Source organism: Cygnus atratus, chromosome 5 (genome assembly GCF_013377495.2).
Source record: "Cygnus atratus isolate AKBS03 ecotype Queensland, Australia chromosome 5, CAtr_DNAZoo_HiC_assembly, whole genome shotgun sequence".
In the NCBI taxonomy this organism is placed as follows: Eukaryota; Metazoa; Chordata; class Aves; order Anseriformes; family Anatidae; genus Cygnus; species Cygnus atratus.
The window spans coordinates 60,136,640-60,272,081 of NC_066366.1; the positions used below are offsets into that span (position 1 = coordinate 60,136,640).

Genomic DNA, 135,442 nt, shown 5'->3' on the forward strand with positions numbered 1-135,442 from the left:
TGCACCTCTGCAGAAGCCTTTCCCTGCCTGTTGCTGTACTGGCTGCTCACATGCTCATATGTACTGATGTGGTAACCATGCAAAACTAGACACAAAACTGTCTGTAGGACATTTTAAAGAGAAACACCCCTATGAATCTGTTATGTACGTGGTAACTTAACACATGGATTTGAAGAACATACTTTTAGTTCTGTCCTCTACACCTGTTTGGCTGCAAACTGCATTTGCTATGTAGCAGTGTAGATAGAATTTGGTTTCCTTAAGGAGATCAATTATTTCCTTAATCCCTAAATAATCCCTCACTTCTGCATACAAGGTGGGGTTTGTTTGCACGCAATTTTTAGAAGCAGCAAACCTGTCAATTGGCAATGCACAGAGCAAAGTTATCAGGAACTGTGTATCAGATGTAAGAAATTAAACCTATGGAGAAAGGTTCCTGAATAGAGCAGCGCGCTACCTTGAGGCAGGCTGGCTGAGATGGCACCCACGCAGGCCCTGAGCTCTCAGCAGGCTCTGTCCCTTCCCACTGAGCCAGCAGGGGCTTTACTTGGGGGTGGGTCGGCCTTAGGAATGTGGGTAGGTAATAGACTAGAGAAAGGCCACTACTGTCACAATTAACAAGGGAAAGATGCACTGCTATTTCTGCTACTACAGCCAACACATCATGAAAAAATCTGCCTAGAACCATTCCTTCAATGTTTAGTCCTTTGGTGCTGCTCTGCCTCTTCTGGGCCCTCTATGGCACTAAGCGTTTTGTGACTAATGTACTGTATATGTGCTCTGGGTGTCTTCCCATACAACACACGTAAATGATAAATGGATGTAACAGGCACGAAGCATTCTCACAAGCGGAAGTTAAAATGTCTCTTGTATAAGATGTGGAGAAGGGGAGAAGCCTCCATCCATTTGTAGTTAACATAGTTTAGACCTACCTGCAGCAAGTGCTTTGCTGACAATAGGTGAAGGCTACTAGGAAAAGAAAAATCTTTAACCTGATCCTAGATGGGAATTTATAGTCAGGATATAAGAAAATGGCTTTAGTAGGAGAAATGCTACTGTTTAATCATTTCCAGGAGTAGGTCTCCATACCTGAACACAGAACATAAACTATAGAGAACTTCACAATGCATTTTGTCTCCTTTCTCCTAGAAGTCAGGATAAAGCGCAGTGAAGAAATGAGGAGATGCTTCCATCAAAAAAGAACATCTTGAGCACGATTCTAGTGCTTATCTTCAGCTATCTAAGTCTCTTTCCCCTCACAGAAGGTAGAAGCTAGAATGCATGATGAAAAAAACAAGTGCTGTTTCATTTAAGCTCATTTAAGATGTTCAAGTGCTCTATGTTTTATCTGATCTCTGTATCATTGAAACTCTATTGAAAAATAAAATATTGTTATATTCAAACACCACCTAAAATATTGTAATAGGAAATAAACATATACAAGCAAAACGCTGTACTAGAATGTGTCAGAAGCTTTTTATGCAAATTCAGGGCAATAAATACAGACATTCCCTTTGATCTATACTAGATGTTTGTGAAGAATACAAAGTGCAGCTTTTTAATCTTATACAGTCTCAGAAATGTTTCACCCAGAAGTCTTGTACACAAATGGCTTCTCCTAAACCCGAAGTTTTCAAATGCATACCAAGCACGAAACTTGCTTACTCCAGGTCGTTGCGGGACAGCACTGTTGGCACAGGATCTTTCTAATGTCCATTTCCCCCCTCTGAGAGTATGCGTGATGGCTCCGTGTACTTGGCTGTCAGCACGTAGAAGAGGGCAGGCGCAGGGACGAGGGCAAGCAGCGGCAGGTCCTGCTCCAGCTTGTCCAGTTTGGAAATGGAGATGATTCCATAGGCGTGGAGCAGCCAGTGGCTGACAAGGACAACCAGCCTTTTCTTCCTGACAAGGAGATCCTTGAAAGACTGGCAACATAAACAGAGCGTTCTGTTAGCACGCTGTACCTGATGTTTAAGACACGTTATAGGTAGTGCACAGAGACTCTGCATGAAGCTTCGGGGATTGAAGCCTTTCCAGCACACCTAGCACCGTTTCTCAGTACACCAAGAGAGGGAAATCTCACAGGAGCTTCCTCCAGCTAAGAGGCAGTCATAAAGGAAGAAGCTTAAATACATGATACGCTGCCGAGACAATGCAAGAGAGCGGCCTCTGCTCATTCAAGTATTTTGTTACGAGTTTCGATACAGAAAGCACGTTTACCTACCTCCACTTCAGAAGCAGACATGTAGACAGCCAATGTGACCAACGACAACACCAGTATGATGTATGGAAAGGCGTAATCTAAGGGCAAACATTAAACACGTTAGCAGGAAAAATGCATCGTTATACATGCAGGGGAGACTGGAGGACACTAAGCCACTGCAGCCCACCTAGCGTCAAACACGTGGGCGGGAAGGCTCAGGCAAACAGAACTGATCAATGCTTCCATCTTAGGATCCCAAATTCAAGCTAAATCAAAGACCAGCTGAGCTCCCCAAACTTTAATTAATTTCCGAAATCAGATGTACTCTATCTTAGCAGAAAGTGGAATTAACTCCTGAATTAACTTCCTCTCGTACCCAACTCTGTGCCTTTTTGGGAAAGGGGCAGCCTCTGGCAGCACAAGCAAAGACGAGGCAGTGCGGCTCGGGAGCCTGGTTAGGACAGGGCTACTAACCAGCCCCCTCTTCAGCTCAGGCTCCTCACAACCTGCAGACACCTTAAACAAAATCCTCACTCACAAAGCAAGAAGCGTCACGTCCCTTCTCTCCCTCCTTTAGGTCGTTTGTTACTGTGTTTATAGGTATGCTTATTAGCGTTATTAGGACAGAACTCACAGAGCAGGCCTCCTCCAACCGCCTGGAGCACCGTGACGACAGGGAAGAAGTAAAGTGCTGCGTAAATACTTTTAAATCGATCGGACTTTCCTAAGCCACAGGCAATTTTCTTCACCAGCAGAGGTCGGAGTAGCATCATTAGCACAAGGCAGAAGGCGTAATATATGAACACGATGGTGTACCTGCAAACAACAGAGAAATTCCTTAAAACGTGCAGTTTGCTCGTCCTACAGACTCAACTCAGAACCAGCAAGTTTGGAGTTAGGTAGGGACAACTCTGCAGAATTTACAACCAAAGGACGTGACAGGAGGGGGACACAGAGACACACAACAATGGACTGACTTTGCTAGGGGAAATCATCAAACGGGGAAAAAAGTAAGTCTTATGCTTCATAGATGAATGCCTTAGACTGTGTCACCTTCTTTGGTGGCAAGAAGGAACAAATCACAAAACGCCCTCTGAAATACTTCTTTGCCAAGCTTCCCTGCTGCATGTTGGGGATGTAGCAAGGGGAAAACACGGGAAGAGACACTGGATTCACAAAGTCATTCGGTGTTGGCAACTGTTTCACACAAAAGCCAGCTCAATGCACAGAAAGACTTCAGGGGTTTTGATACTCATTGGTCCAGGTTGGGTACACGCGAACGATTTCTGCCGCTTCGAGAAGAGGCATGGGCAGAAACAAACACATACAGAAGGAAGAAACAGCTCTGAGGACAGAAACCTCTCCGCTCACAGGGGATAGACGGCTTCGTGGGTGCAGTGCACTGTGGTGATGTAATCGGGGCTCGGATTGTAGAGCATCGTGTACCAGTCCGAAAGCTTCTTCACCTTGCAGGATCGGATGTGCAGGGAGCCAACGGGGTCGCTGACGAGCAGCGTAACAATCGCCGCAACGCTGCACTCGAACAAGGCGGTGATGTGCTGCAGCAGCGCGCTGGAGCTGAGGAGGAGAGAAATTTGCTTCTGTTTTATACCATTCAAGTAAACCTAAAGGCTGACCGAAAAGTATAGGTCTGTACCGGACAGAACCTTCTGCAGGGTTGTGACTTGCTGTGACCAAGGACAGGACAAATAATAATAATGTTCTGCTTGAATAAGAAAAAACAAATATTTTAAGCCGAGTGTGAAAATTCATTCACAGTATCCCAAAGGATTTAATGTGTAAAATAACTGGAAACCATTCCAGCTTCTTCCACCAAAGCCTGCTGTAGCATGGATAGCAGAAAATACGATGAAACCATCACAAGAAGCATTCTCCTAGGCGCACTGATGCAGGAATGCTGGAAGCAGGAGTCGCCTTCCAAGAAAGCACACGGTAGCATCAGATTAGAAGCACAAAAGCAAACAGCCAAGGCTAGCACAAAACACAGCCTTCCTCGTCACGTCCGATACTCCCCAGAGCTGAGCTATTCCCTCCTGCAGCAGCACAGCCTCCCCGTGCCCAGCCCGGAGACGCTTACAAGTAAATGCAGCACGGGCACGAGCCTCCTGTCAGCTGAGGGATATCAACGCTCACGGTGCTGCAGTCTCATAGAAAGCCTGAGTGAGAACAAGGCACCCCGCATCTCAGCACAGATAATATCGTGACATACAATACAGGCAAAGTTATCAAAGCTGAAAATCATTGGTAAAGATGGCACATATCCAGGCATTAAACTCTCTCAGACCCTTGTTTTCAGGGTGTAGTATGCTTTAAAAACACTATTTTTTTTTAAACTACAGACAAACTCTTAATAGCCATATGCAGCTGTGATTTTAAATCCCTGTTTTTACAGAATTTTCTTGGCGCACCGCACTGAAGTTAAGGTACGTGAGCAACGCCGTCAGGACCAAAACCTGCCATGCACATTCCTAAAGAGAAAAGTCAGAAGCACTCTTTGTGCCTCTGCAGGTGGTGGGTCAGTCTCACGGGAGAGAGGGTGATACGAGGCACCGCTCTGGCCTGCCACGGGGAAACGCGACGTGGGGTTTCTCTGCAGGCAGAGCTGGGTGGGAAGGGCCGAGGTGACCGCTGTAAATAAAAACCTCAGCCACCTGCCCAGAGCTTCTGTGCTGCTGCACCAGCTCAGTCAAGAGGCGTGCTGCGGGACAGCTCGCTATCTCAGATCATGCTCACGGTTACTGGATTTCCGTTTTTAAACGCCTTTTTCGGAGGAGGGAGATGCTAACCTCTTTTTTCCTGAATACCACTCAATAAAGAACCAGTGGAGGACCAAGGGCAGCATGGCCATGAAGCCGAGGTACAGCCAGTCGTAGCGGTCGGGAGACCCCACGCATTCCCGGCAGATTTTGTTCTCGTCGGTCCGCTGGCCCCTCGGGCACACCTGCAGGAAGCACAGCGCGGGGGTCACGGGGGAGCCGAGCCGCGAGGCGCTGCAGCCGCCGGGGACGGCTGAGAGGACAAAGGGCAGCGACCCGGGAGCCCCCGCACCTACCCCGCAGTCCCCGTAGGTCTCCACGGAACCGTTGACGGCCAGGACGGTGCGGCCGCAGTACAGCCCCAGGCAGGCGGGGTGGATGGCGACGGCTGCGGGGAGAGCACGGGCGTTGCGGCACGGCACGGCACGGTACGTTACAGTAAGTTACGTTACGTTACGTTACATTACGGTTAGGTTAGGGCCCGGCCCGGCCCGCCCGCCCCGCGCAGCCCCGTCCGCCCCGCGCAGCCCCGTCCCTACCTGAGCGGATCATCCCGGTATCCTAGCAACGAGCCCCTTCCGCCTACGTCACTTCCACTTCCGCCGCGGCGCCAAGCCCCGCCCACCCGAGCAAGCGCGGCGGGCGGGGTGCCGCACCCGTCGGGGCGGTGGCGTAACCAGCGGGCGTGGCTACGGGCGGTGGGCGGAGTCACCCACCCGGTGGGCGTGGCCACATACCCCCCGAACGACGGTGGGCGTGGTCACGGCAAACGGGCGTGGCTCTCCGCGAGGTGGGCGTGGCTCTCTGCGAGGTGGGCGTGGCTCTCCGCGAGGTGGGCGTGGCTTACCGCGCGGTGGGCGTGGCCGCCGCCGTTCCCCGCGCTGCCCGCGCCGATGGCGGCCGCCGCGGGTGCGGGTGCTGGCGGTGGCGCCGGCGAGGAGGGCAGGGCCCCGCGGCTGCCGCCCCGCTCGGTGCCGACCCCGCCGCTGCACACCGTGGAGATGCACACGGGCGGCGAGCCGCTGCGCGTCGTCCCGCGCCTGGAGGCGGCCGAGGCGGCGGTGGCGGCAGCGGGGCTGTCGCTGCTGGAGCTGCGGCGGCACATGGCGGCCGCGCACGACCACGTGCGGCGGGCGCTGGTGCACGAGCCCCGCGGGCACCGCGGCATGTACGGGGCGCTGGTGGTGCGCGGCGGGGCGGCCGTCGGCGACGCCGACCTGGCCGCTCTGTTCCTGCACGGCGCCGGGTACAGCGCCATGTGCGGCCACGCCGTGCTGGCCCTCGGGCGCTTCGCCCTCGACTACGGGCTGGTGGCCGCCCCGCGCCGCCCCGAGACCGCCGTGCGCCTGCGCTGCCCCTGCGGGGTCGTCACCGCCTTCGTGCCGTGGGACGGTCGCCGCAGCGGCAACCCCGTCCGCTTCCACAGCGTGCCCGCCTTCGCCGCCGCCACCGGTGGGGCTCGAGATGGCGGCATCGGTGTTTGGGGGGCTGGCGGGGCCGTGCCGGGATGCTGGGCGAATCCTTCCCCAGCTCTGATGTCCCCCAGAGGTGGGATGAGGCCACTGGAGGTGGCATACGGTGCCACTCTTGGGTCATCTCTTTCCTTGCTGGGCAAGCTCGCGGAGCACGGCTGGGTGCCCTCAGCCCATGAGGCCACCGCTCAGCACCGTGCCCCCTTCTCCCCGCCCTCCCTTTCTCTGCACAGATGTACCCATCGATGTCCCCGGTCACGGGAAGGTGGTGGTCGACATCGGCTACGGCGGCACTTTCTACGCCTTTCTCAGTGCCGAGCAGCTGGGCCTCGATGTTTGCTCCTCGAAGACCAGAGACCTCGTCAGCGCGGCGAGCGCGGTGACGGAAGCGGTGAAGAAGCAGGTACGGCACAGCGCTGCGGTACGGCTCTGCTGCGCCTGCTGCTGATTAGTAAGTGCTGCATGTGTTCACAAACCTTCTCTCTGTGCTGTTTCCAGTTCCAGCTCCATCACCCTGAGAGCGAAGACCTGGCTTTCCTCTACGGCACCATACTGACGGACGGGAAGGACGCCTTCAGCGAGGAGCCTACCACCAACATCTGCGTGTTTGCGGATGAACAGGTACAGGAACGGGCTGTTCTCAGGTGCACAGGGCACTGCCTTTTTCCCTTCATACCCCAAACCTGCATATTTTGTCTTCCTGTTTGTGATATACCCTGACTTTTACAACCCCCTGGGCTAGGAGGACTTCCCCCTAAGCACAGTATAAAGGTGAGAGAACCAGAGCTGGTTCATCTTCTCTTGTAGGTTGACCGATGTCCGACGGGTTCAGGTGTGACAGCTCGCATCGCCCTGCAGTACCACAAGGGGCTCATCCAGCTGAACCAGAGCAGAACCTTTCGGAGCAGTACCACGGGGTCCTTGTTCACGGGGAAGGCAGTGAAGGCAAGTGCTTTGTGCTGGAGTTTCCCCCTGGCTTGAGGACTGCGGGGAAGGTGCTGTTGCTGTGGCTCAGCGGAGGGGCAGAAAAGCCTTTCTGTGCCTGGGGAGGGCTTGTGGGAGATGCCTGGGGCTCTTGTTTTGCACAAGCAAGGATTTTTTATTAGGGAAGGACGTAACGGTAAGACCTTGTTGTGTTACATGGCTTCACTGCAAATCCTCAGCCAACAGAAAAGGCCCGGGTGAGAAGTATCTCTGATGCTGATGTAGATAAATCCATGTGGTTTATCCTCTGTGTCAGCGAGGGGTGGATTCCTCTTCCATCCCCTCTTCCCTGCTCCAAGTGAGCGTGTTGCTCAGGGACGTCCTGACCCTAACCCCTCCGCAGGAAGCCAAGTTTGGGGACTACAACGCTGTTGTAGTGGAAGTCTCGGGAGAAGCCTTTTACACCGGTACGGCCACCTTCACAATGGAAGAGGAGGACCCGCTGAAATACGGCTTCTTCTTCAAGTGACTGGAGCCTCTCAGTGATGGTGCTGCGCTTCTCCTGCCTGCGCATTTCTGTTCTGCTTCTCCCCACGGCTCGCTGCCATGTGCCAGAGCAACGGGACCAGCCTTCGGTGGCACGACAGTGCCTGCTGTGTTCTGAGATAACAGGTCGTGCTTCTCTGCTCTGACTGTTGGTGGAGGTCCATGGCTGCTCTGGGAAGCCGCAATCTTTTTTTTTTTAATAATTTTTCACAGAAAATGCAACTGATCTTTGGAGAGCTGTCTTCAAATTTATGTGCCTTCTCTGCTTCTGTAAATTAGTAATTTCTAAGCCAAATTCCTATTAAATGCCAGCTGGAAACACTGCCTTCCCCTCTTGTTCTTGCTCCTGGAACCCATTTCCAGGACTCTTCCAAGTGTGTCACTGCTGGTAGGGCTGCCTGACCCTCCCTGATGCCTCTCACTCAGGCGACAGCACTGCTCTGCCGCATGCCCCAGTGTCCCCAGTCCTGGATCCCTTTATCCCTGCCCTGGTTTCACCCCTGACAGAGCCCTCCCGTCTCCCAGGTCTGGGCACAAATGTGTGCTCAGGATTCCCAGCCTGCTGCCTGCTGTGTCCTCGTCACACTGCTTCCTAACCCCTGCCCTCTTGCTCGTCTCGGACCACGGTCTGCAAACACCATGGGGTTAACTTTCAACGGGAGTAGCCGGATTCGAAGGTTGGAGCCACTATGACCTTTGATTGCAAACTTATTTACTTAAGATTTTGTCTGAGCCCGGGGGCAGCTTGCCCAGCAGAGCACGGCCAGGGCTGGCGCCGAGCCCCGTGAGGGACGGCTGCGGTGAACAAACCAGGCAGAGTCCGGGCAGGCTGTCACGGTGGCAGAAACGGAGCTTCAGGCCGCTCAGGGCCTGTAATTTCCTTTGTGTCTCTGGACAAAATGGTGTTCGTTTATTGGAGACACTCATGGGAATTTTGCCTCATTAAATTCTTCTGAAAAGGAGAACGATTATCTCCAGGTAGCCCGTGCAGCAAGTCAGGCTGGAGAGCTTGGGAAAGGTTAGCATGGGGAGGACTGAGAGGAATTTCTTCTGTCAGAGTCTAATTGAAAATTACAGCTTTGGAAAGGGAAGAAGCTGAAATCCACAAATTCGGAGAGCAGCTGTTTTGCCAGCGTGCTTTTTCAAGGCTGGCATTTGGGACTTTTGCTCCCAGCTTTGCTGCTGATTTCCTGCAGAAGGTCCCCTGCCCCGATGAATCCTGTGCAGCCTGGGGTGCGGGCGGGCAGCAGAGACAAGCACATTGTCTGTTCTTGCAGGAACAACTGGGGGTGTTTGGTCTGGGGAAGAGGTGGCTCAGGGCAGACCTCATTGCTCTCTGCAGCTACCTGAAAGGGAGGCATGGGGAGCTGGGGGTCGGCCTCTTCTCACAGGTCACTAGTGACAGGACCAGAGGGAATGGCCTCAAGCTGTGCCGGGGAGGTTCAGGCTGGAAATGAGGAGACATTTCTGCTCAGCAAGAGCAGTCAGGCATTGGGATGGGTTGCCCAGGGAGGTGGTGGCGTCACCGTCCCTGGGGGTGTTCAAGGGAAGGTTGGGCCTGGTGCTTAGGGACATGGTTTAGTGGTGACATTGGTGGTAGGGGGATGGTTGGACCAGATTTGTTGGAGGTCTGTTCCAACCTTAACGATTCTAGGATTCTATGAAAGACACCAGCATGTTTATAGCTTGTGGAAACCTCCCTTGGGATCTATCCCTGTACCCACACTCCATCTGGGTCTTGCAGCCCAGCGCATGTCGGAAGCACTTCAGCCATTAACCTGCTGCCTCCATTACCCTTCCCATCCCCAAAAAACATTCCCCAGAGGGGGGGACGGGGTCTCGCAGCCCGTGAAGGGAGCAGGCTGAGGCCCTGCAACTGTGAGGGGACCGGGGCCATGACGGGGAGCGAGGCCATGACAGGAGCGGGTCCGTGAAGGGACCGCTTCCCCCGGCTCCGCGGCCGTGGGGCCGCCGCTGCCCCCGCCCCCGGTGCGGCGGGGCGGGCCGGGCCGGGCGGGTTCCCCGGGCAACGATGGGCGGCCGGGAGGACGTCAGCGGCTGGCGGCGGCGGGCGGGCATGGAGCCGGCGGCGGCGGCCGCGCCGGGCAACCTCTCCCGAGGCGGCGGCAACGAGAGCGGGGCGGCGGCGGCGGCCGCCTCCGGGGCGGGGTGGTCGGCGGCGGCGCTGGCCTCGCAGGCGCTGGCTCTGCTGCTCATCTTCGCCCTCTCGGCGCTGGGCAACGGCGCGGTGGTGCTGGTGATCGCCCGGCACCGGCAGCTCCGCACGGTGACCAACGCCTTCGTGCTGTCGCTGTCGCTGTCCGAGCTGCTGGGAGCCCTCCTCTGCCTGCCCCTGGCTTTCCTCAGCCTGCTCAGCCGCCCGCCCGGTGCCTGGCTCTTCGGGCAGCGCCTCTGCTTGGCCAGCGCCGCGCTGCACGCCGGGCTGGGCATCGCCGCCACGCTCACCATGGCCCTGCTCTCCTTCGACCGCTACTGCGCCATCGTCCGCCAGCCCCGACACAAGATGGGCCGCCGCCGCGCCGCCCAGCTCCTGGCCGCCGTCTGGCTGGCGGCCCTAGCCCTGGCCGGGCCCTGGTACGGGCTGGCGGGCGAGGGGCATCGGGAGGCACGTCCCGGGGCGTACCGCTGCGTCTACGTGCTGCCCTGGGGCTCCTCGCGGCTGGGGCCACCCTACGGAGCAGCCCTCATCGTGCTCTGCTACCTCCTGCCCTTCGCCCTCATGTGCTTCTGCCACTACAACATCTGCCGGGCCGTGCGGCTGGCCGAGAGCCGCGTGCGGCCCCTCACCACCTACGGGCACCTGCTGCGCGCCTACGGGGAGATGCGCACGGCCACCACCGTCCTCATCATGATCGTCTCCATTATCTGCTGCTGGGGGCCCTACTGCATCCTGGGGCTGGCCGCCGCTGCCGGCCGCCTGCCCTTCTCGCCCACCATGGACGCCGTGGCCAGCGGGATGGCCTGGGCCAACGGGGCCATCAACCCCCTCATCTATGCCGCCCGCAACCCCAACATCTCCGTGCTGCTGCGGCGCAGCCGCGAGGGCGGCTACAGGACTAGGAACAACGTGGCCGCCTACCTCTCGGCCCCGGGCCGCAGGCCGGAGCCTCGCAGCCGGGCTGACCGTGTGCGGGAGCGCTACGTCAACCGGCACAGCGGGCCCCCGGGCAGCGCCCCGTCCTCCTCCAGCCCAGCGAGTGGGGGAGAGGTGGCCATGTGGGCCTGCAAGAACCCAGCTGTCCTCTTCTGTCGGGACGGGCAGCCGGACACCATCTCCGAGGCCACCACGCAGGCCAAAGCGGACACCGTGGACACCAGCCTCTGACAGGGTTGGGGTCCGGGATGGAGGCGTTGGGCCCCAGGGCTGTCTCCCTCAGGAAGCAGCGGGAGCCCCAGCACTTGCAGCACTTTGCAGCCAGGCTGCCAGGAAAGCGGAGAGACGGGACTGCAGGAGCCATAGTCGGATTTCTTCGTCTTGCGAGCTCTGGTTTGGTGGCCCAGTCTGCAAGCAGCGAGAGATCCCAGGGAAAGGGTGTGCCCCTTCCATTTCAGCAGGCCTGATGCACTGGTGATAGCTGCTGGGCCAAGCCAGCACAAGAGTTTGGCTGCAAGAACAAAGCAGCGATTGCTCCAGTCCTGCAGAAAGCGCCAAACTGAAGCTGAGGAGCAGACACACAAACACAGCCCAAACCAACAACTGACTGTGTGAGCTGTTTGTTAAGTGCCAAAAGAGCAATTGAAAGCTGCACACTGGCAGCGGGAAGACACTCTAAAATCACCACACTGTGAAAACCGCATCATGGCAGGAAAATGTTGCTTTAACCCATTATATGTGGAAGTGCAGAAAGTCACAGAATGTTGGACAGGCTAAAAAGTGATCTATTATGATGATTTTTACTTAAACTCCCATGCATAACAAAACAGTAATTGTTGTGACAGATGTCTACAGAGAGGGAAAATGTGTGATAGTGGGAGGGAGGGAAAGGAAGATTAAACTTGTCAGCATTTCAGCAGCCTTTTCTTTTTCTTTACAGGTACAGTCAGCTTAAAATACTATGAATGTGAGAAATGAGAGCTCTTCAGAACTGAGGAAAAGGGTGTGGGTGTAGACTTTGGTATCACTGAGCTTGTGCACAAGGTGTACGCTTTCTTTTTGAGCTCATCAGAAGTGTCTCACATCTCTAACAGTTTAACCGTATTTAGAGGAGTCATGCAAGAGAGGTGAGTATCCACAGGAGAGGTGAAGCAATGCCACGTGTTCTTTGTGTGCTTAAGCATGTGAAAATGTGTATATGCAGAGAACAGATATCATTGTACCGATGGCAGCAATCTGATTCTGGAATGTAATATTTAAAAACCAGCTCTGACACTGAAACAAAATGAAAATTACACCAGAAAGGAAATGGAAGTGCAATTGCACAGCATAAATTCATATGAATTTATCTGTATAATTTCTTTTTGCCCACAGGCTCTGAGGCCTAAAGCCTTAAATTAGTATTTTGAATCAGAACTTAAGATTGTCCTTTATCTTTGCAGGAGTTAAATGTGAAAGATGGGCAGTGTTTTTCTTGTACTGTCTTTAAAATTATAATGTTACTGTTTTACCAGCTTTTTCAACTGTTCGTGACTCAAGTTAACATACTATCCTTATTTTGCAACTGAGACAAGAAATAAATTGTCTTTTATGCAGGAGATTAAAGTGTCTCAGCCTGGCATCATTCTCAACCCAGCCTTGAAAAGGGAACTTCTCTAAAAAAATTGCTAGATGAATGAGGGTAGACAGAAACCTAATTGTGAAATGCGACCTGATTGTTTGTGAACTTTTAATGCAGACATTTTTTATGCTGTAAGCATTATTCTAAACCTCTTTCTGTGATGCTCCTGAAGTCCACAAGGAAAAGATACGACCCTTGGATACCTCTCAGTGCTCACATTTTCCCCTGTAGATCTTGGATTTTGCAAGTCGAGCAGTGCATTTGTACGGTTTCAGGGAGAAGCTGGACTGCTTTCCATGGAAGCTGTTTGACAGCGAGCGAACACTGGTGACTTGTTAGAAGGGTAGCACAGGAACTGCTTACATTTTTATTTCTCTGGCCCTCCTGTCTGCAGCGAGGTATGGCTCAACAGCTTCAAGAGCTTTTGCCTGAGGCCCGCTAGTCACTGACACTTATATTATCTACAGAAAATTTAAACTGTGATCCAGAAGATGGCAAAGAAAACCCATGGGGATCCTGCATTCCCAGAAGGGACGTATCTCAGTGGGTTCTGGCGACGCTCCCTAGAGTAGGCGCTTGTGCTCTGTAGTGCCGTGGGGAGGACAGAAGCACAGGAAAACTGTCCAGGCTCGATAGTCATCACCCTTAGGCGTGTGAGATACAGACAGCAGGCACGGTCAGACCGCCTGTAGTTCATATATCGCCTGCAGAGCAGCACCCTAACACCAGCCCTCTGGCTGTGGTATGACTGGTGTGTTCTGCATGCATGCTTACAACCACAAAAAGGCCATGTAGCATGAGAGGGGATGTTACTGCTTGCCACCTGGCCCCTTTGCAGCTCTCAAGCAGAGCCTGTACTTTGACCAGAAATTATCATTTTGAGCCTTTCTGGTTTTAGTACCACTTAGTTTTTTTCCTTGCACCTTTTGCATGCAAGAGCTTTTCTACCAAATGGAAGACACTTAGTAAGAGCAGACAAATTACGGGATAGTTCTTGGCTTGAGAAAACAAGGAAGGTGAAGGTCCAGCACTGCTGTGCTTGACTCTTGGTGTGCTGTCCAATGTTAGGCTGCATTGATCTTGCTGCTCAGTGTCCCTGAAAGGGGACCATCCCAGCCATCCCAGCTGACTCTTGCTAGCCAGCTCAGGCACTGAATGACAGAAAACCATCGATTCACTCTTTTGCATGCTGGCTGAGGTTTCTACGGATTTAGTGCCCTGACTGGCTTACCACAGGTCAGAGAAGCAGCCTTGTGGCAGTTGCTTCTGGCAAGGGACAAGACTGGGGCAGCCAGGACTGAGGTCAGCCATGAGGCATCGCGGGAGCTGCACCAGGAGGGAATTAACAGGACTTTCTAGGAAGGTGGAAGTGACGCTGGAACAGCACAGATTTCCACTTATTTTTAACAAGCACCGGCCAGTGCCTGTGCATTAGCCTTGCGTGTGCAGAGCTGAATGAGGGCAGCTGGCCTTTGAGCTGTCCCAAATAGCCCTTTTCTGTTAAACACTGACCTGGGGCATAGCAAGGGAAGATTATTGACCAGATCCATTTTGCAGGGGCTGATACAGAGCTGGTAATCACAGCTCGGTTGGGTAATTCGGGTACACGAGTCTCTACAGCCACATTTTTCAAAGTGTGCTTTAAGAAACAAAACCAGAGGGTGAAGTATCTTAACCCACAAACAAGAAAAACACCAACACACACAGAACAAATGCCAGAGGTTGCAGGTTGCCTGCCAGAAGGGCACTTGTGCTGCTGCCTCCCAGCTGTGCTGAAGGTGGCTGCTGCCTCTCACCAACGGCGTGGTGACGGGAAGATCTCAGCCATGCTAACCCAGCACAGCGTGCCTCTGTGCCCTCGTACCCCGCGGGAACTCTGTGTCTTCCTCCAGGAGAAGGAAATCTGACAGCCACCTCGCTACTTCACTGCAGCTCTGAGAACTGTGCCCATCGTCACAGCTCGTTCCCAGGGAAGAAAACATCGCAGGAGGTGGCTCCTGGCCAAGCCACTATGGGGACATCAGCTCCACATCTCTTATGTGCCCGTGCTGGTGTGACCCCACTTACAGATCCCTTCTTTGGGCTGGAGGGGCACCCAGTTGGCAGCGAGACACTGGGGGTTTGGACAATGCAAAAACAGCTTTGAGGGGCCAACACTCCTGCCATGGCTCAGCAATCCTTCTGTCCTTCCTCCTCTGTTGAGGTGAGGCTGGGGGCGAGGCAAGCCACAATCTCATTTGCACAGAGCTCTGTGAAGGGAGTTGGGACACCTCTTAGCACCCCCCAGTTCAAAAATCATGTGGACAATTTGGTGCAGTACATTCAGGATAAACGAGAGAGCAGTTCACATGGCTTGAAGACCAGCTCAGCCCTGGATACCAGTGACAACATTTGTCTAAGTCAAATCTAAAAATTCGTCCTTAGGCTCCTTTGTCACTCAGCCAGCACTTCCCGGCATCCTCACCCTTTTTAAGAGTGCCATACCATTTGTGCATGCCACTGATACGGCTTACGTATTACTTCTTAGAAGGGAAACGTTAAGTCTTTAGGAATGGGAAGCATTTAAAGGGTACCGTTCCAACTGGAGTCTGGAAGTTTTGCCATCGATGTAATCATCGGATTCATTCATGTCATTACTTCCCACTCCCTTCCTGATCCCTGGATGAAGGCTGCATTCAAAGGCAACGCTCTGTGTACAGCTGATGAACTACAAACAATTAGTTTGGAAGTGACAGCCTGATGGGCTCTAATAGCTGATAGCGATCACCAGAACAGGGATGAGATCCAACAGCCCTTCTCTTTCAGCACTAGCGTTGGATTGTGTAGCCAGCAGATGCCAGCAGAGCTCTGAGCAGCCAGCACAGCCTTTCCGCTAATGAGCATAAGAAAAACCTACTTCTGCTAATGAGATCGATCGCTCTGCCTTCAGGACTGCTATGCCTGAATTAAGAGCAAGGGCTGCAATAAACGCAGCAAAAGGTCTACGTTTACCCCTCTGGATCTTTGGAAGGTTTGTCACGGAGGCTGAAATGAATAATTCAGAAAGCACATCAGAAAAGCAGCATTTTTTACAGCCTCTGCGCTGCGTGCTCTCTGGAGCTGCACAAGCTGCAGTGCCTGGTTCATCAGTGCTGCCTCTTCCCTCTCATCTTGGTGTTTTTATTTGGTGACAGATTATTAATAAATGGCTGCTCCTCTAGAGCTGCTTGCAAAGCAATACACAGGCACACGGTGGAATAAAATGGTCCCAAATCCCACAGGAGGAATCACAGGCAATGGGATACAGGCCTGGGTGACCTGTGCCCCGGGGCTGCTCTGCTGCTGCAAGCCACGAGCTCGCTGTGATCCGTGGGTGATTCCCATGGGGGATGCAGCAGGACATGACACGGCTGTCCCACAGCCCTCTTGTGACCAATGGACTTTGCAAAGGAGCAAAGATTTGCTAATGCCACGCCAGGGGCAGCACACTGCCCGAGTCTTGGAGCATCTGCATCCCCCCCAGCTGAACCACTCAGGGAAAAGCACTCTCCTTCTAGATGCATTTTTATTTTCTAGGCAAGCACCACTATGGAAAGCAGGAGAAGTGACATGGAGAAACGAGCTGTAAGTCCCTCCCTGTGGCACAAAATGGATGAGTTTAAAAAAAAAAAAAAATAAAGTGAAAATAGCACAAGCCCCAGGGCACGACACCCAGGGCCTGCATTAGTCCAGCTGGGGAGAATGGATGCTCCGCTCTGCTCAGCCATGAAGTCCCCAGGAGGCTGTGGCTGAAGCTGGAGATTTAGGAAGGGGGGGGCTCAAAGGTGAAGGGAACATGTGCACAACGTGCTCTGGGAAGCCATGTCCGACCCTGAACCGCCTGCAATCACACAGTCCCCTCCTGGCCAGGCAGTGGTGTAGGAAGGCAGCTGGTGGCAGCCGCCAGCATCCCTGTCCTGGGGAGGGTGCTGTACCAATGCCCTGTGCCACACTGGTGTGGGCAATGTGGCTCTGTGCTCAGCTCCACGCTCCAGTTCTCACTCAGGGGTGGGTTTTTGGCTAAGCCTTAGCCCCAGGCTCTTCTCATGCAATCTATAATATCGACAACTGAAGACCAGTCTCTATTTTTTTCTTTTTCTGCAGGGATTATCGTGCCCATCCTGCCACCCAGCCTGGAGGGGCTGTGCTGGTACTCGCTGCGCAGGCAGACACCAAGCCCCAGAGGCTTCTTCGCGATGTTTGGACTGGGTGAAGCAGTACAAAAACATGCCCGCGGGCTTGTGGGGTGGTTGTGAAAGATGAGCTGGATGCAGCTACAGCTCGGCACGGGAAGGAAATGTGCTCTGAGAGGAGCCATTTGATTTCTGCTGTTTCTTTCCTTGCTAGTGCGGAGCTCCTCCCGGTTCGGCTGCTTTTGAAATGACAGGCATTGGCAGAAGCCCCCAAAACAGAGTGGGGAGCGTTTTCCAAATACTTTGGAGCCTTCATTTTATGCATCTGTTATCGTTGCCTTTACAAACCATGGGAAAGCAGGGAGCTGCAGTCAGGGAGCGCACAGGCAGTGCTATAGCACGGCGTGATTTTGGGGATGTCATTTTGGGACATGATGCTCCTCTGGGGGAGTCTGGGAAGGGAAATGCTCAGCATTTCGAGGAACATTCCTGCTTCTCACAGGGGCCACAGCACGTCTTGTTTAAGACAGCAGGGTGAGAATTTCAGCAACACCCCTGCAAGTTGGGGAGCTGCCTGTGCTACGAGGAGCAAAACCCTCGGAGGAGTCCCGCAGATTAAAAACCCTCAGGGTCACGGATGTGCACAAAAGCAGTAGGTGGCTTCCTCCGAAAACCCTCACCCAGCCATTCCCTCACAACCACGTAAGTGTAATTTACTTACTCAACCTAGCAACTGCTCTCAGCATCAGGGGAAAAATGCCTGAGTAACCAGGTCACTAATTTCTCTGGCACAATCTGATATGCCGTGCTGGTTTGTGCTTCCCTGACCCGCTGCCGGGCTCAGCCTGGTGCATTTTACAGAACATTGGGCAATTCACTGCCCAGAGGTCACGTTGCGCTCTCAAATCGCCCATCTGAATTGTGCACGCTTTCCAGAAAATGTAACTCAAACAGCATTCATCTCCCCTGTTATTAAATGCGGAAGATTCACTGTAGAAAGCCCATCTCGGCTGATTGCTTCGCTCTGAGCCCTCCAGCCCTGCTGTCCTGCGGCTCCATGCTGTGGTGCACAGGCAGGAATGAGAATACTGGACTGTGGGTTGGTAAATGAAGTTGGAGAAAAAGATAATTTAATGACTGATCATCACAGAGCTGCCCTGCAACCAGGAAACAGCTTTAATGCTGAGCTCATGCTACGTGACAACAAAATCCAAGAAGAGCTGGGTTTTAGCAAGGAGAAGCTGCTCAAAACTGGCTCCCAGCACAGACCCAGCGCTGGGACAAGTCCTGGAGGTGACCATAGTGGAGTTACTCTCACCACTTACCATGGCATCGCTTACCAGTGCCATCCAGATTACCCTCAAGGCACTTTGAGCTAGCTGATCTCCCGCATGCAAGCACTTGCACTGCCCGTGTGCGCACACACTGCCCAGACCGGTGCTCAGGTGAAGCAGAAAACGTCGGCGAAGCCCCACGTTGTGACCTGTGGCTGTTTGACACAGTGAGTGATGAGAGGTAGAATTAAAATTATCCCCCCTCAGCTACGTTGGGGGATAGTAAGTGGTAGCATTTTTGACTGTTGCATGGCAGAAAGGCACCAGAGACAGCTTGGGCTGGCTGTAAAAACGCGTGGTCTGGCCAGTGCCAGAAGCTGCTGGTCCCCAGGCTCTGCCAGGGCTTCCCCTCTTACCTGCACCAGCCTTGTTCAATTCTAAAAATATAAAAAAAACTCAGAGGTTTGGGGCTAGAGCACTTCTGGTTGAAATGGGGACCTCACCTTCTCACAGGTGTTTGCAACCCCAAGCACCAGCCTACTCACACCTTTCCTCCAACATCTGTCCCAAACCTCAAAAGCCCTTTTTCCCCAAAATATTCCATTTTTCTCCCATCTCCAGCGACACTGAGGAGAGGCTGCTGTGCTGTTTTGCACAATAACTCGTGGCTCCGTGCTGTACACTCACCGGAATCGCTTTTCTTTATTGCATATTGCCATCTTAGAAAATGTACAGTCTCATGACATTACACAGCATTTCCCGCTAGCTAGGACTAATAACATTCTTGCACCTAACAGACTACCTTGGTCACTATGAAGCTACTAAGGTCCAAGACATATACTTCAGTTTACAAATTATTATGGATTTTTTTTTTCATTTTTGGCATTATTAAAAAAAAAATCATCTTTAAAATACACACCCAAGAGAAAAGAGTGGCTACTTACACCAGCACCAATCTAAAAGTAGTTTTTGACAATGGCACATGGAATTACCTGCACACAGCCTTTGTATTTATATATATAACATTTTTTTCTTTTCTTTTTTTTTTTCTTTTTTTTTTGAAGAAAACAAAGAAATGGCAAACTCAGCCCAACAACGAGGCTGTTGTAAAACAAAACAACAACAAAAACCAGGTCTGGGAGGGCAAGAGGAAATTTGTCAGAAAGGCCCCGATGGGGCCATGAGGCAGGAGCAGGGGCCGGGACCCCAGCAGGCGATCGCCCTTTCCCATCCGACCGCCTTGCGAGTTCGACATGAGAAACCATTCCTTAAACCATCAGAGGCCAGACTTTTTTTTTTTTTAACCTTTTTCATCTTTTTGTTTTGTTTTGTTTTTAAATCCCACCCCCCCCAAGTCCATTCCCTCAATTGTACCAGCCCCGTATTTTCAGCCATAAATAAAAAATATAAATAGAGGCACTTTAGTTAAGGAATAGTATTATCATTACCTTTTGTCTTTATTTCCCCCTCCTTCTGAAAGCAAAGTGCTTAACTCCATCTTTGAACATAACCCGCAGGTTGCGCAGCTGCTTGGAAATGAGGTGCTGGACTTTTGCGCTCACCTGCTTGATTTATTACTGCTTTAATGCTACTCAGAAAGTCTTTTTTTTTTTTCTTTTTTTCCTTTTTTTTTTTTTTTAAATCTACAGTGCGTCAAAAGTTGCAATGAAGAAAAGAACAAAATGGTAAAACCACAGCTCTTGACAACTCTGTTTAGAGTGATATTTCACAGCTTTCACACAGCACGCAGACCCCGCGGCCTTCAGGTGCTTAGAACCATATTTTTATACAAATTAGTTTAAACAGCACTTTCGCTATACAGTACATATAGTTCACTGACATCCCATACCCCATCAGCAATACCGATTATCTGACAAAAAAAAAAAAAACTTATTTCAAATAGTGTTAATATCTAGTGCAACAGGGACAAACTCATCTCTCCACAGGAAAAAGAACAAACAAATAAAAAAGGATCACAAAAGTATTGGTGGTATAAAAAGGTTTTGTCTTGTTTCCTCAAAAAACACACCACAAATAAATAAAAGCAAAAAGTAACAGTCCTTTATATACTCAGCATAATTTAAGAATAGAAATGTTAATATGTTAATGGCGTTTACTTTTTATTCTCCAATTTTTAATTTTCTAAACCTTTAAATTATTACTCCCTGAGAGCTTTGAATTCTTTTTATTATTTTCTTTTTTTTTTTTTTGGACTGACATTTTACAGGTAGTTCTGCTTACAAATTTGCAAGGACATTGAACAGCAAACCAGTCAAAAAAAGGACACCGCGAAGAGACACATTTCTTGGCATCGTTGCTTCTGGTGTCCATTAAAAAAAAGAAAAACAAGAACAGAAAAGAAGGCGGGCGCAGGTGCGAGCCCGCGAGTTTTGCACCGGCCCCGTTGTACGCCGGGTGACCTTCCGTCCTGACCGACATCTACAGAGGATACAGTTTGTCCCATTGAACAGAAAGCAAGAATAAAAATTACAACACGAAAGTTTATGCTCCTTGTCGCGTCCGAGAACCAACCCTTCCCGCCATCTCGGGCCAGGAAACGTTATAAAAGTATAAATACACCTGGGTGCTGTGTGAGCAATAAGCACACTCGGGGAAACTTTTCCTTTAGCAAGGTAAAAGGAAAAGAAGAGCGTTTCCCAAAAATGACGGGAAGAAGAGCATCACCGGGAGCGCTCGTGGCACCGAGCTTGGGGACCAGCATGTAAGCACAGAAGTGCAAGTTTTGGGAATAACCACGACACCGAAAAAAACCTCATCAAGTCCAGTCAACTTAGCTTTTTCCTCTTTTCTGCCGGGGTTGTGTGCAAGGCGTCCCAGCAAATGGCCCCGCTCAGTGCCCAGGCATCGGGGCGGGAGAGCAACGTGGAGCAGCTCTCCATCACCTTTGTGGACCACCACGAGGAAGGCGGGTGTCTCTGTGCTCAAGTCCTCTCTTTCTCCACGGACGTGACATTGTGCTTGTGCCTTGGGAGAGCCACTTGTCGAAGGGGACAGAGGGGAGGGGATGAGCACCCGCACGGATGCACAGCTCCACCTGACCCGACCGTACTCATGGTACTTACACACACACTCACCCGCAGGGAGAAAGAGCGTGCCACTGTTTCGCTTGGAATTGCAAGGCAGTATAATAAAAAAAAATAATCCTAGCCACTTCAAAAAAGACTGCTAACCAGGTTTCTAAACTCATGGTTTTCGTTGTTTTCCGTCTCTTCTGCCGCTCAGAAGTTGAGCTTGGTGACGGGCCGCTCGCGGCCGCTGTCGGCCAGCTGGTTGGCAATGCGCTTGCGGTTGCGCTTCAGCTTGGAGAGGTCCTTGTCGAAGACCTCGCCCGAGCGCAGGGCTGAGACGAGGTCGTCGAACTCACCGCCCTCCTCGCTGCTCTCCTTTGCCTTCCTCGCCTTGCGCTCCCGCTCCCGCTGCTCCTTCAGCTGGCGGGGAGGAAGGACATCTCACTGTCACGCATGCACCCGGAACCCCAAACCATGAAACGACAGTGGTTTCCTACCCTCTTGCTTCATTTAGCGATAGCTGGGTGTTCTACGAGTGCAGAAGCACCTTGCTTGGCCATCAATGCTCCCTGTGTACCCTGCCAGGCGCTGCTGGACCCGCGGATGCCTGCTCACCTGGGCCTCCATGCGCGCCCGGCGCTCCTCCTCCTCCTTCCTTCTCCTCATGTTCTCGTTCTCCTGCTTGGCCTCCGTCACGGCTTGAAGGAACTGATCGAAGATGCCGAAGAACTCGTCGGGCTGTATTTTGTCTGTGTCTTCTCCAAAGTGCTTCACGGCCTTGGAAAACTGGGGAGAGAGCAGACAGGAGGCTGTCAGGCTGGGGGGACGACCCCCATGGAAAACCTTCAACCTGATGGAGCAGAGCGGAACGTGTCCAATGGTTGGTCATGATGGAGAATGGAATTAACAGCAGGACTTTGATTAGTCAACCCTTGGCTTAAACATGACATGAACCATCTGATGTCTTGTTGTCTGTGCATTAGATGAGCTATAAATCCCCCTGGAGAGGTCCCGTAGCCCCCTCTCCCAAAACACCAACTCTTCGCACCTCTGGCTCTGCTCAGCCCCCTCGAGCCCCCAGCTCGACTTCATTAACCAAGCAGTAGTAAAAGCAAGGAAGCAAAATATTGTGGGACTGAAGACTGAAGACATAAAACTAATAGTAAACACGGCAGGGGAAGGGAAACTCGCACTTTTAAGTTTTCTTTGAAGTATTTTTGGGGTATTATTTATCATTGCCACATGCTCTGCTATTGAAACCAAATGTGTTGGTGAAACTTCTAAGACATTTCTGCCCAGGCTCAGACACAGCACTGGGCAGGGACATGGGAAGTTTTCCAGCCTTTTGTGCTGTTTGCACAACATTAGTGTAAGCGAGTCAAATAAGGTTGTAGCAAAGGTCAGGACAGGAGATCCACTCTCTGCTGATGCATCCCAGTCCCCAAGGAGCCCTTGGGGGACTCATCCCTGTGGGCTGAAATCCTTTGTTCTCACTTCCAGTTTGAAGGAGACTGTGCACAGAAAAGTTCATTAATATGGAGATGGCGCGGTCTGGAGATAAGGAAGCTTTAAAGAAAAGGAAAACAAAATCAAAGCACAAACAGATTCATAAGTTGCTTTAATTTTGCTCTGCGGACTAAGCCTGCCTGGATAATTAAGTTTTATTTTCAGGGGTGTCTCAGGCTCTTCAAAAGACATTTAGGGCATTTTTATTTCTTTATTAATGAGACTTAGCACTTCAGGATGCAAGGGGGGATCTGAAAGGTACCCTGTATCAATCAAAACCATCAAGTTTATTCCTGTTGATTTTCATTAAAATACTGATATTATCTGCCATTTTCCAAGAGATTCTAGTGGGGGAAAAGGCTGAAAATATTATCCTCATGGGATATAAAATTTCTAACATAACTATGTTTCTGCTTTCCTAAGAGAAAACAATAGAGAGATTTGAACGTGTTTCAAAAATGAAGAGCTGGTGCATTTTCCACAGCCCATCCCATCTGACGACCATGGGAACAGCCATGCACTTGCTTCAAAGTAGGCTTTGATGGGTTATGGGGGCTGTGACCAGAGCTTCTCCTCCAGATCCAGCCAACGTAAGATGACACAGCTTGTAGACACTTGTCGCCATCTCCTAACTCACTGCAGGCCAGATCTGCCTGGCTACCACCAACAATTCCGAAGCGTGGCCTCACCTCAGGGTGTAGGCACGGCCTCAGGAGGGCAGTGGTCACTCACGGTGCCAAGCACGGGTGGTCTGGAGGACAGCATCAGGTCAACACTGGTACAACCAGGGAGAAGGAGGTGGTGGCACTTGATAACTTCTGTCTTTGGAGAGGTAGCTCATGCAGTGGGATAAGGATGGGACCTCTCTCTGTTGGGTTTTCCCTGCCAGGTCAGTTAAGATGAAAGCCAAAGCAGGGGGGAGGTACTGGAAGATGGTTCTGGGAGGGTACAGAAACCAGCTGCATGCCCCTTTGCTGAAAGAGGGGAAGCAAAGGGTGCCTGGGAATCACAGATGTCAGCCAATGGCTTACCAATTTCCTTGGATTTTAGCCAGCCTGCTGGGAAGAGAGGACGATATGGCAAGAAGTCACCACATGTGGCTCCTGGTGGCTGCAAAGTGCTCACCAAGGCACTGCTCTGGGGAAGCTGAACCTTTGAAGTAGCATCTCTAAGCAGGCCTGGAGCTGGCCTCAGTTCATGTCACTGAGCTCCTCAGACACAGTGATGAGCAGCCCATAGCCTTCATGCCAGGGTCTCAGCAGGACAGCCCTCCTTCATCTCTTAGGGGATATCTGAGATGTCAGCACGCAGCACATGCTCTGGGAAAGGCAGGGCTGTCCCTCCCCTGCTATCCAGATCTCAGGGAGTTTGGTGGCCTTACCAGCTCTTTTGCCTCTGCCAGAAGATCTTCAACATCTGAGAAGCTGAAGCTGGCTAACGTGATGAACTGGCTGACGACAGACACAAATTTGTCTCCTGTTTGCTGAACTTGAGACTTCTGAAAGTCCAGCTCCTTTGGGGGGAAAAAATAAATAAATCTGGTCAGGCCCTGGCTGGTGAGGGACACAAACACCACCGGCTTCCATCAGTGCCATTGTGTGTGTGCCCACCTCAGTGCCACAGGTGCCACTGCACCACTACTGCCTCCTGCCACGCGTGAAAACCTCAGATTACCCCATTTTACAATATCATGGCTGCTCTATGCTTTTGAGGACAAATCCTGCAGGACAGTTGCTGGGAGCAGCATTATCAGCAAGACAGCGAGTCCTTCAGGATACTTCCACTGCTTCTTCACCTCTCCAGGTGAGCTGCCCAGCCCCAGCCCCTGTCCTCTGAGGTTTTCCAGCCAAGGAGACCCCACAGCACATTCCACGACCTGCTCCATGCACGTTGTCACTAGATTTACTTAGCCTCCCCTGGCGTGTCAGACACAAACTATGCACGTGCCCAACCAACATACAGGAGCTTCAGTGCCAAAACGGCCCTGGGAGGACAGGCACACGTGCAGAGCAGGGAGGGAGGACCAGCAGATCTCTAGGAAATGTGATAAAAGCAGCTTTGCTGGGAGCCCCCCCACGGAGGGATGCCGTGGTGCTCAGAGCCAGGCTGGACTGTATTTGATTGAAATAATACTTACAGCTTCCACCGCTCTTAGGCCGCTCCTCAGAGTGTTTATTTCTTTCTCCAGCTCAGTCATGCTGTTGAAAATGGCAGGACGTCAATTTGCAGCCTTCCCCAGCACATTCTACAGCTCTCCCACCAACATGACCGTGCTTTTCCACTGCAAAGCCCCCGGTGCTGCAGACGTTGCCTCCTGTTTGCAGGCTGGCGTGCCTCAAGCAGCAAATCATCCTGACAGCCTCGCAGCGAGGGCAGCTGCCTATCTGAAAGTGGCTGCAGCTGCTTGTTTTAAAGCAAAGCACTTTTCTGTGCTTTTAATCAAAGGGGCTGTGCTAAAACACCCTGAGCAGATGCTGATGGTGTAGCAGAGCAGGCAGCGGTGGGATGGAGGAAGGGGCACTCCTCCTTCCTGCCCCTGCAAGGTGCTCTGCAGGGCTCAGTCCCAGGACTAAGAACAGGAAGACTCAGCAAGCTCACCAGGCACAAGGAGAGCTCAGGAGAGCTCTCAGTGCCAGCAGAAGGTAATTGTCCCATTGCACAGTGGGCAATTTTTGAGGGAACCACGATTAGGCGAATACCCCACAAAGCATCCTTCCCTACGGACTGGAGCAGCAGTCCTTAACAATAAGGCAATAAAGGGAGACAACCCAAATAAAGAGAAATAAAAATAAATCATGTCTGGCGCTCAGGCTGTTTACACAAGGCTCAAGCCCCCAGCGAGCTCTGAGCTCGAGTGCTTACGGGTTTCTACCACCACGTCTGAGCGGGAGCTTTCTCACAAAGACTCGATGACCACAGGCTTGACGTCTTTCCAGGGGTGTCTATCCTAGGGCTGGGGTCCCTGGAAATGCTGACGCAAGGTCACGGGGCAAGTGTTCCTGGCAGGTCTAGTCTGGGAAAATGAAGTTTTAGGAGCCCTGTGCTCCAGCAGTTCATTAGCAGTGCTGGGATTGACAGAGGCGGCAATTCTGCTTAACAGCTGCAGGGCTGGGGGGAGTTTAGGGTTTTCCAGAGGGCTAGAAACTTTTTGGTTTTGCTCTAGATTGGACCAAACCCAAATCTTACATATGGTGTCCAGTTTAGAGCAGAACCGATAAAGTTCAGGGGAAAAAACCTCTCTCTGCAGATGCTTTCTTTCCCATGTGTGTATCTGTACAGCAGCTGCAGAGGCACGAGCACGAGGAGGAAGGCGCCTGCGGCGGCCGGGGAGTGCACCCCGGGGCTGCCTTCCCACCCAGCCTCAGCGACGGCCTCAGCTGATGCCTACAACCAGCAGCCACCCACTCCTTGGGCAAATATTTTGTCTAACCCTTACAGCCGAAAATTATTGTGTTTTAGACACAAAATTATTGTGTTTTAGACACGGGGATGCTCGCCTCCCCAAACGTTTTTCACATCACAGATGTGCAGCGAGCAAGCCGCCTTTTGCTACAGGAGCACTTTGAAACTTAAAAAGACCTGCAAGGCACCACAAACTCCTGGCACGTTTGCTGTCATCTCCAAAAAGGTGCCATTTAAGGCCCTCTTCATGTCCATGGATTATAAAGGTGAACACTCCCAGCTGCACGCATGCTGCCTGCAGAAATGTAAGATCTTTGACTCCCAGTCACAGGCTCAGATCCCGGGAGCAGCACAGCACGTCCCCTCCTGCTGAATTTTAAAGCTGAAATAGAGCCCCCATTGATTTCGGAGGGACTTAAGCACATACTTGAGGGCTTTGCAAAGCACCAGCAGATTCCTCGTGCACTTAACCCCAAGCACGTGTTTAAGGGCCTTGCTGGATGGGGGCCTCTCCAGACGGCAGCAGCGTGCTCTAAACAGGTCACAGAGAGGCGTGCGGGGTCTGTAAGCATGTTGTGGACACCAGGAGCTCCACGTTGGTGGCAGAAGAAGGGTCAGGCAGGACCCCTCCTAGCAGTGCCCCACACAGCAAAGCCCCCCCACTGCACGCAGATACGCAGCAGCTGCCCTTTATCTGCAGCCACACCACAACCGCTTCCTACCAGATTACTTGACGTACCATTAGAAATTAATTAAATGCTTCTGCGGTGAGATAACAGCAGGAAACGGCTGCTGCAAGCAGCTCTCCTCCCTCCGGAGGCTGCCTGCCCTTTAGCTGCAGGAGCTGGGATATAAAGCTATGGGATATAAAGCTATGGGATATAAAGCTATGCTGCAGCACCAACTTTCCGCTTCTGCCTCCGTGGCTGCCCCGGCTGGGTGCAGGGGCACGGGGGTGCGATGCAGAGAGGCAGGCTAAAGCAGGAGGAGATGCACCTGCCGCGGACCAGCAGTGCCCCCCAAATCCCTGCTTACTTGACTTTGGCCGCCTGCGGGATGTCTCGCAGCTCCTCGTGCAGGCGGAGGACTTTGGGATATTTCTTCTCGACGATTGTGATGAGATAGTGCAGAAGAGTAATGTTCCTAGGACAGAGGAGCAGCGAGGTTAGCGTGGTGCTGGTTAAATCCCAACCCTGGTAACTGTTCTGGGATTTCTGCAAGGATGCTGCTCGCTGTGTGGATACCGGAGAAGGGGATGTGGATTGGCTCTGTCCCACCACAGCCATGGTGCAGAGCAGCTTGGTCTCTGCAAGCAAGGGGGCTGCAGACCACAGCAGGGACCCAGGGGAGGTGCCCTGAACATCAGCATCCCCTTCCTCCATCCTTTCTGTTGATTTGTAAGGCTGGGCAGGTTTAAGACCTGACCCAGCTCCTCTCGCTCCATGCATGGAGCTCAGTGGGGTGGAGTGGCCGTAGCAGCTTGGGGTGGCTGCACAGGGGTCTGCACAGAGATGAGCCCTGGGACCCTTCCTCTGGCCACTGAGCCATGGCACAACAGCTTCTGGCTTCTCCAAGGGGAAAAAAGCACTGGGAGGAAGATCCTCCACTCTACCCTTGACTGCCCTTGAGCAGCCCAGAAAGGAAAGCCCCCATCCAACCCCACGCGGACCTCAGCTCAGTTCCTTCTAAACCTTTCATGCTCCAAACCCAATGGTTGTGCCATCGGACATGCTGGCCAGGCAGCAGGAGGGAAGGGATTCCTCTCACCCCACTGAGTCCTCAGGGCAGTGCTGAACAACCTCTGCATTCCCCCAGCAAGGCTGGAGCCTGCAGAAGCTACCGAGGAGGAGGAGGGCAGGGGCTGCTCACTTGTCAATGCTGGACTTGGTGTCCGCGATCTTGTTGAGGCTGGAGATTTTAAACCCGAAAGCGTTTCCCCTCTGCCCTTTGTTCATGTAGTTGCCGAAGGCCAGGACCACCTCCAGCAGCTGCTGGAGGCTGCTGCTCTGCAGCACCGCCTTGGAGCCGGCGCGGATGGCTGCAGGGAGAAAGGTGAGGGACGTCACCTGCCACGTGCCAGGAGCCCTCGTGGCCAAAGAGCGGCCACCAGCTCCCTCCCTCCCTCCCTCCCGCTGCATCTCTGCCATCTCCACGAGGAGCAGCCAGCAGATTGGGTTACTTGCCTTCCACCTTGGGCTTGACTTCTGCAACTCTCTCCGCAAACTTCTTCTTGAAGTAGAGGGACTGCAGCCTTTGCTGATAATGGTTTATCCTGCCAGGGGAAAACAGGTGCAGGCTGAGCTTTGCGTGCTCCAGGTGGAGCTCTGCTGCTCAGCTCTTCACAGACGGACACAAAGCATTCCTGAGCCACAGTGATTGAAAAATAATGACCACATTTCTCCCTGAAACTATGCTAGGATGGAAAAAAAAATGACAATTGAAGCTGCACCCGTCACGGGCCGGATCCTGATGGCTTCTTAAGCACATGACTAAGTTACCCTGAACTCTGCAGGTTCAACAAGTGCATTTTTACACCCTATTGGTATGAACAAACAGTTCATTCATGATCACTCCTGAGCAGAGGCTGATGAGATCCAGGCTCCCAGTGGCTCTGCAGTGAGGTGGGGCTGGAGGAACCAACACATCCCAACCAAGCCCAGTCCTGAGCAAGTTTGGGATGGCTCTGCTCATGTCAGTTGTATTTAGGCTAAACAAGATCTCACTTGTAAACAAATGGCAGCCTGATTTGAGTTATTTGGACCAGGATCCATGGGAGAGGTGCTCACAGACAAGGTCACAGGCCAGGCTGACGTTGTACTAATTAGTGGTGGCAAAGACATCACACTCAGTTACAGACCACAGGGCAAATTAAACAGCTATGCCTGAAATATATTTGCATCAGCACATTGAGCTTTCTGGAAGATGAAGGCACAGGAGCAACATTTGGGCAAGAGACTGTGAAGACGAAAGGTGACCTGCAATGGGAAAGCTAATTCTGAGCATCTTCCAGCCCCAAGGGGTCTGAACTTCACAGCTCCGTCCTGCCTGCCTTTGACACTCAGCAACCACACGGTGCATCACCGTGGGACTCATTGGCACGTTTCTCAGGGAGAAGAGGAGCGTTTCTATTTTTGATCTCCTGGAATGATTTTGGATTGTAGAACTCTCTGACTTTTCAAACGAGTGACTTGCTCCAAGTTCAGCTAAGAAATTCCTTGGAGAAAATTTCAAAGAGCTTAATAGTTGGATTTCAATAAGGAGCTTCAAGATTTTAAACCAGCACCCCTGGAGGATGTGCATGCAAAAGATAAGGTTATTCATCTCTCAAGACCTCTAAGTCTTAAATGACTGCTGCCAGGATCAGGAAGAACTGACATTTGCTCTCTGTCTCATATATTCTTGTGAGCCCCAGGGCCGAGTCATTTCTGAAAGTGAGGAGGGACTTACCTACACAGCAGGGCAAAATTTACATACATCAGTCTTGAGTATTTGCTAGGATATTAGTGTGGAGGGGAAAGGAGCATCACTGAGGCATTGTTATCATTCAAGCAGCACTTCCCACCTGGACCATGACACAGATGATGCACTGTTTTGCAGAGCTGTGCCAGACTGAGCTTTTCTTCCCCAGGCGAGAGGAGAAGTGTGTCGGGAGATGCCCTGGGAGCACACCACCTCCCGAGAGCACCCATCTCCCATCCCTCACCCTGCTCTGTCCAGCTGCTGCCCGTCTGGGATGCACAACCCTGATTTGGGGAGCGCGGCATCACGAGAGATCCTAATGCACCTCGCTTGTCCTCCCATCCGTCTGGCTCGCACATTTCTTGATGTGAAAAGCAGCAAGCAGAGCGTATTTCCCAGCCAGGCTCCATGAAATGGGGCCACCCCACCTGCTCATTTCGAAGAGGAACCGGTCAGCCTTGGCCATGCGGTCCAGCTCATGCTTATGCTCTTCCAGCAGGTCAATGTCACCCTTTTCTGGAACAAACTTCAGGAGCTAAAGAAGGGAAAGCACATTTGTAGATAAGAGCTCCATGCACAGTTCTGCAGTTTTTCATACAAAATGGTGATTTAGTCACTTGAAACTACTATTTTTCAATACGCACAAAGTGACCCCAATGCACCTATGAAATGTTTCAGCTGTCCCTTTGTTCTTCCTCCCTCTGCCCCATCACATTGGTGTCTCTTGCTTCTGCTCTGGCACTACTCTGGCTTTACAACAGCTGTACTATGTCTATACCACGGTTTCCATATTAACCCTGACACTTGAGATTATAAAGGATTGCTGCAACTCCACATATTGTAGATGGAAATTTTGTGCAAGGAATCCTTTCATGCTTCTACTGAAGGTGCTATTAGCAGCCCAGTTTTAAGGATAGGTGAATAAAATGCTACTAAAGGGACTTAGAGGGGGGTGAAAATTTGGATTCCGCTTTTGAGGACTGAACAAGTTTTCAAAAGTAATTCCCACCGGGCATGAACTTCAAGCTTCAGCCACCAAACAGCTTTGCCTTCAGGCCCCAGGACAGATCCAGGTACCAGCATGGGATGCAAAGGCCATCCTGCTCCCGGACTCGATGCTACAACCTAGCTGCTTTCCTGCTTCTCCAGCCAGCCCCTTGGGTGGTCTTCAACACACGGTTGGCAAAAAACTCAGGGCACGACGTGTGTCTCAGAGCCACAGTTTGATCCCAGGCACCACGTACAGTGTGCTTGCATTTGCAAGGCACGATGCCTACAGGGAGGAGCACAGGATGCGCTGCCCACCTGCTCCAACATGTCTTTTGGGAGGTCCTCCTGCTCGTCCATCGTCAAAATGGCTCGTTTGATCTCCTCGTTCGAGAGTTTCAGCCTGAGAGGAGGAGAGGGCAAGAGGGTTAACTGCAGCCATGCAATCAGAAGGCTTGAGGAGCGTGTCCTCAGCCACCCACCAACACGGCCAGGAGACAGGGACAGCTGAGCTAATGGTCAGCAGCAGGGTCACATAGAGCACATGGTTTGAAGCACATGGTTTGAAGCAGCACATGTGAGACGCGCAGTGGAACAGCACCACCCCCTATATTTCACAATATTTTATATAAGTAATACATTATATATGTATTTTTAAAAGCATGCATGTGTAATTCTGTCCTGTAGCAGTGCTGCTCTTGCAGTGCCAGCATCCCCGCTGGCTGTGGGGACAGCAGGGGTGGCACTGCCTGTCACCAGCATGGCACAGGGGCACAGCTCAGTGCTGCTTCTGATCCCACTTCCACAACCCTTAAGGAAAATTTGGGCAATTTCTGCTGCCTTCTTGGCTGTCAGTGCTGCCTCCCCTACACCTCCTAACTGCCTTCGGATGGAGTCTTCCTCTAGGAAGAAGAACCAAAAAGAAACCCAGAAGTTGGGCAAGCGGATGCTCAGCAGCCTGCAGTGAGTGGAGGCAAGAGATAGAAAGATGCCCTTAGCTCCTCCTGGGCTGAGCAGCCATTAATTACAGTTTAATTGGTCCACAGCACTCCCCGTGACCACTCCCTGCAGGGACTAGGATTGCAAAACCACAAATACTTTCCTTCATGTTTTTGTACTGCAGTCAATAAAATAACCTCGGTGTGAAAGAGGAGAGCCTCTCCTTACCCCTGCCCTCTCCGGCGGCTCTCGGCCAAGCATCGCCATCACAGACCTGGCTCCTTCTGAGGCTTTGTCCAAGCCCTCAGCCGTTTTTTCTTCATCTTGGAGCACTGCTGCAGCTTCTAACAACTCTGCTTGTGCTCACGCAGGTAAGACTAAGCGCTGCTTTCTGCAGCCTGGTGGGTATCCCCGAGCAAGAGGAACTGGGCTGAGCGCTATGAGCACCGGGCAGTAAGCTTGGATGGTTTCGGGTGCTGGTCTTACAGCCAGCCCCAGAGCTGAGAGGAGATGCAGGTGGAGTGTCATATGCAAGGGGATGTCAGAAAACGGTCTTGCACAGAAATTCAGAGGACAGCATTTGAAAACCGAGCTGCACAAGCCAACAGACCCAGGTATCGCTGAGTGCGGTGTGGCAGGGAGGGCTTTAACGAAACCCATCACCCTGGTTTTGGTGGCCAGCACTGCCAAAGGATGATGAAATACTGATATAGCTCAAAGGCGTGAGCTGAAACTAGAAACACAGCCTGCGGTGGGATGTGAGACCTCAGGGGCTGTCCTGTTAAGTGGACCAAAAAGAAAATCAGGAGCAAAAAAGATCTTGATCAGTCCAGGTAATTAGAGGAGGAGGGAATTTTTCATCCTGGCAAATGCTCAGGTAGCAGACCGAGACCTCAGAGCCAGCTTTTGAAAGATGAAGCTAAAGCAGAAAGGGTGCTGGACCCTCTTAGACCAGGCTAGTGAGGGCTTGGCTTAACTTGAAACTTTTCGTTCAGGACTGGAAGTGAAGGATTAGCTTCACTGAGGTAGGTGGAAGAGAAGCGCCAAGCAAACTTTGGTTCCTTCTGAGCTCAGGTTTCTCATCCCAGTCCTCCCCAAACCTCCTGCCCCTGTATCCAGTATTTGAGGGAGTCCCACGAAAGAGGATTTGTTAAAAGAGCAGTGAGATAAAATCTCACCTGAGCCAGGGATGAAACCACAAGGATCGCACTGAGCAGTGGCCAGGACAATTGGTAGGGTCCCAGCACAAGTAGCAAATCCAGGATCTACACACCAGTGCTGGAAACTGTCCCCTCTGCTGCTTGCAGTGATGAGGGCGTCCTGGAGATGCCCTCCTTGTCCCATCCGATGGTGATGGCCAGGATGGACATGAGCTGACATTGGGTATGAAGTCTGCACCCAAGCTGAGGTGTTAGGGCACCAAGTGTCTATCAGTCCTCACCCAGTGAAAACCAGATGCTTGCTGGTTTGGAACATTCAGGAGATCCCTGGGAGAAAGAAATGCTCCCAGGAGAAGGCAGCCGGTGGGCAGTTACCTCTCCCCAATGCACAAATGAACCTGAAGCTCCCCTGTGACTGTCTGCGGGTGGGTGGCAAGGGGCGAGGGTGACTTCTGTAAGCCCTGCTCATTAAAAGCAAAGTCAATAATAAAATATACAAAAAAAAAGGCTGAAAAAAACTTTTCTCAGAAATCACCAAAACACCACGCCAAGAACAAGAGGCTGCCTCGGGATCAGCAGAGAGCAATCGCGGGGCGCCAGAAGCAAACAGCTTCTCAGACAACGTGATGGGAAAGGGGCCAGTGAAAGCTAGAAGCTTATCTATAACCACAATAATTATCATTGTTGGCAGCAGCTGTCGAACGCGAGCCGTCTGAGAGGAACGGGGTCACAGTGCTTGCTGTCACGGGGATTTAAGGCCAGCGGCTCGGTGATGCGAAGTGACAGCCCGCCGGGCCGGCAAGCGCGGGGCTCACTTGCGTGGCTTTTGTAGAGCCCGGCGAAGGATGTAATAAGTGTGAAAGGGAAAAACAAATTCCGCCGGGAAGGGGACGTGCCCTCTTGAAAAGCCACATTCAGTTGAGAAAAATGCTCAACACTGCCTTGCCGGAGAGAGGAATCAAACGAGCCATTCAGCGCCAGCACGCTCAGAAGGGGACGGAGCACGGTCCTGATTTGCATCTCGCAGAAGGCAGCGAGCTAAAAATACACACACGTACACCCGCAGCAACGGCGAGGACGGGGTGGTTTCATTGAGCAAGACCCAGCACTGCACTGACATTGGCATAGCCGAAGTGCTCTTAAACAAAAAGAAAAAAATCAAATGTTAAAAATATTCTTCTGCTGCATTACAAGCTGAAGGAAAATCCAGTGATCTCACTGTGCAGTAATTTCTCCCAAAGCAAGGGAAGCAGGCAAAAAAATAAATCTACAGAGAGAGATAAAGTATCTCGCTGGCCGTAATCTTTCCACGCTGCAAGCCAGACAATGGCTGTGCAGCTTACAAATGTCTGGGCTAAGCACGGGGCCAAGCGGGCAGGTCTTTCAGATGTCCAAGTCTGCTCGCCCCTGCTTCGCCCAGCCCCTGCAGCACGGGGAGCAGGACACTGCTGCTCTGCCCCACTCAGAGACGGGCAAAGGGTTGGCTGGAGAAGAGTTTGCTGGAGAAGCAGGGGCTGAGCTGAGCCTGCAGAGGGCCCCGGGTGCAGGCAGGATGCTGGGCAGGGAGCTTCATCCTTTCCTTTTTTGTCAAGAGAAAATCACCCATTTCGGGGAGAGAAATCTGCTTGTGGTCACTTGCAGAGATGGGGAAGGGGAATAACTGGCTGCCGCTGCAAATGCTAGATAAATACCCTACAAGCAAGTCCCCAGCAGCGTCAGGTTGGCAGAAGCTCCTGCAGCAAGGGATTAATCCCGAGGCACCTCCAAGGCCGGGGTCAGTGTCTCCTCTGGGGCAGGGCAGCTGAGAGCCCGGGTGGGTGCAAGCTGCTGGCGATGGCCACAGAAACCACAAAGAGAGCAGCTTGGGATCTGCTGAGAGTCAGGGCTCGCTCCCTGTTGGCTCGTTGTATATTTATTTGGCTGATTATACTGGTGCTTAGGAAATGGTGATGCTGGGCAAAACCATGCAGCCCCACGCCCCACTCGCTGCTCTCCTCGGGAAGGACCCAAAGGGCAGGCTGGGCAGGCAGTGGCCTCCCTTTTTGCCCATCCCTGTTGGACTAATTACTGGTGACTCGTTTCCAGCCACTGCTGGAAGAGAAGGACTGGCTGGTGGGAAGAAATGAAGACCTTTATTCAGCGAGGCACCTCAGACACCTTTGAAGTTAAGCACTGAGTGGCTCTCCTTCACACCAAAGGGGCTGTTTGTGCCCTTAACCTTCAGCTGCATGCTCAAGCATCTTGATGGATTACACCCAGTCCTGCCGTGACTGTGCTCAACACAGGGGAGCAACCCAGGCAGTGCCCCAGTCCAGCTGCTGTGCTCTCTAGCTGACATAAATGCACTCATTCACATGCTGCTTTCAACTCTGCTCACTGTAATCCATCTCATTTTCACTACTGCATTTGAGGAAGAAAGAAAATCCACAGAAGCAACCCAGAGCAGAAAGCAGGCACCGTTCCCCACCCGGAGGTGCTGTTTGCAGGCACCTGCCTGCAGCTTGCCAGCAAGAAAGCCCCGTGGGCTGACTCGCTGTCCGGACACCGCAGGATTTGGGAAAGCCCACCCTGCCCACTGCACTGCTGGGGGCAGGCTGGTCCTGGGTGCCACAGAAGCAGAGCAGCTGCTTGGTGCCCCAGAGCGACCACTTTGAATGGAGCTGGATTTTACTGCTGTTGGATTATTTTTTTTTCTGGGTGAGCCAGAGAAAAGCTGCATTTTCTGCTGGTTTTGTCTTTTTTTTTTTTTTTTTCCAAGTACCTGTGCTGCTGGTTCATCCTTCCACACCACACCTGGTGAAAAAATGCCCTCCTTATCCTCTTGGCAGAAATGAGATTTGGGGCTTGGATTAAATTACTCGTAACAGCATAGGGCTGCCCTGGCTGGAGCGGGACATACTGGAGGCTGTCACCCTGGCAGCTGCTAACAAGGGACACTTCTGTCCCAAAGCCATGCATGGCCCATGGCACCCATGCAGGACGTCCAAATTACGCTGCCAGCTGTGGCAGGGAAGCTGCTTGCAGTCCCCAAACACTGCACACACGCAGCATTTTCCCCAGCATACAGAGACCGTATTTAGCTGCCACAAAAGCTCAAACAAAGCCTCAGCCCTACCTGGAGAGCAGGATGTTGCAGTTCTGAGCTCTCCGGCCGTCTATGACTGAGAGCTCCTTGACTTTGTGTCGGGAGCTCAACGTGTCGTCGATAGCATCTTCCTTCTACAAAAAAAATAGGGGAGAAAAAAAAAAGCATGGAGAAAAACCCCAGAGAAGACATTTAGTACTCTCAGCACATACCAATGCGATACACAACGGGCCCCCATTAATCAGGAGTGTCACCACGGGTTACGGGTAAAACCCATAGCCTGTAACTGAAATACAGTGAGCTGCTTCAGAAACCAGAACTGGCTTTGAAGCCACTGGCTAGAAATGTAAATATTTTCTCAGACAGGGAAGATTTAAGAATCTGCAAACACACAGGTGCTGGTGAATAAATAAAGCAGGGCTTTCTTAGCGTACATATTTGTGATACTTCATTAAACCCTCGCATGAAATGTTTCATTACAGGCGGCTGCACACACTCAGGCCCACTCTTGCTCCGCACCCCAAACATTTGCAGTCGCCCTTCACGCACCAGTCCACCATAACAAGTTTATCAATGAAAACGACCAGCCTCACAAATGCAACTTGCTGCATTCGCTTCTCTTTCAGGGAAATGCTTCCAAAACAAGGGATCTGAAAGCACAAATCCTTGTGGCATGGGCACCTAAATCTCCTAAGCAGCTCGAAAACATTATTGTGTTCAAATGAATAACAACGTGCAAAGGTGCGGCTGCACACAGACGGGCAGATCCAGGTAACAGTGATCTTGCAGGGTTGCCCAAGGAGTTCAGGTTGACTCTGGTTTTAATTTACCATATTGCATGTTGTAGTCAGGTTAATAAATTAAAACCTGGCTATTCAATCCTTCTGTCAGGAACATAACCCAGAGCTGCGAGGTCCCACGTGCTGCAGATAAGCACTAAATGTTTCCGAGCTCAGGAGACGCGGTGCACAACCACCCTACAGGTTTAGGGTGAGCAAAGAAGTTTCCATTTTTCACTCCTTTTCTTGCACTGACCAAAAAAAAAACACCTATGAGAAGTGGGAAACTGATGGGATGGGTGGTGCAGGGCTCTACTGAGCCCCTCCTGCAGGTACAAGTTTATTTATCTCAACCTTTTGTCCCTCAGGGCAGGGACTCTGAGTGATGCTCAGTAGCTGGAGCTCCCCTGAGTAAAAATCCAACCCCCGGCACGCGTCCCCGTGTCCCCAGCCGCTCCAAGACCTGCGGATGCTCACTTACCTGCCGGGAGTTACTGCTCACAAAGAAGTCCTACAGCCATAGCAGAAGCATGGAAAAAGGCAGTAAAAACACATGCAGTTGAGTGACCTCCGCAAAACCAAAAGGAATCAAAGCACAGTTAAAAGGAGAGGGGGTCACGCAGCGGGGTGAGCAGCAAGGGGGAACGCGCGGGGTCTGCCAGCGCCGAAAAATGAGGGATGCAGGTGGGGGCACGGTGGGGATGAAGGGAGGAGGAGGAGGTGCGGGAGGGGAGGAAGGGGGATGCTTCACGGCTGGGTCACGCCAGGGTGCTTCTGCGCTTTGGGGACGCAGGGGACCTCCGCCAAGCCCTGCGAGCACTGGCCCCAAGCAGCGCCGCTCAGCCCGCCGTGCCGGGGGAGGAAATTGCTGGGTTTTTGTGAGTCTGAGAGGACGAAACATCACCGCCAGTGCCAGGAAAAACAGGGCTTTCAAGTGGAAATAACGAGATTCTCATCCCGGAGCAAATCTCGCCGCAGCAAAACTTTACCATTTGCCATGGCAACGCATTTCCCCTTCGCCTTTCTCCTCCTTACAGGGAAAATAACCCTTCTGCGGGGCTTGGCAGCCTGGCCGAACGCTACCCTGATGCCCAGCCTGCACTTAGCTCGTCCCGAGACCCCGTTTGCCTGCCGGGCTCGCCCCACCCCGCAGCCCTGGCCGGCAGACTGGAAGCACGTGCAGCAAAGCCGGTACCGTGAGACCACACACACACACGAGAGTTCTCCCTCCCCGTTTGCTGGGCTGCGCCTTTTGTTGTTGGTTTTTTTGGCTTGGCTCAAGGTCCAGCAGATTGGCGATGGGAAGGGAGATAGCAAAGGTGCATAAATTGTTTGTTGCTGTTGTTTTTTAAAAAAAATGAAATAAAAAAGAAAGAAGGCACGCAGCGGCCAGAGGTCCTCTGGAGGTAGGTGGACTCCAAACCCAGGTCATTTAAAACAGCGTTTCCTTCCAGCCCCTCCGCTCGGAGGTGACAGCCGGCCCACATGCCTGCTTCGAGTTAAGTCTTCTCCAAACTTCACCACTGCCTTTTGCAAGGGAACCTTGTTTACGCAGGTTTTCCCCTGAGCGGCTGCCAGCGCTTTATCAGCCCGGGAACCGTGCGTGGGTTTGGGAGGGAGGATGGGAAACGGCTCTGTCGGACATCACGAAATGTCCCGGGCTCGACCCGCAGGGGGCTGAGCCCAAGCCCCCCACGCCCTCTGTCCCCGTGGCTTTTTGTGTGCGAATGGCTCCCAGCAGAGGTGCAGGACGAACAACGTGTGAAGCTTTCCTGGAGAGCAAAAACGCTGCGGCCGAAAACAAAAGCAGAACAAAACGTGCCGGGAGACAACGAAACATCAGCCAAGGAAACAAGGAACCAACCCGTTCCCGAGCGTCCCGGGACAGCGGAGGTGCCAGGGCTTCCTTCAGCAGCGGCTTTGCAAGGAAAGGGGGGCCGACAGACCTTAAATAAAGACACCCAAGCTGCTATTGCCGTACTTCAGAGAGATCAGATGAGAAATGCAGCCCTACAATTCAGCTGGACACGAAGCTGCTGCCAGGGCAGAACTGGACTCCACGGGCCGGTCGAGGTGGTAAAGCAGCAGTGCTTGATAAAGCAACCTCTTCCGAGGCAGCTCCTTCGTGAGACAGGCACGAAGCTCTCCCCCAGGCAGGGATGGGTTTGTTGCTGGCCATTTAGCTGGCCATCAGCTGTCCTTCCATCCCCATGCTTACACCTGCCCCGTGGTGCCGGAGAGCAGAAGGATGGGGTGGTCCTTCTGCCCTCTGCCTTCTCCAGGAGAGCTCCCAATGCACAGAAAGGGTTCATTATGAAAAAAAAACAACCTCCCTCTCTGCCTCAACAAGCCTCATCCCTGCCTCTTTCTCTTGCACAAGCCACAGTCCAGCCTCTGCTGAGGGATGGCAGTGAAAGGAGGGGTAACTTTAAATCTGCTGCCATTGTCCCCACACACATCCCCAGCGCCCGCTGCCCCAGCCCATGTGCAGGTCGCTCTCACCTACATGGAGCAGATGTAAGTTTCCTTCTTATATCCTTTTTTTTTTTTTTGAAAACAAAATTTCTTAGCTCACTGCTAAGCCCCCAGTTCAACAACTTGTATTTTTCCACTTGGCCCTGGCTCTTTTACCACGCTCGCTGTACCTGCCATGCCCCAGGACTGCCCCAGCCACGTCGCTGCCGCTCACCAGCATCACCCCCAGCCTCAGCTCTCAAAACACCTCCGACAGAGGCGCAGACCCCTGCGCAGGGATCTGCTCTCCTGGTAGGTTTGGGAAACAACCCAGCACCGGGCAGGGATGCTCCCAGGGATGAATCCAGGGCGCTCCCGTCCTCTCTGCAGGGAAGGGCCCTTTCCCCAGAGCTGCAGAGTTCCCTCCAAAGCTTGCGTTAACCTCCCAGCCTGGGACGTGGGAAAAGCATTCAAGGAGATGCTTGGAACTGAGAATGTAATTAAGTCTGTGCACTGCTCAGACGGGGATTTCCAGGCGCCATAGCAGTACAAGCAGCCAAGTCCCATCCGTACCAGAGCCACCACAGCTACTCCAAGGGGGTCTGAGATATCCCTGCCCCACACACACCTCCGCAAGCTGCCCCCAGCGTGCTGGAGCATCAGTAATGCCATTCCTCAACAACAAAAAAAGGGCAAACGCTGATGCCCCAAGCCCTACGGACATCATGTCTCAAGGGAACTGAGAGATGTGGTCACTGAGTCAGTGACTTTCAGTAAAGGGTTCAAGACAGGGAGAGAGGAGGAGAAATCCCTGCTCGAGCTTGAAAATGCTGCAAGTTATTAAGAAATTAGTTTAACATCCTTCCCCCGAAGGACAGGCAATTCTCATCGACTGAACTTGGTGGCCCAGGTGATGACGAGCACTCACAGCTCCCATCCAGCAGACACCTTCCAGACACCAAATCTTTTCAGTGGTGGCAAAAAGCAAGGAGTATTTATAACTTTTAGGCATCTGTAATCATTCCAGGGTGCATACCCCAACAAAAGAAAAAAAAGTGACTGACTTGCAGAGCTGCATTTCTCATCTTAACAGCCCAGCCTCGCACACTCGGGAGGTGCTCTGCAGTCTCTGGAGAGAACAAGACCCTCGTGGAAAGCCAGGGATTTCCACAGGCCCCACCTGTGTGGCACTCTGGGGACTTGCAAGTGGGTGATGACATGAGCTGGGGACCAGGGGCATGGTCACAGCACTCCGCTCGCACAAAATGGTGCTGCTATGAGGTGCTGGTGGGACACAATGAACTCGTGTCTTCTGTCAGTCCCACCCCAGTCTCTGGCTCCCACGTTTGGCTCCCTTTCGGAGCCTGGGACACAAACCCATGCCACAGCTCTCCTTGCAGCGTGCAGCATCTCCCCCTCCTTGCTGGCCTCACTTCACCCAGCAGGACTTCAGCCAAGCCAAAGTCTGTTTGGATTTCTGCCTGGCAGTAACCTGCAGCACACCAGGTGACTCTGGCCAGAGGGCAAGCTGTCCCACGGACACGCTAGGTTTCTATTCTTGCCTCCTTTCCATTTCCATCTCCTCTTCAGATGGGCCCTATTCCCAAAACACACCAGGGCAGCACCTATTCCTGGGGGGTTACTCTTGATATTTGCACTGCTCTAATCCACCCTGATCTTGCCCTCCATTAGCCTCTGGAAGTGATTAAGCTCTCACGTTGTCTAAGGAGCTTACGTGATGGGTCTGCTCCTTCCCAGCCCGTCCCTCCTGAGCCTGGCGTGAGCAGACAGCTTGGCCTCTCCTCCCCACAATGCAGCCAGACATTCAGCAGGTGAGCCCAATGTTTGCAGCCTCTCTCTTACTTTCTCTCCTGCTTTTCCTGAAAAAACTCATGGCTTTTGACCACTAACGCTCCTGCCTGGGGTAAAACAAGTGTCTAATTTTCTTCATGGGTTTTGATGCCTTCCAAACTGGGGCCATATTGCTTGAGAAGGAGATTAAAAAGCAGAGACTTTTGTCTGCAGTGTCATTATTTTGGTTTGGGACTTGCTTTTTGTTCAAAGCTCACATTTTGCTCTGGGCTCACTACAAAAATAAAAGAAGAGATCCACCCATGGTAGATGTGGGTAAAACTGAGTCCTTCTTGGCCAGAGAGGGATATAAATTTTCCACCCAATACAGACATGAAGCAGTCGCTGTTAAGAGTGATCCCAAAATTACTCAACCGTGGCCACATCTGGGGGCTATTTTCATGCATTCCCTGTCATTTTTGTTTGTTTCGTGATCCATCTTGGTGCTGGCACTGCGACACACGCGGTCAGGTACGTGGGCAGGGGCGAAATCGGTCACGTCTGGCTGTGAGCTACCATTTCCAGGCAAAGGCACTGGCATGCAAATGAAAGGACAAACCAGATCGAGTTGATCTGGCAAACGGAGTGAAATAATGGCAGGAGGCACGTTCCGAGACCACACGTGAAACCGAGCGACTTCATAACCACGGCGTCTGTCCCAGAGGCCTGCGCAAGGCCCCGGCCAGCTGTTACCTGCTGTCTTTGGTAGGCGGAGAACGTCCTTTCCAGGTCTTCGAGGTCCAGGATTTTAAACACTTTTGCATCATCTATGTCGGTCCACACGGTGCCTGCCAGCTTGTTCTGAAAGACAGCGGGAGCACAGCAGGTTGGGGTGCCTCCTTCGGCACCTCTGGTTTTGTTGCCTTAATTATTCTCCTTCTGCAGAGCACTGTGGCCCTCTGAAAGCACAGATGGGAACCCTTGGCTTACCTCTGGCAGCTTGGACCAGTTGAAGGACTTGAGGGCGTTTGTCGGCTGCGGGATGCTCTTCTTCTTCAGGGCAAAGCCCAGCGGTGCTCCTGGGGGGGGCATCACCCCATCCAGGGGTGGGGGGCCGGGGGGTGGAGGGGGGCCACCCGGAGGGGGCGGTGGTGGTGGTGGTGGTGGGGGACAGCCCCCCGGTGGTGGCGGTGGTGGTGGAGGAGGGGGAAGGAGGGATCCTGGAGCTGGAGAAGGTAAAGGGCCACCAGGAGCTCCTGGTGGCAAGGGAGGTCCTCCAGGGCCGGCAGCACAGATCGCCCTCTGAGAGAGAAAGAGAGGAGGAACTGGTTACACAGAGGGAAGGCACCATCCAAAAATGCCTTTTTTTTTTTGTTTGTCGGAACTTAACCAGCATAGGAAGTAACTAAAGGCTTCAGCATGCTTGACTGAGGTCCAATGCTGCCAGAGAGGTGAAATCACCCCATTCCCAGGGATGGACATCTTGGGGGCCCTCCCAGCAAGCACCTTCTGCAGCCCTCTGTGCAGCCTCCAGAAATCACCCTTCAGCACTTTCAGGGGATTTGGGACATGGGCACAATGAGGAAGAGGTTTGGGGCCTTACCCTGCTCATCTCATGGAGCTGTGCTGTGAGATCCGCCACCTGCTGCTTGACCTGCTTGTGCTCACTGGACTCCTTCTCCAGCTTCTCCTTCATCTTGTTCAGTGTCTGCATCATTTCTTCCTTCTCCTGGGCCTTGGCATCGCACTCCCGCTCCTTCTTCTCCAGCTTCTGTTGAAGCTCGGTGTGCTCTGAAATAGTCCCCAAAAGCAACCCTTGAATCCACTTTTGGGTGATGAACACTTCGGTAGTGCAGAAAGCAAGCAGTGTGCAGGGTTATAAACCCTGTGCTACTTAGGAGAGAAGTTGTGCAATAGGAGAAAGGGAGTGTGTGCTGGGCACATTAGACTCTGGCTAGGACTGCCCCTGTGCTGCACACCCCATGAAGAAATTAATATCTATTTCTATCATAAGCCCCATAGCATGATACAATCTCAGCCACTCACGCACAGTCCATCCAGTTAAATATATAAATGCGAGCTGTTTAGCTTACAGTGCACGCTCAGGTAAAAGTTAGTGCCTTTCATCTTTCCATCGCTCACCTTTTCGCATTTTTTCTGCTTGCTCTTTCCACTGTTTGACTTCATTTTCATTGACTAACCTAAAAGGAGGAGACAAGCAGTGCTATGAGACAACCCCGGTGCAGTCAGCGGGGAAACACCACCAGGAAGAAACACGACTGAGGAGCACTGTGCAGGGGAGTTAGGGCTGCGTGGGGTGCAGCTCCTGTGGGGGTATTTCAGAGAACTCTGCTCTGCCCCCAGCGGCTCCTGGCCATGGGGTTTGCATGCTGGGATGCTCTGCTGCCTCCACAGCTCCAGGGACCCCGACTTGTCCAACCGAGGAGCAGGAACGTCACTGTGAGAGCACTGAGTGATGAATAAGGAACAGTGACAGTCAAGGGAAATAGCTCACTGAGCATGTCTTCTTGAGTAGGTCAAAACGATCCGAGCCTGCCAGGGATGATTCCCACACCTTGCCTCGCCTGCCCTCCGTCTTGAGCAGACAAAGTCATGGCAGAGAGCCCCGAGAGAGGAGGACGAGCACTTACATTCGGACGACGTTTTTGATATTGAAGTTTTCCAGGGGAGTGGCGTCGGGGTCCTGCCCTTTGTCACTCTGAATGACGATCTGCTGGATGATCCTGTCCAGCAGCAGCCAGTACTGGACGGTGTTACCGCTTCTTTTATCTGGACAGGAGGAAGGGAAGAGGCTGGGAGGAGCCGCAGGGACATGGCTGCCCCCCGGGCAGGGGACTTGGGCTGTGAGGTGCGAGTTTCTTGCCCCCCCAGTACTCACAAGGCATTTGGAGACAGTGGTGCAGGATGGACATAAAGTGCGGGTAGGCCTCTGTGTGAGTCAGCCTCTTCCTCGTCAGCTCGAACATCTGAGTTGCGCTTTTGGTGTCTATGTGAACCTGCGGAACAGAGCGGAGCGTGCTCAGGCCACCGGGCTGATGTGACCCCAGCTGGATCAGCCCTGTGGCGAGCGACAGCAGCACCAGCATCTGCTACCACACCCAGCCCTGAGATGCTGCCATAAGCTGTCTGAATACGGCCCTGGTCTCCTAGGAAGCCTCTGACCTGAGCTTCCTGAGTCTCACCACCAAACCCTGTGAGTCTCTTGGTATGGAGACAGTCCCAAGTGCCCCATGAAAGGCAAAAGGCCAGCAGGCAGGGGAGAAGAGGGATGAAGCAAAGGAGCAGTGCAACAGGAGACAGATTTCCAACCTCCAAATCTGACCCAAAAGCCTGCACTTTGTCCTGGTCTACGTAGGTGCTTTTAAAAGGATCCATGACATCAAGAGCCAGGCTCTGCAGTGGTAATGTTCACACTCACCAGCTCAAATCTTTTGGCAAATTCCAGTTCGTCTTCATTTCTAAGCATTTCGAAAAAATCTAAATGCCTGAGGAAAGAAAGGGAAAAAAAACCTGTTAAAAGTAGATATGAATGTGGCCATGCATAGCAAGCAGCCAGTTTGGAACAGCTTCCAGAGCAGCCCACTAACAGGCAGTGGTCCAGAGACAAGCAAAACTTGAAACACCAACAGGATCTTCAGCCTAGAGCTCCTGGAGCTCCACGTGTTCGTCCTCACCCTCGCCAGCTCGAGAAACCAACTCAAAAACACAGAGGGAAAAGTAATTACAGCCCTTCCAAGGAGTCTTTTGGAAGAGAAGACAAGGAGGAGGGCTGACAGCACCCACCAGGATGGCACATCCTTCCCAGCTCAACCCTATGCTAGAGTGCAGCAGAGCCAGGGTTCTTCCCCTCCCTCTTTGGTGACACTAAAGCATTTCCTTAAGAGGAACCAGATCTATAGTCGAGACCCACATGGCTTTCCCCAAATGCCATGTCCGAAAACCAGAAAGCATGCACGTAACAAAAGGGGTAAAATAACCATCAGGCTGCGGGTCACCACTCACCGGTCTAGGGTTGAGTTTTCATGCTCTCTTAGTTTGTCAATGACTGGCTGGATCCCAAGCATGAGAAATTCGTATCTCAGGTGCAGTCTGAAATCCAGGCTTTCCTGCCAGGGACAGTTGTTGGGTCAACACAGCAAGGTGCATTTCCTCAAAAACCTTACTGAAAAGCCCTGAACCCACCAAAAGACCACCCTGTCCGAAAGACCCAGAGCTCACCACGCCTGCTCCCTGGCTCAGGACTGCGTTGATGAAGGACATGATCGCTGTCTTGAGGCTCACTTCATCCCGATACCGCCCCGTGCTCTTGTCCAGGTCATTGATCAGCGTCTGTCAAACCCATAAGGTAAGTTAAGAGCCCAGGTGCTGCATGAGCTGCCAGAGGACACATGCGTGAACAACTCCTCCTGGTGCTTCCAAAGCCCCCGCAGCAGCTCACTGGTGATGCTTTCTAGACCAACAGCTGCTGCCTGATGTAGCCCAGCCCATCCCAGCACCTGTGTCTGCAAAAATCAGCCCACCCAGACGTGCTGCAGCCTTGCTGCAGTTCCAAAAACCCTACAACAGTGAGCATGCTGAGGAGGGGGGAGCTGCCCTAAATAACTGTTTTCCCACTCTTTGCTCAGCCGTGGCTCTCGTCAGATAGGGCATTGTTCTGGGGTAATTCCCAGAGTATCAAAATTACAAATGGCCAGGACAAGTCCTGCACACGCAGCGTTTAGATACCCAGGAGGAGGAAGGGCCAAGAACTCCAATTTGGGCTGTCTGGCGAGGTGCCCTCTACTCTCAGCAGCGGCTGATGATCCACCCAGACCCAGAGCCGAATTTTGGGAGCTTAGGGGTGAGTCGAGAGGCACCCACCTGAAAACGAGTCCGTTCGCTGGCATATTTCTGGTAGTGCAGCATAGCCTCCAGTACCTTTTTGTGGCCGCCGGGAACCAGGCACACAGCGCCCATGATTTCCAGCACTGCCACCTTCGTCTTAATATTCTCCGTGCTCAGACTCTGAGCGATTACATTAATGCTCTCCGAATGGGCCAGGACGTGAGCCCGGCCCAGGGAGTTGTTCATTAGTGCTTTTATACATCCAATGAGCGAGGTATGTATTCGAGACTCTGCTGTCTCATAGTCCATACTTTTGAGGAAGTTCAGAATACACGACAAGCCATCCAGGTCGATGAACCGGGTTACAAACCTGCCAGAAGGAGGGACGTTTTAAAATCAAATGCTAAAGGAGCACTTAACCCACAAACAGGGCTGACTTGTCTGATCTTGCAAACCCAGAGTGCTTTTATATATTTTTTCCTGCAACGGATTTTGCATAGCAGAAAGCCTGCAGGACTTCTACTGGTCCTTTGGGACCAGTTTTGCACAGGAGGGGAAGAAGCTCCCTGGTCCTGGAGTTGTCTTCTTACCCAGCTGCAGCCAGCCCACAGAAACCCCAATGTCATGCCCACAACACCTGCCAGACCTGCTGCCTCCTGCTACGTCTGCCTCACCACCCGCACCCTTCTCCTCCGCTGTACACATCTCACACCTTTTTAAACAGGGATTTCACATTTTGATGATGACTGATATAATGCTGCTAAAATGAACACAGGCTTGCAAATGCACGCAGTGCCCGATGCAGATTCAACAAAGCATGCAGACATAACCCACCCTCCTTCACTGCACACCGCTCGTGCATTTTAGGACCTCCCTGCCCGATGCCACCCTGGCTGGGTGTATTCTATTTTGGAAAAAGGAGTGGGCTCGGACAGCAAATGATCCGAGAACATCCCAGCACTAGGACGAGTTTAATTTAGATCCACCAGTGCTTATGTGCAGCAACAAAAGGGATAATTGCACTCCCAGTGAAAACTGATTTCTCTGCTTGAAAGCCCGCTCGTATTCCAGCCAAAGTCAATAGGAAATTTGATGTTCACTTCCCTGGAAACAAAGGTAGGTCCAGAAGGTAAGGTTTTCTACAGAAACCTGCTGCATCCCTCTGATTTCCAGTGAGATGAACTCACAAACCACTTTTAAGCACTTTGGAAAGTTTAATTGCAAACTACGACAAAGCTGGGTACCGCCCCTGCTCCCTGGGGACGGCAGGAGCCAGCACCCAAGAGGTTGAGGCTTCATGGAAATCGGGTGCTCACCCCGACCTTGGGAATTTCTGACCAAGTCCCATTGCCAGAACCATTGCAAAGGAGAAATGGAAGAGTGCAATGCATTTGCAAACAAGAGCTGTGTCTTCCATAACCAGACTGGGCAATGGATTTCTTAATGAAATGTTTTCCCATCCGAAAAAGTCAACCAGAGGCATCTGAAAGATTTTTCAGATGTGTGCATGCAGACTCCAGAGAAACTTAGGAAAAACTAAAGACTTTTAGAAAGAGTCCCACCCTTTCTTTATCCTCCCCATCAAAACCTCCTAGCAACCTTTTTTTTTTTCTTGCATTCCACTAAAGCCTGAAGATTCATACGATTTTATTCCTTCAAAAAGCGCAAAGAGAGTTGAACTTGAAACAAAGGGCTTGGTTGACCAACAAAATTTGGATTTTTTGGAAAAACTCTGGAAGGCATTTTTATATTCTGTAGCAATTAGAATGACAGCAAATTTGAGGGGGGGGAAAAGTGGCCTGATTGCTCTGAACAGATGTGAAGGTGCTGATGGTTCTCAGCCACTAAAAAGGCTGAAGAAAAGGAACAAAATGACAAGACATGATCCAAAAAGCAAGTGTCATTTCAGGGTCCCTGCCTCCCAAGTCCCCTCATCCTCAGCCGGCCCCATTTCCATTTCTTTTCTAAAACCCCTCTGCCAGAGAACACAAATCAAAAGCCATGACCAGCGCAATAAAGCAAAGAAATGGAAGAGAATTGCCTCATTGGTTTTGTCCTCAGTGCAGTCTTCAAACTTTCTATTGTTTTGTTCCTCTCCTCCTCGTCTTCTTTTTCCAAAGCAATCAGCGATTTCCTCTGCAAAAGGAAAAAGAGTGGCAAAAATCTCAAAATATCCCTGCATCCAGGGGATGGTCCTGGGGCTGGATGGGGCAGGGAGAATACAGGGAGCTAAAGCAACACTAGATTGGGGTGAAGGGCAGAAATGGGGGGTCTTTTAGCCTTCCCCAGTACCCATGCATCCCATGTGCCCTTCCCGGGGGGGTGTGGAGATGCCCTGCAGTCCGGAGGGACAGGATACTGCATCCACGCCTGGGGTCACCAGGGTGGGTGCCAGGTCTTGCAGCACAGCCTTGCCCTACAGGAACTGTATTTCCTACAGAAAACAGCACTATTTTGGTCTCACCCAGCACAACAGCAACCACCCAGCGCAGAGGGTGTTTTGGGAACAGGGTGGTAGCAGGGATCCCGCTCTCATTGCAGCAGCCACCAAACAGGACCGAGGCTGTTGGCCTCACCACCGTCACAGCAGCTCGATGCCCTCCCTGCAGGCACTGCACGATCAGACAGGTTCCTTCAAAACCAGCCTGAAAATTGCTGTTTGCCTTTAGCCTCGCTGCTTCCTGGTGTGCAGGGAGAGGAAAGGTCCCCGTGCCTTGGAGAACGTCTCCTTTCTCCGGTTGTATCCAATGGTCCAGTGGACAAAATAACCTCTCCCTGCATTTCACCTGGCTTAAATAACTTCCATCAGTGTGCTGGCTGGTCTGCAAACTGGAAAGGCTGAGAAGTGCCGCATTACAGCATCGTGGCTACAACACTCGGCTCTCTCAAGCACAACACGGACCATATCACAAACTGTCATGGTATCACGACTGCTCTGCTGCCATTTACAGTTTTCACAAGTGCCAAAGCACTGCAGAAATACTCACAGCAGCCATGGAGTTCAGCTGGTCGATATAAAACTCTGGCCAGCTGGTGGCTCCTTTATTTTCTTCCTGGTCCTGCAGAGAGGGGGAAAAAAGTGAAACGAAGAGAGTGGATTAGAAGAAATTGCATTAACATCTCCTGCCCTTCAAAACCAACGACCTATGAAGATCCCTCGTGCACTTACATAAATTTATATCAATATAAGCTAAATTTTCTGCACTCTGAACTCACCACTGACAGCTCCAGATATGGGAACGTTACCCGATCTACTGAAATAGCACATTTTATATGCAATGTGTTACACCGTCTGCCTGTGACTAAGCTCTGCCCCAGTGTCAGTGTATCAGTTTGGGAATTTTACACCCAGATTTCTCTTGTATTGAGTCTACCGTGCCCTTGAAGTTTCAGCCATACAGCCTCGATGACTGTGCTTTGAGGGGAAAAAAAAAAAGACTTTTTACAAGCTATGAAGGGTAAACAAATGTGATGTGAACAAGGTTCAGCTCCTGGGGGAGGGCTGTGACTTGCCACCAAGGGAGTCTCTTGGCACAACAGCCAAGAGACCCTGGGGGTTCATTAGTTGTTAGGAGAGAACATGCACATGGCAATGTCCCCCATGAAAGGACATCCCCCCGAGCCCAAAATCTATGACAATGATTGAGGCACAGCCTCCCTTGGTCATCCCAGTTTACAATGTCCTGTGTCTGCTGAGACAGACAAGTCATTTTCAAGTTCTACCATGTTGTTGTAGGACATGACCAGTGGACTGCTGAGCCCAGGTCCAAAAAATAACAGTGTATATCCACAGGTAGTATGCGTATTTTGAAGGAATAGTTCAAGACCAACCCTCTTCCCCACTGTATTTTCCCAAGATTTATACCAAAAGAAGAAAAAGGATAAAATAATAAATCCACTTCAAGTTGGACCAGGAGAAGCAGCCCCTCCCAATGTATCAGATGGCCGTTGAGATGTTTGTAGGGGTTGTCCCACACTGCAGCTCCCTGCGAAGGCCAGGGACAAGCCACCCTTCTGCTCCCATGTCTGTGCGTGCAGACTACCAGTAGTCTGGCTGATTCCTGCAAGTCAAAGGAGCAGAGTCCAAAATATTTACTGTGGTTCAAGAGGCATAAATGGGAAATGTTTGTGCATCCAAACTTCCCAAGCTACAGCTTGCCAAGATGGGAAAAAGAGAGAGTTAGCAAGCCTTCAGCGTGGGTGGCTCTGGGATGGGGACAAGAGTTCAGGAGCGCCCACGTGGCAGCCTGGTATCTCCCCCAGCGTGCCAAGGGCCAAGAGAAGCTGCTTAGCCATGCCTCTGGTCAAGTTTAAGGCAAGTGAAAGGACTTTCCTGAGTGAGAAGCCTGTATTTAGACCTCCCTGCCCTCTGCTTTATTAGTCTGGGCTGCTCGCCCCTCCTTCTCCCACCAAGAACCCAAGTTTTGAATGAAACACTTGATTCACCTTCCCTCGCCATTTATTTTTTTTTTTAAACCCGAATGGGAATCAGCAGAAATTTTTTTTCCGAGATGTTAGAAAAACAACCCAAAAATGTGTCCTACCAGTGCCAAACCTAATAAACCTGCAGGAGGTCCCAGCGCCTGCCTCTGTGCCGCTGGGAGGACCGCTAATATCCGTGCTCTGCCACTAAGTTTTTGCTGGCTACGAGAGGTCCCCCGGGACCATTCCCAACCCTGAGCCTGCTCCAGGGGCAGAGGAGGGCAGGCAGGGCGCCCTCTGTATCGGCTCTCAGCTGCCTGTGGTTAAAGCTTCCCCCATGGGATTTGGAGAGCAGCACCCGCTGCGTGTCCGCTCTCCCTTGCCGAAAGGTGCCCGGGTTGTTGTTGTCCCATGCAGACGGGAGCGCCGGCACCAGCCTGGGGCCACAAAACACCCCCAGCCCTGACAGAGCTGCTGCCAGACGCTTCGGGTCAGCCTCCAGCACCTTCTCAGTGGTGGACCCAGCACCGTCTGCATGCACAGGACACGACAGAGAGCACGACCGTGCGCCCAAGGCACTTAAAAAAAAGGGAAAGGGGCCGGGGATGCTGCAAGCCTGTGAACATCTGCCGGCCCACGCCTCCAAGCCATCCTGCTGCAGGAAGGCTCTGCACCAATCCTGCACAGCCTGCGGGTGAAGCTTTCCATGTTGCCAGCGTTCCCAGCTCCTTTTGGAGGCTGGCAAGCAGGCTTCGACCCAGGGACTGGCGGAGCTGGAGCGCCCACGTGCGCCTCGACCACTGCCCAAAATGGGACCAGGTCCTGTCACCTCCTGGAGATATCCCTGGAGGTCCTCCCCATCACCCCAGCACCCCAATAAGGAGCACCCCGCTCCTACCAGTGCTCCCAGCAGCAGCACCGAGCCCAGGGAAGGATGCAAGGTCCCCACCACGGCACAGCACCACGAGGTGACCGGCTGCACCAGCACGGCCCCGGACCTGCTGCAGGATTGGGGCTGAAAGGAAGCGGCGGAGCGAAAAACACCGAGGTCTCCGGGGGGCGGGAGGGGGAGGCTGAACAACAAAATTGGCTAAACTGCTCATTTATAATTAACTTGCTGCATTATAAATATTTCCCTTTGCTCGGCTCCCTCGGGCTCTTGCATTTCCTCCCTGAAACCCCCAATTTAAGGAGCGCTCTCAATTAAGCGCGGCAGAACCTCATTAATTCACATGAGCAGCCGGGCAGGCTCGTCGGAAGGCAGCTTCCCATGCAGAAGGGGAAAGCACAATAAAGCAGCCAAAGATCAGGGCAGGGGCTTCCTTCAGCTCGCTGCAGGACGCTGCTCAGCGGTAATTATTGCGGCTAATGGTCTACAGCACACCGATAAGTGTCTCTGAGTGCAGTCGGTGGCAATAAAGGAGCCACCCGACAAAGCGGGGAGCCCGGAGGGAAGTGACTCATGCAGCTTTGCTCGGAGCCAGGATGAAGGAGGAAGCTCTGCGGGCACCGAGCTTTGACGGGGTGAATTCACAGAAGTTTTCCCAGCACCCGGGCTGGGCTTTTTGGGGTGTGCATTTTGCAGCCTGACCTTAATGAGGATGCTCCAGATTCAGCTCTCCAGGAGGGTCCATCCTATCCTGCCCTGTGGGATACGGGACAAAAACATCCCCCAAATTCTTCTCGGCACCAAAGCCCTCTCCTTCCTCTCTCATCGGGAAGCTTGGCCAGGTAGGGAAAAGTGATGTGAGCAGGTAGGAAGCCACTGGGGAAGGAAGGCAGCAGCTGGCGGGCACCAAGTGTGGCCGGTGTGTTTCCCTTCCCAACGTACAGGTCTGAATGACCTTCAGGGCAGCTCTGTGCGTGGCACAGCTAAAAACAGCCACCGGTGAGCCCAACGGCCTTGGGAGAGGGGAAAAAAAAAATAAAGTCCAGTTCTGCAGGCTGCCAAACACCGCTCTGCGTTATAAAGCATCACTGTCAGCCTACTGGGCAAGGAAACATCAGGCAAGCCCAAGGCTTGGGAAACCTCCAGACGTGTTCCCTGTGCTTGCTGTCTTCTTAAGAAGCACCAAAACAAGGGCTGATCTGAACCCAACATGCTGGATTAAGTTCTTTGAGGTGAACCCAAGCCAGAAAACAAGAGCTGGCTTGTGACAGCCAGCTCCATGCCAACCCCAGGGAGACAGCTCTGGTGGGTCACCTCCCTCTTGGGACACCCTGCCGAGCTGGCGTGCTCCAGAGAACTTCCCACCAGGACAGCCATAACAAAGGGTTAAGAAGAAACTCTCCCCAAAGGGGCAGGGGCCAGACCACCACGAGTCTGGGATACGCAGGCAGCCTCCGTCCCCCGGAGATCTGCTCGGGAATACAGCTGCCGGGGCTCACCAGGGTTCAGTCCTTCTAGAAACCTTGCTCCTGCTGCAAAAACAGAGACAAGCGCATCCATTTTCACGCAACCTCCTGATGATGTTTTTATTTTGCACCCGTCTTTCTGTTCAGTACAAGCAGAGCAAGGTAAAGCTCAGGGCCACTGCAGCCCACCCAGCTTCAGCATCCCCAAGGCTAACCGAGGGCGCTGTGCGAGGAGCAGTCCCTGCTGCCCGGCCCTCCTGCCAGGGCGATAAACACGGGTGCTGTTTGCAAGGTCGAAAAAGAAGCAGGCAGCAGCACGGGTGGGTTTAAGCTGCCGGATTGGGGGTGGTTTTAAACTGCCAGGTTTGCAGTTCCAAACCAGCACAGCCCCACCAACACGGATGAGCCCTCGTCAGGTGTGCGCCGGCAGCGGCATCCACGCACCAAAAAATAAATAATGCAGCTAATGCCGCTTCCCCGTGCTCTGCCAAACACTTGTGGAGCGACCCTGCCAGCCCTGTGGGAAGGGCTGTCATTTAATACGGTTCTATCAAAGCCGCTATCTCGGGTCCGAACCATCCTGTTGCAGCACAGGCTACACTGTTTTTCCGTAATGCTTCCTATTCCCTCTCCTCTACAAATGCACACATGCCCTTGTACGCTTTTCCCAGGGTTTAAAAATTATGCTAACAATAAGCAAATATAGCATGACCAGATGCCTTTCATAGTCAGATGGTTCATTGTTTAAAAAGCTTCACTTTAAAATCCAAAAAGATTGCTAACAGATGCATTTTTTGGCTGGAGACAGAGAAAAACCTCGCCTGAACAAAAGTGTGTTGTGATTGGAACTAAAAAGGGAATTACCTTTAAAGATAAAAACTATAAACATTTCCTATTGAGAAATACCCCCAGCCACGTACACAGCCTGGTTTCTCCGCTGTTCAGTGGGAAGGGGAGAAGTGTCAGCCCGCCAGCCTTACACCCGGGATGGCGTTTCAACCTGCCGCGGCCACAACCGCGGGTGTTCTCCGGCTGCAGCGGGGCTGGGAAACACTGCTCGTGCAACCCAGGTGGCTGAGCGGGGCGAAACGCCAGGCTATTTATACCCCTTCCCCTGGTGTGCCACCTCTGTCAGATTTTGCTTAGCTCTGTTACTGCAGAAAAAAATGAATAAAGAAAAAAAAAAAAAGGGGTGTTAAATGAAGGAAATGGATATCAACGCAAGCCCTGCCGCGGTCGAGCACCGGGACAAAGATGCATGTGGAGGAGCGAGCTGGAAAACGGAGCTCTCCGGAGGGGCGGGTGGAAGGCACAGTCGGACAGGAAAGAGGCCATCTGGCTGGGAAAACCAGTATCATTGGAGAGTCATCACTCACTTCCCTATTTCTCATGTGTTTTCCCCTTTCTTCCTGCAAGCACACCGGTGCTGCCTTTTCCCAATGCAGAGGGACCCTGATGTTACCTCTGGCACCTGAGAAAATTGTAGATGTAACGCTGACTTTGGCTTGCCACGGGGACAGCTTCATACAGGAGAGAGCTACACGCCCCGCTAACAGGTTTTCAGCACAGGCTTAAAAAATGTGCCGTCGTTTGTCATCTCCGCGGGTCTTTTGTCATCCCTGTACAACCTCTGCCGGGTTTTACAGATGTTCAACGTGAGCAGAGAGCTTTTCATCGAAAGGAAGGGGGGCACAGTCAGACCCTGTATGTATTTTACCTGATTTTAGCTATCAGTTCCTTCTGCACAGTTATTTATGATGACCTGCCTGAATACCCCTGAATCTATGTTTATTTCTGAGGATCTTCAAAATCACCCAGTGAGCTGCTCCAGCAGCGTGACATTACATGCTGGGGCTGGCAGGAGCCAACGCTCCTGCAACGAAGAGGTGCTGCAGAATAAGTGCTAAGTGTTATTTATTAACTCCTTTTGGAGCTTGGCCTCTGTTTAAGAAAGGCCATCCCGAGTCCCCCTTCGTTTTCAAACTGCTTCAGACCCGCAGCCAAAGCCACGCCAAACCTGGAAACCCTCCGGCTTCCTCCCCGTGCTTCCGAGCAATTTCCTCTCCCGGAGAGCAGGAGCAGCAGGGAATAAAATGCTTCGGGATGAGGTACGGAGCGAGCCATCCTCCAGAAATACCACTTCTAAAAGCGGATCTTATCCCGCTGTTAATGCACCTCCACTTTTCCATTTCCTTGCTTGATTTCAGCCGAAGGGGAGGCTGACAACCTCAAAGAAGGTCTCTCCAACAGGCTTTAAATCCCCCTCCAGGTGTGCGCACGGCAGGGCTGCTGGATTTAAAGGAGGCGACCTACCTGCCTGGGTCACTGCCTCCTGACTGCCCAGCCCCCATCTCAAGGTGCTTTATTTCTCTCTGCCCCCAGAACATGCCAGGACAGGACTTCGGGCAGTTTATCTAGGGCAGCCCTCAGCTCCGAGCAGGGCCAGGGTTGTGCCCCTTGCCACGACAACCCAGCACAGCAATGTCTCGTTCTGGCCAGCTTTTAGTAAATCTTGCCTCCCACGGGAATGCAGAAAAACGGGTAAGGACTGGGATGCGCCCTGCAAAGCAGACTTGAGTAAGGCTGCTGATGCCGGTGGTGTTGGGCACGGGGCTGCAGTAGGGAAAGGCACCATCTCCCCAGGCCAGGACACGCCAGGACCTCCTGCAGCATCGCCTCTGCACCAAGATGTGCCAAGGAAACTCCTTCCACAACACATCATTTGAAAGGGGACAAGCAGGCTGCCCCAAGGATACCTCTCCCCTTCCCTTTAGGAGGATGGGGACAGAGGTTTTGTAGGATGAGCATGGAGAAAAAGTGTTGGCATCATGGACTGCAGGCACAACATTGGATATTTTGCAGCAACTGCAGCTGGGAGCACTGCAATCAGCAGGGAAACTGGAAAAAAAAAAAAGCTAAAAATTAAGATTGCCCCAAACTGGGACTTTCTGACTCAAAGTCCGACTGAAGTTTTTTGACTCTTAACAGCTTCCCTCGAGCGGGATCCAAAATTGGCAGCAGAGGAAAGAGCAAAAACTGCTCAGAGGAAAATTCTGGACCCTTTGCAACTCACACAACTGCCTACGACTGATGTCAGCCTTCGCTGGCTCCCCCAGGACCCACCAGGTGAAACAAGGGCTTACAAGTTCTTGTGTAGTTCAAAAAGTGACTTGCTAGTAGCCACGGACAGGCCAAAATATTCTGGTGTATCCCGAATTTCCTACATCACAGCTGCTGAGGCAGCAGCCGAGGCAGCGAGGTAGGAGCCCAGCCGTATCTCCAGCTCCGCAATTACTCAGCTGGAGAAGTCCAGCCCCTCGGTGCCAGATGTTGCAGGCTGCCCCGCAGGTGGTTTGTCCTTGTAAAAACAAAGAGGTACACAAGTATGATTTCCACAAGATGCTACGACAGTCACAAATGTTCCTGTTGTCCTCTATCCACGTCCATCACGTGGGAGCATGACTGCCTGGAGCTTGCCCCGCGCAGGGAAATGTTCTGCAAAGCACCTGGCTCCCCACGCTCCCCACCTGCTGAGCCGCTGCTGGGATGGTTTTGCTCATTTTTAATTAAAAAGCAGGACAAAAGCATTCGTCTCTCCTGCCAACCAGCCACCCAGCACATCTGCATGAGCCCTGCAGCTTGCCCAGATGGTTTCGTGAGCAGGGCAGGTCCTCCGTGACCGAGGACCGTGAGCAGCAGAGCAGCAGCCAGGAGCTGGCCTTGCATGAGCACGAGATCCAAGGACTTTGGAGGATGACGCGGGGCACTTCTGCGGCTCCTTCCTTCAAACCCACCAGGGAGCAACGACTTTCTCCATTTTTAAAAAGCCTTGCAGTGCCTGTGTGAGCGCAAATAGGCGCTGGAATGGGAAATGGGGAATATCAGTCCCATCTAAACCCTACCCCAGGAGATTAGATAGCACGTAATCTCCCCACACAATAATAATTACACGGCTCTGCTTGATTTAATTTCCTATTGTCTCCGCTTATTTAGACACACTGGAGTACGGCTACAGTTATCCTAGAGGCAGTGACAAGCAAGCATCTTCTGCCCATGTTCTCCTTGATGAAGAACAGTGCCTGTAATTTGTTAACATCTCTTTGCCCCTCCAATTCAAATCTCGGACACGCCAGGCCTCTGTATAACAATAATACATGGATTTCAGGGGCATTTATGAGAGGCTTAAAACTTAATCCTACATGAGCAAGGTAAGCCTGCTCTTGGCCTGAAATGAGGCTGGAAAATCTGGTGCCATTGCTAGAGCAGGAGAAAACAGGCGTTAATAGCAGCAAGTGCCATTTGAGTGGGGCCAGGCCACCAGGAGCATTTCAGAGCCAACTTCTGCGGCAAGGTGGGAAGCTTATGGGATGCAGCAGCAGCTCTGGGAATGGCTGGCATTTCCCCCCATTGACAGAGATGCTGCTGCAATGCTGAGCTCCTGGCACTGCTTTGCCCTGGGTGTGCTTTGATCAGTTTCCAAACTTTAGTATTTTTGCTCCATTTCTCCCCATTGCCATAAGACCTGCAGGACCTCTCTGCTTGGGGTAACACAAGGAAGGAAATGAATCCCAACACAGTCAGATGAGTTGAAAGTGGTTCTGCAGCCCCCAGGGCATGCACTTCTTTGCAAAGATACGGGGCAAAAATCTTTGGTTTACTGGGAAAAAAGCTGTTGGGGTACAGAAAGCCCAGGCCTTGAGTGAACACAGCTCTTGCAGGGGTCAGCCCGTTCCCAGTTTGGGAAATAGGGGAAATTGCAGGGAAACTGAGCGCCTCACAGAGATCCAGCGCACACCCAGGAGGGCTTGGGAGGAAGGGCTCTGCATTTTGGAGACGTGGGTCTGAGGACCTTGCTGGCCACCCCCACTTCCCTAGGAGCACCCCAGGGAACAGATGCATTCCTGTGATGCTCCAAATACCACTTTGCATCCCCAGAGAGTGCCGCCACAGAACTTCCACATCTCCTCCTTTCTAGTATAGGTAAGAAAAGCGCTCAGCCCCGCTGGCAAGCAGACGCATCTCTTACTTTTTTCTTGCTGCAGTAGATCTGCCACTTCTTCTCTGCCGGCAGCGCAAACATCGCTTCTCTGTGCTTGTCCGTGAGGTCAAGTTCATCCTGGAAAAGGGGAAAAAAAAAACAGCACAAAAGAAGCAACGTGAGTGCACAACCCAGAGATCACCCAGACACAACCCCCCGGGGAACTGATGTCCCAGCTCATCGCCCTGCACCTATCGATTTGCCGGGTCAATGATGCTAATTGTCATCTCGCAGTTGCTGACCTCTCCATGACTCTCGGGCAACAGCCGGCTGCCGGGAGGACGGGGCTGCAAACCTCTGCCTCATCCCTCCCAGACTTCCCCTAAATTACTTGATAACGCAGCAAGCCTTTCAGAAAGGACCCTCGCGATGCCAAGCACCCCATACACTACAGATGCCTGCAGCTAGCTTCACACAGAGATCTGAAGCTCCAGGAGGCTTGCCCAAGCTTGCTGGCTTCGACAGCTTTTTTTTGACTTTTGGTTTGTTTGCTAATAGTTTTAAAAAGCTCCTAATATCTACATTTCATAAAGATACCTCCTCCCCATCAAAAGTATGGCAGTACGTATGGGCTCCATACTGCTCGGCAGAGGTAAAGCCGTTTACTGATTGAGGCCTTCAAGGGTTTATTTGATTTCATTTTAAAGGACGCATCCGTTTCGCACTTTGAGGTCTCTGTTAGCAGTGTGTCCTCCGCTGGGATGCCCGAGTATTATCAAAGCCCTGCTGCTTCCTGGTGCTAGATGTAGGTCAAAGCTTTTAACAGGGAATGAACTAAATAAAGCATTCAGGCAGGGCTGTGAGGCTCGTTTCTAAAGCCAACATTGATCCTACAGCCACGGATGTCTCTATAAACCACCCCCGTCGATGACAAGCCTTTTGCTGGAGGGATGTTGGTGCAGCGCTGGGAGTGCTGGAGATGCTGCAGACGGTCACAGGAGAACCCTGACATGGCCTCCAGCCAAATCCCAGTCAGTGGACTTAATTAAGAGGATCCCCGTTAAAAATTACACACTGAATTCTAGCAACTAAAAAAAAAAAGAAAAAAAAGAAACCACATGGAGACCCATTAAATTTTCCTTGCCTGAATAACAGTGCTTATGAACTAAAGCAATTATGTTCACACAAAGGTCTGCGTGCTGGTAGCCCCTGGTACCCCAACCAAAGGTAAAAGCCCCATTTGGTGAAGGCTGAACAAGATGCTCACGGGGAGACATGGTCCCTACGTGAGCAAGCCCACAGGCCATGAGGAAATTCAGCTGATCTAATTAAAACTCATGTTGCATCTAGTATTCAAGGAAGGGAGCCTTCAGCTATCGTGTAGCCCAAACCAACACAGCACACCACGACAGAGCCCTCAGCATCTCGGAGAGGACTTCGCCTATATAGCCACTGCAGGCAGTGATTTCACTTCCCGATGAAATTACTCCTCGAAAAGAAAGGCGCTGTGGAGCTGTTTTGGTTATGTACACATGGAGGAGCTTCGCCTCTTCCTCGACTTCCCCCCCATGTCGACTGACTTTTCAAACCGATGTGCGAGTGGGCATCCCCCGCCTGCCGAGCACAGCCAATGCTCATGGAGCTCGGGAAGCAGGCTTGCGAGGTGACCTTACATGGGAAATACCCAGCTGCGATTCAGCCTGTTCAAACACAGCTCTTTGAAAAAGGGCATTTGGGCATGTGAGAGAGGATGAGGGGTCCGTGACGGATAGCCACCTCCGCGGTGAGGGTCGCCCCAGCCAGCTTCCCTGCCACCCGAACCCCAGAGTCACATCTGTGCCGAGGTTCTTAGAAAAATATTTATTGAAACCTGTAAAATGCCCAAACCCTAAAAATAAGACTTGTACAAACATGAAGATTTATTAACCAAGAAAAAAATATAAACTGAGCCTCAGCAGGAGTAAGAAGGAATAAAGCAGAAGAATGTATTGGGTGCTGGTATATGACAACGTGCAAACAAATCCAAAAAAGGTGCAGAAATACTGCTAAGCCTCACACAGCATGTTTCATTGTGCCCCAGCTCCAACATGTTCAGTCATCACAGCCCTGCATCACTCAGAAACACCTACCTAATGATAGCTTGCAGGATGCCTGGGAGAGGTGTTTAAATAAATAATATGTGGCAACTGGTGAATACAAGGATCCTCCTAACCAAACAGTGACTAACCACTGTCATTCTGAGCTGTAGCAGCGACTTAACCGTGAAGAATCGGGTCTTTGCTGTTACAACGTGCATGGGAATTCCTGCACCCACCTCCAGCCTTGTTGGGCTTGAAGCACCACATGTGCTCGTGGGTGAGTATCTCCGTACGCCTTGGCCCTGAGCGGGCTGCTCAGAAACTGTCCTTCAGACTCCAAAAGACCAACAGAGGATAGGAAAACCAAACATTTTCCAGTCGTTCACAGACAACCGTACCAATGCCGGTCTGACTTGGTCTTTTGCAATCGCACTGCAGTCGTAACACGGCCGAGAAGCTGTGCACAACCTCAAACCCATATGCACCTTCAATTAAAAATCATGAACTCAATAATTAGGTGATTCTAACTGGCAGTTAATTTTATAGGCCATTTGCAAGCCAGGCACTCCTGCTACAGCACACGATGCTGGCAGCTGTCGAAGAAGACGACCCCTAAGTCAGTGTCCATCCCTATCCACCATGTACCCGTCACCTTCACCCCTCAATTCAGCTTCGCCTTCACAGCTCTGCCCCTTTGCACCCGGCTGTCTCCCATGGCCAGAGCTGCCAACTTTGCTATTTTAAATATTCTTTTGGAATCAGGTCAAAGGCACGTAAAATAACAGCCTCGTTTTGCCACCAAAAGGAAGTCTCTGCCCAGGGTGTTTTTACTGGAAAGAGATATGCTGCTCTTCAATATTTATCCCGTACAGTTAAACTCTTAACCTCTAGATCAGGAAACATGTTTCCACATTAAATCTTCATTTGAATATGATTAAAAAAAAAAAACTCATAGGGGAGATTTGACTCTCTGAGTTTATGTGCTGTTTCTAGGAGGTAAAACACATCCGTGCTGCTTGCTTTGCTGACAGCTCACGCCTCCCTGCTCAAGCCAAGCAAGCCTCCCCCCCTCTCCATGAACAAGCAGCATCTAGTGAAGGCAATTCCATGCTGCTCTCCTAAAGCTACCTGAGATACTCGCGGTTTAGCTCAGCACTCTGCGAGCAGGATCCCACAGGCTGAACTGAAGTTTTCATCCCTCCCTACACCTTTACCCTGGAGGATGTAAAGCGGCGCTCGGGAGAGACGTGCCCATGGTCCTGGCCTCCCCGAGCCAGCACGAGGAGCCCAGGTGAGAGGGATGCATGTTTGGATGGAAGGACCAGGGCTGGTGAGCAAAAATCAAAAAAGAGTCCTGCTGAGTGGTGCAGGAAGAAGACCACCAGGCAGCTCCTCCAAGCAGGTGCTCACTTGGATGTCTCCCTAGCGGGAGCTCGCCAAGAAAAGAAGTCAAATCCCAGCCCGTTCCAGCAGTGACAGCATCGACCAGGCACGGTGTCTTGTGTGCAAGTCGGAAAAGAAACCTTCCCTCAGAGAGGCCTGGAAAGCTGGAGAAAAGCCTCGAGCCTGACCTCACTGTAAAGAGAGCTGCGAGGTTGCAGGCTGGCTGAGGTGGAGGTCATCTGCTCCAACGCCTTGCTCAAGCAGGGCCACATAGAGCTGCTGCCCAGGACCACGTCCAGGTGGTTTTTGAGTATCTCTAAGTTGGGAGACCCTGCAACCTCTCTGGTTTGCAGTCAGTGCAGTCTCTGACCACCCCGTAAATGCAAACCCAGATCAAAGAGAAAAGTGAGGCGCTGTGGCTGAATTAACCGATTGATCCTCCGAGCAGAGAGGGCATCAAAGTCCAGCCCCAGGCTGCGGCAGACACTCGTGCCACGGTGGAAATCGTAATGAGCATCCTCCATGGCTGAGAGCCATCAGACTTTCACTGGGGAAGTGGCAGGAAGCGAGGAGCTGGCTGGGGCTGCTGGCTCCATAACACGGGGTCAGCGGGGAGAGCAGCAGGGTGAAACAGCTTTGAGGGTCACGCTGGAGCACAGGAGTTTGAACACTAAAGTTAGGCAGGACAGCCCAGGCGCGAAATTGCAGAGCTGGAGCCTGAAGTCTGAGTTCCTCCCCTTTGTTATTTCCCTTCTCCATGGGGTGGGAGAGATGGGACATGATGTTGGGTGCTACAACAGAGAGGACAAGCAGGTGGGATGCTGCAAATCTCTGACTTCAGAAACAAGCCCCAGGATGGGCTCCCAGAGCTGGGCCAGCCCAAACACTGCCCACCCCAGTGCGACTGCCACTAGGTTTTCCCTTACAGCCCACAGATCCCCTGGTTCAAAAACCTCTGCCAATAGTAGGGTGCTAGGATCATATAAGGGACGGTTCACTAGGCAAGGGCTGGTACCCCCATAGTATTTTCAAAAGGTGGTAGGAAAAAGGATGAAAAATTTATTAGTCTGATGGACCTTTCTGGCTGATCAGTTGTGCAACTGCAATACTTAGAGGAGGCAAGGGAGAAAGGATGTTGTTCATTGTCACAACTGAAATAAAAAATCATGCAAGGGCTGCTGTTTTTTTGGGGGTTCATATATACATATCTGCGTGTGCACATACATATGTATATATGCACATATAGAAAGATATCACAATAAATGAACAACATAACAAAAAGCAAGTGAATTAACTCCTGAGGGACGGATGTACAGAGTTTGGAAGCTCCTGAGTAAGGCTGCAAGGACACCAGTGGGACTACAGCACACAGCCAAGGTCTCCTGCATCCTCAAGCAAATACAGGGAGATCCATGACTGCTCAAAAAACAACCAACCAAAACTAAAACTAAAACAATAACTAAATAAATAAATGAAAACAAAGAAAGAAACAAGTGGGAACTTTCCGGCAACATTTGGCACTAACTGGTACAGCATGAGAATAAAATAAATAAACCGCCTGTTGAAGTCTGCATCGGCTTCCTTTCTCAGGGGTCATAATCTCTTTTTCACTCTCTTCCAGGCATTCTTCTCCAAGTTCATCAATGTGATTTATCCAAGAATGTTGCAGTGTCAAGGGAAACAGCAATCAGCATTTTTCCTCCCGTCCCTCATCTAATCTTCTTCCGCTGAGCGAACGCGCCGCCTCGCAGGGAGGCTGCTGCACTCACACTGGCGGTCCCGGCTGTGATTTATACTGGCGTGCAGAAAGCCTCAGCCAAATAATCCATCCTATTTATCTCAGTATTTTCTTTTTAAGCTGTTTTCTTCAAGAAACAGACCTGCTCATCAGTAGGCGCTACGGCGTGACTGCATGCAAACACGTTACCACCTTCAAAGGCAGCCTGAAGGTAATGCACCCAGCAGCACAGCTAACGATATTTGGATGACTACAATTCTCAACACAGGCAGATTTAGCTCAGCTTTTTATTTAAAACAGGGAGGTATTTCCTTTTTAGTATTCCTACTAAGAATACCTCCTCTCTAGCATATGTATTTCCATTCGCAGTGCCCTGAGAACATAAAAGCAACCCCCCAGACAAGCTGACCCCAGCCAGTGCCACCGCTGTACATTTTCGATTTATTCATGCCAACCTGCAGCGGGAACTACAGACCGTGACCAAAAACCAGCTATTTGTATTTAGTAATGAATAAGCATAACGGATAGAAGATTCGTATTAATTTTGCCTTTATCATTTAATGAATTTTTTGAAGAAAGGAAATTGCCTACAGCAAGGCAATGAGCAGCAGCAACAAGGAATAATGTCTTCAAAGTGCTAGCAGCTAGTCGGCCTCCTCCCTCATTTAATTTTTATTTCTAGATTAGAAAGGACAGACTGCAATCCATCCTGCTTTGCAGCTTTCAGTTATTGACCTAAACACGTAGGATAGACGTAAATAAAATATGTATTCCTTTCTTCTCCAGCAGGGAAGATTATGGCCGTCGATATCTGATTTAGCTCCTCAATAAGCTCCAGCTGCGGCTGGCTCACACTCCCATCGGTTCAAACACCTACCTGAGTCAGACAGCACGTACTGCTTTAATGCTATTTCATTTAATTCATTATTTTAATTAGCTAAACTAAGTTTAGATTTTAAGGGTGTTCATATTCCAATGCTGATGTGTTTTAAAAGAGAAATACCTACTTAGTTGTCTCAACCTTTTGCTGTCGTTGTAATGTATAACTGCACACATACATAATTTGTTATTTATTGAGCTCAGCCTTCTACGACCTTTCACCGACATCATCTGGAAAACCTTTCTCCCATTTTAATTAAACACTTCTACATCTTGAATTATTGTACAAAGCACTCTAAAAGCGAGGACTGTGTTGATCTAAGCAGTTTTACCCAGACAGGCAAGCACTCTCAGATCTAAAGCCCTGCAGGTGGATTGCCAGAGCACTTTTTCCACACAATTGGACATAAGCCGTGAAAACAACAAAATAAGATGTATTGGCCCATTATTTGTTACTATGATCACTATGATGGATTAAACTGAAGTCAACCTCAGCTGAGCATGACTGCCCTTCGGTGGGTGCACCTCATACTGTAATAAAGTGTGGTGTTGGCAAATAAATAACAGGAGGTTTTCAGATGTGCATTTCCCACCTATTTATGGACGCAAAGAAGCAGCTCCCTTTTCAATCAATTTTTAGATATCACCTCTGTTGCTGAAATCTGTGAGAGCCACTGAAGTCAGAAGTCAAGCCAATGGGTCAAGTGTCACTTCAGATGTCCCCGTCTGAAAGGGATGCTTACCTATGAGTGCTGTGCACAGTTGGTCTGGGGCTAAACCACTCCAGGGTTTCCTCAGCCCTAGGAAGGGCATTGAAAAGGGGCTCCTCGATTACCTGTGTCTTGGAGATATATATATCTATATATGCACACACACACACATATAGACACATATACACATGTAAAAGGTGGATTCCTCCCCAGCAACCAGGCTCAGATACTTGGTCTGCTCAGTAGCTGCCCCTAGATCCCAGTCTCCACAGTTGCTGGCACTGGGATATACGAGTTCCTGCCTGCCACTGTGCCCCTGTGCTCCTCTGAGCCTGTGCAAATAAACCCGTGATGGGCTGGTGGCCCCCGTCACAGGCCTGGGTGTTATTTGGGCTCCCCCTCCCACCACTGTCCATCCGAGCTCCTCTGCGGGTGTGCTGATGAGCTTTAGCACACAACCTAACAACAAATGTACTCATTTGTCTCCTGTTTAACCAGTACCTTTTGTAAGTTAAGCTCCAAGCCAAGCCTGGGATGCTTTTCATAGGAAAGAAATGTTGTCCCTCCGCTTCACATTGCTGATGTGCCATTTATCCTCCCTGCAAAGCTTTGCTTGCAAGGAACCAAACAGAAAAGCAGCTGATAAAACCACTCGGTTTTAGGAGTTTTCAGGGAAGCTAATCCCCTCAAATAGAGGTACTGGTTCACGTGCTGGAGTCGATGGGATTCAGGGCTGCCAGGCACACAGGAAGGACCCTGCAGGCAGCGCGGGGCTGCACAAAGCCTCGGAGGCACAACCTGACCTTGGCCAGCGCTCCATACTGAGGAAGGCACAGACCCTGCTTTTGGCAGATACCGCAGCAGCACGGACAGCTTTCCCACCCATCTACAAGCAGATACGGGGCAGGAACGGGCTCTTTCCAGTGGGAATGCTTCCCACTAAGGTTAGCAATTAAGCAAAATCCACGTGGAGTTCAACCCTGCCTGTAATTCCTGCAACACCACTCAGCGACAACACGATTGGGACAAGCAGAATGTGGCAGGTGCCACCAGGCTGGCACCTCTGGGGTGACTCCTACCAGAAACGCTTGGAGCTGGCTCAAACCGAAACCTGAAATGCCCCAATTAACGTCACTGAAGAGTTACCAACCGAGCTATGCAGGCATCTCCCAGTGATGTGGCCTCCTCTTTTACAAAGTGCAAAGTGGAAAGCACTTAGCAGGTAGACCATATATTTTTCCACTTTAGCTGTGCTTTTCATGGAGACAAAGGGTTTTCTTATTTGCTCTCTGCCTTCAGCTGGGGCTCACATTGTGCTGTAACACGGCTCCTTCATAAAGTTACTGCTCGGGAACAGTGCGGCCTTTAGGGCCGGGCAAGCCCCCATGCTGGTTGTAGCTGTAACAGATATTACAATTACACGAACGCTTCGGCTGAAACATAGTGCTCCTCAGTGAATTATTTTATTCAAGTCTGTAGGACATGCGTGGGCAGAAAATCCCTATTTTCTTGCTGTGCAATGTCTGTACCAGACGCTTACCTGCCAAAACACAGGTTCAAGGGATTACGCGTGAAGGCGTTAACGCCATGAGGCGCCGAGAGCAAGCGGGGTGGCTGAGGGGAGAGCGGGCGGCCCGGCCAGGCCCCAACGGCATGGCCTGCTCCTTCCTGACTGAAGGGATGACCAAACTGCTTGGTTTTCTTCCTTACAGGGGGGTTCATACGCTGGAGGGAGCTTCTGGGTGAAGGAATTGGGATAGGGTTAGGAGGTTAGGGTTAGTAGGCCGGTGCTGCGCCCGGCCCTGGGTGGGCTCTGCAGAAAGGGAAGTGTTGTCCAGGACACAAGGGCTGTTGCAGTCCTATCTTTTCTGGGTACCCACAGCACGTTTTCTGTAGGGATACAGTGGAAGACGGCTTCAGTGCTGCTCAGTCGTTCTCAAAATCCCAAAGTCCCTAACAGCGCAAAAAGACCAGGCAGCAAAAAAGGACAGCTGACCTGCGAGCGTGAAATGCGAAGCCCTGCTCTGCAGTTGATCCCTCAGCTGTTCCTTAAAAGCCATGCTGTTTTGCAAGGCCAAAAACCTCATGCATTCTCCTTACTGGATTAGAAACTGGGGAAAAAGCACATTACTGAAGTTCCTAAGTAAAACCTAGTGATGAATTCCCTCCTGGGCATGGCTACCACCACACTGCAAGTGCTGAGGCTGACCGCAGCACCCCATAACCCCGTGGCAGCTCAGCACCCACGGGGGTGGCCGGGCTGCTCCTGGCACCCACTGCTCACCCCAAGCATTTGAGGCACCACACCAAGCTCAGGTGGCCGGGCAGTGCCAGAGCAGGTCGGCCAGGCCTGGCCTGATCTCCTCCTGCTGCTCCTGAAGGGCCTTCTTTATGGGACAAGGGGTGAGACCATGCATCTGTTTCCTGATGCTTGCCAAAGAACTTCAGGCAGGAGTAGATGTTACCAAAAATAAAAATAAAAAATAAGGAAAAGGCAGTTTTGAAAAAGCACAGACTGCAAGGGCTAGAAGGGAAGGCAGCACACTTGTGAAAGCGTTTTACCTCCATGCTATTTCTGCTCGATTTGTACTTACAGGCTCACACAGGCACTGCTTGTCAAGCCGTACAAGAGCCCAGGTTCTGACAAAAAGACCATATACCTGTTCCAGTCAAAGAAGCAATAAAACCGCACCTGGAGCATCTCAGCCAAGTGCCCTACGTTGTCAGCCACAGACAAATTCCCCGCTTTGAGCATTTCAAAGGCAACATGGAGTTAACCTCTGCGACCAGGGATGCTGCCTCCTAACAAACAGCCTGTACCCAAAGACCACCTCTGTGGCCTCTGATGAAATGCATCAGTTGCCACAAGTACAGCAAAATACAAACGCTGTAACAAATATTCTAAACTACGAGCATCTTTTCTTTTGTTCCCCAGCCTCCCGAGTTTCCAAAACTTTCACGTTGCAGGAGGGGAAGGCATAAATCACAGGATGTAGAGACCACATGTTAGCATCCCGCAGATCCCTCTGAAGGCAGTCACAAACACCCTGCAACATCAGCCAGCTGACATGTCACAGGGGGCTGGGGACACTGCACAGCCACCTGCCTCCCAGTGCCACCTCCACAAGTCTCCAAAACCCTCTAACTGCTAGAAATTGGGAGGAGGGACCCAGGGAAGGGTACCTGCTCTGGTTTTGTAGGCTGTGACTGAAAACGGGCTGCTGCACGTCATGCATGCAGGGTTAGGTGGAGACTGCACAAATTTCTTCTGTATTGCTAAAGATAATGATAGAGGTGAAAAGTCTGAAAGCCCAATGGGGACCAGTCACTGGAATTTCCTAAAAGCCCAGTTAATTGGGAGGACAAGTCTTGAGGGACAGCCAAAGCAGCATCACCCCTGAGCCCTTCCCTCCACCGGCAGAGATGCAGGGTGGGAGAGAAGTGCAAGACCTGGGAGAGGTGGCACCCTGTGCTCCAGGGGTGAGCAAAGCTCTGGTCTGAGGAACCACCAGAGCACTGCCAGGACGATGACACCGCTGCAGCCTGCCCTACTGGGAAGAGAGCCAGGTTATGGGGCAGGAAGGTGGACACAGCAACGGGTAACTTAACATGGATACTGGTTACAAACAGGCTGCCTCGTCCAACGAGAGTGATGGAAAGCACATGTCCAAAAGTGTCCCACTCTTCCCACCCCTCGTGCCCTCCAGACACACCCAAGGGGTCTTGGGCCCTCCTGGGGACTGCCCAGGCTCACGCTGACCTTCCCTGCCTGAGCCGTTCAGCCCCTCCGCTCCTCCACCCAGCCGTGAAGCGCGCGCCCCGCGGGGCCAGGGCACAGCACCACACACAGCGCTTCATTAAAAGCCTCAGAGTGACAAGGGGTGTTAAGCAGATATAAAGGACATCAGTCATTTACCCATCTGGTGGAAAGTCTAGTTGCTGGCAGAAAATAGAGAGGATTGTTATGGCGAGATCCACCATATGGCACCATTATGCGGAGCTTTGCAAGTGCTTTCTCTGAGCATGGAAGCAAGATTTCAGCCTTTGAAGAAACGCTGTATTGTTAGCCTGGATACACAGGAGCCTCTTGAAAGAAGCTGTGGCAGATGGCACAGCTTTGTTCCCTGTGTTCGAAGGCAGCTCGTCAGGCCGCAGACGTTTCCCCTTGGCGGCACAGGGGACGGGCAGCTCCGGCGCTGCGTCCCAGGGCTGGTGTTGGCGTCACTCCGAGGATGCGCCTATGCCACCGTGTGCCACGGCACGCCATTCTGATGGAGGGCTGCTGGCTGCTGGAGGCGTAGAAACGGCCTAAATCCAGTGGATGCTGCCAGGGAGTACCACGCTGCTGCACGAGCCCTGCAAGTGCTGCTGAACCTGGGATGCGGCGGTGGCAATGCGAGAAGAGCCGTGCAAAGCTGTGAAGGCCCATCCCAGCAAAGGGAGCTGCAAATCACTAAATCCTGCTGAATTTCTCTGCTTTTGTCAGTGCCTCCCTGCCAGCACCTGCTCCTCCCTGGGTGGCTGAGCCTGGCCGGAGCCCCAGCAGGACAGGGGACAAAGGGAAACCTTTCACACGGGGCCGGCGCCTGCTTGAGCGACATCCCGACAATACCCCCACGATAGCCCATTCAACCCTGGTGGGGGGAAGGAGGGGAAAGGGAAAAGGATCACTCCGGGAGGAAAGAGTGATCATTCACTGACCACAGCAACAGCATTTGCATGCACTCAGGGGCCAGGGGAAAGCCACCGCCTGCTCCTGTTGCTGGCTGGGATGGGGCGCACCATCCCCACAGCCCGGGCTGCAAATGGGGCACTTTTCCCAGTTGCTCCTCTAAGAGAAGCACTTGCAGGGCCACAGAATAAAACCAAAACTATTCTGCAGAAGGTGAAAGTCAAGCAGCTAAAATCCGAAGTGTCCATAGAATACAGGGCAGGCCACAAAACACATGGTAGGAAAGCAAATCGAGCTTCTAGCTAACCTTGGGGACATGAGTGCTGTCCTAAGTCCCTCGGGCAGCACAAGCCCTCATCCTCTGCTGCTGGCACAGGGAAATCACGATTTCTCTCGATGAGGATGCTTCCAGGCTCAGATGAGCAGGCACACCTAGAAATGCCCCGACCTCCAAGGAGTTTTTGCAGGATGGCTCAAAAAACAAAGAGAGTTTGCCCTTCGATGCTCACAGCAGCCTGGGGTATGCAGAGCAGGGACCTTGCTGAGTTACTGGTCTTTGTGGAAGGACTGTCCCCACGGGTGACCAAACCCAGGACCGAAATCCACCCTGCATGGCTTTCTAAGCCCGGGCTGAAGGGAACAAGTGGTGCAGAAAAGTCGCAATGAAGCTGCAAGGGAAGAGTTGGCCAAGGACCAACCCGAGCTGGCAAAGCCTCCAGGTCCCCTCCAGCCCTTTTGACTTCCCTCACTCCGATGACCGAGACCACTGAGCCCTTTTGAGGCAGCCCTGGTCCCGCAGAGCGGGCACAAGCCGCCCTGCCCCAGTTGCTCGAGCGTGACGGGGCCGGCAGCGCTGGGGCCACCGGCATGGGCTTCGCAGGCAGAAAGCTCAGCCCAGCGCCTCTGAGTGCCTTCTCTGTCTCTTCCAAACGTTACACAGTGGGTTTATACAGAAACAGTGGGACACTTTCCAAACCATTTAGCTAATGCTGAAATTTAATACCCGGCACCAACAGGTTACGGAGAGCAAGAGGGAGCCGGTTGTAATGGGGAGGGGGTTTGCATCTTCATTCCCCAAAATGCCATTTGGGGAAATCTGCCCTCCTACACCCACAGGGGTCATCTCAGCCTCTCTCTCTCCTTCCCACTCGGCACTGACGCAGGTAAAAATTTGATTTTGGGGGCGGAAACCCAGGATTTGCAGCTGCTTGCACAGGAACATGGCAAGGACGCGCTGCATGCCCTCCCTAAATGGCTTCAGGTCCCTGGAGGGCCAGCAGAGCTCCTGCTGACCCCAATCCTGGAGCAGCAGCTGCCTCCCAGCCTTCTTCTCACCCACAGCTGGGAAAAAAAGCAAAACCTTGGCAGCACGGAGCAAGGGAAACAGCACAGCACGCCTGGGTCCAGCTGGTCCCCACTGCTGCTGCTCTGCTCCCACCTCGCTGCACGTGCAGCGATGCCCCGCAGTGCAACCTGTGCGAGAAGCATCTGCTGAATTTGGGGGAGATGCTTTGAAAATCATCCGGCCCCCAGCGTTTTGCTGCAACAACACGTGCTGTGGTGCAGGGATCTCATCCCCACTGGGATATGCCATGCGATGGGTGTCCCAGCCTGTCCTCTCCTATCGCCCGCGGAGGTTTCATCCGGGCAAAACCTGCTCCCGAGCAGCGTGGATCACCAAAACCACACTGCTGGCTGTCTGGTGGGACATCCTATAGCATGAAGTGTGACCTCCCAGCTCCTGCTACACAACAAAACACTGTGCAGAAGCCCCATTTTCTCTGCTGAACCGACTCAAAGTGGAGCATTTTTGGTCCATCCAAAAGCCATGTGGAACTGACAGAGGAAATGGAAGTGTGTTTTTCTGAAAATTTTCAGAAATTTTTGATTTTTCTGATCCATCTTTTTCAGAGTTTTGGTGCTGAGGGACAAAGAAACAATATCCTAACTCTCTGAACATCGACTTAGACCATACCCAAGGACTCCTGCAAAGCAGAGTGCCCAGCAAGGAAAGCCACTTTGCACCTAGAGGGGACAAGCTGCTTTTCCAGCTCTGATACTGCATCACCCTGGACCCCAAGAGGCAGGCAAAGCCAGAATAGCCCCCAGCTGCTGCCTGCTCTGAGAAATCAATGCTTTCCACCAAGAAAGGGAAAGCACCCTATCTGGCAGTACTTCAGGGAGGAGCAGAGCTCAAGGTTCAGCACAATACCGTTCCCAACAGCAGCTCCTGATGCATCTAAGCTTGCCTGAAAACACAAACCCCTGCCTGTCCTCACTGGGGAGGCTAGAAAGAGGGGGAAAAAGAAAAAGAAAAATGAAGAAGTGTTCTACTTACCACCAGCTCGGTGAACATGACATCCAGCTCCTCCACTGGAGGCATGGGCAGCGCGGGCTCCATGGTCTGCAGGGCGAAGCTGCTGTCATTGCGCAGGCGGTACGTGATCTCAGGGTGGTCGCTGCTGCGAAAGCAGCAGAAGATGAAGGAGATCCCCCGACCGCTCCTCTTCCTCGGGGCCATGGCCGAAATCCTCCGCGTCCCTCCCTGCTGGGCACTAGATCCTGGGGAGAGAGGAGAGAGGAGGCTCCAGCAGCTGCCCTGCAGCACTGCGCTCCCGTCCCGCGGAGAGGAGGAGGAATCGGAGCCACCCACGCGCTCAGCGCGGAGGGGAAGAACGGAGACGGTTTACATGCCAAATATTTCTGCTCAGATTTGACATTTACAGCCCTGGCAACCTTGAAGACCGCACGAATTCAAAAGACGCCTTTGCTTGCCTTGTGCCGACGCCGTCGGAGTGGGCAGCGGGGCAGGGGGACGCGCCGGTGTCCCCCTGCTCGCAGCCCCGCAGCAGGACAGGTCCTGACCCCCCGCCACCGCTGCAAAGCCCTGCAAATCCCAGCACAAATCCCCGCTGATGTCCCCGTGCTGTGCCGCTCCTGCCCGTCCAGCAGCCCCACCAGCCCCGTCACAGGGGGTGGCAGATTTGGGGTGCTGCGGCCAAGAGCAGCTGGAAGTGCTTGGTGGCACCAGGGACATGGTCCCCAGTGCGAATGGCTCAGTGCTCAAAGACCTTGTACAGCTCAAGAAGCCCTGAGCTGCAAAGCACAAAAATACCCTATATACCCCCGGCCCGCTCTTAAACGTGTCCCTAAACATCCACTGGCAGCTGCTGGCTGGGTGGCTCTTTTTCACGGAAACTTTTACTGGGCTTTAATTAGATAAACCCTACTTGGAATTCCAGTAAATATTTGCAAGACGCGGATTCAGCTGATAAAAATCACACTGCGCCGGTAGCTCAGACTTTCCTACGCAGTGCTTGCGTGGGACATTACTCACGCCGTTGGTTCGGTCGGTTTGGCTGATTTCTCAAGCCCGCGTCGGGAGCGATGCTCGTGGCAGGAAGATGAACGGGCGGCAGCGAGCGAGCCCGAAAGAAATGCCAACCTGTGCCCTGCCCGACAGCTCACTGCAAGGACCAGCCAAACACTGCACCAAAACCATGGCCATCGAGCATAAAAGTCAATAATACAAGTGGGAGGACCAGCTATGAGGAGTGAGGACTGCGAAGAAACATCCCAAGGAGAAAAGGCAACCAGCAAAGCACAGTGGTTTTTTTTTTTTAACAAAACCTAAATATTTGACTTCTAAATCTACATGTTAAACACCCACACGTTTTATCTCTGCGAAACAAGACACTGAGATGTTCGGAGAGAGGACAAAAAGCTGCACGCCGCCAAAGTTAATGCAGGAGGTTGAAATATGGATGACTTGGATTTACTAACAACGTTAGGAAGAGACTTGGACAAAAGGTCAGCATTTCGACAGAAGTCTCCATTTCCCTGGAGAACTCCCATTTCCATCTAACTACGTAAGTGTCAAAATACCCAAATGCCCCAAAAAACAGCCGCTGGGCACCATGGAGAGCCACCGCTGGAGGCAGGTTGGCATCAGACCTATTCTGGGACCCTGCACCACCACTTGCACGGCCCTGAGCAGCAAACGCTGCCTTCCCAAAAATAAGAGACCTCGCAGAAAATTCAGGCTTTACTCCCATAGCCTTAACGCAGGACCTGACCCCTGAAATTATTCTCGACTGCATATTTTTAGCACATGGTGTAATCATCTGCTGAAGCGGGAACGACGGGAAATAGTTACTCGGTCTTCATGTGGGATAATCTCTGTGCCCGGTCTGGAGGGCCTCCCTTCTCAGGGAGCCCTAAATCTCATTTCACATTCGGCGTCTTGGATTTGGGAAAATGCAGCCACTGGAGGAATTTCAGCTGCTGCGAAATCTTGCATCGCAGCTCCCAGGCAGGCAGCACCAGAGCAAATCCATTTGCAGTCCGCTGGCACCCACGAGGCTTTAGGAGGGGTTTGACACCTGGTGGGCAGTTTCTTTCCTAAGGGGAGGGAGGGAAACAAAGAACTAGGGACACGTTTTCTCCAACAGGGAGAAAATAAAAAATGCACTGCAGGTTTGGGTCCTGCAGGAGCACAGCACAGAGGGAAACGAAGGCAGGGAGGCGGCTGCACAGCAGTTTGTGCCTTGCATGGGAGCTCGGTCCCAACCCACACGTGCTTATCTGTGCAAAGCTTTGTTACTTGGTCTTCCTACTGAATCAGGGCACAATTCTGCTCCCACGGCCAGGGTACTTCGCGGACTGGACCAAACCCACCCGTCCTCCTCTTCCACAGGGCGTTTTCCAGCCCCTTTTCAACACCACGTCAACCTCCTCCTTGCAACCTGCTGCTGCCTACAAGCTCTGACTTGGGCTTGCAAAAACGTACAGAAAGCTTTTATCAGGAGAACACCTGCTCTTCAGGGACACCCGCTCCTGTTGGTGTTTTATGAGGAGCTTGAATGACAGACCAAAAGGCAAGGTTTTATTTCGGGCTTTAGAGCAGACAGCCGTGTAGTAACCAAGACAAGGTGTTTTTGAGCCGCTTCCAGCTCTGGAGCTATTGAGGTTCCTAATTTTCATCCCTAAACAATTAAATAAAAAAACGCCCTGTAATGCAGGCTGAGTGGGCTGTGGGTTATTAGCAACAAAGGCTAAAAATGGTTGGGGAAAGAATATGTTAGCTACCAGGCAAATAGCATTAAACCTCGAGAACACTGATGAATATTCATTAATGCGATGGATAAAAATCAAAACACTGCTTCCTGGCAGGTCGGCGGGAGCGCTGCAGACAGCCCAGATTGCCTCAGCAGAACACAGTCCAGATACACGGCCTCCTCTTTTCCCTGTAAATTCTGCAGAAATGGGTTATTTGAGGAGAGAAGAAGTGACAATTTCTCGCAACCCAGCGGCTTGCACTAAGGAAAGGGAAAGGAACCAGTTCCATGCGGCGTCACTTGTTAAAACAGCCTGCTCCCACCTCCCATCTATACGTCTGAGCACTAATTACATCAATAAATTCAAGTCAGATTGTGATCTAATGGTGCCTTCTGGCCTTTAGTACTGAGCAGGCCAGAATAAATTAAATTTAATTGCCCCTGTACATATAGAGCCAGAAAAGATAGGCTGGGAAGGGTCATCGAGGGAACTTCTCGCCAAGCCCCAAATCCCAAGACAGGGCTGATGGGGCTGAGAGGTGTCTAAAAATGCTCTGATTTTCCCAAAACAGGTGGAAATGTGCGCGGGACAAGCTCAGCCAGGAAGGGCCAGGAGAGGAGGATGCGGGATGGAGACCAGTCGTGCAACCTGGCTCTCGTGCACCGCCTCGGGCCAAGGTCACCTCTGCTGACCTGCCTCAGGTGGGCACTTGTGCAGGTTTGTAAAGGACGAGCTTTATTTCTACTGCAGTTGTGCAAGTGATGGGGATCGCCCCAGCTCACCGAGGGCTCCGAAAGACTTCTACCACAGTATTCACGGAGAAAGTACAGCCACCACCCGAGGGGGCGACTCCCTTTGTCTCTCACCTGGGCCCTTCCAAAGTCATTTCCACTCAAACCTTTCCCAGAGACACAGCACGTGGACAAAACCCCGGTTTTGCCCAGGAACCTGCACAACTGACTGCTGTCAGCTCAAGCTGAAGCTGCTTTTCTGCAAGCTCGTGCCCTCTGCAGGAACCGCTCGCTGCATTCCTGCTGCCTGCTCCCTCCATCACGTCCCCACGGCTGGTTTTGCTCCCCGGGGGAGGCCAGATGATGTTTGGGAACGATACGGACAGAACCTAATTAATTACAAGAGATTTGCTTTTGGCAAGCTGGAGGAGATAAAGGGAATTTGTCTTCTCTGAGCTAACGAATCACTCAAGCAACCAGACGAGGGAATCGTGCCACTCTCCCCCAGTCACAGGCACTGGTGGCCGATAACAGGGTACCTGTGGCAACACCTTTGGCTGGCACCACAAGGCACTGCCCCTTTCCACGAGACTTGAGTAAGTTCTGGCCCGTTCCCAGGGTGGGGGGAAATACAAGCTGTCTGTCGGGTCAGCTCATACAGACCGTGGGGCTGGGGAGCACGAGGCAACATGTGTCCCAGGACAGGAGCCAGAGGACAGGAGAGGAGCCTGGGAGGTGTCTGACCCTTTGGCAGGTGTAGGAGGAGAAAATCCTTCGTGTATTACTTGGGTGAAACCCTAACACTCTGCAAGGGAATGGCTGCCAAGAGCATTTGCTAAATTTGGAACTGACACTGGACAAAAGGAGAGCTTATGCTCTGATCCAGTGACGTGTTTCAAGCAGTGACTATTTCTCGAAACGAAGACAGCTTTTGGCTGTGGGGTCGTAAAGCAGTGATTGAGATAGGGATCTGGTCTTTGGGGTCTCCACGCAACCCAGTAAAACTACAACTTCGGAAGCATCTCTCCTTGGCTTGTGGTACCCCTGTTACCTGGTTGCCTCTTCTCCCACACCTCTGGTAAGGAGATGGGGGTCTCTGAGCTCCAGAAGCTGCTCTGGGGTCTGTAGCTGGCAGGGCTCCTTCCAGGTGGGCAGGGAGACGCCTTGGCTGCATCCCGAGGCGATGGGGCAGGTAAGGGGACGGCTTCCACCCGTCCCGTGCTGGTTTCTGCTTGTGCAGGCTGCTTGGGAGCAACATCTGTGAAGGACCGGGTGACTCCAGGGCAGGGCGCTTCCTGGAGGCTGGCACCTCGTCCTTGCGAACCGTGCCAAAACCCCGCACAAACGTCACGACGGAGTTTGGACTGTGATAACAGAGCCCGGGGCAGGCGAGGCAGCAGGACACGGCCCTGGCTGCGACTGAAGCAGGCGGGATCCCAGCCCTCCTCCTCCAAAACTCCAGCGGTGACCTTGCCGGCGGCTCTGCAACGCCTGCCGCGCTGCGTGATCGCGGTGCCAAGCGGCAGGGAGGTGTTTTAATCCCGGCACCTTCCCCTCCTGTCCGTGCCGTTGGGCTGGCTGTTGTACAGCTTCTTTTAAAAAAGCCGCAAAGGGCGAAGCGAAGCTTCGGGTAGGAGCTGATCCAAGCGCTCCTCGCGACCGCTCCCAGCTTTGCCAAACAGCCATAAACCAGAGATGAAGGTGGGTGCGGGGAGGCGATGCTCCTTCGGAAATACGGCACAAACCCAAAACGACAGCAGCAGCCACGGCTGCCAGAGAGGCAGCAACAAAGCTCCCTGAAGCCCACGTTTGGGACCCTGACATGAGTGCCACCCTGACCGACCGGAGCGTGCCGCTGTTTCTGGTCCCCCCCCCCCGCCTCAAAACACCCCACCGCCTCGACATCGCCTTGAGCAGTGCTCCAACGAAATCGGTCATTAGGAGAAAATTGGACCCTGGTGTCGCTTCCGCCTTCGCTTTAAGGAGAGGAGAACGGCAATTACTGTTTGCATATTCAGCAGCCTCCTTGGCAAGCTCAATTAGCCCGCGTGGAGCAACGTGCTGCCGGAGCCTGCCCGCGACCGATGCCCCAGCGAGCTGGTTTGAAGCCAGCACCGGTACTGCAGCTCTGCGGTCTGCAGCACCAAAATACCCAGCGAGGGCACAAACGCATGCAAAGGAGCGTGCACGCTCCTCTTCGCACCCGCCTCCAAACCCACATGGGAGCTAGGAGCTAAATCATCAAATATGAATATCAGCTTGCTGTTTTTCTGGCTCCTCTCCCATCCCCTCCCAAAACAAGGATACAAGATCCCAAGCGAGCTCTTTCCCAATCGGGAGCTGTATTTCAGCGCGTTTCACAAGGTGAAACTCTTTCTGGGCAAGTGCGGCGACGCTCGCTGACCGGCTCCGCCGAGCCCTGGCCAATTTCGGCACCTCTCACCCCGCCAAATGTCTGCCGCCACCCTGGAGTTTCGTGCGGCGCAGGGTGCTCCTGCCTGATGGGCATTTTCTGACAATTCCCCATCACCCCCGAGCGGCCTCGCTTGCTGGCGGTGGCTGGGAGAGGCTCTGCTTCCATGGGTGATTTTGCAAGACCCCCCCCGAGCGCCGGAGCTGGGTGTGCTGCGCCACATAACCACTTGTTGCAGCACATCCGAGGCAGAAATTTGGCACCCAGCACGTCGCTCCTGTTGCTTATCCCGTCCTGCTGCTGCGCAGTGGCACACGCTCTCTGCTCTTCCCCGTGCACACAACAGCCGTGCCGCGCAGTGCTGAGATGCACGTCGAGCGCATCAAGTGCCTTGCATCACTCTTCTTTAAACAAACAGCTCGAGACGATTTTCCTCCCACAGTCCGGCGAGTCTGGACCTCCATGGAATGAAAGCTGGATGCCCGTTGTTCAGATCGGCTCTAAGTTGGAGGCATCCCCCGAGAAACGTCAAAAACACGTTCTGATTTTCCACCTCACAGACCCCGGACTGCCGGCACCCTGGGTGGCTCTGCTCGCTCATTTGACTCGTTCTCGGCTTCGGTGTCGATTGCAAGGCCTCTGAAACGTGCGTGTGATGCAGTGCCCATCTGATCAGGCGGCACAAGCATTATTATTTATTTGTTTGTTTATTTATTTATTTTATTTATTTTAAACTCAGAAAATCAATCCCCTCATTGGAGGAGCAGCTAAGAAAGAGGATCGCATCGGTGGGAGCCACCTCCCCTCCCACTGGGCAGCCTGGAGGACTGGAGCCCGTCCCCAGCACCTCCAGCACGCAGCCCGGCGCTGCCCCGGCGGTTTCTATTAAAAGCAACCAGGCTGACTTTTTGGCCACAAACTCCCACGCGCGTTTCCTCAGACCCCTTTCTCAGACAGGGAGCCGTTTTCACGCGCAGACTGCATAGGAGAGGAATGTTTGTGTTTGGTTAAAATACGTGCGCATCGGCAGGAGCTGGTTTTGATGTCATAGGGGAAAAACAAACAACAAACTTAAACCCACAAAGCATTTGGCCCCAAAGCCTTGAACGATTTGATGACTGGCTTCTCCCCCTGAATCCTCCCATGAGACAGAGCTCGGGAGCCCTGCCGTGATGCCAGTGCTACACCTCTGGGAGCAGAAAGGGGCTTCCAAACGCCTTGCTAGCAGCGTGCCGGCCCTGTATGCAGGCACACCTGGACGTGGCCTTGCTGCTCTCGGGGAAAATCGGCTGCCAGAAGGAGCCTGACTCATCGTGAAATCACAAGAGCTGTTATTCCCAGCATAAGCAAATCTCAAATTCCTCAGTTTCGTGGATTTATATTTATATGCCAAATCCTAAATTATCCCAGATCCTCCTCCCTCTTTCCAGAGATCCTGTTGTACTCCATGACCCAAAAAATGAGGGGTTTGCAGCTCTGAATTTCACTCCTGCTGCACAATACCAGCGTGATAGCTGCACGCCGCCTCTGACTTTGGCAGGAGCCGGCTGCAGTTGCAGGCTCCCAGCCTGGTCCCTGTGTGTCCCATCTGCCAGCACTGCAAAAAAAAAACAGCACTCGCATAAAACGTGTTTACTGCCTTCTGTATTCTTTCCTTTTATTGTGGCATTCATCAAAAAACCGGAGCGTACATCTGGGCCTGCTGCCTCGCAAGAAGACATTTTACTCTGCTCCCATCCAAATGAGCTTGCAGAGGCATTTCGGGGACTTGATGGTGAAATTCAGATTGCAGCATGAAAAATTAAACCAGTTTATTCACCGAGCCAGCACGCAGTTATATGTTCAGGGGCAGGGAGGGGATGGGTGACCTGTTTCACAGATTTGTAATACGCCAAGAAAAGCCTGCTTTTTTTTTCTGTCCGTACTCTACTCGACGACGCTATTCAGAGAAAAGAGCAGCAGCTTCCACTTGAGCTTCCATGCGAGCGTTCGCCTGGCAGCATCACGGCACAGCTCGAGCTGCTCCTGCTGCAAGCGAGCGAGGCGGAGCGCCCAGCCCAGAAGCACACGCACCGGGGGCTCCACAATCTGCTTTTCTGGGGAAAAGCATCTGCAGAGCAGGGCGAGACACGATCTGCCTTAAAGCTCTCCAACTGAAAGCAAATCTCGGAGCAGCGCCGCCCGCTTCGGCAGCCCAGCAGAAATGCAGAGCTGGGGCTGGCTGCTGGCTGCTGTGGGACCATCCCTGTCCCGCACACGGGAGCTTTGGAGAGGTTGGGCGCACGGAGAGGATGCTTGCAGGGGTGCCCGCACAGCCCCTCGCCCCATCGTGGCTGCAGGGGTTGATGCTGCTCAACGCGCAGATGCGTCCAACCAGGGAAAATGCTGCTGGAGCAAAACTTTGTTTAGTTTTCGAGGATTGAAAACAAACCTTGCTGGAAGTATCCCAGACAGCCAGACAGCGGGCGGTGCGGCAATACCAAAAGAGGTCACAAGTTCTCCATTAAAAGGGGGAACGTAACCGGGGGTGAGCTCAGCACCAGATCCTCTAAATGGCTACAGACCGCTTCCGACTGGAGCTCCATCAGATACACGAACATGGGCAAACGCCTTTTATTTCAGGAACAAGGACAACAGGCATGTAACCCCCGACAAGACCCAGTTTGGGAGCCTATATAAATACATACATATTTCCCAATACTCACTAGGGTGCTAAGCGACCCATTTCTACGAACTGCACGTGTGCCTTTTTCCAGCAGACGGGCAAGACCTCCGGTCCTTCTTTTGCTGAAGCAAACGTAAAAGCAGGTGGCTTGGTGGCAGGAGGAAGAAATATATTTCAACTCCCTTATTACACCACAAGATGACTTGGGCAGCTCAGAGGGACGTGACAGCTCCATCGAGCATCCCAGGGCAACAGGAGGTCCTGCTGCTGCCTCATCCCAGCTCCATCCCCAGCACCCAGCTCTGTCACAAGCTGACATCCAGCCCCGCTCCATCTCCACCCTTGGTTTTGCCCAAACTCAAGGGAAAAAGCTCACACTAAGCTAAAAAAACACCTCCATGGGGCTGATAACATGAGATATGAAGCCCACGCCAGCATATCATGGTGACCAGAAAGCTCCCGACACAGCAGGACCACTTTCCAGCCAGCCAAAGCCTTGCCTGCCCCCAGAAAGAGAGCTCCCATCTCGATATTTCTCTATTTACCCCCAAAGGATAAGGATCTAAGTCTGTGCGTTTTTGAGATCACTGCAGGCTCCACCAAGCACTTACTTTGATGATGCAAAGCTTTTGTCAATAAAAGCTGAACAGCCTGGCAAGTGGGGAGAGAGGAGCCGCATTTCCCACTGTTGAAGGATATTTGTTTGCCAATTAGCCTTTTCCTGGAGAACAATAGTTCAATAAAAGCCTTGCTTTATTTTAATTCCTTTTTTTTTTCCCTTCCCCCCCCCTCAAGCCCTGCTCCTCCAATGAATATTTGGGCTCTGACTTTGATATATCGTATGCAAAGCCTCTCTGCTGAACTTTCCATTTCACTGCTCCCCATTTCAGCGGTAATCCCTGGGGTGAGACGGGCTCTCCCGCTGTAAAACGGGGGAAGGAAGGCAGGTTTTTCCTCTCTTAAGCCTCTTAATTAATTTGGCACCACACACGGGATTTTTGAAGCCGTTCAGCTGCAAACACCTGCCTGCAGTACAGCAGCTCAGCAGCGTCTGGGGCCAGCACCACGGCAAAGGAATCGAGGAGCTACCAGCCGAGTCCCCGCTGGCCAATTTTGGGTCACATTTGGGGATTTGGGGATTATCCGTGCTTAAGATGAGGCAACTAGAGCTGCTGGGTTTTATGCAACTTGCGGTGTGCAGCGAGCTGGCTTTTGTTCTTTTAGAATGAAAGTGGGTTGAAGCTGGTACAAACAGGAGACCTTACTGAAAGGGACCCTGATAGGCAGGTAGATCTCCGAGTAGTTCATTAATCTTCTGGTCCAGAAAGTGCCCAAAGCCAGCCAAACAGATTCATTAGATCTATCAATTGCCCTACATGCCACGAGCCATGTGAAATGCTTATTTCGCTTTAAAGATTTTAAAATACTGACAGTAATCCAGAGTGATTTTTCCCCCTGAAGTATGAATTTGGGGTCGAGAATTCTTTGATAAAAATGTCTGAGAGCAGAAATTCCCCACTGGCAACTCTCCTTGCAGCACGGCACTAATACCTCCCACTGCTCCAGCAGATGAACACTGAAAAATAATATACGTGAGCTCGCATCAGACACGACGTGATGCTGCACAACTGCACAGAAATGGCTCGGGGAAATGAGAAGGGCTCCAGCATTACGTCTGCTCCTAACCAGGCTGCTAAAAGCAGCAATTTTTATCACATTACACTAAAAGGCTGCTTGCATTTAAACATTAAAAAAAAGAAAATAATAAAATAAAAAAGCAGGCAAAACCAGCAGGCGAGTCTAACTGGAAGGCTTGACTGTATTTTTTATGCAACACAATCTAGATTACAGCAAAACCTCCGCTTTGAATAGGAGGGATGCAGGCTTCCCATCATAGCTCAAGCCCATCTCCTTATAATTCAGAGGAGCCAGCTTAATCAAGGTACACCGTTTTAATTGCCTAACTACCCTCCTCTCAGCAACTGCATAGAGCAAGGGCTCGCTCTGAACCCAGCCAACCCATCCACCTCTGGGGATAGATGGAGCGATGGCCCTGTCCCTGCAGAGCATCTCGAGGGGAATGTCTGTCCGGTGGAAATCCCAAGGGGATGCATTTAAAAATCAATATTGGCCATTTTAATGCTTAATCCAGGGAAGTATCAGCATGAGCAGCATCGATATAAACCAAATTTAAACACACTGAGTACATGCACAGGCTTTGGGTTTTTGTGGACTGATTCAGCCAAATCTGTTTCTACCCCATTCAAGTCCAAATGGGGCATCTGCAGCGCTGCTAATGCTTCAGGCATCCTGTTGGCCTCATCTCTGTAGCTTCTTTGATGCAATGATGCTGTTTAAAACCCAAGCCTCTTCTCTTCATGAGCAAACACTTCCAGTAAGGAACCTCCCCGTGAAGGTGCAAGATTGCAATGACAGCAGCCACCTCCCTGCCATGGCTACATACAGAATTTTGTATTATTATTATTATTACCGTTTTTGCAGGTTTTCATGTTGCACTCGGCATAAATTGCAATACAAAAGTTCTCACTCCTGTAGATATTTACACAGTGATCTCCCTGTTCATTAAATCTGGAAAACAAACAGCCTCTTGACTGCAAAGAAATGCTTCAAAAAGTGACCCAAGGGTACCCCTATGAAGCTCAGACACCCTGAGAGAACATAACTGTGCTTGAGGCTTTTAATTTAATCTCATCGTTTGGAGATAGAAGACTCAGTGTTCCCTTCTTGGGACCAGCACCATTCCAGACACCCCACCAGCTCAGAGAAACCTTTCCAGTCACCACTGCAGGCACAAGCCCAAGCTCAGAAAGCCACAATATCACCAATTTCTCAAAGGACACAGCATCACATTCTGCCCTCATCCATCACCCTGCCTGGGCAAATGCCTCTTCAGCTCTGCAGAGACGCCCTGTGGTGTATCACCCCCACTTTGCTCATCCTCACACATCTTCAAACCACGTTGCAGGTGCCTTCTCGCCTCGGCTTAGAGTCCAACCCTCTGGCCAGCAAAGCAAAAACCCTTCTCCCCATTGATACCAGGCCAGTTAACTCGCAATCCAAAGGCAATGAAGCTTCTTTGAGGGCTTCCACGCCCTGGTGGTGGAGGGGTATTGTTGAAGTCCTCACACCTGCTCCCTGGGTAAGGCTTCATGGTACCACTAGTGATCAGGAGCTTGGCAACATTCCTTCAAATTTCAGCAAAGATTCCTGGCTTTAGGGTGATCCGTTGACTGACATCAGGTCTAGCCAGCTCTCCAGTGAAAAAGGGTCTCCCCAGCACCCCAAAACACTCCCCATATATTTCTTTAGCAGCTCTGAAGCAAAGCAGCTCTCACAGCAAAGGCTCTGACTGAGTTTCTGGCTGCAGCTTTCCATTCACTGGCTCACCAGATCTTACATTACAGCCCACACAACACCGCTCATGATGAAGCAGGGCCCAGCAGGTCTAACCGAGCCTGAAACCCAGCAAACTGACCTTTATTCCTCGATCTGAGCTTCACCATGCCCACGTCACAAGTGTCAGGAGCCCGCCATTTGCTGCGTTCGCCCAGCTCACACCACAGTTAACAGCCCTAATAACAAAAAGGCCCAGCAAAGCGAGCAGAGATGCTGCTTCCTGGCTCAGGGGCTGTAACAGAGCGACACCATCTCTGCTCAGATACCCTCAGGTAACGTTTTTTGACACTTGGCCAGGAGATGGAGGTCGCCACAGGGCCTGGCTGGGTGCTGCTGCTCTCTGCTCGGCCTAGCACTAGCCCGAACGCTGCCTCCCTCCGGGCACCGCTTGAGGCACCATGCTGGGAAGACCCAGAGAGCCTCTGTCCACCCTCTGCTGCAAAACAGGCTTGTATTTACCTCAGCGTCAATGCTTTCCTCCACGTCCAGCCTCGGCAGCCCGCTGCACTGAATTCACACTGCAGTTTGGATGCCCAAACACTAATGACACACCTCAGAGTGAGAATTACCCTGAGATCAGCCACTACCTCATAGCAGTCCACGGGCGAAGTAAATTAAATGTTTTTTGGATAACAAATCTTCACAGCATTTTCTAGCACAAGAGCTGTAACATCACCACGAGAGCTTGAAGAAGCTGCCCATTGGATTTAGGCACCTGAAAACTCCAGATTCACTCCGCTACAGCCAGAGATTGCCACAGGAAGCCAGCACACCCTGAAATAACTGCCTCTAAAGACAAAATCTTTCAAAATCCCATTAGTGCAGGTTTTTAGAGTTGGCAGGAGCTGCCTGTTCCCATCAACTGCAACATGAGCTGTAAGAGCAGCAAGAGGGAGAAAAAGCATCTTCCAGGCAATCACAGGCAATTTTTGCAGAGTGCCTCGTGGGGGGAGCAACCCCTGCCCCAAGAGGAGCACCCAAAGCACACCAACACCAACTCTTTATTAGATTTCAATAGTCTTAAGGACACAGCACATGGATGAGGAATGAATGCTATGGAAATCCAGCCTGAGACTGCTCCCTGCCTAATCTACCTTTAGATTCAAATGCTTATTACCACGGTGTCTAATCGGGTAATGCGTAATAGGTGGGTTTAGTTTGGGCTCCAGACCATCGGCTGTGTTCTTATTTAGGAAAATGAGGTACCAAACGAAACAAAACAAAACAACACTGCAAAGAATTCAAGCTGTGGTGGAAAGCAGAGAGCAAAACCCAGGTGTGGAACAAAGTATTGACACCTACCAGTAAAAACCAGGCAGATAAGCAAACATTTGGCGGCTCACCAACACCACAGTGAGCACTGATTCCTGCTCACACCCCGTGGCATCCCTGCGGGAATGCAGGTGGCTGGGCTTTGAGGGTCTCCCCCCTTTCCCCTGTGGGATGTAAGGTGATGCAAGGCTCTCTCACACCCACGTGGAACCCAGCTGCTGGCAGATGGCTCCCAGAAGCAGTGAGCCAGTCACACCGTGACTTCCAGGCTACCAAATCACCTTATGGCTGCCCTGGGCACCCATGTCAGGGCTGCCACAGCCTGGGTAAGACGTGCCAACCTTGAACTGTTTGCTGGTTTGGGGAAGAAGGGGTTCCCTTGCTGCACTGGGACCTGCAGCAGGATGCAGGGACCATGGGGATGGCATTCCCAGAAGCCACCATCTCCCTCTTTGCTGGCAGCAGTCATGCAAAAGGGCTGACCAACATCCTCTCTGCCCTTACCTGACCCAGGAAGGAGATTCATTTCACTTCCAAATCTGCATACAGCCAGACTGTCCAAGCTGTATGCCATCCCTGCTACCTCCAGGACACAGCCAACACCCCAACCTCTCACCTCCACCGTGTGGCCATGACACGCACCAGAAGCAACCCTGGGACACAGGACTCAAGCTTGACAGGTCCTCCTCTCCATCTGCTGCTCATCAGCCACACTAAGCTTTCCAGCGATGGAAGGTGGCAAGATTTTCAACACTTGTTTTCAACATTGTCATACAACTTCCACCTTCAAGACGCCAACTATCAGCAGCTTGTCCTCCCCTGCCTCCACAGCGTCACAGGTAATGGGGATGCAGGACACGCAGCATCCTTTGTGAATGTGTCCAACACTGCATGTATTAAGAAGCTCTCCTGCCAACAGCTGCTCTGCCTGCTGTGACAAATGGCACACAAACCTGCAACCAGCTCCAGCAAATAGGTCAAAAAATGCAAATATTGTTACCGTTCTCTAAAGTCACTACAAGCCTGCATTGACCCTGCCACACTAAGGAAACCACACCTGGTGGGGGAAGCAGCACCACAAATACCAGAACTAACAAAGAGGAGGCTTGTGTCTGTGAGCCCAAGCAACATAAAGTACATTTATATTAAGGCTGCAAGATGAACTTACGTTTATTAGGCATCAGAGAACCCACACGGGCAAACATCCCCCCTGCAACACCTACGTGTCTGTGCAGTACTGCAGCATGGGCTCTCCGGTGTCCTGTAACGTGGTAAATCCAACTAAAAGCACTCTTTATGGCTTGGATGTTCATAACATTTTTGTGTGTTCCCTGGCATCCAGTACAGCCTGAGTTTTCATTGCATCCCTTCCCTTAATAAAAACCTCTGCAACACCCTGATTGCTGTTTTGACAAAACTTGTAGCAGCTCTACATATTGGAGATGAAAATCAATCTGGAAGCGAGGACAAAACCCGCCGATGGACTTCATGAATTGTCAGTGGGGGAGAAGGAGCAGATGTACAGAGCGACTTTAAAGCTTCCTTTCATTAGGAACTACACTAAAACCATAGGTTAATTTTAAATGATGCACTTTATTACCGTGGAAAGCGAGGCAGCTGATATTCTGCCTCTCAGGCACATGTGCTCTGTGCTTCATAACTTACTGACTGAATATTCAAATGCTTTGAAAGGAGAAGAATAACAAACCCAAAGGAACCGGAGGTTGCAGCTTAGAGCATTTTCACAAGCCTTCTCAGTGACCAAGCTGGATGGTGGTGAGGGCTGGCCCTCCAACTCTGCTCCTCACCACCTCCTCCAGCTCATGGCAGCACCCAGAGAAAATCTGGGGGACTTTTTTTCCATGTTCCTGCAATCGAGGTGACAGTGGGGAAGGTTGGATGTGCTGTGCTCCCACGCAGCCCAGCCCATGGCACCGATGGAAGAAAGCCTTTGCTGGACTCCCCAGCCAAGGATGTGGTGGAGATGCTAGTGGGGACTCCTTCCTAGCACCAACAAGCCACACAAATACTATTTACCTGGTCATAGGGCCTAAACACCCCAACATCATACCTATTTGTGAGCCAAAAAAGAAAGAGCTGACTTTCCCATATTTACAGCCAATTCCACTTCTGGATCTCTGTCTACAACAGCCTCTGGGACCAGTTCCTTCCCAGAGATGACTGTCTCAAAGAAGTTCCTTCATCCCACTGCAGCACGGGACCCATGGACAGTCCACACACACGTATTTCCAAGGGGAAAAAAATCATTCAAAGCCTCCAAAGCTGCATTTTTGATCATTTATTGTGAGGCTGTGGATAACACACATGCGAAGAGCATGGTTTGCTCATGTAAAAGCAGGATGGCAACCTACTTGAGATGTAAAAATAATTTGATGAATAAGTATATTTAGATTTATAACCTCACAGCAGCTTTATTTATAGGGATGCCAATCACTTTTACACGGATATAAAACGGGCTGGCAGAATGCCTTCCACTATATCCAGAAACCCATCTGTAACAAATCTAAGCCATGATATCTCTGCATACATTTGGCCAAACAATAATGCTGCCTGCCATCTTGACTTTAAATGTACAGATGGACCGGGGGGGTAGGGTCTCCAAGCCTGCTACATGGCCAAAGATGGACACATTCTGCTTTTACCTACTAGAAACCAGTTGGGGAAAGTAGGAGACGAAGGAAAACCAGTCACCATCTGGGCCACGTGGATATTAACACTGACATAATGCTGGGTGGAAAGCGAGGCGGCGTGCAGCTGGGTACAGGTGAACCTCTCGCTGAAATTGGAAGCAATAAGCTGGGGAAAAAAGACCCACTGGAGCTTTCTAGCATCTTTGAAAGGCGAGGGATTAAGCTTGGGCTCTCGTGTATTGTCTTTTCAATCCACCACTTGAGACACAAAGCCAGGACAGAAGAAGATGCACAAGAAACTAATTGAAAGCCATCGCTTGATTTTCAGTCTCACAGCAGACAAGAATTTCTCCTGATGCTCCTCCTCTGCCACCACTGCAGCTTCATCTAAAGCCTGCAGATGTCAAGGAGAGAGGCTGTCATTGATTTCCACGGGTTTGGCATCACAGCCAGCTGGGGATGCGAGCCCAAGGCATCCCAAACTACCCAGTGTTGTCATGGTGGGGTTGGTATTTTTTCTTGTTGCTTTTACCATCTGGAGAATGGCTTTCATTCTGAACGCTCACGTCTGCTTCACAAGAAACAAAGCAAAAACTGCTCTGCATCCAGTGGTACTTCTGGGATCTGGTTGTCCCAGGCACTGGGAGAAGCAAGGGATGGCTCCCCACAGGATACCTTTCCTGTGGAAGTTGCAGTATTATGGCAAATGCCAAGGCAGAAAATGTTACTCTGCGCTATCACTTTGAGTGGCTCTGGGAACAAACCCAGCATTCATTAACAACACTTATTCAGCAAATGATTTGAATAAGCTGAGAAGGGCTCTCTCACAGCCTGACAGCATAAGTTGATAGATTTCTGCCTCTGCTCCTTAAAAAAATGATGAGAAAACAACTCCCAACAAACACGATCGCCTTCCAGTTCAATGAGCAGATTTACTTGACCCTGCTGTGGGGACAAGGCAACCTCTCGAGGTCCCTTCCATCCCGATTTCAATGCCATTTTATACCACAAACTGTTTACAGGCTGGCATTTGCTCTGATTCATACTCGGAAATAAATATGTCTAAAAAGTAATTGATGGAAAGGAAAAACAGAAACACAACAGCAGTTTTCTCCCCTCTCACAAAGAAAAAGCAAAGGAAAACAACCAGACGTGGAGCCATGACATCCTCAATTCAAATGTTTTCCAAAACATTTCCAAATGTTTTCCAAAACTTCCAGCTGAAGCTCTCACAGCTAAGCTGTGACTCCATCAGGGCCCGGGGCTACGTGTGCAGCTCACGACGTGTTTCAGCACAGCGTGACGGTGTGCCGGGGCACGCACCAGGATGGTTGGAGATGCCTTTTTGGCAACTCGCTTGCCAAAACACAACCAAGACCCTTGTGCAGAAAATGCAGCGTTTGAAAGGAAAACTGCCACCGCTTTCTCCGTGGGGCCTCCTCCATTGTGATGGAGCTCGACTGCCACATGGACATTCAAGAAGGGTCGGTGGATGCACGTAGCCACATGTCCTCACCTTTATGGCAGGCTTTTGGGTTTATTCCGAGCACCTTAGGAAATCATTTCTCTGCCTCTGATCTTTTCAGAATGTTTAGGAAATGAAAAGAGAAAAACATGTGTTTTCTACACTTCGGCAAGAAACCCTGAGGTTCCTTCTGAACACCGACGTGTGTGTTTGTGGTTATCACACAACCAAAGCTAAGGCGTTTGAGGGAGGCGCTGGTCTGAGTGCCATGGGAGGAGGTGATCCTGCTCCTGCAGCCAAACCTCCCCCCAGCTGCCACGCCAGCTTCCACCCGTGCCAAGAACCCTGTCAGAAATGGCACGGTCCATGAGCCAGAGCCTCAGAAGTCCTTCAAAGTCCAAAGCTGATTTCCATCTCTTTCAACTTGCTTCTGGACACAATCAAACCCCAAAGGAGGCTGCTTTCCAAAGGAGCCCTATCAAGTGTACGTGGGCTTTGGATTAGACTTTCTGCAGAAAAGAAAAAAGCCTTGCTTGAGGATGATAAAGTCTAGACACCACAATATATTTTCCATCTGATGCAGCAAGCCTAGAAAGCCCTCCCTTGATCTCAGACTGCCATGATCAAAGCCATTATCCCATTCGGAGCCCTTCTGAAACTTTAGCTGCCAAATGTGCAAGTTATTTTTAAAATCTAAACCAGGCCAAGCCTCTTGTTTGGAGTTTTACGAGGAAAAAGGGGTGTGCTCGTCCCAAACCTTCCCCCCACATCTGCGAGCGGCCGGCGGTCAGCCCGCACGCACTGGGGGGACACAGCCCATCTCCCCATGGTGGTCACCGGGGGGAATATTCCCCATCCTTGACCAAGATGAAAGTTTTTGGAGAGCACCCGCATCAGATGGTGCCGTGTGGTGAGCACCAAGCCTGGTGTGCAGCGGCCACCGCTGCGGAGGGGACCCGTGGTCAGTCCCCACGGCCGAGGCTTGCAGCAGCCAGGCTGGGAGAAATCAAGGGATGGGAGTGACGAGGAGTGTGGGGACAACTGGAAGGGTATTTTGAAAGCACGCAGGTACCAAGCTGCATCTCCTGTGTCCTGAGGCAAAGATGGGTCTTAAAACAGATGGGGACAGGAGGTGACTCCCTCCATGGAAGGGAAAGGAGCAGGACAGAGCACTCACTTGCTCCAAAGCTATTTAATAGCCAAATTTATGTCCCTGGTGAGTGCTTCACTCAACTAGGCAGCTTGTACAGCATTAACACTATAAACGAGCCGAGTTGCCTCCATTTGCTCCCAGCACCCACTTTGAAGGCACTGCTCACCTCCCTTCCCTCTTCACTCCCCATTTCCACTCTTCCTCCACTCCCAGCATCTCTGCGCCTCCTCCCACCTCTCCCTCAGCCTAACCTCTGCCCAAACGCCACCACAGCAGACCTGGGAAAGCCACAGTGAAGCAAGCAGGGAAGCATGGAGAGGGGCTAGAGACCCTCCATCCCCACTGGCCTCGGGCAGCCAACGGCAGCGCTATGCTTCGCATGTTGTGGGTGCTTCAGGAGGTGGTGTCGGAAGGAGGAGCCCTCCACTAGCTTTCCCCCTGGGTCAACGTCATGGAAAAATTCTGGTTGACAGCCTTCCTTAAGGATATTTCCATCACACTGGACATTTCTCACCTGAGCAGGAAGGGTGAGGGCAACAGCAACCCAGCACCGGCTGCGAGAGCCGAGCAGAAACCCTCTAACGTCACTGTCACCTCTGGTGGGGAAACCACGGCCATCAGGGCCAGGATCACGCCAAAACTACACAAAGAGCAACGAGTTAAAAGCTGTCAGAGGGAACAACTTCTCTTTGAAAACTGGCCGTGCTGACAAGGAAATGGAAATGCTTACCCCCAACACTGGCTCTGCTGTGGCACAGGGCCCAACACATGCCCCAGTGCAGTGGTTTGGGATCATCTCAGAACCACAGGACGGTTTGGGTTGGAAGGGACCTTACAGTCCAACTCATTCCAGTCCCTGCCATGGGCACGACCCCTGCCCCCAGCCCAGGCTGCCCCCAGCCCCATCCAGCCTGGCCTTGGGCACTGCCAGGGATGGGGCAGCCACAGCTCCTCGGGGCGGCCTGCGCCAGGGCCTCACCGCCCCTCAGCATGAAAAACGCCTTCCTTATAACCACAGGAATTACAGCTTACCCGAGTTAGTGCAGAGAGGAGATGGACTTTGAGCTCAGCCTGCCCATGAGCAAGTTTTCCTAGCTCTGAAGCCACCGAGGCCAGGCAGATGCTGACGGCCCCACCTCGCACTCGCACCGGCCTCTTCCCTTGCATGGGAAGGCAGCGAGCGAAGCCACGCCACGCATCCGTAATCCTCGGCAGGGGCTAATTAAACTGCAGTTACTGACCTCAGGACAGAAGCCGGCCAGAGAAAATTTATGGTCTGCATTACACGGGCGAGCAGAGGAGCTGATGGGACGGCGGCTTCGGGGTTTAAAAGGCTGCAGGACTACATCCATCACCGGGAGCAGCGCGCGCCCCGCACCCTCGGCCCCGAGGGTCATGCACGGGATATCTGACGCGATAAATTAGGCGGTCGACGAGCCAGCATCGTGACTCCTGACTACTAACATGGTTTCCCAAGAAAGCAAAACCAAGAAAAAGAGGCAAATTATCGAGCCCCACGCATTGTCCTCTGTGCCACCGCCAGCATCGCTCTGGCCCCTCTGCACCAGCTGCTCTCGGGACCACAGCGATAAATATTGAAGGAAAACAGGGACATCATTCATTTAGGCTCCGTGCACGAATCGGGGGTGGCCCCAGCACCACACCTGTCTCGTGGTGAGGTTTTCCAGCCCTCTTTTCCTGTTTTTCAGTGTTTTTTCTGCGTCATTCTTGCATCGGGGGGGGAAATGTATACCCCACTGTCTTCCCTGCCAAAACCCTACGTGCAAATAAAAGCTGGAAACCAACCGGATTGCCAGGCCTGGCAAACTTGTAGCACTAATTCATTTCCAGGCAGAACTGTGACTTTTATAAGGGACACCACCGAGTGAAGGAGGTAAAGGCGTAACTGTACAAGGGAAAGCAAACGCCCTTTATTCCTGCAAAGACATTTTTCCCCCCTCCGAAACGACCCCGAGCAACACAGACCCTGCCAGTTTACAGGGGTATACACGAAGGCTTGGCTGAAAGCAAGCTCATTAAGCTGGCTGGGTCGTTAAGCGCCAATCAAAACAGGCAGTCCTCTGATCATCACATGAGGGGTTGGGAACCAAACACTTAAATCAGGGAAATCACCAGCAGGGAAAATCTTTCCAACCCCCCCCCCCCCAAGGCAAAATCCACCACCACCACCACCCCCTTTTTTTATTTACTTACATGAGCAGCATGACAGATAACTTGGAGGAAATCAGATGCTTAATGATTAAGCGACACTCAGGCAGCACTCTGAAAGATAAATACGCCCTTTGGAAACCCTGCAACAAAAACAGAAGGTATAAACAGACAGTAACTAATTATTCTGATTAAATCTTGGAAGACCTGAAATACCCGACCGGGCCAGACTGCAGCAGAACAAAGCCAGTGTGTGCCTGCGCTGCTCGCGAAAAATCAGTCACACCCTTTCCAAAAGAATTCGCAAAAATAAATGCGAGTGCTTTTTGTTTGCATGCGTGTTCCTTAAGGTCTGCGCCAATACGAAACCTCTGCAGTACCCCGGAGGGATCCGTTGCCATCAGCTAAAATTAGACATCAATGAAAGCAAAGTTCCCCAAGCGGGTAAACACGGGGTTGTTTCTCCAAGGTGTGAGCGAAGCTCCCACCACTCGCTTTGGGAGTGGCACGCTGGGCTTTTCCTCCCCTAAAGGCCATCGAAACCAAAAACGGAGCTTTCTTTTTGGATTAAAAGAAATTAAGGGAAATAAATAAGGCGTGCTCCCGGGGAGAAGCAGAGGGGGCAGGAGGTGTGCCCTGCTGCTGGGCTCGGGTGCAGCTGAGCCGCACGGATGGGATGCGGCGTGCTGGGATGCGGTGGGATGCTTGCTGCGGTGCTGGGGCACCAGCAGAGCCCCCCAGCAGCTTGCCCAGCACCACGGGCACAGAGCAAGGCTCCTGATTTATTGTGGTCCATGAGCACAGCACCAGGAGGAGCCTCTGTTACAGCAGACACGGCACCCAGAGCAGGGCAAGGGGATCTGCTCAGCAGACATCGCCCTGCTCTCCTCGCCTCGGAGGAAAAACTTCATTTTCCTTCCCCCTTTCTCTCTGCCCTCCCCCACCACATTAAATACCAGCGAAGCTCGGGGGAATATTTAATCTCAAACCTCAGTAATCAATCAGCTCGCCCTTGCACGCGAGAAAGAGTTGCAGCAGTAAGCACCAAATCCCCTTTCTATTCACCAATACCACGTTTTAATTACATACATAAAATTTGCCTTTTAACATAAATCTCGAACGGATCCCGCCAGCCCTGGGTGCCAGGGGAAGAACACGGGGACGGGGGGAGGAAGGGGAGAAGAAACCACGGTGGCAATTATTGGAAATGACAACTTTAAACGGCTGCTCTGGTTTGCTGCGGGCACGACGATGCTTTGACCTTGGGTTTGCTCCTCACGCTGTCACAGAGGACGGGCAGCAGCCACCCCAGAAACCTGCTGTGATCCCACAGCCAGCCCCAGCACCGTGAGCTGCATCCCTTTCATTGCCACACGCCAACACGTGTGATGGAAAACGGGGACAGCAAACACAAGGTGGGCACGGATTAAAAGGTTTGGGCCAGGCTGTGATACAAACAACGGCAACTGTGACTCTCCACCAGTGCTGGGAACTTACTCAGAGCCTCTCCAGCCAGGTTTGAGGAGGTTTAGGATCACTCCCTGCTAACATTTGTTCCTTCCCAAGTGCAAGCATCGCCAAACCGACAGGACCATTGCACGGCTGCCAGCACAACAGGCAGGCATCCCTCCCTGGCACCACGTCCCAAGTGACAGGGCTCACAAACAGTGATGTTAAAAACCTATATATTTTAAACACAAACACACGCACAGACTTTTCCAATACCGAGGAACAAAAGACGGGACATCCTGCTGAACCATCGTGTGCAGCTCAGCCGCCCTCCGTAGCGACGAAGGAAATCAGAACCAGAGCCCGCGCGCACACCCGCTCGCCGCGGCGTGTTTTGGCTCTGGGAACATTTCTGGGTCCCCCCAGCGCAAGCTCTGATCTGCAAGAGCTGCAAAATAATCTCACAGCCACCCTGACCAAGGAGCAGAGGGTCCCTGGGTGCACGGGCAGCCCAGAGCAGCGGGCTCACCAGCTCCGAGGTGCCCAAAGCAGCGCCGCAGCACGAGGAGAGGACAGAAAACACCTCCTGCACATGGCAGGGAGCTTCTGCCCCTCTGCGCAAAACAAAACATCCCAAAACCCCACAGCGTGCGGAATGAAGCAAGGTCAGGTCCTAGGGCTTGGCCATTGGATGAACCCACCCGTGACCGCCGCTCCTGCCCCGCTGGATCGCGATGCTCAGATAAGGCAACAGAAACAAGCTCGGGTTTGGGGATGGCGGTGTTATCTTTGACTTCTTTACACGTAGCAAAACTGTGGTTTTGAACCCTGTTCTTTCAGGCACGTCCCACCGCAGGCTCCTTAAGCAAACATGCGTGTATCGCGTTCAAAAGACGCACGCTCCCTGGCTCGCAGAAGTGGTTTTCGGAAGGGGATGTGGTGCGGTGCAACGGGAATTTTCCAATTCCTCCCGACAGGAAATGCCACGCTGAGATCTGAAAGGCAAATTTACCTGCAACCGAGATTTCTGCGCCCCGCTTTCCTTCAAAAGGCGACCGCTCCCTCCCCCCTTTATTTTTGGCTTCGCTTTCCCCGAGACTTGTAACATCAGGAATTGCTTGGCACAGGGACAAATTCCTCAAGCTCCACACGCATACCTCGAGAAACTGTTTCACTTACAGCCGCCCTGATGCCTTCAGCCCACGCTGGTAGATGCTCATTTTGGAGGGACCAGGCAGGGCCGGACACCCTCAACGTGCTCCCCAAAGAAGATGGTGCACCAGGGCTGGTGCAGTTCAGGATGGAGACACTCGGTATCTGGAGCAAGCTAAACCTCCCAGGCACAGAAGCAAGGATGAACTCATTGATTCATGGAAAACGTCCTTCTAAATTACTTCTTTCGGAGCAGCAGAACTAGACAAAATGAGGGCTATCGGGCTGGGCTGGCAGCAGCGCTGCGGGAGCGTCAGCTCTGGAGAGCACTCGTCTGGCTTCAGCTTCCAGGTGCACGCTCCTCGCCAGGCTGAGAGCTGCTGGATGCTCACCGCCGCCTCCCTAACAAAGCGACGTACTCTTGAATTTTTCGGTTTCTCGAATAAAAGGCAAGAGGAGCTCTTGTATTATCCGCAGCACAAAGCATTTTCCCCAGCTCCTGTGCATTTGCGGCACTTCTGTGCGCTCTTACATCAGTAACATCAGCCCCTTCCAACGCCGATGCCAGGACCCGTGGGACTGCTGCCAGCCCACTGCGTGCCCACAAATGAAGCTGCCGCCTTCCTGGGCAGATACAGCAACATTAAAGAGCCTTTTGTAGCAGCGACTGCAGCTTACCGAGACTCAAACCACCGTCCGCAACTCCAAATCACCTTCTGGATCCATTTACCGAGCCCCCCATTTTCAGCTCATCTGCCAGTTTATAAGTCAGCATCAACCCGAGATCTATTTTTACAGGCATCAGCAAAGTCGCTGAGTAACGACGGATGTGCTCCCGCAGGATTACACCTGCAAGAAGTGCTGCGGGAACACCTCTGCCTCTTACCAATTCCCCCCGCTGGTGATATTAAAACCACCACGAACCCCAGCGCCCCGTTTGGGGATGGTGGGGAGGAAACGTCACCTTTACATAGCGAAAATGGAAAATCAAATGCATTCGTAGCAGCGCAGCATGCGAGGTCTTGCACTCCTGGTTGTTCACTCAGGCGCTTCCTATTGTGCTGCCTCTGAAACCACTCTCACCATGAACACCTGCGAGACAAGGGACAGCAGTGTGCCAGGCCGTGCCTGGTAGCCGTTATGGGAAGACGAGGGTGGAAATAGCAGAAAAAGGGATTAAAGACGGGGAGGGAAGTGGCATCGGGGAGGAGAACCACAGTGCTGGGCTCCTGCTGCGCTCATCGAGGAGTGCACCAGGGACGATCGCACTCTGCCGCGTTTCAGAACTGAGCTTGGTGCTCCTGATGTCTCGAGCAGGTACCCAGGTGAGGCGCACGAACCTACACACGTCCCCAAGCACCACGTGTTTCAGCGCGCAGCCGAGGCGGTGCACGAGAGGCAGCTCTGAGCCTGGAGCCGTGCCAGGCTGGAGCACGGAGGCGTCGTGCAGGGACACACAACGCTGCACGACAACGTGCAGCCTGCAAACACCAACTCCTGTGCTCGCCGCGAGCACTTTCAAATGGCACGGGGGAAAGGCAGAGAGTCCTGCAGCAGGGACAGGGAGGGACGAGGACGGAGCACGAGCCCCCACCCGCTGCGGGTGGCACCCCGGCCACGAGCTGCTCTGCTCCCGGGCACCTGCAAAGCACAAATCATGCTGCCCTCGGAAAGCCGCCCCCTTGTTTTCTTCGCCACCTAACTCACACGCCACCGAAGAAGTCAACGAGTTGACCTTTCAAGGGTAAAGCTGATTCCCCCCGCTTTTATCTAAAATTTGCCTCCCCCACCTACTTTTAAGCCGAATCAAGGATAACGCCCTGCTCTCTGTTCAGGTCAGCGGCTTCGTCTTGTAGGTACCATGACGTGTATTAATATTATCCATTTATAAGACATCCGCGGCTCTTATTGCCCCGGGTGGCTGCTGGGAGGGCCGGGGCTGGCACCACGCTGCCAGCACACACGCAGATAAGGGGCGGCCCCGGCCGCCGAGGACGAGCGTGGTCACATACACCAGATAAGCAAACGGGAAACCGGGTTTCCAAGCACAACGCCGACACGCAGTGCATGCAGTCACGGACGGCTCGCAACACTCTCACCACTTATTTAGCTCAGAAGTTGCCTCCATCGGAGACCCCGAAGCTGTTTCGTCAAAGCCCTCCCGACGAGCTGCCTGCTCGGCCATTCTGAAGCCTGCAATGGAGAGGGTTGGAAAGAAAAGGCAGGCCTCTGTTCTGAGGCTGGCCCTGGCACATCTGGGGGAAGATGCAGCAGCACTTTTCACCTGCTGTGAATTTTTGGTCTCTCTAGGCCTCCTGGAAGCCCAAATGCAGAGGAATCTCAGATGCTATCCCACAAGACAAGCTTCAGGAGGTGAACTATATACACAATATTCCCCCACTGGTGTTTAATTTCCCTTTTTACCTTCCCAGACAAAAAGGGCCTATCACTGCTCAAGCTGACCAACAGCTTTTTATTCCTTTGCGTCCACAAATACTCCAATGCTACCTCTGGGAGGCCTGTGGCAGCAGAGACCTTCTCTCCATCCTGCCCTCCTCTCCATCCTGAAGCCTCCAGCCGTGCCCAGGTAGCCGCGGCGTGGCCACCAAACCCTAAAACATGCCAGATCAACAAAAGGTTATGGCCACACAGCAAGGCCAACTGCTTCTAAAACTCACATCCCCCCGAGCTAGAGATGTCCACGCAGCTGCCTATCAAGCACCCCACATCTTGGCCACCAGCACGGCCCAGCCATGGGCTAGCAGGAGGCAGCAGCACCTTGCCCATGGGGTGTCCTCTCCCCACCAAGTCCTGGCATGGGATTCTCCTCCTGGGCCTGTTTGGAGCCGCTTTGCATAATCAAAATCAGAGTTGGCCGCAGTAACCACATCTCCAAGGGTGTATTTAACTCAAATGGAAGACAAAGGGGTTTGGGTCCACCACAGATTAGAGGAGCTCAGCCTGGTTCCATCAGGAGCTCCCGGCCGCCCCGAGCACGTCTCAGACAAACGCGCTCCTCGCAGCTCCGCGGCTCGGTGGCCTCCGGAGGAGGAACAGACGGGCTCCTGCGAGGCTTTGACAGGGGAAACGCACAGCGAAGAGGTGGTGGAGTAGGTCCAACAGGTTCTCCAAGCCTCGAGCACGGCGCAGTCTCACCAGGGTTGCTGTCATCCGTCTGGACCCCGCGAGGAGGCGCGGTGACCTCCATGGCTCCTTCAGCCCCAGGGGAGGAAGAGGAGGAGCCGGGACTGCGGGAGGAGGATGAGGACATTTCCCTCCTGGTCTTCAGCCGCTCTGCTCCAGGGCAAGGCTTGTTTTCCCTGCCTAATTCCCACCCGTAACGTTTCATCCCCCGGCTCCTCCACCGCAGTCACAACAGGCAGATGCGACCGAAGACACGGTTATTTTTACATTTCCCCCCCGGGAAGCCACATCAAGTGCCACGTCACGTCAGAGCACGGCGCGGCACCAGCTCAGCCGGCAGCACGGTGCCGCCTCGCCCCCAGCTCCATCGCAGCCCAGCCGAGCACCAAAACCATCTCACGCTTTTGGGTCTTTTTCTTGAGGTTTTTGGGCTTGGCCACGCCAAGATGCACCGAAGCCCACGTACCGCGTGGAGGAGGACGGCTGTGCCAGCATCAGGACAGGAGCCTGGCACAGCCAGGGATTTCTTTGAACCCTGATCTCCGGGCACTTTTACAGGGGGAGGGAAGATCCCAACACTTCCACAAGTAATTGAAGAGCTTCTGGGCTTTAAAGAGCCGTGGTGCTGTGATGCTCCCCCTCCGTGCCAGGGCAGTGACATGGTGACAGTGGGGTGGCCACCAGGAGGGTGGGGATGGGGAAAGCTGGGTCCTTTTGAACAAAGGGAGCAGTTTGCCTCGAGTTTTATTCCCCTCCTCCTTCCCTTCAGGTTATGCTTCCCACCATCCGGGCGCACCAGAGCGGCCTGGTGTTCACCAGAGAAGATAGCAGGTTCTGGGCTGCTTCTCCGCAGTTGCTTTACAAATGGAGTAAATAAACTAAGAAATAATGAACGTCTGCACCCTAAAAGCATCCCACAGCCCCTCCCCCGCCAACATCTCCCCAAGCAGAGCGCAAATCCAGCTGCTCCACAATCTTATCTCGACGCAGAAACAGTCTGGGACGAGATACAAGGGTTCCCTGAAGGCACGGTTTATTAAAGGCATCTTTATTTAGCTGCTTTTCTTCAAAAACACTGCACGAAAGCGCCGCTCCCGGATGGGTTTTCATTGCAGCAGCAGGGCAAGCCAGCAGCAAACCCCATCGAGGCAGGGATATGGGGACGGGTCCCCACTGCTGCCTGCCACCCACACCCGGAAAGCTGCTGGGCTCCTTCCCAGGCTAAAAAAGAGCCCAGGACCAGGGAACGCGGCCAGTCCACGGCACTTCCAGGCGTTCAAAGGCTGCAGCAACCCCGCTCAGAGCCACCCGGAGCTCAGGGGACGTGCACTGATGGGTGTTCGGGACCGCCGCGCTAATGCAGCCCATGGAAAGCTCCCAATCTGCTCAGCAGCTTTGCACCTGTCCCCTCACTGCGTATACTGTCACCGGGCTTTGCACACCCGTAGCCAAACGCACTTCATGCCAGGCTTCAAGAAACACAGAGCTACACCACCACGGAACAAAGAGGCACCGGTTTGCACACATCCCCGGGAACTTCCCCGCAACCACCGCTTCTTATTTATCCAACACGCGATCTTCACACGTCGAGCTATTTTAATCCCACCCGCTATTAATGGATGTAAAAGGCGGTTGGGCAAGGCGCTCGACAAAAATCTCATTTAGAGATCAAGACAAGCTTAATTGGTTTCTAGCCAGACCCGCACAAAGATGGGTTACTCCACGAATACAGTTGCTAATCTGCCCATTATACTCCGTAAGCCCCCACCGACAAAGAAAAAGGAAAAAAAAAAGAAGAAAAAAAAAAAGACAAGATGCACAAAGGAACGCGGGGTTTTGAGCACGCTACTTGGAACAAGGAGCAAATTTGGGGAAAAAAGCTGGGGATCCTGCAGGAACACGGGGTTTGCTCTTCTTTGAGGAAAAGGAAGAACCAAGTAGTAAACAAGACGACAAAACCCGATCTAATGCAGATCAAATGTGCGTTTTCCCCCTCGCACCACGCGCAGCCACCATCCATGTCGGTTTGCTGGAGAGCGTTCCCAGCAGCTATTGTTCCTGCAGGTCTGCAGCAGCAAGGGGAAAAGCCAACGCGGCCGAGGAAGCGTCACTTCACGAGTGACGGAGCTGAAAGGACGGAGAGCCTCGTGATTAAAAAGCGCACAGGACCGAAACCCTGGAGAGCTGAATTCACTTCCTCACTCGGCTGCAAAAAAATTAAAAAAAAAAAAAAAAAAAAGCGAGTTTCCTGTGTGATCACATCCTAGATGATTTATTCACGTATCTGGTGTTGAAAACCGAGGGGGGGGGGGGGGGAAGGAAGCAGGAGGAGGAAGGGGAAGAGTCGATCCTGCGGGCTTTTAATAGGCTTGGGGTTAGCTGAGCACCGCAGCGGCTCAGCTCCCGGCCCACGGCACGGATCCTGCTCTGGGAGTCGCCGGCCAGGGCTGCGAAGCCAGGAGCAGCGGCGCAGGTAGCGAGGTGATGAGAGGGCTCTTTGCTTCCAGCCTTGTGCAACAGCCCGAGACTCCCTGCTCCGGCGTAGGAGGCCTGTTTATTTCTTCGGATGCCAGCCAGTTTTGCTGGGTGGGAAGAGCTGCACCCCAGGGAGAGGGGAGCTCCCGGTGCTGCGGCGGGCTGGAGCCCTGCGAGGAAGGCGATTGCAAGCTTTAAAGGGCTCGGCTGATGCCCCAAGCACCCTGTCGTGCTGGGACCTTCACAGCACAGTCCCTGGGGCGTTTCTGCAAGGGGCAGATTGCAATTCTGCACAGCTCCGCAGTGTGGGTGGGCTCGCTATAGGGCAGAGAGCTGCAGTGCAACCCAGAGGCTGGATCCAGCCTCCCCGAGGCATTACCTAACAAGGTGAATGTTGGATGTGATTTTTATCCCCCCCTTGGAGAAACGAGCACCCATTTTTCACGGGCCCTTCTCCCCCCGCCCGTTGACAGCTCAGCCTTTGGGTCCCCGGGTCCCCAGCTGCTCCGAGACCACACGGCACGGCGACGCCAGGCCCCGCAGCCGCGGTCTCTCCTCCAGATGCAGCCCAAAACAAGACGCAAAGGGAACAAAAAGAGGACACGAGGCAACCGAGCTACAGCCATGACACACGGCAGCACCCTCTGCATTCAAACTGCTTCGACGTTAGGTCAAAGTACAACAGCAGGGTTTCCCCACGCGCACCGCCGTGCCGGGCCATCAGCTGGTCCAGCCTCGGCCCAAAGTCAGCGGAGTTTCACCTGATGCAATTGCTGGCACCTCCAGGAAATCCACCCGTCGATTATTGCAAGGTTAAAGTCCTTCTTACTCGCCTTTTGCTCATGCGGAAACGCGCCAGGCTATAGGATGGCTTGAAGAACCAGGGACAGGCTGTATTTTATGGACCTTTTTAAGGAAGTCGTACCATGCTGGCTAGGGGAACTGCTCGGTCTCGTGCCTACACAGTCCACGGCAGACCCCATCACACGTCACATCTGAACACACCACGATCACTGCTGCATCGCTCACGATGAAGAACTGGCAAACGTTGAACTCGGTGAGGGGAAGAGCAGCATTTAGTACAAAAGTACATGCGTGAGAACCATGAGCACCAAGACTTGCCTCCAACTCCAGATCCAAAAGTAAGCTGTCTGTAGGGATTACAGCGTTTAGCACACTCCAGAAATTTTTCCTGACATCTTTTTGCTCTGTGTAATGGGGAGGAGGGACTTCTTGCAGCTCCAGAGCCACCAGCGATTTCACATGTGATTTCCCAGACAGCAGTCTGCACCGAAGATAAAAGGAGCTGGAGTTTAAAAAGGGAACTGAGTTGTCCCCGGGGAGCCTCCAGCCGCTTTGTGGGACGCATCCGTAACGAGGGGATGGTGACGAAGGGAGCGCCGTGTCAGGTCTCAAAGCCAACCTCTTCCTGCCAGAGAGTTTCAGTAAGCAAATGCCTTACGTAAAATAGCTGTCAGGACGGGCATTTGAAGCGTCGCCTCTTGTAAACAGGGTTGCTCCGGAGGCAAGGGGGATTAGAGCAGTTCAAACAGTCCTCGGCGTGACTTACCGGAGCGGATTTGCAGCTTCAGCTTTCCTGCTGCCCAGCTCTCGCTTGGCCCCGCCGAGCAACACCCAGGATCCCACCCCGAGACCTTCGACCCCACCAACATCCCTGCACGCAAGGAGGGGTAGGGACAGCGATGGGAGAAGCCCCGAATTCCAGAAGAAAACCCCAAGCAGGGCAGGGGCACGGCAGTCGAGTGCTGCACACTGTGCGAGGAGCACGGTGCCAACCCAACAGGGCAGCCAAAAACCCAAAATCTCCCCATCCAAAAGGAGGGGAGAGCTTGGCACAAGCAGACTTGTAGCCCCTTGCAAGCATCCTTGAAGGAAAGAGCTGCACTGGTCCTCAGCTACCACGGGCTCTCCAGGACGGAACACCAGAGCCCATAAGGGTGCTCCTCTAAGCACCGGTCGTTTAGAAGATGCTGAGGCCAAGCAAGGAGCAGGCATCCAGAAATACAATAAAAAACTGCAGTTTTGCTCCTCTCCAAGAAGCGTGCGTGTGCTACTCCTGCTTGTTGATAGCTCACCCTCAAAAGCTCATTGCTGAGGATGTCCCTGGGCAGGCGAGCTGACCCTCACTCCCATAAAGCAGTGAAGGAACCCCCAGCCCACAGTGATTTCCCCCAAACTGACACACACAGCGAAGTTTTGCTATTTGGTAGGGAGCCCAGCTGCTGCTGTTTGATGCAGAACCCCCCAAAGCCAGGCTCTGAGCGGCACGGTCCTGGGCTGCCTTTCCCCCGCCTCCCGGGGCCGATGAATTAACTGGGTCTTCCCCCTCTTTATATCACCAGCGTTTGGCTGCTGATGGGTCGTTGGGAGCTGTGCACAACCCATTTCCAGCCAGGGCTTCGCTCACGCAAGAAGGGACGTGGAGTCCCATTGCAAAACTCCCGGTGACAGCCTGGGAGTTCACCCTCTCGTAAAAATGCTTGAACCTTGCCGGCGCAGCCCGGCGAGGGGCAGCCCGGGCTTTGGGGCCGTTAAGCCGTGCACGCACGAAGACGTGATTCAGGTGAGCAGCACGTAGCTGGGAGTGCATAGCTAAGTAATGCTCACCCGAAGGAATGCGGGAGGCGCAACAAGAAGCCACTTGTCTGGCACGGCGAGGAGCCCTGCAATAATCCGCGCGGCCCCGCCAGCACCGAGGAGCCCGGCTCTCTGCAGCACGAGGCCATCGGCACCACGCTCCCACCAGGATGGGCAGCGGGCAGGCTCGGGAGGACGGGGACACCTCCAAACCAACAACACGCCACCCCTCCCTGAGCACTTCACGCAGGCCACCGCCGTGTGTCCTCAGTGCCAAGGCCGGAGGAGCTCAGAACCAGAGCTCCAAAACAACTTGGAAGCAGCCAAAAAAAAAAAAAGCAAACCAACCACCCTGTCCTTCAGGAAGGCACAAGGAGTGAACAAATGAGCACCAGCAACCGAGCTCCGATGCTCTAACGCCGTGCCACCAGCCAGCTCCGCCGCGGTGACGGACCTGCGGTGGCACGGACCCTGCCACCACGACGGCCCCTCCAGCGGGTGTCGGCAATGTTTTGCACCGCCTGTCAAAGCCTGTCAATGCAACGCGGTCAACGAGCAGCTTATTTATTACCTTAACGAGTCACGCTAATAATGACTCATCAATGAGCGCCAGCAGGTTGGGCCACCCCATCCATCTGGCTGATTTAGGAAGTGACTTCCCAGCGCAGGTGCTCCCGGCAGCACAAAGCCCTTTCATTCAGCAAACTCAGAACAAAAGCCGGAGGCCGAGGACTGAACGCCAGAGGAAGCACTAACGAAGCAGGGTGAGCGGTGATTCATGTGGAGCACGCAGAGGTTGCTCCGGAGCGCGGCGCGGCGCGGGGCAGGACACCCTTAGAGTGACCCCACCTAACTTCACCACGAGGAAAGCACGGGCAGATGCTGCTCGGATGATTTCACGCATTATTTTGTGCCGCTGTAATGCAGGTGGCTGGCGCTCAGACCACACCGCTCACGGAACAAAGCCCTGTCAGCTCACCTCATGACAGTCTCCAGGTAACCAACCCCGTATTTACGGTGTGCCAGGCTGCTTCTCTCATCTCCACCTCCTTTGTTTTCTTCTCGGAGGCCACAAAGATTTGAAAGTTTTATGACTCACTCGGCTGAGATTTTCCACGCTACCCCAGAACTCCTGGTTCTTCAGCATATTCCAGAGCACTGTGACACCCCACGAGGACAGCAGGCACCGGGCAAAAACCATCTCCCGAGAGGGCAGGTGGGAGACATGGCACCGACACAGCTTTATCCCAGCCAGGCTCAGACCAAGACAGCATCAGGAAAAAGAAGAACCAAAGACAGATTGCAAATGCACTATGCAAAAAAGCTACAGCTGGCATATTTAACTGCTTCCCAAACTTCTACTAGCTGTTCCTCTCATCCCCTAGTATGGTAAGCACGCAGAGTAACCTATATGCTAAGCCATAGAGATTCAAGTCAGGATAGACACTCGGTATTTTTTCCCTGACTTGCACCCTTTTGTTCAGATCTCCTCCTTTCTCAGCGCAGAGCTGATGTTTGTCATGGTGCAGAAGCGAAAAGTACACACATCATTATCTTCAAGAGGAAGGAAAAAATCAATATGGACACGATTTGAATTTTACAGCGTTAAACTACCAGGACTTGCAAAAAACCAGCTGTCCCAGCAGGTCCATGCAAGCTTCATAGGACAGCTGTAAAATGCAAGATCTTCTTTCCCCTTTTAAAGGAGATTTACTTATATAAAAATGTGTGTTAAAAAGAAAAATACATGCAGGCTGAAGCCCTGTAGTTAAGGCCCGCTCAATTACAGCGGAACGAGCGTGCCCTGCTTCACAGGGCCTCACCAGTCAATCCACGAAGCCGAGCTGAGATATTTAATTACCAGCATCAAGTCAGAAACCAAAGCACCCAACAAAATCCTCATTTGTGCGAGAAGCCTGCAGAAATCCCGTTGAGCAGGCTTTGGCAATCTCCAAAGCTGACAGCTGGATGCCCTTGCTTATCTCCTGCTGAAGCGCGCGCGGAAAAGCCCCAAATACTTGCAGTGCCGAGCGAGCCGCGCAGGCAGCCCCGCCAGCCTCTTAGAAAGACTCACAGAAATAGGCGAGCTTCATTTATTAATACTTCAGGGATAAAAGCGGCTGTGCAGCAGCAGCTCGGAGCGTACGAGTGCAGAGGGAGGATGGGCAGGGGACGGCCACGCAGCGCCCACCGCCAGCCATCCTCACAGGTACGCTCGCTGCCTGCACGGGTGCTGGGCTGCCGCAGCCCCTGCAGGAGGGATCGACGCAAGGGTTGTTTCCTTCAGTGGGATCCCTCAAAGAAAACCTTTTAAGCAGAAGCTGGGAGGCTGCTGGTGACCAACAGCATCGTCACGCCCGCTCGGGCACCCCGCCGCCTGCCCCTCGTGTTGGATTTCAGCGGTTTTGAAGCTGGGAGCGAGCCAGCGACACGATGGTGGGCGCAGGTGGGAACAGGGGGGCTCCGGGCCAGCAGGTAAGCCCCACCCGAAGGCTTTCTGCAAGGGAGGAGTGGCTCGGCGGCGGTGACAGCTCAGGAGAAGAGGGGGAAGAAGCCAAAACAAAGAACAGAAGCAGGGGGAGATAACCACGACCCGGGGCCGAGTGGCCATCGTCCCCTGCTCTTCCCATCCGCGGAGCCCTTCCTGCTGCCTCCCGAAAACAAAGGGTCAGATAAGGAGCCAGCTCAGGTCGAGACCGGTCTGACTCCGCTTCCAGCCCAGGGCAGCGGATTCGGGGCTGCTCCTACACCTCACCCATCCTGTTTGCCTCCCCGGGGCGGAGGCCGGGACGCGGAGCCGGCTGCGTGCCCGGCCAGCCCCAAACACCGCAGGGCCGCACGCAGCGACCCGGCTGGACAAGGAGGAGGACGAGGAGGAGGAGAAGAAGAAGGAGGAGGAGGAGGAAGCCTCCACGCTTCCTGCTGTCCCACCTTGCGTGGCCGGAGATCCCAGAGTCTGGCTCTCGCTCGCTGCGCACGCAGGAGGCGGGTGGCCGCCGGCAGCGGCTGGCTGGTCCCCGAGGAGAGCGAGTCACTCATTAACCGAGGAGCGGCCAGGTGGAGGTCCGGCCCGCGGCCAGGCGGAGGTCGGGCCTGCGAGGCCACGCAGGAGGCCGGCAGGGGAAAGGAAGCCGGTGGGAAAGAGGCTCGCAGCCCGCGGGGCCCATCGAGTCCTCGCTGCGGGCGGGCAGGGAGCACCGAGCGCTCCGAGGTATCGCCGCGCCGCGCAGCTGGGCCCAGGGAGGAAAGCAGGGCTGTGCTGTGGTTTGTGAGGCGGCCTTAATACATAACACCGCCGGATTTTGTGTGCAGTATCAGGATCAACCTCTAGAGAGGGGGAAAAAAAGGGGAAAAAAAAAAAAAAAGCCTCGTCTGCTGTCCTTCTCGGTGCACCAGGGTGAAGCTGGCTCGTTGCACGGTGTCAAACGTCTGCGGCACTCGGGGGCCACCCGGGGGCCCTGGCACCCTCCTGCCCACCTCCGATTTGCACTCTGAGCTCCTCGCGCCCCGCTTTGCAGCGTGCGGCCCCTCGCCCGAGCTGCCGCCCAGCCGAACCGCTCAGCTCCAGACAGCGGGAGGGCTCTGGTTTGGCTTTGCCTTGAATTAACCTTGGTGCAAAAAGGATGCCCAAAGCACCGAAAGGATGCAGCGGGGCCGTCTGCAAGCAGACCCCGAGGATGAAATCCCAACGCTATTGCTGAGAGCTTTTCACTCACCCAAGCAGAATCCGACCGCAACCACCAAGCGCTCGCCTGCAGCGGAGGCATCGCCCTTTCTGCACGCGCCCCCGACCCAAATCCCTCGAAATCCCCCCAAACCCCCATCCCAGAGGGTGATGCAGCCGGCCTGCCCACCTCACCCGAGCCACAACCCCGCTCATCCCCAGGGCGGCCGGACCCTGGCCGACCTCCTGCTCCCCCAGCACAGCACCGCCCGCACCGGGGGGCTTCAGCGCCCAGCACCCCCGGGTGGGCAGCCCCAACCCGGCCCCCCAGCCCCAACCTCGCACCGCGGGCACACACCCACGGCCGGGGGGGGTGCCCGGGGGCCGCATCCTGCCCCGGGGAGGCACCGCAGCAGGGCAGGAGGCGGTGTTGCCATGGGGAAGGCGGCGCGGCGGCAGCCCCCCAGCCCCCGGCCGCGAGCGGGCGCCCCCCAGCCCCGCTCCCCGCTCCCCGGAGGGACCCCGAGGGGGACCCCACGGCTCGGCACGGCTCGGCACGGCACACTCACCGAGCGGTCGCGGACCCCGGTACCTGCCGGCGCGGCGCGGAGCCCGCCCGGCCCCTGCCCACAATGGGCCGCGGCCGCCCCGCCCCGGCCCGCCCCTCGGCACGGCCCCGCCGCCATGGCGTCACTCGGCCCGCCCCGGCCGGGGGGGCGGTGAGGGGGCCGCGGGGTCGGGGTGGTGCTGAGCGCTGCCATCGCGGGGGTAGGGGGGGTAAGGGCGGCACCATGGGTACCAGGGGGACATGGAGGGCATGAGGCGGAGCTGGTGGAGGGGCTCGAGTGCAAGTCCTGTGAGGAGCGGCTGAGGGAGCTGGGGGGGTTCGGTCTGGGGAAGAGGAGGCTCAGGGCAGACCTCATTGCTCTCTGCAGCTACCTGAAAGGGAGGTGTGGGGAGCTGGGGGTCGGCCTCTTCTCACAGGTAACTAGTGATAGGACTAGAGGGAACGGCCTCAGGTTGTGCCAGGGGAGGTTCAGGTTGGAAGTGAGGAGACATTTCTGCTCAGCAAGAGCAGTCAGGCGTTGGGACGGGTTGCCCAGGGAGGTGGTGGCGTCACCGTCCCTGGGGGTGTTCAAGGAGAGGTTGGGCCTGGTGCTTAGGGACATGGTTTAGTGGTGACATTGGTGGTAGGGGGATGGTTGGAGCAGATGATCCTGGAGGGCTTTTCCAACCTTAGTGATTCACCAACAGCCTCCGCAGTGCAGAACGGGTGTGGGAGCACCCAGAGGAGGGCACCGGTGCTGGTGGAGGGGCTGGGAGGCTCGTCCTGCAGGTCTCTGCTCCGTGGTCACTGATAGTGGGCACATGGGGACAGCAAAAAGCTCACTGGGGAGTGAGGAGAAAGCCCCGAACCATGCAGGTGGGCGGGCACCGAACGGGCTTCTGGCGAGGCACCCAGTGCCCTGTGGCTTTCATCACCCAAGGGACCTTTGGGCAATGTCCTCAGTAATGGGCTTCAGCTTCTGGCTAGCCTTGCAGGGGTCAGGCATTGGACTGGATGATGGTTGCAGGCCCTTCCAGCTGAACTATTCCATTCTGTATTAACCCATTTTGTTCTGCTCAGCCACCTGGGTGATGCCGATCCGAGAACCGGAGGGTGGCATTCCCTCCCGCAGAGCTTCAGCAGATGAGCCACGGAGATAAAGTTTCATCAGGCTGGGGACACGGGTGGTGACGGGCATGCAAGATCGGTATCCCAGCTGCTTTTACAATGCATGACGATGTTCTCCCAAGCAGCATCATTCCCCGATTGTCAGCTCGGACTTAATAAATCACTTTTCCAGGGGTTTCTGTTTCACGTAAAGCGGTGCAGCAGCCTGACCGGCTGTACGTGGCTGGACTTCCACATGCACTCGCATAACCCCTGTGTGGAGATAAGGCTGTGGGCTCCCACCCACTTCATGCACAGGAACTAGTTATTGCTCTGGTTGCAAACCAAAACTCAAGATCAAATTAATAGCGTGTAACATTATAGCCTAAGTAAACTTTTCCTTTTTTTTTTTTTTTTTTCCTGGATAAGAGGTCAAGCTATTTATATGTTGTATGAATTTTTTTCTCAGCAGCAACTGTGTGGGAAGCTCTGATGGGCTAGGAGGGACTTAGAGGGATTGCTCATATGGGCCAAGCACAAATAATTACTAAGACAGCAGAAGGGCCAACGATGGGAACGTAAAGGAAGAGCATCCTTAAGGGAGCTGACACCAAAGTGCGGGACGAAGAGTAACATGAGAGCGACTGCATGGGGTGGGCTCTTTGCAGCTGCAGCCAGACGGACTCCTAGGTGGCCATCTGTACGAGGGAGAGACAAGAACCAGTGCGTGCACGGGGTCCACCAAGTGCTACGCAGGTCAGCCGCTTACAGCCCTGACAGCAGCTTTCCCTGCCCATCCGGGCACCCTCATGGGACTTTATCTGCAAAATAACCCAGGGTCAGACCCAGAGGTTCAATCCATCCCATACAGTTTCAGTCCAAGACGCCACACTGGTTCATGTTTATGACCCTTGATTCCCAAACAAGTCGTCTGTACCCTCCCTGGAGGAAAAAGCATGTTGGGAATGATAAACCCATTACAGACATTTGTTAGGATGTCAGCTAGGCTTTTTTGGTTTTAAAGGAAGAAGGTACATTTATCTCAACAAACCACACTTCATAAAGCGGATTTTCTCCTCACTGCGCCCAGTCCTTTTCCTAGCCTCTTGTCTCTTGTAGCAATGAGCTCCATAGGTAAATGTGAGTTGCCAGGAAAAAACATTATTTCGCTTTACTGGTGGAGAATTTCAAAGTCAGCTGTATTCCCTGTCACTGCTACTGGGCTGGCCTCACCTCTGAATGGTTTAAGTCTCTCTCCACAGCCTAGCCTCGGGCAAACAAGCCCCAGCCCTTGAGCTGCTATCCCCAGGGATGAATCCTTCTGCAGGGAAACTCTGACTGGTCAGACCCTGAAACAAGAAATAATTCCTTCTGAAGCCATCGACACTGTTCCTTCACCATGCTTGTCTTTCCAAAGAGCTAGCGCTCCCCACAAGAGGCAGATAGGTCCAGGTGCCCAGGACATGTGTCTGTGCTAGCCCACAGAAGAAGCAGCAGCGTGGCAATTCTGTCCTAATGCTTTGTAATGCAGTGGTTGGCCCACGTGGATCTTGGTGAGGTCTGGGGGGGTTCCTAGTAACAGGGCACTTCTTTGCAGAGGGATGCAGAGGCAGCATCCCAGGCTGAATGGTCAGCAGGAGGGCTCACAGCACATGCCGGCAAAAAGAATCGTTGCAAATTGCCACCACCAGCTTGCTTTTGCACAGGGACCCCTGTGGAAACACCAGCGTGCAGTGTGCAGGTGCTCTCCTAGCGGTACCTTGGTGTAGGAGCAGGGGGAGGTAGCAAGAATGGGGGCTTTTTTGGTGTCAGGGGCTGGCTCTGAGGAGCAGCATGCCCAATGGCAGTGCCGTGAAGCTGGTGGGGTGCGCGGACAAGCGCGTCTCTAAATGTGCTGGGGGAAAGCCAGCACAGCTTTTGGAGACAGAAATTATGACTCACGAAATCTATCGCAGTCCTTGGAAGCAGGCAAAGATTTGGAGGACAACAGAGATCTAATGGATATAATAGATATGGATTTCCTAAGGGCTCTTGAGGACAGTAAGGAGCCATGAAAAATCAAGCTGTTTACAGACAGAAACCACAAGGGACAGACAGGGATGGTCAGTCCCTGCGGTGGAGGGATGCCCAGGGGAGCTGGGCGGAGATCTGTGCAGGGGCTGTGCTGCTCAGCATCTCCATCTGTGATGTGGGCAGGTCAGGAGGTGATGATGCAGGTAAACCCCAGAAGGACCTCTGGACACCCGATGAGATGACAGATATGAGGATAAATCTAAGCGATGAGCTGCAGAAGAAGCACTCCTACCCTCATGCACACAGTGATGGGCTCTGAGTGACCCTCACCCTGCGACAATGGGATCCTGGGGTTAGTATTAACAGGAAATTTGATGAAAGCATCAAACTCATTGTTCAGCAGCAATCAAGAAAGCAAACAGGTAGGAGTTAATGAGAAAAGAGGAAAAACAACTGTACAGATTCCTAGTTTGCTCTCATCTTGAGTATGATGAGCGGTTCCTTTCTCTTTTCTCACCAGAAGACCAAAGATGGGGAGCATCTAGGTAACCGGCCAGGATTATTCAATACAATATTTCTATATAAGCCTTGGGCTCAGGAAGTCCTGGAGCTTCAGGCTACTGCAGCCTTGGAGATTTTACTGGAAAATACCCCTCTACGCTTCTCATGCCCTTTGGAGAGGATGCTGGGTAGGATGGTCCCCATGTCCGACCCAGCATGGCTGTTCTTATGCTCCTGCCTTCACTTTTTTTCCTCCACGAAATGTCCTCCCAGGCCTCCCCTTCCCACCTCTCTCAAGGAGACACGTCCGCCAGGCAGCGATGGTTTGATCTGGAGGCTGCCAGCCTGGGCAAGCAGCTGCAGAGCGGCTGGCACCTGGAGGGGCGTCTTCCTCGTGGAAGCGGTGCAGCCATTTTCTTGTAATTGCCTCCTTGGAGCTTGTTTGGAGGCTGCTTATCAAGCCCCATTGTGTTGCTTTCCTGCTTGCTTTTCCAACAGCCGCCTATTAAATTAAGCTCCTATATTCAGGCAGGAAAGCCCAGTAACCGGCTGTCCAGAGCCTCGCTGGCTACGTAGGACACATGCAACAGTCATCCCGGGAGACAGATGAGCAACCCGCCCTCGGAAAGGGACAGCATGGGCACCCAGCCTGCCTGGAGGATAATCCCTGCAATGTCCTGTAACAGGAGGTGTTCGATGTGGGGTTTTTTTTTTGGTAGAAAACTGAACCAGGACTTCCTCTGAGCTGAGGGAAGGAAAGTGAGTTTCTTGTCCTAAATATCACAGAATCACAGAATTGTAGGGGTTGGAAGGGACCTCAAGAGATCATTGGGTCCAACCCCCCAGATATGTAAGGATATACTTGGCATTGTTCAGATAGCTGCTCGCTGGACCTATAAATGTTCTCTGAGCTCAATCCGTGTGAGATCGATACCGTGTTGTCCCCTGGGGGAGAGCTTTTGTGTGTCTGCTCCAGTGGAACTTAAAAGGACACCCTTGGTCCAGCGGGCAGTAGCAGAACAGGGAACCCATCCCACCACGAAAATGAAATAAAATTGATTTTGGAGGAAAAAAAGATGTCTCTCCTCAAGGTTATAGTTTTTTGTGTTGTACAGATGACCTGCTCAGCAGAAAAATGGGCTGTAGCTTTTATTTCATCACTGTTTTGGTCACGGCAGCAGAAGACTAGCGCCAAATGAGCAAAACCACTCTGTGCTGCTACCGTCATCCTGCTCCGCCGGAGCTTACGGGAAGGTTTCCATCGACAGCAGCCAGGGCTGGTTTTAGCTGAGAGGTAGGAGACAGCGCTGTGCTTTGGCTCTCTTTAATAGGGGGCTTTTAGAGCACATAGAGGCCCTTTTGTGGCTTGGTATCTGAGCAGGGAGGTTCTGCTTGAAAACAAACCGCACCCTGAGCCAGCCTTATCTCCAGCAGCGCCGAGCCCGATCTCGCCCCAGGGTTCACAGCAGCTCCCAGCAGCTGGCAGGGGAGGCAAAGCTTTGGTGTGATGTTTTGCAGCCTCGAAAAGGAAAATAAACGCATTCCCAAGGCAGGGCTCAGCCGAGCCTGTTGGCTGGAGGTGCCAGCAGAGACTTGCTGGATTTAGGTCCTGATTCTGCAAAGTCCTTAAGCTTGTAAAGAATTTGTAATTTGCTTGTAAGCAAATTCCCCTGCACGTTAATGACATTTAATCACTTGCATATACGTGCTTCATGGCATATGAGGGGGTCCCACCTGCCGGCCACAAGTCCCACCTTTGGAAGTTACTTATCTTGCACTGAATTGCCATGAAAGGTGCCAGACTAAAAAAAATCCCTCTTTCAAGGCAGAAAGATGAAAGTTCAGTGCCCTGTTACCTTCCTTATACCCAGCGGTGTTTATAGTAGCCACGGAGGAAGGGAAGTCTACATGGCAAGCTGCTTGATTTGCTCATATCTAGCAAGGGCTGAATGTATTGCCTTTGCAGAGGGGCTAGCGGGAAGCCAGGTCATTTAAAGCCTCAGATTAGGGCAAGAAGGGCAAACAGGGAGGTGAGAATGGTCTGGCCAGATGCTTGGGGCAGTGGGTGACAGACCCATCTCGTGACTGCCAGCGAGGTAAATGAGGACATCACCTTGTCAGGAGGGTCCTGTGCCCCAGAGTGTGGTGGAGACAGAGCAAGGAAGTACCAAGTCTCCTTAGGCTTGTGCTGAGCCCCCATCCTATTAATGGGGCATGAAGCAGCTCACCCCCAGGTCTCCAGGTAGGTCCCAGCCCAGCTCCACCACCCGTTAGGGAGAGGAGCTTAACCAAAGGGAACTGGGAGCCCTCACGAAGGGCCTAGCCGTGCTGGAAATATCCCAATCCTCCTGATTTTGGTAGGAGTCAGTCTTATACGTACCTACATTCCTTTTGCAAAACGAGGACTTGCCTGGCTAAGCCAGTTTTCGGTAATTTGTCCTCAGTGACTCAGATAGTGTGACCCCCACAGCCTGTGGTCACCTGGGGACGGCAGCCAGACACCCCAAGACCTGGCCGAGCGCGCTACATCACAAGACAGGCTCTGTCCTGCCGGCTATTTTGGTCACCCTGATTTGTCCCGCATCATTAAATTTTTACAACGCCTGACTCCAGACGACTTCGAGTTTGTCTCCAGTAAGTGCAGAGCTAAGAGGTTTTGTTCCTCCGAGCACGGGGCTGGAATGTGAAGACTCAGCGACCAGCGCCAGCAGGAACATTTCCCTGCTCCGTGAGGGCCGTGCAGCTGGCCTGAAGTGCCCCCGGTATCTTTCAAAGCATTGCTGGGGTTTTCACAGGTCCTGGGGGTGGATTTCTTTCCAGCAAGCAGTATTTGGGACAGACCTGATTGGTAGGAGACCTGTAGAGCTGCAGGCAGCAGAGCGATGGGTCCTGGCGAGGTCCTGTCAAGAGAGCTCTGTGCCGGTGCCCTGCGTGGATGGAGCGCAGTGGGATCGCTGCAGCCCCTCCAGCCCGTCCCCTGGGATCTCCTGTGGTCACAGCAGCACCGAGATCATCTTCCCAGGCCAGGCATAGCTGCTCGTGGGTTGGTATCCTCAGCATCGCAGAGCCGGCGGAGGGAAATCCCGGCCACACCGACAGCAGCGGGGACGTTCCCCGTTGCAGCCTCCTTAGTCACAGCTGGATTACTAACCCCGTTCTTATATTTTCCACGGAGGCGGCATGAGTAAGAGCTGACTCCTAGGGCTGGTTGTTGCCTCCAGAAGGCCGTATGGAGTGAAGTGCTGACGGGACTATCAGGCTGTTCCAGGCCAAAGGGGAGCCAAAGGGTTGTGCGAGGAGTGGGATGGGGATGTGGGCACTGGGGATGGGATGGAGCCACCCCACGGGGCCAGGACAGAGGGGGCTGCCCCAAGGGGACACAGCATCCTCCGAGCTGGTGTCACTAGAGGAGGTTGGTCACACATAGCTATGCCTTTTTCACCATCCCTGACACACCTCAACCCCTCCAGAGAAGACATTTGGTGCACGGCCTGGTCCCTGAAGATGAGACCACAGCTCCTGCTTCGACCCATGGCAAGCTGCGGGGAGATCAGGTCTTGGGAGCTTTATTACCCCTCCTGGGTGCCCGGCTCATGTACAACACAAATGATGAGCAAATGCCACGGGTTTCAGGAGCGTGTATCCCATGGCTAGGGAATCATGGCTTCCCCATGCTCCTGTCTCGAGCCTTCCCGCAGCCGACCGGGTGTTTGAGATGCTGGAGGAGGGTGGCAGCAGCCCCCCAGCTCCCTCCGGGGCCATTCCCCTCCCCATGCCGGCGTGGGGAGGCGAGGCAGGGGGAACAGGAACTTTCCCGCTTGGGCTGAGACGATGGGAACGAAACCTCGCTCCCCCCGGCACCGACCCGCCGAGGCGGTGGGAACATGAGCTCAGCCCCGAGGCAACTTAATGGGCTTTAAAAAAATAAATAAATAAAAAACCCTTTGTATCAGCCCCATTCTTCTTCCCAAAGCCGGCTGGCACCGCTCCAAGGGGAAACCTTTCATTCTGCGAATACGCCACAATGATCACCCCGAGCAGGCTCGGCTATCGGGCTCCCCCCCTCTCCCCGACCTCCCTCCCCCTGGAAGATCAGCAGGATGCAGGAGGGGTGTTTAAATCAATTCACACCCCCCCCTGAAAAAAGAAAAAAAAACTTGGGCTGCAGCAGCTTCCCCACTGCTAGGAAAAAGCCTCCCCGTCCCAGCAGCTCGGCCCCGTTCTCCTCCCGGCGATGCTGTGGCTGGTGGAGCAGCCCCCGGCTGTTCCAGCAGTCCAAGGCTGGGGCTCGCCAGGATTTACGAGCTTGCAAGAATCTCACTATTGGGTTATCTCCCCCCCTCCCCGCTTTTTATTGCTGTGCAGATAGGGATTCGGCGATAGAGCCCTTCTGGGTACCGTAGCAAGCTCGGGCTGTTTGACAGCTGCAAATATTTTCCCCAGCACTGCCCAGGTCCATGTGTGCACACATCCTGCCCGCGCTGCTGCTGCCCCACACGGAGCAGCTCACCCCAAACCGGGTGTCCCTACAAGCACAACACCAAAAGCTTGCCAAGCAGAGCGCCCGCTCCCTACTCCCATCCCTCGCTCATGTATCCCCTAATCTATCCCCATCTCCACAAAGTAGGTTTTTATCGCTTTTAAATTGCTGCTGATTTTTTTTTCCCCTGATTTTTTAAAATTTTCTTCAGATTATACAAATTCTGCCTTTCTGCAGTGCTCTCCAGTCCAAGGCCGGGATTTCTGAAAGGGATGTCGGGGAGTTAGGTGCTGCACCTCCAGTGGGAGCCAAGCGCTTTTCTCCTTACCGAAATCCCAATTTAAGTAGGTCACCAGTATTTTTGTGCAGCTGTTTTTTTTAGGAGTCTGAGTAAAGCTTTCAAGTTACACTTCACTGGTGCGAGGCCAGATTCAGAGGCTGTCAGCTCCTTTGTGCGTCCTCAACATGTCCAGGGCTGTTTGGTTTTATTTGGGATCGCTGGCTGCTCGCAGGGGTTGCTGCAGAGCTGTGCATTTAGCAGCCCCCTCCTGCCGGCAATGGCACGAGCTGGCAGCGCTGCCCAATCTGGCCCCTTTGGTGACACACAGCCATTGCCACGTCTCAGCTTGTCACTTAGGAGTGGGGCCGGCAGAGGATGGAACAGCTCAGTATCCCCACCCACATCCCCAACACGATGGTGCAGCTGAGCTGGATGGATCCCCGGCCAGCCCAAGGCGAAGGTGATGGGAACACAAGGCTGAGCCACTCCTGCCACCAGAAGTGGTGACACACAGCTTAGGGACGCTACAAGCAACGGGCTGCCACCAAAACTCCGCTCCTATCCTTTATCAAAATCAGTGCCGCTTAGTCGGGATGCTCCGGGCATGATTCAACACTCATTATCTCCATTGTGCTGGAGATTAGGCTGCAATCTTCCCAGATAATAGCGTTATTAGCTCAGTATTATTCTTTCTACATTATTTATTTTCTCTCAGTCCAGAACACTCAAAGCTTCCACTGGGACAGTAATATTGGTTCAGTGGACAACACACACCGCTTTTTACTCTGGCAAAGCCAAGACAGCTCCTGTGTAGGAACAACCCCAGGCCAAATGTGCTCTCGTCGAGGAGCTCTCTCCGTCTGTAGGAAGCTGCACGTGTTATGGACACCCCACCAGGTGCTAACAGGGACAGAAGGGGGCCCTAGGGCTTTGGCACAGGGAAGGGGCTGTCATGCTCCTGTACCCCTACACCAGGTAGGAGGCTCTGCTCCCAGCCAAGGGACAGCCAGCAGCCAGGGTGCAGCTCACCGCAGCTCTTCCTTGGGGTCCCATGACCCTTCTGCCTTCACCATCCACCCTGGCTGGCAGCAACCCTCTCGTGTTGGTCTAGCCCCTGAAACAAGGCCTGGAAAAGAAATCGGAGTCCACCAATTACTCACTTAATGGTAATGGCATGGGTTCCTGACTGTGGTCTTGCTTGTCTGCAAAGACAAGGAGCCCTGGCTCACAACGGCGCATGGGGCACAGCGAACCCGTGGCAGCCCAGCAAGCCGGGCTAGGTATGAGGGCTGGTTTGAGTCACCCTTGGTGAAGGCTGTCGAGGGTTACTGCTGGTGAAATCACCCAGCCATGATTTTCTTCTGAGTTGGCATCACGGAGGAGGACTGCTGTAGATGAGTCTTCCTTCACCTTTTCCCTTTCCTTAATGACCTTGGCACAAAGACCAGGAGCTGACCACCTGATCCTGCCAACAGCCAGCTCTTCTCAGAGACACTATGTGCCGTTAGCACACCACCCAGCTGGGATTCGAGGGACCAGCTCGAGGCTGGCTGTGTTTTGGGTCACTCTCCCCATGGGTTTTGGTACCCATGGCCTCCAGCGCTGAGCTCTGCCCCGTGGTGCCACTCGATGCTCCCTGGGGAAGAAGCTCCAGCACCATCCTACCACCCACCAGAGCAAAGCACACCTCGAGATGCCTGCTTCGTGTATGCTCTTGGTAGCCCCAAGGAAGCTTGTTTTTCCTCATTCACTCCTGTGGAACATCACAGCAGAGGGGTTCCCACTCCAGGAGTGAGTGCCTGCGACGTGCCCACGATACCCCAACAACCCTGGCAGATGCTGTGGGCTACCTTTGATGTGTGTTTCTTCACTATTCAAACCAGTCCCCTGGGGAAAAGCTTGGACTGGAGGCTCTTTGTAAAAGCTGCTGTTGTTATTGGGCTACCATCCATCTGTTTGAAACTCAGGTGCCCTGAGTGACTCTGCTGACGGGAAGCAGGGGCTGGAGGCTCCTTTGGACGTGCTCAGAAATCGTCCCCACATTCAGGACTGCTTTTAGAGATGTTTAACGCCATCCATCTTCCAAGCCTCTCAAAGCACAGCCTCGTCCCTGGGGTCTGGTGTAAACACTCGGCTTCGGAGGCGGTGAGAGTGATCCGGCGGCGCCGTTACGAGCAGTCCTGTGTCAGGAGTGGTGCAATCAGTGACTGCATGGAAACACCCCAGAGGAGAACCTGTGGATCTGGCGATGCATCTCCGCATTCCCAGCCCAACCCAGGGGCATCCTGCCAGCCCCGTGCTGCCACAGCCCTCCTGCCCGCTGGCCTAGGAGAGCAGGGATGGAGTACAGCAGGGAACGTGCCTGTTTGTCTTTGCTTGCTGCCTGTACTCTACATCAAGAGACGTCTGGAAACAGGCTCTGGATAATATTTCCTGGACTGCTCCCCTTCCCTGTTGACAGCCCAGGTCCAGCTTTCTGGAGCTGCCAGCAGCGTAGCACCCAGCACTGCCCCTAACTGAAGCTCTAGTGAGCCCAGAAGGGACGAGCTGGCTGGTATTAAACACGTGCCTGCACCTCCTGGTGACCACTGGAGGGGCATCTCATTCCTCTCCTGCCCTGGGGGCCACTTGCTAATATCTCACCTGGACTCTGCCACCCAAGAGCTGGCCAGCACCACCAGCTTTGCTCTGGCTTTGCCATCGGGACTCGCCTTCCTTGGGCGCTGATGTCCTGGCAGCACAAAGTCCTCCTGATGCTTCCTGGGACTGAGGCAGCAGCTAGCTGACTTGCCCAGGACCAAAGCATGGATCCGCACCAGAGCAGGGACACGGCCATCCCTCGCCGTGCTGCGCTGCTGGCCTGGCCTCCTCCCAGATGAAAAGCAGCCCAGCACAAGGCTGCCCACGTCTGGGGCTGCCAGGGTGTTATCAGCTGCTCTTGTGGCTCTGCAGAGAAGCTAGGAGTCTAAGTGAAGGGTTACTAACTGCATCGTGGCCCTGGGGAACCGTGCTGGATGAACTGCCGTATAATCATGGCCCAGCCCAGCCTGCAGGACAGCATTATAATATTTTTCTCTTATCACTGCGCAGCTTTGCAGGCTCTTACTTGGTCTCCTTTATCCATGTGAACGTGGCCAAGAACAGAGCAGCCTCTGCCTGCAGAATGGTTCCTGGTGTTCCCTTTGTCTGTGGGCTCTGGGCTGTTCCTCCGTCTCCTCTCTCCCTTTCTGCCAAGAGACAAGCTCTGCACGGTAGGATGTACATTTACAGCTTGATCTCGGGATGAGCTCAGCCAAGGAAAAGGGCATAATTTCCGGAATATTACAGATACTCTTTCTGTGAGCTGGAGCAGTGCAAGGTGAAGAGCACCCTGAGCTCACAGGGTGGGTTTGCTGCGTTTAACTTCAGCCAGGATCTACTCAGCAGTGCCCACTGAAAGCTGCTCTGAAATAATGCCGAAAGTAGATGGCGTTGGATCATCTTGGCTGATGTATCTGCTCCTCCTGAAGAGCTGACCTTTTTTGTTTGAATAAATCCACAGTAAATCAGCTTTGAAGAGAAACAAAGAATCTGAGGGACATGAGAAATGCAGCTCTGCATTTCGCTTTTCTTTTCTGCTGCTTCTGATATGAACGCTCCCACATGACTTCTGGCTGAAAACAGGCTGCAATTGGCTTAGATTTTAAAAATATTTAATTCAGGGGTGTTGCTTTGTGTGCATGGAACTGAATTCAGTGATTTTCTAAACCAGGCCTCCAGCTTTGCAAAAAAAGTCTCTCCACAACAGATGAGCCTGTTTCTAGCCCAGCCCTTTCCACTTCTGGTTTTGGACAGGTGTGCAGCAGTCACTCCTAACACGATTTGCACACCCTTTACACCCTGTTGACTAAGTAGTTTCAAAACAAACCCCAGACGAACCTCAGCTCCCTCCGAAAAACCACCTTCTCTTCATCTTTCTCAAGGAGAACCCGTAGGAAGATGTAAAATTATCCAAATGAGAACTTTGGCATGGCTGGGGTATGGCAGGCCGCGTTAGTCATCAGTCACAGCTGGAGGTTGGCAACCTGCTGGCGACTTGCAAGCGAATTATTTTTATTTTCTGTTTACAAAATAAGAGGAGATTACTGGGGAGGCCTCGAGGCGGGCTGCATCACTGGTGGTGGTAAAACCGAGATGACACAGAGCTTGCACCAGATGAAGGTGTGCTCCTTCATTAAGCCTGACTCATCCCTCCCAGCAGCAGCAGGGCTGCAGGAGGATGCGCGGAGGCTGCGCATGCCCCGGAGCCGCTGGCTGCCGGCAGCTGCCAGGGGCTGGGCAAAGCCCTGATCCTGCACTCGCAGGGCTCCGGCTGCTGCACGCACAACTGGTGAGACTGGTTGGAAATCGCTGGCTCAGGACTGGGTACGTGCCCTGGCTTTCCCGTCTTCCTCGCTGGGAATTGCTCTTTAGGCTGAGCTTGTGTGGGCCGGATAGTTTTTTTATTTTTATTTTTGGTACTAAATTAAGCTGGAGGAATCATTTACTGCTGTTTGAGACTCCTGGACACACAGCACTGTTAATGTCAGACTTCACAAATTGTAAATTAAGCTTCTACAAATTACAAGATTTTATATATATATATATAAATAACACACATTGGCTCCCTTCACTGGGGTTTTGTGCTTTCAGAACACATCTGGGCTCTTTTCCCTGCACACACAGCAGCAGAAACAACACCTTCTGCAAAAGTGGAAGCCTGTAATGCAACTGTCCGGCTACAGATGCAGGAACACACGACAAAACTGCTTTCTGCAGCGCAGCAAGCAGCAAAACCCTCCCAGTTCTGCACTTCTGGACTCAACCGATGTCAAAATGAACTGTCCCCCGAGAGGACCCGGCGTGTGTGTTGGTCCCTCGGTTTCTGAGTGCTCAGGTGCTGGTGAGGAAGAGCAGCACCACGTTCCCCAAACTGGCCACTTGAATGGGACAAAGGAGCAAATAACCATCACCCTGCCAAGCCCCGAGTCTTTCCCCTGCTCGACTCGCAAAGCAAGCTTGAGGAACAAATCTCCTTCCCAGTCCCTCTGCCTCCTCAAATCCCTCCTCATTAGGGAAAGAAAAGGTCAATATCGAACGTGTTGAAATGAAGCACAAGGAACGAAACACCTCCCTCGCCTGCCGGAGGGTGCTGAAAGAGCCAAGCGTGAACCTACGTTTTCCAGAGCCTCTATCAGCTCAGGGTGACTATTTTGGCTGGCCAATATGCAGTGAAGGAGCCTGATTTCAGGAAGCAATTTGCAATTGGAAGGAAAAGAAAGCACCTGCGAGTGGGTCATAGCTCGGCCTCCCCAGACAGAGGTTTGGAAATTGTCTGGCAATTTGAGAAATTCGAGAGGAGGTGCGCAACCCTACCATGAGGATGTCAAGGAGATCAGAGGCTCACCACACCAGCTAGCCCTTGGCCAGACTTCCCCAGCTCTGCTCAAGGAGCCTGCTTCCCTCCTCGCAGCATGTCTTTGCTGATCCAGCCATGTAGAAAAGCCCCACCCGGGCCTGTGCATTCCTCAGCACTACCCCATCTTTTCAAACCCTGCACAAAGAGACAGTCTTTCCCATCCCACTGCTTCACCCAACTTTGCGCCTCCCTGCTGGCTCACCTCTCTCCAGTACATCAGAGCTTCTTGCTTCATCTCTGCCACCCAGCAGATGCTCTCCAAGCCTAGTATGGATGCAATCATTGGTAAACATCTTGCTCCACTGTCATCCCTTCATGTTCCCTTCAAACCTTCATCCCTTCAAACCTTCATGTTTTCTCCAGTGCTGCCCCTCATACCTCCCGTTGGCATCTCATCAACCCCTCTGAGACCTGCCCACAGAGATGCTCTCTGCAGTGGTGGCTGCAAAGACCGTTGTGAGGCCGTCTCCTCGTGGAGAGCAGCCTCTTCTGCGTCCTTGTGTCTGTCCATCTCTACGCATCATTCAACTCTTCTCTTAAATCCTTCAGTGCCCTGGGTGGAAGGAAATGCCCCTTTGGTCTGTATGTGCCCAGCACTGCTTGCGATGCCATCCTGGGTCCCATGCGGAGCTGGCTGGGCTCTGTGCAATGTAGACGTCAATGACATGAAATGGTGGAGAACGATTGCACTGGGTATTGGCTGGAGCTTGCTTTCTCCTACAGCTGGTCAAGGACTTCCTGCTGAAAGGCAGCTGTGAGGGAAATGCCTGCTACTGCAAACAGATACATCCTATGGGACGGTGCCAGTTCTGCTGACATGTCCTTATTCCTTATCTTAACACAACAATAAAACTTTTTTTTTCTTTTTTTTCCCCAGAACTTTTGTGACAAATACAGTTCCTTGATAAATATGAACACATTCTCTTTTGATCAGATTTGGTTTCAGACCAAGTGTTTAGACAACCTGATTTTTTTTCCCTAGGAATGGAAAATTTGATTTTTGACCAACCTGCTGCTTGCAACCTTCAATCTGTTTTAGAAGGAACCTTTATTATTATATATATATTTTTTAATTCAGTGAAAACAGACATAATGGATATGCACCCAAATGCTCCTTTCTTGTGTACCAACAATCAAGACAGTTACCTTGGTCTACCAGGTACAACGGTGCCCCCGAGGGAGGACATACAGTTCATAATGCTTCCCAAATACAACCACAGTGATTTATGACCACTGAGATCACAACGATTTTGATGGGTAGCAAGGAGTGATGGTTGATGTCCCTTTAAATGCTTATCATCTCTGGCAGCTTAATTGAATCCTGTTAACAGATGCAGTGAAACTGAGAAACCTTTCTCTTGCTAGCAGTCTCCACTGGACCAGTAAAGCCTGGCATTGCTGTTATTTCCCTGTTTTCAGCTCTTTTCCTCTGAAGTCAGAGGGTGTGGAAATGATCTTCCTAAAAGAAACATGCTACAAAAGAAGCATATGATTCACGTAGTCAAGGGTAGGACAGCCTGTGTGCAGGAAGAGGCTTTTTAATGGGGTTCATCTGTAGCAGCAAACTGGATGCCCACGGTCTGCAGTGACTTTTAGGAAAGATTAAGGTATGCATGCGACAGGTCATCTTGCAGCAGCAGAGCTGGGCTAGTCCGTCATCCAGCCCCATGCACCAGGGTGTTATCTTTTTGTCGGGAAAGCCGTAGCACTGGGTAGAGCTTAAATTATACCCCATGGAAGCTGGCTCACTCCTCTGACAGAGGTCGTAATGAGGGAGTCAGGATTCCAGTTATAGCTCGGCACAGCAGATGCAGCTGGTTTTGCAGATGATAAAAATACAGCCTTGTCTCAGGAATGCTGCAGAAGTGAGGCGCGCATGCGGTTTTTGTCAGAGCAGTTCTTTAACTCTGGCTGTACTGTACAACAGTTGTTCCCATCGGGAAATCAATACAGAGTAAACAGTGATGGGACGTGGGCTGGGTGCCATCCAAGCACGTAACAGGACCTGCTCTGTCCAATGCCTGCACCTCAACCCCTGGAAAATGTTACTCTTCTCTCCTCTGGGGTTGGAGTAGTTTTGCATTACCAGAGATGAATACTATTTTATTTTTACTCTGCACTGTATGCTTCTCAAGGCCTGCTTGTGAGGAAGAAGGCAGCTATTGGAGTATAGGAAGTTACAGTGTATACACTTCTATATCATGCACAGCTCACCTCTTCTGATCAGAATGCAAGGCCTGGTGCACAGAATTAGCCATCTCCTCAAATAAGGGCAACTTATCACGTAATCAGAACCATCACTTCATATATGGTACCATAGAATCACAGAATATCCTGAGTTGGAAGGGTCCCACAAGGATCATCAAGTCCAACCCCTGGACCACCCAAAAAATAAAACCGTATGTCTGAGAGTGATGTCCAAACGCTTCTTGAACTCCAGCAATCCCGGTGCCGTGACCACTGCCCTGGGGAGCCTGTCCCAGTGCCTGACCACCCTCTGGGTGCCGAACCTTTCCCTAACCCCCAGCCTGACCCTCCCCTGTCCCAGCTCCATGCCGTTCCCTCGGGTCCTGTCGCTGTCCCCAGAGAGCAGAGCTCAGCGCCTGCCCCTCCGCTCCCCTCGTGAGGGAGCTGCAGGCCGCCATGAGGCCTCCCCTCGGCCTGCTCTGCTCTGGGCTGAACAAACCAAGGGACCTCAGCCACTCCTCATACGTCTTGTCCTCCAGACCCTTCCCCACCTTTGTAGCCCTCCTTTGGATACTCTCTAATAGTTTATGTCCTCCTTATACTGTGATGCCCCAAACTGCACACAGTGCTGGAGGTGCTGCACCAGCACAGAGCAGAGCAGGACAATCCCTTCTCTTGACTGGTGGGCACATTCTGCAATGGAGAAGGGGATCACATACAGAGGGGTTTCCTGAGCTGGGGAAGCTTCAATGAGATCAGGAAGACCAAGCAGAGGAGGCCTTCTATAGATAGATCAAAGCAGCCTCATATTCACAATCCCTGGTCCTCACGGGGACTTCAACCACCCCTGATATCTGTTGGAGGGACAGGGCATAGGCAATCCAGGAGGTTCCTGGAATGCATTGATGATAACTTTGTTTTCCAAGTGTTAAAAGAACCAACAAGGATAGGTGCTATGCTGAACCTCCTTCTCACCACCAACGAGGGGCTGGTGGGGAACATGAAACTCAAGGGCAGCCTTGGCTACAGTGACCATGAAATGGTGCAATTTAGGATTGTGAGGGCAGTGATGAGGGAGCACAACAAGCTTGCTAGCGTGGACTTTGGGAGAGCAGACTTTGGCCTCTTCAGGGATCTGCTTGGTAAAGTACCAGGGGACTCAAAAAAAGAAAGGGGTAGATTTAGATTAGATATTAGGAAGAAATTCTTTGCTCTGAGGGTGGTGAATCAGTGGAACACATTGCCCAGAGAAGCTGCGGATGCCCCATTCCTGGAAGTGTTTAAGGACAGGTTGGATGGGGCTTTGAGCAACCTGATCGAGTGGAAAGTGTCCCTGTCCATGACAGAGGGGTTGGAATTAGATGATCTTTAAGATCCCTTCCAATCCAAAAGGTTCTATGATTCTATATACCAGAGACCCCCAACTCCACCCAACTCCACTGCTTGCAGAGACCTTCACCTAGGGGACAAATCCTGCCCTGCGAGGAGCTCATCATTGCTGGGCTGAAGCCCAGCTGGGACCAACACAAACCCAGGCACACAGGTACTGTACCCAGCTGGCCCACGAGGCATTGCTGGTGGAGGAGATAGCTGCAAGCACAGCAGGACGTGCTGCTCTCATTTGCCTGGGTGCTACTAGGAGCATACCTCCTGCTTGGCAGCAATGCTCAGAGCTGGCTGTGTAATACCGCCCAGCACTGTGTTCCCTCACGTTTGCAGAAGCAACTTGCAGCTGTAAGAAAAATGTTTTTTCTCTAATCTGTATTTACACAGAATGGTGATAAAGAAATTCCTCAACAATCACTTAATCTCTCTTTGGGCTGACACCACCATCTTTGCTCAGCCCAGCTCCAAAGCAGCAACACATGCAAACACAGCACGCTTCTCTGCAGCCTGGGGAAGGACTATCACATGAAAAATGAGGGCTGTACCCAAGTCCTCTGCACTGCAAACATCCACTGATGCAGGCAGCGGGATGCTGAGAAGAAGGGCAGCCCCATCTTCTGGAAGCTGGCATGTGTTTGAAGCTCTTGCGTGTTTCTGGCATGTGATTTGAAGCAAGAAGCCTGCTCTCAGCTTGCAGACATGCCATCCCTGCCACAAGCCGCCCTACTCGTGCAAGCAAGCTCTCAGCAAGCTCTGCAAGAACTAACCGCCTGGCCCTTAAGGATTGGAAAAACAGGAAGCCCTTTCAAAGGTGTCTAAGGATTTGATGTTGACGTTTGAATTTCCCTTTCATATCACTGTAACTTTTTTGTCCACATGCTGTATCCCTGCACTGTGAAGTTGTCGTTTATTTCTAGTTGGAGATTTTGTGCTTTTGAAAATAAAGCCACAGAGAACAGAAAATAAAAGTGTTCAAAGACACTTTAGTGCATTAGACAATGATTTAGTATGGGAAACTGAGCCTTTCCAGCCCTTAGGGGAAAACGTATCTTGTATACAAATAACTTAGCAAAAACAAAGCTGTTCTGCATAGTGAGAATTTTGGTGCTATATAGTTTGAGGAAATAATATAACGTATTCATCAGTAAAAACAGTTACAACACCATGACGATAACCCAAAAGAGTTGAAAGGGACTGAGGACAACATAGACTTCATGGCACAGCGCTGGGAAATCAGCGTCCCTGCTCAGCCAGGCCCAGCAGCAAGCAGATGGGCTGATAAAACACACCAGGGGTCCTGTGGGGGCCTCTCCGGCCACAGCCCTACCTGTGAATCGGGCTCCGCTTGCCACCAGCATGTGGTTATGGAGGCTGTGGGTGCAGGAGCCGGCAGAGTCCCTCTTGTAGACAGGGGGCAGCTCCTGGAGCACCAATTGGCAGCAACAGTTCTTTAAAAAAGCACCCTTGAAGCTGCATCTGGAGCTGGCCACATTTTCCTACAGGCAAATTGTGCACTGGGAGGAACTGTGAAAAAATTTCCGCGTGGAGTCTATGAATGTAATCCCCTAGGTGAAACTCCATCCCACTTGTAACCCAACTCAGCAAATGTTAATGCCCTGTCCGTGCATTCACATTCTCATTTTCCCGAGACAATGGCCTTCTTTCCCCTGGTAAATACAGAAAGTAAGCATTTCCTCAAAGGAAGTTCATTTGGATTTTTAGACAACCTCCCCCCCCAAAAAAAAAAAAAAAAAGGAAGAGTGGGAAACAAAAACCATTTTGGTAATCTGGGAAAGTATTATCAGACACGACCTTTTCTGCTGAAGTGAAACACTTTCCCTAGGCCACTGAGAAGCTAAGGACCAAAGTGTTTCTTTAACATTATTTTAACTATAAAGGAAGAAAATTAGGTGGCCTTCCAATTCATTTTAGCAGCACACATATGAAGACTTTTACCAGCACACATACTAAAGACTCCACACATTGAAGACTTGACTTTATTTTAAAAGAATGATTCATGCATTTAGCTTTTGGTTCATTTCTGTATTAGTTTTGGATCCATAAATCTCACTTTGGAGGTGTAGAATGATTAATTTCTCAACATCATTTTTGCTTTGAAGTGTCCATCAGCTGTTAATAAAACAAGCCCTGTTACATTCTCTTCAAAGTCACAAAACAAACACATGCAGATGTTTTGGGCCAAGGAGGGAGCTGAAGATCTGCCTGTCAGTGAGTATTTAGCCAAAATGAAGAGGGCGCTCCGATCTTGACACCTTGGAGAAGAGTGGTGTGTTTGTTCAGCCAAAACCTCTGTGCATGGAGGCAATGGGAGAGTTGGGACTGGGTCTCCGGAGCTCCTGATTTAGACGGTGGAGTCTAGGGAATGAATATTGCATTTTGTTAGAAAACCACTAGTGTTTCTACAGCACAGATTTAATAAAGATAATTTATGTCTGACTGAAAGTTAAATACCTCACAACCCTGCACTTGGTGTTTAGTGGAATATACTGTATAGTCTGTGTCCAACCTACAGCTGAATTAACAATGAGTCTACAAAGACTCATGCCTCTGAGACATGGAGAAACATGAGGCAATCAGAGGAGCAAATTCCCGGCTGGTGTAGCTTGGCAGCCACCCTGTGAAGCCAGCAGAGGTGTACCAGCTTAGGCTAGCCAGGAATTAGATTGAGGTGTTTGGGGGTTAGCTTTTTTATAAAGGGATTTGCAGACACGTCCCTACACCTGAGTAATCCCCACTTGCTCTGTCACCTCCATGGGTCTGCCAACTGCCAGCACAAGTGAGAGCCCTTCCCTAGCCTTTGCATTCAGCAAACCCTACATTTAAGTGTGCCAGATTTACACTGGTATGAACAATGACGACAGAGGGCAGGCAAGCTCAACGAGCTGCTAAGGCAGTACAGCTTAGGTTTCAGCTTTCTGCCTTTGTATCTCTGGAGCCTTCCAGTCAAAGCTTGGCTCATATGTGGGGCAGACTGATTTTCACCAGCTAAATGCTAACAGCACAGGGTGCCCAAAAGGCCTTTTGTCTCACCTGGTGTCTCAGCATGGACATGAGACTAACTAAACACACGGCAGCTCTCTCATTTGTGGTAGTGGGAGCTTGGAACAGAGCAGTGCCAGCAGAAGCAACTGCAAATGGCAGCAGATGCTGAGCCCCACTGCCAAAATTAACGTAAGTGCCTGTGAGAAGTGACTGTACGAGATCCACGCACCCACCCTGCTGTTTTGATTTGCCCACTAGGCCCTCTCCTTAGCCTCAACACGTCCAGCTGAGGGTCACATAGGGGATGGGTCCTAACCTAGGTGATCCAAGAAGCCCCACAGCTGAGCTAACCAGAGACCCTCACCCAGTTCTTACACTCAGGCACCACTGAACAGCTCTGGAATCATTCAGCAGAAAGCAACCCTCTGTATCAGCCACTGCAATTATTCAGACGCATCAGAGCAATAGCAGCTTGCACCATGTGCTGCAGGACCAGCTCAGACCTGTAGCTGGGGAGGTGGTAGAGATGACAGGGACATTATTTATTAGGGACAGAGCCAAAAAAAACATCCTCCAGGCCCAAGTGTTTAGTTTGTTCCACTGCTAAAGAGAAGACACCACTAATGACAGGATGAGCAACTCCACAAAATACATACTATGGAGCTAAAGGCCCTCATTACAGAGAAAGCCAAATCCCCCGTTGCAGAGCAGGGCCTGAATACACATTACCTGTGCTGCTGCAGGTCCAGCATTCTTTCCCCAGGGAGTCTCCAGGATGCTTCAGCCTCCTGCCTGTCTGCCAGGGAGGACACAGGTTAATTCCTCCCCTGCCTTCACAGAGCTCCGAGCCAGGCAAGGAAGCACGGCGTGCAAGGAAGAGGCCATCAGAAATGTGCAACACCTTCTCTGGCCATAAATCTCAGAAATTACAACCATTTATTATTGTTTTGACAGTAACTTGGATTTGACTTTTCCTCTCCCAGTCTCTGCCTAGATCAGTCTCAAAAAGGTGCCTCTTCCCACCTCTTTCCTCTGTTTTGGTGTGTGATTTTGAGGGTTCTTATGGGTAACACCCATTCTCTCTCCTCAGACTTGTGCTCAGGGGTTGGGAGAGCAGCTGAACCCCACAGCTTCACCCTGAATGCAGGCAGGGTGGTGCAATAGGGTAACCGAGCTGTGGCATACTGCCCATGGGTTAGCTGCCAGCACCAATGCCAAGGACATGTCTGGTCCCACCTGGAAGACTCATCTGAATGGCTGCAGTCAACTCACAGATGCCAGCATCTGGGATATATCCTGCCCCAAGTTCATCCTGCCAACAATTCGGAAGGCTGCAATGGGGCGGCAGGGTGGAAATCAAAAGGGACTTCAGACATTCAAGTCCCCTTCATGCCAGGGCTGTCTCTGTCTTCCTCTGCTCCCATGGCCAGCTTGTTGAAGCCTTGACCTGCATAAACAATATTGAAATAATATTGTAATAATTTCAATAATGCATATTAATATATAATATTGCTATTGTAACAATCCTATTGCAAAATAAACAACATCTAAACAATGCAGAGTCATAACACTTGCACAGCAGCTTCCATTAATTGTTACAAAGAACATGCATGATTCCAGGAAGCATGGTGTTTGGGAATAGCAAGTTTTCCACCATTCCCTACCAGTGTTTTGTGTACATGTTGTTTTAATCTGCTTGGCAAACACAGGCTGTGATTGATGTGGCTAGGAGAGCTCTATGTGATTTTATCCATTCAATCGCTCACCCTGTTTTTAGATCTGTGTTTTCTGTGATCTGCCTTGAGCTGGCCAAACATCTCTTGCAGCTTTTAACTCTTAACTCAGAGCAGGCGATGCATGTGAATAGGTACTACAGGGATCACAGCATTTTCTGGAGAAAGGCCTAGCTCTGGCAAAAATAAACCCACTCACCACTCCCTAGCATGAGACTTTCCCACTATCTCTGACACCCACCAAAGCCTATTCTCCCATCCGGAGAGCAAGGGTAGGTAGAAATCAAGATGAGGAGAGCGCATGGAAAAGGACCTTCCTAAATTCTAGCATCAGTGAAGTTCCTACTAAGGGCTTTATGAAATGACTCTACAAAACCTGCTCCCTATCATGTGTCTAGCTCTCACCCAGAGTTTGCCAAACTCACTGGGAAAGCTTCAGTGTCATCAGCCATTGGTTTCAATAGTATCCTGCACAAATATGAGGACACATTCACCTTTGGGGTGATGCTTTGGCCAGAACTTAATCCTGTGGGGATGGCTAGTGCCCACAGGCTGCAGATACTGTGGACAGCTCAGTCTATCACAGTGAGGAGCATTTCCATATCCTGCTTTGCACAGAGAGAGCTTTGGGCCACAGTGGCTACATTCAGGCCAGGATTCATCTCTGCCACTTAGCCAAACTCTGGAGGCATTGATCTGGTTCAAGTTTGTCCTCGGGACCTGCCATTCATGCCTCCAGGGTCATTGACTGAGGGATGACCCAAAGTCCTTGGTAGCACATATGTATGCTCTACTCCTTCCCTGTGCTGGGGCAGTCAGGTCTTTCTTGTCACAAGCATGTTTCACTCTGCCCTGCCCTTTGCAATGGATTAATGGATTAACCCCTAATCTTTGCAGTGACCTAACTTGTAGCCTGATTGATGGCTTTACTCGTTTTCTTGCATTTTGCATCAGCAACACAAGAGAAGGGGTAACCATACAAAAGAAACAGCTGCTGGAGAGAAGGAAAGAAACTCAAGACAGTTGTTTATGGGTAATTACTGTCCTTTGTCCCACAGTAGGTGTGATTTGGGGTAGCACATATTCAAACATTTGGAAATGGCTGTTTCTCCCTCCTCTCCACTACCATGGGCTCATGTTTTTAACAAGGCCAGGGACCAAGTACAGGCCATGGAAGACTGATGCTTTGAAAGGGGCATGAGCATCTTTAGCCATTCACTTGTTAGACTGCTTCAGGACCACAGTGGAATACACAAATCTCTGGCTCCAGCTAGAGGCTAGTTCACTGCAAGGCTTCTAACCTGAAAGCAGCATATGGCACAGTATTGAAGTGCATGACAATACATATACTGAAGAAAAAGGGAACGACAAGAGCAGAGACCACAGAGATTTTCACATGCTGTCTGTCCCAGAGAGCGGGATTTTCCTCCTTGTCTATCAAGCAACAAGATGGGCTGCTGTTCCCTTCCCTCCATCAATGTTATCAAGTCAATGAGCCTTGTAATGTATTAACCCTACTTGACGTTGTGAAACAAGATCTGTGTTTGACTGAACTATTGCCCCGGCAGTTAAGTGCAAATTCTGGCTGCTCAGTTAAAGGTAAAGCCCTACAAATACAGGGTCAGTCTTCCCCAGCTGGGCAGGAAAGGAATCAGGTGGGACATGGTTCCTGGGCTACACTTCTGGTATTGCTCAAGCATCTCCGCGTGGGGTGAGCTGGGTGCCCTAGCAGAGACCAGCATTGTTATGGAGGGCTGATGGCCAGCCACTTCAGCCCTGTTTCTGCCCTCTGGTGGGCAAGGCAGTGTTATGAGACGAGAGATCCAGATGGCAGACCCAGAGGAAGAATGAGTTGTCCACGCCAATGCTGAGAGATGAGTCAGCTCCTTGAGCGCAATGAAAATTATTTGAAATTTTTGGAGGGCTGGGACCTCAGGAGTGTGCCTCGCCCCAGTCAGTGTGATGCAAGCACCCTGTGACAAGTACAGGTGGCTAAGGCCAGCAAAGTAGGAAAGACGTGAAAATGTCCCCTACCTACCAGGGGAAACTGTTGTTTTCCTTTATATTCATCAACATCCCTCACCCAAAATACCAAGAAAAATTTATATCAACTGTGAAAGCCAGCAGGAGATGACCGGGATTGTCCCTCTTACAACTAGATCACAGGCAGGGTTTGCAGCAGAGTTTGTGGGATCTGATGCCACGTGGCTGGATTTTCCTGAGACACCCTCTGCGGGTTATATGTCTGGCCACTTGGCAGCAGAGTAGTCTCTTCCTTCCACACCTGAACCCACATGAAGTGTACCTGTAAAGCCCTTGTGTTCAAACAAGATTTCTTACCCGGAGGAGTTACCAGTGTAGTTTTCCTTTTCAGGGACAGAAAGTAATTTCAGAGTTAAAGTAGAGGTGAATTAAGTGTGCCTTGGCATACACCATGGAGGGGAGGGATGTCCTGGCCTATGATAATTATGGGTTTCTGCCATAAAGAGAGGGGAAATGAAACACCACATAAATAGAATGCTTCTAAATATTGCCAAATTGGTTATGAGATAAATATCTGGGCAGAGATAGGCAGACAGCCTCCATATGCTTGTTCTAGATAATCTAGGTGATACATCTCATTCTAAACACAATCCAAACAAAAGATACAGCTGAAAATCCTAAGAATTTATGAAGGATGAATATGATATCATGAGATGACCAAATGCTCCTTGAAAAGTACAGTCCTATCAGAGAGAAGAAAAAAAAAGAAAAAAAAAAACAGTAAAATAAGCCTTGACTTACCAAATGCACAGGAAGACGTCTGAGTCACCTTGCTGCACCCAAACTTCTCCTCAGGCAAAGTCCCATTTCCTAAGAGGAAGTGGTTGAGGTATTTCTCCTCCATACAACAGCACAGGTACTGCAGGATATCATCCAGTCTCCTGTACTAGCTGGACAGTGGTAGGAGGTACATGACAGGATTCTTGAAGGCATATGCACAAATACCCGTGACCACCAGGATATGGGTGAAGAGTTGCAGACATCTGACGGAGAAACTGTCATGTCAGGGATGCCTGACCACGTGCCTGAAGAACTTCATCTCTGCCACACCGCAGCTCTGTGGCCAGCTCGTGCTGGGGGTAAAGCTGGCCTCTGCCTTCTGGCTGCTCAGGAAGATGTCTGAGTCACCTTGCTGCAGCCCAAACCACCTAAATGAGGATGGTTCTATTGAAGGCATCCATCAGCTGGAGCTCATCCTCAGAGTAGTGGAGGAAGTACAGCACCTCTCCCACAAGCTGCTCCGCAGCTCCACAAGAAGATCCTTGTGGGCATCTTCCCTGCAGTGTCCAGCTCCAGGTGGAAGGACTGGCCAGCAGGAGGCTTCAAGGACACAAGCAGGTGGTGGGCAGCATCATCCTCGAGGGGTCTCCAGCCTTGAAAACCACTGCCCACCCTGATAGCTGGCTGCAGCAGCAGAAAGAAAGTAATCAACAAGAGCAATCAGAAGACACACAGGAGTTCTCCCACCAGGTCCTCTATGATGCATGTCCAAGTCATGGCCCTGGTGGACACTGACAAGAAATGGCCAGGTTGCCTGGAACCCCTTGGAGTGTAAGCCAACTGCTGTACTGAACGTGCTTTGAAGCGGATTACTGGCAAAGTCTAAATTCATGGTGCTAATTGTTGGGGTGCAGAGGGCTGTGCAAACTGCATTATTGTCTTCATGAATCTGGCCAGTGCCAGTTCTTGTCTCTCATCCAGACCTCCAGCTCTTTCAGTTGCTTGGTTAACACAGACTGATCTTGAAAAATCCGTGGCAAGAGCTGAGGCACCGCCATTCAGGGCCAGGCAGCGACACTGGGGGATGCGGTGGCGGAGAGGGGCTGGGGGAGCAGCCCTGACAGGGGGAGTAGCAGTCCCAACAGGGGGACGGGGGGAGCAACAGCCCCAACAGCCCTGAGTGGTGCAGGAAAGTTCCTGACAGGCCCCAACGGCCCTAAAGGGAGAAGGAACGTTCCTGACAGGCCCCAACGGCTCAAGGAGGACACTCACAGACAAAGTGTTTGTTCAAGCAAGACTTTTATTGGAATCTTTGCAGAGGCCAAAGCTCCCAATGAAATGGACAGTCCAAGAACCAAGCCCAGTTGGTATCAGGAGTCTCTGCGTCAAGCATCCATGAAGCAGCCTCTGGAGCTGCATGAGGTCCGGCTCCCCACAGAGTGCTAGCAGTTCATCGTCTGCCATCAGCAGAGCGCTCTCGCTGTGCACGAAGGTCTCTTTCATGTCCATAGATCAGCAGTCTTTTGAGCCGATCTCGCACCACCTCGAACTTCTGCAGTGCCTCAGCTTTTGCATACGGGTTTCGCTTCAGGTGCTGGAAGAGGTTGACTGGGCCAGAACATTGGAAGGCTGGTGGCAGGACAATCACATCTCATTGTCAAAGAAGAAGTGGTTGAGGCATTTCTCTTCCACACAGCAGCGCAGGTACGGAATGATATCATCCAGCCGAAGCAGAAAATCCGTCTCGTGCCACACTTCCAAGGGGATGGTGGCAGCAAGTGTCCCTGGCAGCAGGGACTGTGGCCAGCGCCAGTGGCAACAGCTGCGAGCCCTGCCCTGAGCAGCTGGGCCCTTGCTGCAGGCTTTGCAAGCCCTCAGGGGGCCAGCTTTTGTGCCCCAGCCCTGGCCTGCCCAGCCTTTCCCCTGCTGCTGCACTCACTGCACCGATGGCTCAGGCCAGACTGCTGCAGCGGCTCTGAGGGGAGCAGGGACATTCCTGACAGGCACCAAGGGCCCTGAGGTGGACAGGGATGTTCCTAACAGGCCCCAGTGGCCCTGAGGGGGGCCGGGACAGTCCTGACAGACCACAGAGGCCGCAGCAGCCCTGAGGGAAGCAGCAGCGTACCTGATAGGAGATACGGCTGCTTTTCTGGGGGTTGCGAGGGCCCAGGTAATGCTCCAGCACATGGCAAAATGTGGTGTGATTATAGCCATTTCGCAGCAAAACAAGCATTTGTGAAAGAAAGTATGGGTACGGAAGGCAAAATGCTGGTATAGAAGATGCAGGGAGAGCATCTGATTTCAGTTTTCACTTACGATTTCCAGTATCCTAGAGTACGTGATGGGGACACTGTTTCATTTGCATGTCATGGAAGAACTGCCTGTGTTCTGCAGACCCAAAACAGCTGACCCAAACTGGCCAAAGGGGTATTTCATACCATCTGATATCATGCTGAACAATTTATATGGGGGGGCTGGCTGGGGTGGGGGGACCAGCTGCTCGGGGATAGGCTGGGCATCGGTCAGCAGGTGGTGAGCAATTGCTTTGTGCATCACTTGTTTTGTACACATTATTATTAGTAGTACTATTATCATTACTATTATTATTTGCATTTATTTTCTGTCCTAATAAACTGTCTCTATCTCAACCCACAGGCTTCATTTTCCTGACTCTCTCCCCCATCCCAGAGAGGGAGCGTGAGCGAACGGCTCTGTGGTGCTGGGTTGCTGTCCGGGTTAAACCACAACAGTCCTTTTGGCGCCCAACGTGGGGCCCGAAGGGTTGAGATAAAGACAGATCTGACCAGAGTGTGTTAAAAGAAAATTCTTATAAGCGTTACATCAGTTTAATAGTTGCTAACCATAATGCTGAGTTTTGAGATCTCAAGTCTGCTGTGCCTGTTTTCTGAACTGAGTTATATAGCACATTCCTTAGTGTGTTACCTGTCGTGTTGCTTACCATTTCCGGGGGTTGGTATAGGGTTACTATTATGCTGTACTGTGTCACACTGGCTTATGATATGATAAAATCACTGGCCATGAGACTAATCTGGTATTTCTACTCAGCATTGCCGTCAACTCCATACTTCGGGAACCCTACCTCAGAAACTATTAATAATTACACCTTTCACACTTTTCCTTCAGGAAGACTATCTATGGAGGGGTTAGGGGAAGATGTTTTTTCCCATTTGTTCACTCTCCCTTTCTCCTCTACCCCTTTCTTCTCCTCCAGGTGAGTTATGGTAGCTTTCCAAAAGTTCGAACATCCTTGGGATGTTCAGACCAGCATGTTCTTATTGTTATGTCTCCTCAATGTGCTTCAGGTTTTCTTTAAGGTTAAACAAATACTTAAGAGTGTCATCCAGAGATCTGTCCTGAGGCAGGATAGTTATGAGTGGTAGGGAGAGTGGGAAAATATGGGCAGGCATCTAGAGCAGTGGGCACCTCCAGTGCGTTGGAAACTCACCTCTGAACAATTGCAAAATCCTAAAAAACTTGTAGAGTGCTTGAAAAAGGTGTGTTGTCACCCTGGCAATACCAGAGATACACAAATCACTGCAACGTGCTGGGGCTTGGCCTATACTAACTGAGCTGCATTTGATGTCAATATAACCCCAGTGGCAGACCCTGCGGCCACTTCAACCCCTGAGACAGGCCCAGAGGCCACTCCAGGCCTTACAATGGGCGCCAACGCTGGGCCAAGGAAACAAACTGTACCAGTGTCAGTTGTACCCATAACCAAGATGAAAAAATGGTTTAGAGAGTCAGATTGTTTAGAACACAGAGAAACTCCTA

The 135,442-nt window shown here is 52.2% G+C and overlaps 4 protein-coding genes across 4 annotated transcripts; 2 read left to right on the forward strand and 2 right to left on the reverse strand.

The window, feature by feature from the left end:
* Window positions 1–1,457: 1,457 nt before the first annotated feature.
* On the reverse strand, window positions 1,458–5,638 carry JKAMP (JNK1/MAPK8 associated membrane protein). The gene is made up of 7 exons (XM_035551298.2): window positions 5,520–5,638; window positions 5,277–5,368; window positions 5,011–5,165; window positions 3,575–3,781; window positions 2,838–3,019; window positions 2,225–2,301; window positions 1,458–1,925 (listed from the first exon to the last, which is right to left on the reverse strand). Exons 1-7 carry the CDS (start codon window positions 5,530–5,532, stop codon window positions 1,707–1,709), a joined length of 945 nt encoding a protein of 314 aa, XP_035407191.1. The 5' UTR covers window positions 5,533–5,638; the 3' UTR covers window positions 1,458–1,706.
* Window positions 5,639–5,873: 235 nt separating this feature from the next.
* On the forward strand, window positions 5,874–8,241 carry L3HYPDH (trans-L-3-hydroxyproline dehydratase). Its single transcript, XM_050711029.1, has 5 exons — window positions 5,874–6,432; window positions 6,686–6,855; window positions 6,951–7,073; window positions 7,260–7,401; window positions 7,784–8,241. Exons 1-5 carry the CDS (start codon window positions 5,874–5,876, stop codon window positions 7,903–7,905), a joined length of 1,116 nt encoding a protein of 371 aa, XP_050566986.1. The 3' UTR covers window positions 7,906–8,241.
* Window positions 8,242–9,999: 1,758 nt separating this feature from the next.
* GPR135 (G protein-coupled receptor 135) lies at window positions 10,000–12,633 on the forward strand. Its single transcript, XM_035551296.2, has one exon. The coding sequence runs from the start codon at window positions 10,000–10,002 to the stop codon at window positions 11,266–11,268; it is 1,269 nt and encodes a 422-aa protein (XP_035407189.1). The 3' UTR covers window positions 11,269–12,633.
* A 7,268-nt stretch (window positions 12,634–19,901) lies between these two features.
* DAAM1 (dishevelled associated activator of morphogenesis 1) lies at window positions 19,902–106,841 on the reverse strand. The gene is made up of 26 exons (XM_050711030.1): window positions 106,780–106,841; window positions 91,774–91,871; window positions 71,073–71,296; window positions 57,323–57,412; window positions 48,507–48,578; window positions 47,561–47,655; window positions 45,556–45,889; window positions 44,914–45,024; window positions 44,698–44,801; window positions 44,114–44,180; window positions 43,574–43,691; window positions 43,326–43,464; window positions 42,817–42,875; window positions 42,278–42,465; window positions 41,665–41,976; window positions 41,428–41,535; window positions 35,681–35,784; window positions 30,785–30,869; window positions 29,908–30,014; window positions 28,204–28,292; window positions 27,890–28,058; window positions 27,056–27,163; window positions 24,756–24,816; window positions 24,000–24,131; window positions 21,728–21,898; window positions 19,902–21,532 (listed from the first exon to the last, which is right to left on the reverse strand). The coding sequence occupies exons 3-26, from the start codon at window positions 71,253–71,255 to the stop codon at window positions 21,323–21,325; spliced, it is 3,216 nt and encodes a 1,071-aa protein (XP_050566987.1). The 5' UTR covers window positions 71,256–71,296; window positions 91,774–91,871; window positions 106,780–106,841; the 3' UTR covers window positions 19,902–21,322.
* Between the last annotated feature and the right edge of the window lie 28,601 nt (window positions 106,842–135,442).

Coding starts and splice junctions, on each gene's coding strand:
- JKAMP (XM_035551298.2), bottom strand. Junction 3,020..3,574: donor CACGAAGCCGTCTATCCCCT/GTGAGCGGAGAG, acceptor TGTTGTTTGCAG/GTACACCATCGTGTTCATAT. Junction 1,926..2,224: donor TGTCTGCTTCTGAAGTGGAG/GTAGGTAAACGT, acceptor TTATGTTGCCAG/TCTTTCAAGGATCTCCTTGT.
- L3HYPDH (XM_050711029.1), top strand. CDS start 5,874: ATGGCGGCCGCCGCGGGTGCGGGTGCTGGCGGTGGCGCCGGCGAGGAG. Junction 6,433..6,685: donor CGCCTTCGCCGCCGCCACCG/GTGGGGCTCGAG, acceptor TTCTCTGCACAG/ATGTACCCATCGATGTCCCC. Junction 7,074..7,259: donor GCGTGTTTGCGGATGAACAG/GTACAGGAACGG, acceptor CTTCTCTTGTAG/GTTGACCGATGTCCGACGGG.
- GPR135 (XM_035551296.2), top strand. CDS start 10,000: ATGGAGCCGGCGGCGGCGGCCGCGCCGGGCAACCTCTCCCGAGGCGGC.
- DAAM1 (XM_050711030.1), bottom strand. CDS start 71,255: ATGGCCCCGAGGAAGAGGAGCGGTCGGGGGATCTCCTTCATCTTCTGC. Junction 43,692..44,113: donor TTGCCAAAAGATTTGAGCTG/GTGAGTGTGAAC, acceptor TCTGTTCCGCAG/GTTCACATAGACACCAAAAG. Junction 41,536..41,664: donor ACTGGTCCAAGCTGCCAGAG/GTAAGCCAAGGG, acceptor GCTGTCTTTCAG/AACAAGCTGGCAGGCACCGT.